This window comes from Rhipicephalus sanguineus, chromosome 6 (genome assembly GCF_013339695.2).
Source record: "Rhipicephalus sanguineus isolate Rsan-2018 chromosome 6, BIME_Rsan_1.4, whole genome shotgun sequence".
In the NCBI taxonomy this organism is placed as follows: domain Eukaryota; kingdom Metazoa; phylum Arthropoda; class Arachnida; order Ixodida; family Ixodidae; genus Rhipicephalus; species Rhipicephalus sanguineus.
The window spans coordinates 45,620,541-45,764,719 of NC_051181.1; the positions used below are offsets into that span (position 1 = coordinate 45,620,541).

General features: G+C 46.5%; 1 protein-coding gene across 1 annotated transcript; it reads right to left on the bottom strand.

The window, feature by feature from the left end:
- Window positions 1-1,351: 1,351 nt before the first annotated feature.
- On the bottom strand, window positions 1,352-102,465 carry LOC119397247 (hepatocyte growth factor receptor-like). The gene is made up of 20 exons (XM_049416503.1): window positions 101,756-102,465; window positions 100,306-100,357; window positions 95,830-95,958; window positions 85,546-85,719; window positions 70,888-71,036; window positions 65,161-65,299; window positions 52,478-52,614; window positions 43,611-43,802; window positions 37,156-37,270; window positions 32,610-32,879; window positions 21,254-21,409; window positions 13,142-13,394; window positions 10,952-11,101; window positions 9,077-9,163; window positions 7,324-7,508; window positions 4,810-4,919; window positions 4,562-4,724; window positions 2,832-2,968; window positions 2,381-2,729; window positions 1,352-1,498 (listed from the first exon to the last, which is right to left on the bottom strand). The coding sequence occupies exons 1-19, from the start codon at window positions 102,463-102,465 to the stop codon at window positions 2,543-2,545; spliced, it is 3,495 nt and encodes a 1,164-aa protein (XP_049272460.1). The 3' UTR covers window positions 1,352-1,498; window positions 2,381-2,542.
- Window positions 102,466-144,179: the final 41,714 nt, after the last annotated feature.

Consider the following 144,179-nt stretch of genomic DNA (forward strand, 5'->3'; position numbering starts at 1 on the left):
ACACAGTCTTTCTTTTTTCACCAGAATTTGGCCCCTATTCTTCCTCTCTTGTCCCGTGGAGTTAACACGCGCCTGAGTTGTCAGCGGTGATCCTCGCGTGTTCCACCGGCGATTGTCTTCTTGTATTTCGCACGTACGCCCTAGAAAATTGGTAGGCCGTAGAAAATGACTAGCGCGCGTGCTTTGAATGTAGCTTGCGTCAATATATACGTAAAAGAAGAAAACTTTTTAACTGCGAAGCTTTTTAAGGCGTCGGTAAGTTGTGCTTCGTCGTAAAAAACTATCATCATCATGAACCGCTACGCTCTCTCTTCATTCTCTTTAGCGTGAAGCTGTTTAAGCTATCAGTAAGTTGTGCTCTGTCGTGCAAAACTCCTCAGGTGGGTATGCGCCACAGGAACTGGGCAAGCTCCGCTACCGAGCAAAGCATCTGGGAGCGTTAAACGAAAAGCTCTGCTCGGCGAAGTGGAGCGCGTGAAACACGTGAAAGAGAGAGAGAGAAAGAAATACAGTAAAACCTCGGTGATACGAATCTCGCTGGGTGACCAAAAATATTCGTATCATCGGAAATTCGTATCACCAGAAAACATGGAAAATTAGTATGCGACAAAAGAAAGTTGGCATACGTTTTGATGCAGTGTTTCTCAGGGCCGCAGCGACGTCATGAACAGCTCTGAATGATTGCACGTAAAGTTTCTAGACGTCAACGATCATACTTGTACTCCTAAATATACGGTGCATGCGCGCGTGTGTAATTAATGAACCTGACGTGTTGTGACCCGTGACAGCTAGTAGCCCCTTCCAAATCTTACTACGCTTTTCTGCATGGCACCAGAGTACTGCGCGAAAGTGACTTAAGAAGCGCTTTGCGCACGATAGAGGCCAAGCTCCTTCGCCAAGACCGTCTGCTTCGTCTCTTGGGGTCTTCGTCCATCCTTAATGGGACTTCATCACGGACCCGCAGCCAAGTTTCAGTCTCGTTTCATAGAACATCCTGAGGAGGCGAGGCCCCTTTGGGGGCCATCGCCTCCTCAAGACCAAATAAAGTTATTCAGTCAGTCAGTCAGCTGAAGTAGTTAACCTAAACCCGGACGCTGCGTAAGGTCAATTTCTCGCAAACGTGGGATCAACAAGCACATAATCACTAGTACTCGATATGCGCTCATGGAAAGGGTCGTGACTTGAGGGGACAAACGGCAAGCGTGTGCTATCCAGCCATTGGGTAACATACACTTCTGCTCTTCTTCAGCAACGCGAGAGGCATAGGTCGTAACTTGAGCGATGAACGCGCGAAGGCGTCCCGCTGCCTGCGGGCGTGTTTCTCACTGCAACAAAGCACTCACTCAAACTTTATTGCAACAAAATGGAGTGGAAATCGGGGAGCCAGTCTCCGCTGCGACCACCGAAGCGCGTCCTGTCGGCGCTCGTTAGTGTCACGATGCAGTATATCACTTCACCTGTTCAAGACGGCGACACCGCCCCACGCCAACGAAGGTCGCTGTGAAAGGGAGAAGGTGTGAAAGATATAAGGTGCTTTTGTAAAGGCATGAGCGTCGATAGCGCAGTGGTTAAAGCACCTGGCTCCTATCGTTGTGGACACAGAGGTCGTGGGTTCGACACCTAGGACAACCGACTGGACGAAATATTTTTTCTTGTCACCTGTTCGTGTACATTTTACCGACTTCACATCCGTGACGGAATTGATGTCAGTGAAGTCTTGGTGGACCCCGGCATAAAAAAAATGTTACAGTGGCTTAGCTCGGCTATGCCAGGATAACATAGCGTTAGCAAAGGTTTAGCTAATTATTCTTAGCTTTCCTAATTGTCTAGGATTAGCTTGATTATCTTGCTTACTGCTGCTCTAATGACACCCACACGGTATACGTGTTATGCGGCACATGTATATTTATTCTGCCAGGCAACTACTTCGGCATCCGATGAGTTAAGCTTCTCCGCTCTTCTGCGTCGTTGAGCAACATTTGCGCTCTCCTTCGCCATGGCTATACCACCCTGGCAAACGCCAAGCAGAGGCGCTATCAAGCGGCTCCATTGCAGTGTCAGACGGCGAATGCACAGCGAAGGCGAATAGTTGCGCGCGCGCCGGCGCCAATACGTCTGTCACGGCTACGACGTCACTCCTCTGGAAAGCGCAGACCAGCGGCGGCGAGTCGCGCGCGTCGGCAGCGTGACATCACTGATCCTCGCCCATGCGCAGCACGGCTCTTGAGGAGTCACGCGTAACTGGCTCGGCTAGGCCAGTGTGGCTAACGCTACAAAACTTTCTAGTTAAGAAACAGCGCCAAACCACGACACAGACAAGAAAGAAGGACACCATCACAGCGCTGAGTAAATAAACTCTTTCTCCTGCAGAAGTGCTTACCGTAACTTTATCCGGCTCTTTTACGCATCCACTGTTTTCTCCGTTTGCAGGCTCACCGCAATTTCATTGGCCTATAAATATTTCCGAAAAGTCCGCCTCCTTTTTAATGCTCTTGAAATTTTCCAAGAATGTCTCCGCTCAAGGCTTTTCGAGGAGTGATGGTCATTGGTTTTCTGCAACGGCAGTGCTTGCTCGCGGACAGTTCACGTACGTGACGTTCAAACTGATTCTCTCGTCTTCATTCTTCTTCTCAAGGTTTGTGATCACACTTGCGACATCTGCAGCAAGCCTTGCGAAGGTGGGACGCTTCTCGGGATCCAGCTCCCAACATTGAAGCATGATTTGATACCTGTCCGTAAGAAAAAAAAAGACCACACAAAAAATCGGAACGACGGTGACGTTAAGCTCTTCACAGAGATGCACGTTCATTACAACAATAAGAAAAACGTACAGCTGATCAGGACAGATATAAGGTTGCTGCATCCTGCGTCCATCCTTGAGGAAGTTGAGCATGTCCCAGTTGTCAACGTGTGCGTAAGGCGCCGTTCCACGGGTAATCAGCTCCCACAAGAGCACGCCGTAGGACCACTGGATTAGAGAAAAGGTTACAGGCAGGCTCACCTTCATTTAACCAGCTACACATTGCTTTCTACACGGCGTGCTTTCTATTCGGCGTGCGGTCATGCATCTACAGTAGATCGAGTCGTAGAAGGCCCCTCATCAGATCAAGCCAGCGCGAACGAACGAACGGGACCCGTAGATTTCTCGGTGTTGGTCCTGCCTTTAATGTATGAAACAGCTGTGTGGTTCAAGAACGGTCGAAATATTAAACACCATGACGTAACACGATGACGTCATGACGTGACGTAATCACTCGCTCTGACAAGGGTTTTTGGACGGGGCCTTGCAAGGCATCACCAGACCCGCAAGTCTCGCGAATTCTGGCCCACGTCTCGTGCAGTGGATCGCATGCATAGCCACTTAAGGTTTTCGCCCTAAACTAAGAGGCGTAGGACTTGTCACGGAACATCCCCCGCTCTCTCAGTCGGAGCACGGGAGAATGCAGAGCAAGTGCGCCGCTCGTGGATGCAAGCCGAGCCAAAGGGGTATAGTGTCTATGCTCACAGTGACTTTCCTGTCTTAGCGTATCTTCTAACTCATCCTGTTACTAACAGATTTGAATCATTATTTCGATAATAGCGACTTAGACGGTGTCTTACAGCTTCAGCTGTGTAAAAAAGTACTTGCAGTGGGGCCTCGTCTGATGCCCTTACTTTGCACGCGCTTTAATTGTTCTTAACCTTTAAATAATGTTGACTCTAGCGGCACTCCTGTTGCATGTTAAGCAAGAAGAAACAAATAACAACCCTGTTCTGCAGGGGTTTAGCTAGAATTCTTTTTTTTGGGGGGGGGGGGAGGGAGGGGGGTATGAACTTTAGTTTTTTTGTCTCGGTTTCTCCTATTTTCTTTCAGTGCTGCTGGCATTCCCTTACCTAGATCTGAATTCGTGTTTCAACAACTTTCAGTTGGTAACGTCGACAGGGTATCCCGTCTGCAATGCTACGTCCATTTTCTTAACTTGCTCATTGTTTTCCTGCTAGCTTATAGCAGCGTTTTGGTCATGATGAAAGCGCTGCTATAAGGCAGCAGGGAACTTACGACTAAATGGCGTAAAAGCGTACGTTACTACAGGGAAATAGCTTGTCGGTGTTGCTAACGGAAGTTCGTTGAAATTTGGTCCGATTCATTCAAATATTTTCAAATGCTGCCACTTAAGCTAGCGCACTACGGACAACACGCATGGCTGGATGAGCTTGGCTCAATGGTCCTGATCATGCGCAGAAGCAATAGGCATGTGAAAACGTACAAGAATGTATGCCTAAGTAAATGATATGCTCCAAAAATATTCAAACGCAATAGTAGCATCTAAGTTAAATGTAAGAGCACCAGTACTGCAGGTTGCATGAAGAAAAGCTAGTCAGTCAGTCAAATAACTTTATTGAAGTCCTGAGGGGCACAAGAAATATACATCGTGTCTCTTTAATAATTCTTCCCATGTTTAAAGCGTACGGTAGCGTGAGCACAGTCTATATTTTGATTAGCTGTGTGAGATCTTAAGCGCAGAATATGCCGCAAATAAACATTTCACTAGGAGAAATGATTCGCAGTCGCAATGCTTACCACGTCAGTCTTGTGGTCGTAGACTCCAGCCTCCAAGCTCTCTGGAGACATCCACTTCACGGGCAGCTTGGTCTTTCGGTCTTGGTCGCTGTAATAATCTCTCTCGTAGATGTCGCGCGAAAGACCAAAGTCGGCTATTCTAACGATCATGTCTTCGCTCAGCCTGTAATTAAATAAGGCACTCATAGAAGAAGTTAAGCAAGCCTTAAGGCGTCAGCAAACATCTGTCATCGAGTTACATGACTTACATGCAGTTCCTAGCTGCGAGGTCTCTGTGCACGAACTTCAGGTGCGCCAGATATTCCATGCCCTTTGCTACGTGTATGCCAAAGGTTATCAGATCCCTTAATGTCGGACTCTGTAATAACAAAAAAAGACGTGGAAAACTGCACCCATGAGTTGTTATAGCCCTAATTAACGCATTCATAAGCATCCTTTATGAACTGATTCAGACGGAAGGCTTAGTATAGCAAGTAAACGCATGGATAAACATTCTCTTATTCATATTGGCTCTTACTTGAAAGAGGACCAAGAAGGCAGCAAAGCAACTGTCTCTGATACAGTTATAATTTGCGAACGTTTAGGACCCCTTTTATTTGAGTAATTTTTTTTGTAAAACACGTATGATACTATGTTCAATTCGAAAACCTATTGTAGGCTCCAAGATTGGTTATAAGTCGCGTCCATGAGAGATTCGTGCAGGTGCTGGTAAAGGGTTGGCGAATTAGTCTCGGATACATGTCTCGATGTATGCTTTCGTGTAATATTTCATTGTGTTCGCTAGAAGAGAAGCTTGGAGGAGCTGGTGGGGAATTCGTCATTGGTAAGCCACAACGTTAATTAAACATGGACGGAGGAAAGCCTCGAAAGACCCGAAGGTCGCGGGATCGAATCCCGGCCGCGGCGGCTGCATTTTCGATGGAGGCGAAAATGTTTGAGGCCCGTGTACTTAGATTTAGGTGCACGTTAAAGAACCCCAGGTGGTCGAAAATTCCGGAGCCCTCCACTACGGCGTCTCTCATAATCATATCGTGGTTTTGGGACGTTAAACCCCAGATATTATTATTATATTAAGCCTCGAAAGAACACAGGACAAACGCTACTTTGCACTGAACATTTTTATTGCGAGGAAACGCCGAGTATAAAGGTATTGCCCCTAGCAGGAAAGGAAAAGAAGAAAGAAACTAAACTAAAAAAGCAAAAAGGAGAGAAAAAGAAGACATACTACTACCTAGGAAGCGTCCACTCATGTAAAAGTGCGCCAAGTGCACGTAGCAGCAAAAGTAAAAAAAAATTAAAAATTTTATGCATAGTCACCGCGAGTTGCATGAACAGTCTTCTTCTTTGCTCTGTCCTCGTCTATTTAGCGCTGTAGCTTGTGAATGCGTCGCTACGCCATCCTTGCTTCGCCCCTTCACACAAGAAAATATTTTGTAGCGTCGAATCGGTGCTACGTGACAGTCATTCATGTGAAACAAAGCGACTCATGCAAACTTCTAAGGGATGTATGGTTGGCAACACTGCGTTTGAAATGGAAAAATAAATGAAAAAAGAAAAAAAAGTATGCGGTAAGTCAAAAAGGTCCGCTGTAGATGCCGGTGCACGCATAGTAGAAGTACGTCGATGTGTACAGCACATGGTTTTTCAGTCCAGTGGACTTGTGTGCACCGGCGCTTTTTGGCCTCTGTAGCTGAGATACACAAGAACACAGTCAGAAAAATCCTATGAACTGTGAAGGGTTTTTCTGTTAGGCTGATCTATTGTGGTGCGGAGGTCAACTATTTCATTGTCAGTAGACCGGCAGTTGCAGGGAAGGCGTTCGATGGTATCCTCGAAACCGCAGTTGTTGCTCTCAGCGCTCTCAGTTATTTAATAATAAGTGACTGTGAATCGGCGAATGCCGATTCACAGTCACTTATTATTGAATCGACGGACATGCGTTCTTCCAGCAATGTACGGGAAAATTGCTCCCCCTATTCACTGAACCGGGTTTCCACTTACTGAATCGTTGTACCTCAACTCCCGACGCTGTCGTTTGTAGCGAGGCCAGGCACCAACGCTGAAATGCCTCCGCCGCCATGCAGCGAACCTATTATTACTTGCGAATAAACTTCTGTTCTAGCAAATAAACAGTCTGTTTTCTCATAAACTTCTTGCGAATAAACTTCTTGCGAAATAAACTAAGCTTCTTGAGAATTAGCAGTCTGTTCTCTCATCTCAAGCTGTCAGTACGCGTATTTCTCGTCTCTGCTTAATCGAGTTCACAACAATAACTTACATACCGTGCTAACACATGTAGTGTAGGAGTTATAATTTTTCCATTTTTTTCTATACTGACAAATGTAGTATATCAGTTATAATTCTCCCATTTTTTCCTACACTAACACATGTAGTATAGGAGTTAAGGTAACGAGCAGTTTGTTGAGCTATTGAAAACTTCTAGCGAAACATAATTAATAATAATAATAATATCAGGAGTGTAACGTCCCAAAACCACGATATGATTATGAGGGACGCTGTAGTGGAGGGCTCCGGAAATTTCGACCACCTGGGGTTCTTTAACATGCACCTAAATCTAAATACACGGGCTTCAAGCATTTTCGCCTCCACCGGAAATGCAGCCGCCGCGGCCGGGATTCGATCCCGCGACCTTCGGGTCAGCAGTCGAGAGCCATAACCACTAGACCACCGTGGCCGGGTAGCGAAACAAAATTACCTTAGAACATCACTTATATACATTTATGCACAAATGCTTTTCTTACATTATTCTCGTTACGTAGATAGGAGTGCAGGTCGCCGTACTTCATGTACGGCGTGATGACCATGAGTCCGTCTCTTTCGTCCAAGCACAGACCAATGAGTGGGAGCACATTCTCATGATTGAAGTCTTTCATGATAAGCGCCTCCTTCAAGAACTGTTGGCTATCGCTGTCACCCCCACGAGAGTCTGCAATTCACCAATGAAACAAGGCCACATAGCACACAACACACAGAGGTCATTGTATTCCACATATGTGTAATATTTTTTGCGCAGTACTATTTCTTGATTTAGCGGCGTTCAGTTAAAATTAAATGATAACCACCATGAAGACTTCAATTTGTAGACGGCACTTTTGCGAAAAAACTTTTGCAGTACGTATTATTATTGTCAGACATTTTTCGCCTTTGACACTTCCGTCCAACACCAAAGCTTGATCTTCACTGCCATACTTTTGTCCCAGAGTTTTATTATGCTCAGAGGGCCCTGAAGAAATTGAAGTGCATTGTATGAAATTATACAAGGGAATTTTATAACCATTTTTTTCTTGTGCGTTCCTCAATGTGTATGAAAAACACTGTATTTTTCTAGCTTTCACTTTTTTATTCTTCAGTAGTACATTCTCTGGCTCTTCCATAGAAAAAATTTACCTGTGAAAATATTCTTGCTAAAGTTGATTCAGTATGATTCCACAAAAGTTAATAAATAATGCTCAACTCAGTATATTCTAAGGGAAATATCATGATCAATTTGTACGCACACAATGTCCGTCTTTCCCTTACCTTCCCGTCTTTGAAAGTCTGTTCTTGATGAGTGTAAGGGAAAAAAATCTAAGCCAGTTCCACGCCAAGTGAAAGCTGTTATAACTGCGAAGCATTGATTCGCCTGTGTTTTCTATGCGTTTATATTTATGTTTGTCTGCTCTTTTCTGGTCATTTGCGTTCTTTTCTTGTGTTTACCTGCTCTCTTGTGCTCGATTCTGTTCTTTTCGTGTGATTACGTAATATTTTCTATCCTTTCCTGCTCTTCTCTTATGACTGTCTGATTTGTTTCGCGATTATCTATTTTCTGTTCTATGGTCTCCCTTCCACTGTTTTTCTACTGTTCGCTGATCCGAACGCGTTGCGTCTAACTGCCGGCGCAGCGCTCCAAACGTGCAGCCTGCTCAGCTTATGTGTATCAAACGTGGGACCTGCGTGACGCCAACGCCAGATATGAGACGACGATAGGGCGGTCCCTAAACTGCTCAGCAGGTAAAGCTAAGGAGACGTTACCAGCGCAGCCTCGTAGAAACATTACAGTGTAGACCTCAAAATTCCGATGCCAACAGGCTTATTCCTCCTGCCTTCATGTTATCCGCTTTCTTTCGCAGTTCATGTACATTGCGGTAACATGCCTAATTCATTCCAAATAACCATTTGTAGAGCAGGACGAAGTTTTCAACATTAGCAAAAGCGAATCATGAAGCAATATTATGCTATCGTTAGTGCATGTCAGAATAATCATACATAATTCAATGCAACTGAGGGGGAAAACACCATTCGTCTTCATAAAGCATGGTCCCCAACTTACGTGAATTGTTGCCAAATTCGCTCAAATAATATTAAATTGCAACTTTGTATTGTCAGTGGTCAAAATTTAGTGTGTCTCAGTCGCCACAGACAGCACTGGTGCACCTAATTACTTTATCTAATCCTACTCAGTAACGTAATTCGAAGTACTACATGAGTAGTGCCGAAACAAGTGAACCTACTCACTGTTGTGTAGTGTCTTGATTGCAACCCTTAACACCTCATCCTTGCCTTGAAGTTCCAGTGTTCCCCGGTAGACGCAGCCGAAGTGCCCTTGCAATAAACGAAGCAAGACATGCAACGATCGGTGTTTAAACATGGCTAGTTAGTTTACTGCAAGAAAATTTTCTAATTGCTGTGGCAAACATATCAGTTGGAGGAACACTGCAGTACATTTCCTTAGCATGAGATTATAATTGCAGTAAAAAAAGACATCTTAAATACAATTGTAAGTCAAACAAGATAAATGATTATTATTCAATTTGCAATTAAATGTTCTGGAGCTCGTTTATACCAATGCAACAGTTATTATAGCCAACTGTTTTCATGAATGCAAGTGAAAATTAAGTGAAATATATAAAGGCGCAGAACACTACCACAGGTTTTGCTAAACAGACAAAATAAATTAAAGTCAAAGTAGCTTGAAACATTAACGCAGCACTAGGACGGGAGAAAGAACTGAAGCGGCAAGACAGTGCCCTGTCTTGTCGATTCAAATCTGTGTACCGTCCTAGCCCTGTTTTCAAGTTTCACTTGGTACCGACAAACTCGCGTCGACAGTTTTTTGAAAGTAGCATGATTTGTTGTAAAAACTGAACTGCGCTATAAAAACCTAAATCCCGTTACACAATTTAGCGTGCAATTGGCGGAACGTCTGCGCCCTACCGCTGATGGAATATATTCATAGACAGCTCAAGGGGAATCATGATCAGTGCGCGCTGTACTTAGTGGCATTGACGATCTTCCATTTCCGGCGTGCACATCTATATTTTACATATACTGATCTGTAGGCATACGATCAAGCGTGTTTTGTCATCGATGACTTTTTTTATATCATCACAATTAGAGTTCTGACGCGTAATCTGTTTAGTCTACGAGTCATCTCGGACCATTTGCTGACAGAGTAGGCAAATTAGTTCGTGAGCAATAACATGTAATTATTTCTAACTAATCACATTCCAAGTCACTTGTGTAATTATTGTATTTTTTTCTCGACAACACTCACTGCAAATTGGTTACTTTCTGAGTAATCCCTTGCAGCTAAGGTAGTTTTAAGCAAGCTTCGAGGCGCTTTCTTTCTTCTTTTGCCCCAGCAAATGGCGCTGGCTAACATGTTCAAGGCAGCCTTGACTACGGATCGGCAGCGCTTTCTATTTTCAAAAAAAGTTCTGCATGACCACTTTAACGCTGCGCCAAAAGTTGGCTGTATTATTTAACCGGTTCTCAATAGCGATGGCTCGACTGCGATGATAACTTTTAGATTTTTATTGGTCCTACAGGGAACGCCTGCTCCCAGCTCTGGCAACTGTATTGCACTTTCTTTCGAAGATTAATCAGACTTGAGCATCACGGCAATGTAACATTATTATTTAGCGTTGGGGGCTCACACCGTACAATACTGTCATTTCCTCCAGGAAGCACATCGATCAACTCTGCTGCCGACGTCTTGAAAACAAAAGGATGAAAAATGACCGACGAAGTTACAGAAAATCAATTTTTAGTGAAGGTAAACAAGTGTTAGGAAGTACTGCAGATGGCGCAGTGATGTAGCCTGGACAGATTATTTTGTGTACTGTATGTAATAATTAATAACGAATGGGACGATGACAATGTAGAAGTAATTAATTACTATTCGTAAATGCTACAGTTACGTCTTGCGTCAAGTAACTTAGATATGTAATCAATTACATTTAAGGGGCATTCCTTCTTCTGTACCGTGTAAAAGTTTAAGTGTAGTGCTGTTTAGTAATAGCGCAGCTGCAACTCTGTTAATACAGCTGAGAAAGACACGGACATAATTAGAGGAAAGCAGCTACGTTCAAAGTTGTTTACAACATTTACCTTGACCGACTACTGGACCTAGAACAACGAGTTCTCTATTGAAAAGCAGCTTGTCAGCCTCCAGAATGGCCTTTGTTTCTTCGTCCATTTGAAAGGCGGCCTTTCCAACGCCCTGTCTTGTGGCTCCTGGTATCGTCTCCTGGTACCTCGCTGCAAAACAGTTCGATCAGTTCCTCATTATTTCGCGCTTTGGTGGGCAATAGGTAATCGCACAAAACAGAAATGACGCATGTCATCTCTATCCGCCATGTTAATCGCTTAGCGGCCAAGGTATTGCCCTGGTCAGAAGGAGTGCAAGGGCTCTATTTACTGTAGTGGCAACTGCGGTTTGATCGGGGCTAAATAGAAAAATATTTGTGCATCAGGTTTAGGTGCGTTTTAGTGCATCCAGGATGAAGATGTGGCAGTGGTTCAAAAATGTGGCCAAAGACTACCATGTCTATGAGTGTTCAATTGCCGGTCACCAATGTTACACAAGTGAAGATTAAACATGGCTGTAAAAATGTCTAAAATCAACCTAAAGAACCCCAGGATCATGGTCAAAATTATTGAGTAGCGCCCCACTACGGCTTCTCTAACAAGCGTATTCTAGTTCTCGCAAGTTAAACACAAAACGTTATTTTTGTTTTTTTTGAAATTGCGTGGGTGGCGCGGGGTGCACGGTACGGTGGCCTATGTGCTTTATAGTATTGCGATAACAATTACAGGGCCACTCCAGGCGCATTTATGCCATCGCCGTCGCCGTGATGTTCCGTATAAAGTCCAAGCAGCTAACATTGTCCTACGCGTAGTATGTTCTATGTGCGAGTGAAAGCATGCGAGGACAGCCAACGATCGCGGCTCAAGCGAAGGGGAGACGCGCCGGCCGTCTTTCATAGCGCGAAAGGCCCACGAGAGAGGGGGATGTCCCTGGAAGAGGGGGTCGGCTGCGCCGCTTTGGCAGCAGCTGTGCGCTTTGATCGGCCGGCCGTGGTGGCAATCGCCGATCAAAGTCTCAAGGTTTGGGTAAAGGTACGGGCCAATATAATCGACTGAGAAGAAAAAGAAGAGGGACATGGCTTTTGTTATTAGCTCGTCTTAAGAGAAATTCGTAAGGGGCTACGTGACTTTTTATATTCTTGCTTTTTTTTCTTCCTTTTCCCACACAATACATCTTTTCCAGCCATCTTGATCGTCGTGTGCACTTCGTTTGAGCGCGTCTGTGGCCTTCTCCGCTGTTAGCAGGCAGTCCTTTTGCAACGTGCACACATAACCCCTTTTCACTTTTAATCCCATAATTCAAAGGCCGTTTCAAAGCGTTTTTCCATGCCCGAGGAGTAGCAGTATTCAATTCTCGTTATGGTTCTTGTTATGGCGGAAAAGAATGAAGACTTTCACTTACAGTGCTATATCATACATCTTTTTATCTGATGGCCCGTTGAACAAATGTCTTAGTACATGCTGAGTTCTCAAAAAAAAAAAAAAGATGCCGTAGCTCAACTGCAGTGTACTGAGCGTGATGCTGCCGTTGGTACACAGTTACTAGTAACCAACATTATTAGGCATGCTCTGTGATCAGTCTCAAGTGTTGTATATTAATTTCCATTTTTTATGCAGCGGGAATTTATTAAAAACCATTAACTAATCGCGAAATCTGACACGCTTCCAAACTACGTCAGAATATTTTGCTAAATACTTGTACTTGATTGTTCGCTTAAAATTTTTGTGTGTATAATACGTAACCTAACGTAGTTTTGCACTGCCTCTAGGATCGGAGCCACTGCAAAATTTCTGCACCTCACCTGGTTTTGCACTGCCTACGTGATTGTCCCACCTTTCACCAAGCGGTGATATCATGTGACGACTTCATCATGTGACGCCATGGTATGTGACGTCATGATGACATCGTATCATGGCGTCATCACGTGATGTTAATTTTTTTCATGACTCGTGTTGTTGCCGACGCCGCGGGACGCCGCTGATGTCGGCGGTCAATTCTGACTTTCATGAGGCATCTAAGAGTTTCGCCTTAATAACTACTCTCGAAGCTTCGGCAGTCAATTTGATGGTGAGAGATGTCATGCGACAGTAGCAGTAACTTTATTTTACCGCAGGGTATTAATTAGTTCAGGGCCCCACTTCATGAGAAAAGCTCGAGAAAGAAAGCAGAGCTGCAAGTGCTTCATGCCCGATTCAAACGTGTTCACTTACGGGAGTCTCCACCGTTCGATGCACGGTTGCCGACGTTGCGGTTTTCAAAGTCGACGAAGTAAGCGGGGGGCTTAGTCTTGTTGACCCGGAATCGCCAGTAGAGGGCAAGTCCAACACCGATGAAGAAAACAATTAGGACTGCGACGATAATACCGGCAATGGCGCCATGGTACGACCAGGACACGGGCTTCTTTTCCACTAACTTCACCAGTTTGATACTACCCACAGGGTAGACACGATTTCCGTAGACAACCTGCAATTATTAGGCAACATGAAGGAGCAGTGTATTTTCTTGTTTTTTTTTAATAGCGAAGCTGTCTAGGGCTAGGATCTCGAAAAAAAGTCACAGTTTCGCCGCAACGGCGAAGCAATGAATGCGATAGCAACAAATTAGAATGTAACGCGAAGAACGGAAGCCAGCTCAAAATTTCAAGCGCGTCGCTCGAGACCAAAGGACGCACGAAAAGAACGCACACAGGACGAGCGCGAACTATGATGCGTCACAGCTCGACACTTGAAGCGCACTGCTCAAACATAAAGCAGGACGCACGAAACGAAGGAACAGGTACACACAGGACGAGCGCGAACTAACTGTCACTGTTGTTACTTATTTCTGTTTGAACAGCGCGCTGCTTTCGCAAACGCGGCCGCTGAAGCGAGCGAAGAGACCTTCGTACGCTCTGTTCGTTTCCCCGCGCACATCGCGAGGAAAGCGCATGACAGACAACCCCCTTTCCACCTTCCCCCCACCCGCCCCCTTCTTTCCTCGAGATAAGCGCACGAATGCGACCACGCCCTGTAGGGCGAAGAGAAACGGCGTTCGCAGGAGCGGGGCGAGCTGGCCGACGCCTTTAAGTTACTTTAAAGGGACCGGCAACTGCCCAGAATATGAAATGAGTTGACTCCACTGATGTAAAGATTGTCCGTTGCACTGACTCAAACTAACCCTGTTTTTTTCGTGAGATATGGATTTATATTTTTATTTCTTAATTGAAAGTCGCGAAAAATGACCTGTGGCGCCTCTGGCGGCAAAAACATGAATGATCCGATGAAGACGGCCACGTGACCGTTGATTGCTGTACGCGGTCGACGATTTTTTTGTTTGTATTGAAATATTGTTCGTTTCTTTATATTAAAAGGTATTACTCCATAATAATGTACATATAGGCCTGCGTTAGTAGTATGCATTAAAGTGGCGCTGCCTTCGCGTGACGTAATAATCCCATGCTCGTCAGCGCGTCTTGAGCAACTTTTCAGCGTGCTCATGCAACTGTGCACGCAGTTTCCAGGTCGCTGAGATTTTGGAGCGACATAGTTTTGCCACCTACACTTCGTCTCAGAAATGACGCGCGCTGCTACTCCGTGCGGCCGTGCATATGCACAGTTACGTTTTCGATTACTTGGCTTGGCTCGTGTATCGAGAGAGTAACGACGCCGGGAGAAGCCATCCATGACACAGGCGCAGGCAACCTTGGGCGCAGGCGCACACAACGCTGTACAAATACCGGGAAAGTGTATAAAGCCACACATCTCATTGTAACAGCTTGCTATTTTCAAAAATGGTTGGAAAGCTCAAAATAAAGGTGGTTAAGCAGAGTTACAGTAACTCCTGCGAAAGCAGAACAACGATAGCTTTCACATGGGCTAGCGGCATCGCTATCAATTCTCAGCGTTGCTGGAGCAAGCCTCCATGCGTGTTTGGAGCCTTTCAGATCGAAAAATACTGCTTATAAAATAACTACGTGCTTTTCGGATAAACCACTGAAGCTACAAACGCTACGAAGGGTGAGCTTCCTGTCGCGCCGTAAAAAACTGGGTTGAGAAAAATCAGTTGTCGGTCCCTTTAAGTGCGCCCGTTGCGCCCCTAGCCCCATCTCGCTGGTAATGAAGAAACGCTTATAAGCGCCTGCCGTCTCTGAGTACTGCGGTAAAGGGTGTGTATATAACGCTCGTCGTTAGCCACCTCGACGATCTGCGCTATGTGGCATAGTGGTTAGCGCCACGCGCTGCGGATCGAAAAGTCGCTGGTTCGATTCCGCGCTTCGGAAGCTTCTTTCGGGATTTTTTTTTTCGGCACTTTTATATATATATATACATACTTATACATATACGCAGCATGACGACGGCGACGGCAAAAGTCAGCCGAGACTGTCCATATAATTGCTATCGCAATAAAACGTTTCCGAGATGTTGACAAAAACCCACCATCCTGGTGGCCTGATCGCACCATCTCTCGGAGGCGGAGCGAAATCCGCGCCGCACTATCCAGGCGCGGTTTTTGCACCGCCCCAGAGAGATGACGTTACCTCCCCGTGCGCTCGTCTATGGTGCCAGTCGCAACAGAAACGCGAGTCCAACCGATGCCACCGGGCTAAAATGGCTGACGGAGATCGGGCCAAGGACGCTAGGCGCGAACACATTGCCCACTAACATCTTCACTATAGCGGAGCCGAAAGTGTGCCTCGGAAAGTTGGTTACAGCCCAGACGAGCGCTTCCCGGGAGCCACGGCAAGATTTCAACGGGTATTGGTGGGCAATTCGTTTAAGTACCTGCTCGCGGTATGCAATCGCATGTGCTTTACTGGACGCCTTTCCACCATCTCGGGCATGCGTGACCAATTGCAGCGTGAATGTGATGTGTGTCGGCGACGATTCCGCAGCTTGTGTCATCGGACTTCCCCAAGCAAGTGCCAGTGTGCGGGACGTGTCGCGAGTCGTTGCTTAAGGGAGTGGTGCCCCGGTTCGCCACTACCAACGGCTACGTGACCAATTTGCAACCCGGACTTCAGAAAGTTCACAAGCACATTATACTGTAAAACGACCTCTGATTATTCCGTGAACGTCCCATCAAGCTTCACCGACGCGTCTAGCCACCGATTCTGCACGAGCGGAGCGGGTCATGGTAGGTCTTGAGGCGCTCCACGTTGACAATGTCGCGCCCTCGACGGCGCATGTCCGAAGATGGTTGAACGGGTTCGATCATGTAGTTAACCGGGGATGTGCGTTCGACGACACGGTAGGGGCCTTCCAAGAGGGTAGCTAAGGGGGAGGGGTTGGGAGGTTCAACCCCCCACCCTGAAAATTTTCAATTTTGCTTGCGTATATATACATGCACACATGCAAACGCACGCACGAACATACATAAAGTATGGTTGAACCCCCCGCCCCCCTCCCGAAAAAAATGTCTGGCTACACCCTTGGGGCCTTCGTATTTGGCCAGCAGATTTGAAGAGAGGACAGTGTATATCCTGTATATCAGCTCCAGGAGGGAACGTTGATGCAGAAATGGTGGTGTCACCACGAATGCTCCTCTGCCGCTCTTCGAGAAGAATGAGGGGAAAGGAAAGGAATGAAAGGCAGGGAGGTCAACCAGACGCGCGTCCGGTTTGCTACCCTACACTGGGGGAAAGGGATAAAGGGATTAAGAGAAAGAAAGAAGAGGGAAGAAAGCACTGTGATGTGCGCCTGTCCATTGGTAATTCGCTGTTAAGGTCCGAGCAAGCTCGCGACAGTCTTGACCATGTCTGGCCGTGGCAGAAATAGGCGGCCGTACAATAAAAAGAAGGGTGAAAAACCAGTAGTGCTCTGAGGGGTGGTATTAGAGGCGTAGGTGACGAAGGGCAGAATGGTATCTTATTTTGTGTGGCCGGTGGCGACGTACATTGACAGCATGTTGCCGAGCCTACGGTTAAAACCTTCTGTAAGGCTATTCGTCTGTGGGTAGTTAGCAGTACTTTTGCGGTGAACGAAGTGACACTCTGTCAGAATGGCTTCGACGACTTCCGACAAGAATAGACGGCCTCGATAGCTGAACTGTGTCACGGTCCTGAGGTGGACCGCGAGGCAGTATGAATCGGTGGAGCAGGAAGGAGGCAACATCGCGTGCTGTAGCCGCTGGGAAGGCGGCAGTATATCGGTGTATCGCGATAGATGGTCAACTGCGACGATGGTGCGGCGGTTACCAACCCACCTCAGAGGAAGTGGCCCCTACAAATCGATGCCAACGTGCCCAAACGGCTGGTTAGGGCACGGTAAAGGTTGCAGACGTGCTGGCGACAGGTGCGTTGAAGATTTTCGCCGCTGACAATCGAGGCAGGAGCGAACGAACTTCTGCACGTAGCGGTACAGTGGTTTCGCTGCACGTAAACACTGACAGCATTTTCTACCCCGCACTTGGAGTCTGCGGTAGCGTTCCAGTGCGGCCGTTGCCCATCCCAACCACCCACTCGGCTGAAACCCGTATTACTATCACGGCTGCGCTGGAACGAAAGCAGCGTTGCAAGCGCTGGTGCTGTGCGTTCGACGGCTCACGGGAAAGTGCGGACTAAGAACAGCTTTGCTGTTAAAAGCCTTCTAAAAATGAAACTACTAAGATATTGTTGATTCTGGCTCCATTTCAGAGTACACTGGATACTAGGCTAGTGCAAATAGTAAATTTTAGGCCCGAAGTGAAATCGAAGCGAATAGTGGTTTGGTCGAAGCGAATTTCGAAGCGAATTCGATTAGTTTATATCACATATTATAAAGAAAAATGAGCATATTTGTCATGACCCAACTAACCAGCACAATATTTTTAAAGTTGAAACAAGGCATATGCATATGTCATTCTTTTTGGTTCAAAGGGAAGTGGAAGCAACTTTGAGTAATAGGAGGATTTGACTTTTAGTAGAATGCAAGTGACAACCCTGTAAAATATGTTACGTTTTAAAATTTACTATACTTAGAGCATATAAGCCGGTATAACAAGCTTTTAAACTTAAAAAAAAAGGAGGAATCGATGTGAGGGTAATACAATAAAACCTCAATTAATTTGAACTCTGTTATTTCGAAATCCCGCATAATTAGAATGATTTCTTTGGCCCGTATTTTGCAATGTAAATCTGAGTGGATAATTTGAAGCAGCAGTCAGTACCGGCCCGGTTAATTCGAAAACGCAGAAACGATGGCCCTTAGGAGCCACAAGGCAGTGCACTGTAGCGACACTGATGAGTGACAAGTGAAGCATCCCAGCCTCACTGCTGCCGGCGCAAGAAAAAAACTAAACAAAAGGTGGTCTCGTGATCAGCTGAAATGTGCGCCTGCGGAAAAGACTTGCTTCACTGCAACACAGCAGTGACACGCGGGCAGCATGACCCATGCTTGTCTCAACGTCAGCGCGTCATGATTTACCCATTCTTTCTGGGAAAATAGAGAAATTAATAAAGGCCGGTCTGACGGAATTCGCGATGTATGCGAACCTCCGAATGGCGGTTGTACGGCAATTTACGCCCTTGCACTACTGGCGGAGTACCTGCAACGCCTACTTCGAAAACTCAGTTCCAAAACTTCAATGATCATCTTTTCCACCCAGAATACATTGCGAATTCCGTCACACTGGTCATTATTAAATTCTTAGTTTTACCAGAAAGAATGGGCGAATGGTCGCATCATGACGCACTGACGCTGCAAGGAGCAGGTGACATGCTGCCCGCGTGTCACCATTGTATTGCAGCGAAGCACGTCTTTTTTTAGGGGCGAAGCTTCTAAAGCCGTGGGTCTGTCCTTCCTCTGTGACCGGTTTGTAACCACCTAGTTGGGGCCACCTCTAGCTCGTGAGAAGCGCGCGTTCTGGTATGCATAAGAAGAAGAAGAAGACGACGTTGACGAGTGAGACCCTCGTGCGTGTTCGCCTGTGTGGCATTCTTTCTTCTTTACTGCGCGCGTTCTGGTATGCAGTAGAAGAAGAAGACGACGTTTCAGAAGTAACGCGCCATGAGGCTCCCTCTTGGCACGCTTTCTCGTTAGCTCGGAGTCGCCAGATGGAATACAAGGCTGCAGAACGGAGGGCACGGAAGGCGGCAGCAGCGCGCGCAACCAGTGCAGGAACCGCTCTCACTTCATTTCACGGACCATAAAGCCTCGCAATCCATCCAACAATGAAGAAATGAAAGAACAGCGAAGAAACGAAAGAACAAACGAACAAAATAAAAGAACAAAATAACAGTTGATTTGTATATACGCACACAGTCTCACGTCTTTCTTAATGATGTAATGGGCGAACTTTCACAGGAGGGTTACGGTTTTACCGATGATCTCCCCCTCTCGAGCTTCGCCCACTTATCATCATTCTTTCCGTGGATATGGCGTGATTTTTTTCCACAGGCGCACATTTCAGTTGACCACGAGACCGTTTTCGTTCCCTCTTTCTTTTTTTTCTTGCGCTGGCTGCAGCGAAGACTGCCGTTTCTCCGGTTTAGCGGCAAAATTGAGACCAGGTATTGTTGGAAGACATAACCCTTGTAGCCGCAAACTAGCAGGAACAGCAAACGACCACCTCTGATTACCTCCAGCAATTCAAAGTTCCTTGCATCCCGCTTTTTTATGTTTGGTTAATTCGAAAACCCGCTTAATTAGATTTTTCCCAGTCCCAGTGACTTTGAATTAACGAGGTTTTGCTGTATGTTCATTTAAACTTGAAGTTGGGCTTCACGGCAGTGCGCATTTCTTTTGGAAAGATGTATTCACGGTATAGCACACTACTGCAGTGAAACCACCTTTACAGGGAGTTACATGCGGTTTATATATGTCTATTCGTTCATTTCGAATACTTCGAAATTTCCTAGAATTTAAATTCGTTTCGAAACGAATTTGAATACTGTTATATTCGTTCGAGTATTCGAAGTGCTTGAATATTCGCACAAGCCTACTGGATACATATGGTAGCGGAGCATAAGTTTACCTAAGATAAGGGCCAACTAACTATCAGGAAAATCAATAAACATGAATTGAATGACTACATTGAAAGAGCACACTGTTTTCTTGTGGACAGCTGGGATCGTTGCGACTCCCGGCAGAGCGGATCTCAACGACACGCTTTTTCTACGTGGCCTCTCAGAACTGCTTCGGCAGTGCGCGAAACACAAGGTTAACTCAAGGAATACACCAGGACACACGAACGCCGAGGTGCGAGTGCCACTTCCCTGCACCTAAGTCAAGGATTAGGGACGCCTCCAATTTTTTTTCCTATGCGGAATGAACTTATGTCATGTGAGGAAGCGCTCTTCTCTATCTGTACGTTGACTTCGCAAGTAGACAAAAAATAAGACCAGTTTGTCTAACGGCTTTGGAGAACATAAAGACTGCAAGAGAAGCTGAATACGAAGCGACTTTTGACAAGGAGCCCAGCGAGAGCTGGCCCTTGCCCTCTGCAGACGCGTGATCGCCACTCCTCCGGAAGCACGGCTGGTGTAAGCGCCTTCGCATTCTCGAAAGCGTTCGTGTCGTCCAGCCTCAAGATTGAGGAAATGCACATATCGCTGGTTAAGTTTATCGCTCTTCACTCACCTGCCCAGCCCAGAAAGTTTGGCTGTTCTCCCAAACTATCCTTATCGTCAAAACGAATTGGTGGGCTAGTTGGCTCATTGTAGTATCGAACGGCATGGGAGAACGTAATGGAGACCATTATTCGGCGCCATGGTTAAGCACAATTCTATTCCGGGGTTCGTTTCTAGCATCACTTATTGCCATTACTCCCGTTCCTCAGCACAGGGTAGCCAGCCAGTCTACGGTCTAAGACCTAGTGAACGACCCTGGCCTTCGGTATTTTTGTTTTTGTCCTTATTGTTGTCTTATAATTTCTGACAGAAATAAACAGCAATAACGTAAACAAACAAAAGACAAATAGCTAAAAGACAACAAAGTAGAACGAAAAAAGCATTGAACTACCACGTGGCAAAAGCACTCAAAGAAAATTGAAAATGTAACAATGATTTCGTTCAACCTGATTACAAGATACAATTGTCAGTGAACTTTTTTTTTTGTTTTCTTCTGTGAACACTTTTGCGCATCCTCTGCTTATTTCTGCAAAACCAGTATTTGCTTTGCGCGTTAAGAATAAATGTTTAGTTTTTATTGCTCCCTCTGATTGTCTCCGTCTTCTTTTGCTTCCTGGCGCCATTTGCGACTGCTGCCCATGCCACTGTATTGCTCACTACACAAATGAGACATCGCTGAAGATTTCCACATTGTGTTATTTCGGTATTTTTGCGGGAAGTTACAATCAGCCTTATAGATTGTTCGATTTTATAAACTTTAAAAACAGCTGATGGCTTTTGCGTGTGGTCGCTTACTCACGTCAAGTTGATGAGGCAGATCATCATCCCAGGAACTGCTCGTAAGGGTGCAGACAATTCGGTCGTACTTTATCTTCGTGACATTGCACGCACCATCAACGCTGTCAACACGAATGGAGAGCAGCGTGCTGTTAATAAGAACGTCGAACAGCTTTCCCTGAAAAATACGCGGGAATACCTGGTACACACGTGAGCAATGTAAGAGAGTTTAACCAAAAGATCTTAGTAATCAGCTACTGCGTAATTAGCTTGTATACATTAGAGTTATTTACGGCGTTTTTGTTTCCGTGCAGAACTATAAAGAATATTTGAGCAAGACATGTAAGGCCAACAAAAGCATAAATGACAGTGGTTCCCTGGCTTTCGCCTAAAATACAAATTTGGAAAATAGACTCTTGACTCCTGAAAAAGTAGTTGCAAACCAAGCCTGTTCGATTAGGAAAAAACAATGAGTGGCTATATCTAGGGACAAACAATCATGAGATCTTGGAAAGTTAATAGAATTGAAGCAGAATTAATTGCATTCGCACCGAGGCTGACGCTTCACTCTCGCGATATATTTCGAAAAGCGACTCAAAGCGCCGGCAACAACATCCCGCTTTATTTTTGTATGAATAAGCTAAATTTTAAAGAAATCCTGTATATCAGCAATATATGCCAACACAAGATGCTCAGAAAGTAACTATGGCAGAATTTTTTTGTTCCATTTCGTCTGAAATCCCTACTTGCCAGAATGCACATGTGGCAGAAACTTGTTCTGGCTTCCAGAATATGTGCAAGACTACACTGCTATTGTCGACTGAGAATCACGGTACTGCAGCCGTCTCAATTCCAGGCACCCTGTAAATCAGACTTATTATCCGACAACATAATAATGCTAGCCAAGCTAGAAGCGCGGAAAACTGAAAGAGTGGGATGGTTTGAAATCTCGTACGAATTATGACCTATAGAAAAACTACAATTTTCGTTACGCACAACACTGCATGCGATGTGGAATGAAGAACGAAAAAAAAAGTCGACTTGAATATTACTTCATCAAAAGAACTGAATAGGAACTATTGTAATGAGTTCCTGTTAGTCCGCAAAACAGTTTTGCTTCGTGTGTGTCTGAACTTTTTCTGTGCATTGTGTAAATGCTCACGTTTTTATGCTTTTTTGTTTCAGCATCACGCCTGATTTTAACTAGATTTTTTCCTCCTGCAGTTTATTCGTGTATAGCATTCTCGTAAAGGTTAATATACTATTTTAGACTGTAGTAGATTCGGCTGTTGAAATGTCAAGTAGAGCTGTGCACGGGCCGTATTTCCGAGCCCGAGCCCGGCCCGGGCCCGCTGACGTTGTCGAAGGCCCGCCCGAGCCCGACGGCAACGTGCTACGAGCCCGCCCGGCCCGGCCCGACGTACGAAAACACAATCCCGGGCCCGGCCCGGCCCGGCTTTTTGAAGGTTCGTTGCGAAAACAAAACATTGTTTTCCGGTAATTTGGCATTTTATTGAGCATATCAAATATGATCAAACGACACACGACGAACAGTCTCTATTACACAGAATACAAAATACAAGTAGACGGCCTCATGCCAGCAACAATGGAGTTCGCTCGCCAAAGCCGTCACTTGTATGGGGTATGCCCATGCAAGCGTCAGCTTGCACGAAGGCGATCTGCGTCGGGTCGCTCGTCGCTGTCGCGTGCATTTTCCCTCATATGGGATTTGGCCTTAAATCTAACGCAAACAGTCGCGTGGCGCCGTCACTAGTTTAGGTGGTGTTACTTCTCTGTTTGTCGGAGTGCAACAGAGACAGTGCTTTACCTGCTCCCCTTATTCCATGCTTGCTCACGAAGTGGCCGAATTACACGATGTCGCCCTGAAAACTGGCCATCGTATCATGTGTCAGTGGGTTCCAGGGCACTGCGGTCTGCAGGGCAATGAGCAAGCCGATGCGGAGGCAAAGATGGCCCATGATAACGCCAGAGTACTAGCTATCCCCTTTTCCCGACCGGATACTAACACCGTAGTGTACACACTTCTGAGTGAGACTACAGCAGCATATTGGTCTTTACCAAGCCATCGTCACCACCGGCTTCACGAACTTGACCCAAATATGAGTGTTAGAATCCCACGAACCATGAAAAGGGGTATTACAAGCTTATTTCACCGGCTACGACTAGGTGTGGCATTCAGTCGCCGTTACGTACACCTTATCGGCCGTGCCGACAGTCCCAAATGCGAGATGTGTGGCACTCCTGAGACTATCGAACACCTCCTGTGCGTCTGCCCACGATACCTCACGCAAAGAAATTCAATGGCGGCCGTCTTGTTGTCATCGAAGCAACAAGTTTCAGAAAAAGTTCTGTTGGGACCACCACCATGTCATCAGCGCGATATTCTGAAAGCGCTGAACATGTTTTTGCGCGATACAGAGCTCGACGAGAGACTGTAAATAGTTTTTGGACATTCAAGGACTTACTTCGTCGCCACTTTTTTCCATCATCATCATCCGCATCTTCTCTCCACTCTCTATACTACCACTCTCCCCTTTCCTACTGCTGAGTAGCAGGGCAGAACATTGATTCAGGCCGACCTCTCAGCTTTTCTGCCATGATAAACCATTTCTCTCTCTCTCTGCTCCCCTTTTGTTTAAAGTAGTGAATGAAAAGGAAAAACGGTGTAGCGTAGTGTTCTGGTCGCTACTTGGTCGCCGCCGGAGAGATGACACGTACAAACAGCATATCCATATACTTTCACCTAAACTGATTTATTTGGCTTAAGTTTCCTAATTAGAGGTTGCACACACTTGTACGCTACATAACTCTTGACAACTCTGAGCAGCGCTCGCTGCAACCTGCTCTCGTGGCGTCTCCGGTGCGACTCCCCTCGGCTCCCCTGGAAGCGTCCCGAGGCCACCGCAGAGACCAAACAAAAAAGGGCCACTCAGAAGTCTCCGTTGACGACACCCAATCGGGTGTCACGAATTCAAATAGGTACACCCAATAGCTGGCGGTCTCCACCGAGTTTGAACTCGATGACCACCGTCATCCTAAAGGATAATGATCTAAAGTAAAGTAAAAACACACAGGAAACTACCGCGACATTCGTTAGGCTTCCACCGTACAACTCACCCCGCATACCTTCCGGCGCCGCGGCTGCAAAGCCGTCTGCGGTCTCCTAGATGGGAACCGGACCCTCGTAGGAAGGAAGATAATGCGCTCGTACAACAAAGCCGGTGAGCCACTCAAGGACACCACCGCAAACCCGGCTCTTGGGCTGACCCGCGACATTGGAACGAGCCAAAAGTTGAAAGAAAATAGCTACATCAAGGTTTACGCGACACCTCCCCTATACGAACTAAGAGTGTCCCCACTCTGGATGAGCTGCAAGTAAACAAAAAACCACAAACAAGGACATAATGTGCTTCGCGCCCTCCCAAAAGAAAAAAACATTTCATGTACATTTAAAAGAAAACGACACATAACTATAACATGCGAAAAAGGTGACCCGCGACCAAATAAATGCACAAAACATTTTACATCTGCAAGACACTAAAACACTAATACATGATGACGAAGTACACATGCTCAAAAATAAACTTGGTTTAAAACAGTGAAACAAGGAAAAGATAAATTGCTAACTACAGTTCTGACGCACACATCTCAGTACGAAAGCACACGCGGAGACACACAGAGTTACAAAAGGAGTCCTTCAATTCACTCACTCAACATCACTGGCTGTGTAGTAAATCTCGGTGTCACTGTCATAAGCCCATAGTCTTTTCGGTTCGGTGTCGGATGACTGGTCCCTATATTGTGTCCGCGGATCAAAGTAGACCTCGGTGTCACTAGTCGAATGTTCACTTTGACCGTGATCACTCGCGGGCGGAACTGCGGCACCACCCTGCGGCACTGTGGTGTCAACACGGACCGAACACTCGCGTTCACTCTCACTCTCGTCATCCGCGTCGTCGTCGAGACATGAACGGGGGCGACACAGTTTCAAACGCGCTACATTCACAATGTCCCTCTTCCTTCCGCTGCGGTCCACGACCTCCCAGTTGTTCTCTGCTACTTGTCGAAGGAGGCGAAATGGTCCATGGTAGCGGTGGAGGAGCTTCGTTGTTTTGCCCCTCGCTCGTGAGGGCGTCCACACGTAGACGAATTGCCCCGGTCGAAACACAGCACCCTGTCGTCGGGCATCGTACGCTCTCTTGTTTTTGTTTGCTGGTCCCTCTCGCGCTGAGCCACGAGCTCCCGAGCTTGGCGAAGCCTGCGCGCCACTGCATATGCATTGAAAGCACCCTCATTGTCACGTTGCAGGTTGAGGCTCGCATCAATGGGCAAGGTCGGCTCGCGGCCATGCAACAAGAAAAATGGCGTGAAGCCGGTTGTCTCTTGCTGCGAAGAGTTGTAACCGAAGACGACATAAGGGAGGAATTCGTCCCAATCCCGGTGGTTTGTCGAAACATACATACTGAGCATGTCTGCAAGCGTACGGTTGAACCTCTCGCACAGGCCATTCGTCTGCGGGTGGTAGGCTGTGGTTGTGACGTGGTTGCTCCCCATTGCTCGGAATACCTCTTCAATGAAGTTACTGACAAAATGCTTTCCTCGGTCAGTGATTATCTTCGCCGGGGCTCCATGTCGTAGAACCACTTGCTCCACAAAAGCTTGGGCTGCCTCAGCGGCTGTTGCAGCGGGGCAGGCGACCGCTTCTACCCACTTTGTGTGATAGTCAGTCATCACAAGCACGTAGCGATGGCCGCGTTTACTTTTCACGAAGGGTCCGAGAAAATCCATCCCGATTTGCTCGAATGGCCGCCCCACGGGGGGTATAGGTTGAAGGAAACCGACAGGTTTGCCGGGTGGTGGCTTTCTCGTCTGGCAGTCTGGGCATGTGAGGACATACTTGCTCACGTATGCAAACATCTTTGGCCAGAAATACCCGCAGCGTACTTTTTCCCATGTGCGCTTGACACCAAGGTGGCCTGCAGTGGTGTCGTCATGGCAGTGCTTTAGGATGTCCGGTCTCAGACACCTGGGGACAACAAGTGCCGCGCGGTCTTCCTGAAACCCTTTTGCCCTCCGATACAGAACACCATCGATCAACCGAAAGCTCCGTGCCGTCCTTTTAGTTTTCCTGACAACGGGCGCATTCGGCCGCTCGAGGTGCTGGATAATTTCTCTCATCCATGGATCTGCCCTCTGCCGTTCCCCAACATCCACTCGATCCAGAGCCAGCAACGGTAATTGATTTTCTTCGCTTGCCGGCGCAGGATCATGAGGAAGGCGAGAAAGCGTATCGACATTTCCATTCTTCCGGCCTGGGCGGTGTCTCAGCGTTATGTCGAATTCCTGCAGCAACAAAGACCACCGCATGAGACGACCATTCGGATTCCGGACTTTCATAAGCCAAGCAAGGCTAGCTTGGTCGGTCACGACTGTGAATTTAGCCCCGAAAACGTACGGCCGAAACTGTGCACAGGCGTACACGACGGGGAGACATTCCTTCTCAGTGGTGCTGTAATTAATCTCAGCTTTATTAAGGTGCCGGCTAGCATATGCGATGACTCTTTCCTGAGATGCGATTTTCTGAACGAGCACGGCTCCAATGCCGTAATCGCAAGCATCCGTGTGCACCTCTATTGGCCGTCCCGGCTCAAACTGACGCAGAACGGGGGCTGTGATAAGCTTGTCCTTGAGGGATTGCATTGCTACTTCGCAGGCCGCATCCCAGACGAAAGGGGCATCTTTTTTGGTCAGGTTGGTCAGGGGTCGAGAAATACTAGAAAAATCCTTAATGAATCGCCGATAGTAGTTGCAGATTCCCAGAAAGCTCTGCACACCTTTCTTGTTTCGTGGCTGGGGGAATTTTTCGATCGCTGCCACTTTGTCGGGATCCGGCCGGATGTTTTCGCCCGTAAGAATGTGTCCGAGATACTTGATCTCCCTTCGCGCGAAACTGCACTTCTCGGGCTTTAGTCGTAAGTTCGCCGCGTCCAAAGCCGTTAGTACGCTTTCCAAGTCTTTCAAATGGGCTGCCATGGTCTTAGAGAAAATCACAATGTCGTCCAAGTAGGCCAAGCACACCCTCCAGAGCAGGCCGCTGAGAACTTTGTTGATCATTCTCTGAAATGTGGCGGGTGCGTTACACAGACCGAATGGGACAACGTTGAATTCGTAGAGTCCCCGCCCACATGTAAATGCTGTCTTAGGCTTATCCTCCTCTCGAATTCCAATTTGCCAGTAGCCTGATGTCAAATCCAATGTGGTGAAGTAACGGGATCCCTGCAGCACATCAAGAATGTCGTCGATTCTCGGCAAAGGGTGCACGTCTCTCTTTGTGACAGCATTGACTCTTCTGAAATCTACGCAGAAGCGCCAGCCGCCGTTCGGCTTCTTTACCAGAACCACAGGGGACGACCATGGGCTGTTGGACTCTCTGATCACTCCGTCATGAAGCATCTCATCAATCTGCTGGCCAATAACCTCCCTTTCGAAGGTGGAATGTCGGTAGGGATGTTGATGAATGGGAGCCGAATCACCTGTGTCTATGACATGCTCCGCGACGTCAGTTCTCTGAATTGGGTTATGTTCTCCCGTAAACAAATGGCGGAACTTATTCAAAAGTGAGAGCAGCTCAGCTTTTTCGGTAGGTTCCAAATGGTCCCCAGTGTCCACTTCGAAGTCGCCGCTACCCGCTGTGCAGTGCGGCGCGGCGATGCCGAGCTGCGCATCATAAATAGACGCAGCCCAGCCAAGCTTCGTTCCGCAGTTCAAAGTTACTGGTGACATAGTAGGGTTAGCCACACGGACAACGCCGACACCACTCAACACATTCGTCACGGTTCGTGCCACACGCAACCCGTTTCTCAAATTAACATTTGGCTCGATAATGTGGACGCCGTCTCTGGGAACCTGTACAGGCACAATCGCCTCGGTGCGTGGCTCTATGCGGATCTGCTCCTGGCACCTCACTGGGACATCGCCATGAGTGACATTCTTCGGCCCTACTTGAAGATCAAACGCCTGTCCCCCAATCTGCAATTTCTCCGCAGAAAAATCGATAACTAACCGAGCTGCTCGGCAAAATGGGAGCCCACCCAGCAGCTCGTAAGGGCATTCCTTGACAATTAGAAATTTCTGTCTTATTTGAACGGTGCCAAATTCAAGAAGTATTTCCGCTTCCCCCATGGGCGATAGGATATTTCCTCCAATTCCTCTAATCAAAATTCCATTCTCTCTCAGTTCTCGGATTGAAGTGATCTTCTGCGCGAAATCAAGGGAGACAACATTTACAGAAGAGCCGGTGTCGACGATTAGTCTGTCACTTCTTCCGTTTGCCTTGACCGGCAGATAGATCAATTGGTTTACCGCCAATGTGCAGAGTGAACGGCCAGGCTGGCCCCCTATGCCTGGCCGTTCCCGTTTCCCGAGTGAAGATGCCGCTCACTGTTGCCGCTTTGTTCGTCCCTTCTCTGTCGCTGCTGGTCCTCGTACTGCCTGTGACACTGTCGCGCGATGTGGCCGAAGCGATGGCAGTAGTAGCACCGGGGGCGCCCATCGCCGCCGCGGGATGTTCTAGGAGGCCACTGGGCAGGCGGCCGGCAAACCTCGTCCTCTACAGCTTTCAACCTGTCGGCAAGTGAGTTAATCGACTCTGCGAGGGCCTTCAATTCCAGATTGCTCGCAGCGTCGCGTCGGTAATGTTGGGCGTCCGAAATGCATGTCGGCACGGCGTCCTGGTGCTCGCGAACGGGGGCGCTCACCAGAGAGGGCTGTCTCGCGATTGATTCCCCAGGAATGGCCGCTGACCACGGCTGCGTAACGTTGGCTGGGAGGTAGCTGTTGGGAGGTAGCAAATGGGCACGGGCCATCAACGCGGCATGGTTTATCCGCTGCAGAATTTGTAAAAATTCTCCAGAACTTGTCGGGTTGGCGAGGACCATTTTCTCTAGAGAATCGGCACGGAGTCCGCGCAAGAGATGACGTACGCGGTCTTCCTCTTTCATAGCTGGGTCTACGCGGGCGCAGAGCTGCAGTACGTCGTAATAATACTGCTCCGGGCTCTCAGACGGCAGTTGCACTCGATTCTCTAGTCTCAGGCGGGTTATCTCTGCTGCGTGGCGGCCAGTGAAGCTAGACTTAAGCAACGTGGCCCACTCTTCCCACGTATTAGGAGCGCCGGTCATAACTTTCGTAGTGTACCATTTTTTCGCGTCGCCCTCCAAAGCCAAATAAAGAAATTTCACCTTTGTATCGTCGTCCCATGAGTTGAGTGAAGATACATGTTCGTAGCAGGTCACCCACTCCGATACGGATTCCTCAGGTGTACCTTTGAAGATCGGGGGCCCGATGAAGGGTCTCGAGGTTGCAGCAGTTGGAAGGTGGGCCATTCTCGCAACGTCGTCCACGCCGTTCTGGCTCCTCAGAGTGGGCATCACCGTACGGGGGGTTTTCGCTACCGCGCAGCCTCCACCACTTTGTAGCGTCGTGTTCTGGTCGCTACTTGGTCGCCGCCGGAGAGATGACACGTACAAACAGCATATCCATATACTTTCACCTAAACTGATTTATTTGGCTTAAGTTTCCTAATTAGAGGTTGCACACACTTGTACGCTACATAACTCTTGACAACTCTGAGCAGCGCTCGCTGCAACCTGCTCTCGTGGCGTCTCCGGTGCGACTCCCCTCGGCTCCCCTGGAAGCTTCCCGAGGCCACCGCAGAGACCAAACAAAAAAGGGCCACTCAGAAGTCTCCGTTGACGACACCCAATCGGGTGTCACGAATTCAAATAGGTACACCCAATAGCTGGCGGTCTCCACCGAGTTTGAACTCGATGACCACCGTCATCCTAAAGGATAATGATCTAAAGTAAAGTAAAAACACACAGGAAACTACCGCGACATCCGTTAGGCTTCCACCGTACAACTCACCCCGCATACCTTCCGGCGCCGCGGATGCAAAGCCGTCTGCGGTCTCCTAGATGGGAACCGGACCCTCGTAGGAAGGAAGATAATGCGCTCGTACAACAAAGCCGGTGAGCCACTCAAGGACACCACCGCAAACCCGGCTCTTGGGCTGACCCGCGACATTGGAACGAGCCAAAAGTTGAAAGAAAATAGCTACATCAAGGTTTACGCGACAACGGTAAAGGGCGGTCTCGGAAAAGGCGCTGTATGCGTGCTGGAAAACAATTCCCGCTCATTCTCTATATTTCGGGCTTGAGTCGGGCTTTGCGCCGGGCCCGAGCCCGGCCCGATGAAACTCCAAGTAGCCCGAGCCCGGCCCGAGCCCGAGGTGAAAACACGTCGGCCCGCCCGAGCCCGGCCCGCGGGCCGGGTCGGGCTCGGGCTTTCGGGCTACCCGGAGCCCGTGCACACCTCTAATGTCAAGTACTTGAATCCCTGTAGTTGCACAATAAAAAAGTGTTGACGGGAATGTCTTGTGTCTCTCGTGTGCGCTCTGAACTGTCCTAGCCAGACGCCCTTAAGTTGTCCTAAAGAATTTCTAAGCGCAGGAATACTATCCTTGTTTGTCTATCGCTGCTCTAAGCATATTTTTCTGATACACCAGCACTTTGTTGTTGATTGCCAGAAATAACTTCAACAGCAATTTCAAATGTTGTTGTTGATGACTGCGGATTTGTTTGGACAGAACTAGGCGAACTTTCATTACCCACCAGTGCAGTAAAACATATCATCATTCACGTCTACTGTCATCATTCCTTGTGATTTCCAAGTGCTGTACAAGTTTATACACTTCAGAGGCATTTATCGTTAGAGCGCGACCCCATAGTTATCACGACTGACCGAAAGTTCTCCGCTTGATGAAGCCAATTTCAATTCCAATGAATGGGCTAATCGTTTTCAAAGATTCGGGTATCAATATGTCCTAGTCATAAATGAAAGAGAGCAGCTAGTGATGCCATTTACAAATAACACCACTTCAGCCGTGGGACGGTAAAAGCTGAAGGTGCCCCGAATAAATGGGAACATCTGGTTACCTTAACCTTCTAACAAGACTGACACTTGGGCTGGTTGGTTGTATTTCATGATTGAAGAGAGAGAGACATAACTTTATTTTGTCCTTGCTGGGGCACAGGCAAAGGCAAAGAGGAGGACCACAAATGCAAATCGCTGTGTATTCTAGTACTGTTTTTTTTTTTCTGTGTGCGGGTGAGCTACCATTCAGCCATGAAGCACCTTAACCTTGCTGCAAACAACTTTTCTCATTTCCCATTTTCAAATTCAGTGCTTTGTATGATGAAACACTGTATTTCCCATTCATTTCTGCAGAACGTTACTTACTTTTAGAGCTATGTCGTGTCAGTTTTGTGTGTAGTTCCGAGCTCTTTTAAGTTTACGATCATTTTGGTACTGCTCTAGCTCATACTATAATATTTTGCAGAAGTTGTCTCTATATCCAAGTGCTCTCGTTCTTCAATTTGTGTAGTTATTTTCATGTTGCCTCTTATGAATCTTGAAATATTATTCTTATTTCGATTCAACTCTGGCGTCTGCAATAAAGTTAAGGCCTAGCAGATTTTATTACATGCGTAAAGTGATTTAAATTCCCTTCGATATTTCAATGTTTAAGCGGTACGTTTTTTATACACCTTCAAGTGCATCAAACATTGAAATATCTTCATGTCATGAAAAAGGTATTACTGTCATCTCGGAAAAATTCGAGCGTCTGTGCAAAAGGAATATGATATTTATCAACGTTAAGATGTTTCGGTGTGTCACAGGCAAGTATTGATGTCTGCACTCGTGATTTGCAATAAGCACGCTCTGGCACATCTGTCCTATTCTGTTGGCATCTTCATAGCAGGATATTCGGTAAGTTCAGTGACACCTAGCATGAGTTGTAGAAATTACCCGCCGTGGTAGATTCGCAGGTAAGCTGTTGCGCTGCTAAACTAGACGGCGCGGGTTCGGTTACAGGTCACGGTGCCTGCAGTTCCACTCGCATAAAGTGAAATGCAAGAATATCTCTGCACTTCAATTTAAGCACACTTTAAAGAATACCACGTGGTCAAAATGAAGCCGGAGCCTCCCACAACAGCGTGGCTTTGGCATGTAACACAATAAATTTGTTTTATTTACTTTTGCTGTGCACTTGATATTACCGCAAATAACTTTATGAAAAATTAAAGAAACCTTTCTGCGTTATTACCGATTCCTCCAACCGCGAAAGCACACTGTAGATTTTCCGTAAAAATAATCTGTTTTGACCGCATTCATGTAGAAGATAAAAGTGTGAGAATGACGCGTTTGGTACCTCTCTTGTCGGATGCAATAACGTAAAAATTGACAATTTCACAGAGAAAGATCTAAGCCGTATAAACCGCCTAAAGTTCACTAACCCCTATTTTCACCACTGGATGCCAGAAATCAACTCCGATTCCTTCATCGGGGAAGCGATCGACCCAGAGTTCGAGGCGATAGTTGAACGGGAAATAGCCAGGCGAGCCATTCATTGGTCGTGGCAAAAGTAGGCCGTCCATCTTAAAACTGATGTGCGCCGTTATCGGTTTGTCGTGCGCCTGCAATTCTGTTGCGTTCAGCCCTGAGAACTCCGTCAACAACGGACCACTGCAGGTCATCTGCTGACCACCGCTGGCAACCACACAAGCCTGTGGGCAAGGATAGGCACACTTGTTAGGACATGAAGCATGGCACCATGAAATGTATATACATTATGTGCTTCCAGGAAGCCTACTAAAAAGCAGTAACAGAGAGGGAAAAATTGCAGAAACAAAATGGCAAGTTGGGCTAGTTGGTGCGTAGTCATTTTCCGAAGAACAAAATGGTACAAAAAAAAAACATAGACAAGAAAGGGAGGGAAGACATACAGCGCCGCACTCAGGACTGAAGCTGTGAGTGCAGTGCTGTGCGTCTTTTTTTTCTGGGCTGTTTTTCTGCAGAAAATGAATACTGGCAGAAAGGCTGAGAGGATGCCCTGTGTTGGCACCCCATAGCTTGCTTACTCTGAAAACGTTATAGACACAACGAATATTTAAAAAAAGATATTCTGTATTCACCTGCAGTTTGGGTGATAGCAGAATATTTCTTAATTTTATTTCTAGTATTTTTACGCGAATACATTGCCATATTTAACAGGTTATCTGAATTTAGTTGTTTTTTACTATCACTCGCATGTTCCATTTTTTTTTTTCACAGCTGTTCGAAGCGCGCACTCCCCTTTCGTGTTTCTTTCCTCAAATAACGACGTCTTGAATGAGTGCATATCAAGTACCAGTGTTTATTACGTCCTTTTTGATGCCATCCTTGCGCGGGATTCATCATATGCTGTGTTCAGGTGTATGTTAACTACTTAAGCTACCACAGAGGTTTAGTCATGATCATGGACGTTAGTCGTCAGGATGGAGATGGACCACTAGGCGTCAACGTCGGTGCATCGACTGTACTGCAGGTGCCAAACACCAATAGGCACTGCGCAAGCTCTCATATGTCAATGTACAATAAACAATCAACTACTTCTGTGGCGACATGTCTCACTCTCGCGCTATGCCGATTTCTATGGTGGAGGGATCAACCATGTTTTAGATGCGAAGCATCTCTTGCTCTGTGGTATGTCTCGAGGCGTCGGCCTGGGCGTCCGCACTCACACTACGCATGCGCAACTCTCCTCGTTCCCTCTCTCCAACAGCTGCGCGTTACTCTCTCCACTTCTCTCCCAGCAGCTGCTTGCGCTTCTCCTGCGTTCTCGCTTCTGCTCTCGCGGCGCATGCGCTACTCTCCTCTAGTCTCCTCTCCTTCAAGTGTGAATATAAAGCGGATAGAGCGCTGCGCGCGTTGTCCAGCGCTTGCTTCGGTTGACTCCTCTGAAATGCGGGCTCGACATGCCGAAATTCTCTCCTGCGCAACGCCGCGATGAGCGCCAACGCGTGCGCGTCCCCTCCCCCTTTCTCTCCTCTCCTACGCTGCCCCCTCTCGCGCGCCTGTCGACGGCGTTCCCCGTTCGCCCTGTGAGAATTAATGGCCAGGCTAGAGGGAAGGCACGACGCGCGTAGTGTTCCTCTTCGCATTCCATGGCGCGAGGTCGGTAGCATGCCCGAGGTCACTAGCATGCCCAACGAACGCCAACGGAACGCGATCGTGCAAGTGCTCCGGCTTCGCATCGCCTCATGGTCCCCTTTAGCGGGAGATGGTGTAATTTTTTAAAGACGATAGTCTTTCTTGGGGAACTTAAACGCAGAAATTTTGGTCTGTCTTTCTGTCTCTCTGTCTGTCTTTCTGTTTGCCGGCACGTCCCTCGATTCAGCCACTCGGCCAAAGTTGAACCACTTGCCCAAGGCCCAGCCATTGTGAACGGCTGACTAGGTTCATACTTGTGTACATTGTTGATCAAAAAGCAAACATTACGCATATCTGAGGGGCGACATCGCTAGGTAAGTATTAGGTGGTGTGTTCCTTTAATAGAAAATACATGGATGCGTAATTCTAGAGACCCTAGTTGCTTAAGCTGCACTGCAAATGCGACTGCGCCGAAACTTGGCTTCCTCCGTGCCCTCTGCACGAGCTCATTGTTGTGTTTCGGTTTCGGTTCAGTATTGCACTGTACGAGTGTCATGGGGCGCCGCTCTGGCATTCCTGCTTTACCCAGGCGACGTGAATATAAAAGAGTGTGTGGAGAGTACTCGTTGAGTGCGGGCGTTTCTTCTGCTTCGGCGCTTCGCGCCAAACCGCGTGTTCGGACTGGCTGGCGTCCCCGCCGGTCGCGTTGGTCACCGCCGGTCTTCGCCTGCTGCTGCGCCGGGACTACCAGCCCGCAACACAGCATTCACGTTTCCCGACGTATTGCCAGATGGCGTTCATATCTCACGCAGCGCCTCTTCTATCGTCTTTAGACGACATTTGCAGCAAAGCACGCAGATACGCGGCCAATTTTTTCTCTGTATCTCACTCATGTTGCAAAGTAAGTCCGACTGGGTTCACATCACTCAACCCCTTTCGCTGTGCAAAGGAGAAACCTGTGCCTCTGCTGTCTACTGTTCAGTACGAACGATGTGTTTAGACTTGCGCCACTTCGACGCAAATGACTCTCTGACATTGTGCCTACCGCGGGTATTACTACTGTGATCCCCGTCCGCCTTTATAGCACTCGGGCGAAATGTAGGCAAATAATAAATGAGCATTTCTTAGTAGGATGAAGATCATGCAGAGGAGGTTCACAGTTGAAAGCTGCATAGCCAGCGCAGTGCACGAAACAAGCGCTTGAGTAGCACCATTGTTCCTTTTCCGCGGACTTTGTTAAGACTGCAAAGTTTTTGGGCAGACATTGAGACTGCATCCGTTTGTTGTTACATTCTCTTCTTCTTCCTCTTGGCTCCTCTCCCTGGCGCTAGTGATGTGGATCGCCACACTTTCCCGGCCAGCTGTCACTTCCTTTACGCTGGTAGCACATAGATTGGTAGCACATGCCTATACATACCTCTTCTGTTCTTCCACTTGGTCCAGCATATTACAAAGTCTCCAGAATTAAGTCCTTGCTGCTGAGTTGTCTTAACAACAAAGAGACCAGCGAATGGAGTTTTCGAGTTCAATCCTTTTCTAACCAATATCATAGACGCAAGGTCGATATTTGGAATCTTTGTACTTTGGCGACGACAAAGATTCTTCTTCATTGTACTGCTGTATTTCTGTTGTTGGAGTTGGATCTTGAGGTCCCTGAAGTAATCCTCACAACTAAGCCCAGGTCTTCGTCAGCTGGTAACATAGGAGCAGTACCGAATGCACCAAAATGCGGGCTGCACCCAATGTCAGCGGTGTAGGTCTAGTTATGATGATATACTGCCCCCTCCAAAGCGCTCTTCCAGCCTCCGTCGAATTCCGGGTATAAGTTAGAGTATATTTTCAGGTATCTATTCATGCGTTCGGAGAGACAGTTAGCTTCAGGCTGGTAAAGCGCTGGGTATCGAAGCACACTATTTCTTTCATTGGCCCAATCACGTAGTTTCTCACTTATAAACGCTGGTCCACTGCCCGCAACAATGAGCTTGGCGATATTGAAGAGTTCCCTCTCTAATAGTTACATGACGGAGTCCGCGTCTTTTCTTCTATCTTTGGAGGCCGCGAAGCGCGTGCACTCACGTGCAATCTGGCATGACCATTCTATTTGTATTTTGTTCGGCATGACCATTCTGTTTGACCATTCTTTTTGCATTAGGTTTGTATTTTAACTTGACTATTTGACACTCATCACGCGTTTTGACGTAACTGGCAATATCTGCTTTCACATTTTTCACGCAAATTTTTCGGTGACTTTGTGGTATGTTTTACAGAATCCATCTTGTCCTCCTGAATGCAGTCTGCTGTAATATACTTTGAGGAGTTGAGGCACTTCTGTTTCGGGGACATGCATTTCCTGTTGCGCAGCTCCATGTCTTGCATACACTTAGAAAGCGTTATCAAGTTAATGCTTCATTCAGGAATTTCTTGCGGCACGGGAACACGTCATAGTGCGACAGCGTCGTGATACTTCTGGCCTAGTCTATGCATTACGTTGAGAATGAATTGCTGAATCTCGCCCACCGATCGAGCTATTCTGCCTTTGGCTGTGGCAGTTTCAATAAATATTTCAACGCCTCGTCATGACTGAACAGGTCGAAATGTTTATGTACAGGTAACCTCTGTAGCATCCGAGGGTCATCATGACGGTTAATTCTGTTGTGTAATTTTCCTGCGTTTTCGCCAACGTACAAGTGTATGAAGGACAAATTCTTAATGGGGTTCTAAGCAGACATAAGGCTTGCTTTTAAGTAGGCGTAGCTATTTTCAACTGCCTCTTACGAAGAAAATGCGCCTTTCAGGAATGGGCAGCTAGATCACAGAGCGGCAGTAGCTGCGGCTACTATCAACTAAATTCCGTCCACAGTTATTTCTTACCTTTTTAATCTCCTCTGGCTTGTCAGATTGTCTCACAGACGACACTTGAGTCACCATCATGGGCGTAGCTACACTGTCCAAGTTGGTGCCCGTCACATTAATGATTGGCTCTTCGCTGAAAGTATACTTCAAATAGTATAGAAGACAATACACAAAATATTCACAGTAAACTTCCAGCTTCTAAGCTTATGATTTTACTACAGTAAAGCCATAACATTACATAAGCAAGCTGATGACTTTACCACAGTGAAGTCAACATGAAAGCCTCTCGTTGTTTTCACAGAGCAGGCAGAATACCGTCCGCTTTCTGAGGTTAACGAAATACTTTCTTTCCTTTGTTACTATAACATGATTTCTACAAAACTAGATCGACGTTTATATAGTGAATTCGTGTTCTAACTGGGTGTGTCCAGATAAGATCGAACACGAGGTCCCGGTCACCATTCCCGATTTCAATGAAATTTGTTGTAGGTCTAGGCAATACACCCAGAACAATGGTGTCGAAGTTAGTTTTGCGAAAGAAAAATTTTCTTCGCCTGAAAAAAAAAATTACAAATTTTGGCCGCAAAAAACACTTTTCCGCTAATTTCGCGATTTCTGACTTTTGAGCGCTCCTAGGGAAAAAACGGTGCATTTCTCGGTCACAATATTTATTCCCCTCAACGAACAAGTTCAATACAATGTTATGAGTTTATTATTTTCTTTGCTTGTCGAAGCACTTTAGAAGAAAAAAAATCACGAATTTGGCAAATCGCACGAAATACCTGTATTTGAGGAATTTATTGCTGCAAACAAGTTAAAGTGAGGATAATAAAAATCAGTGCATATTAACTTTGATACTTTCGCTCTCTTTTAAAATAATTTTCGTTGTTTTATCACGCTCCATTTTACTCGATAATTGGGCTGAAACGTAAGTGATTTACCAAAAACGCCGAACTTTGAAAACAGTTTTCTCAAAAAGACCAATTTTAATTTTTTTAAAACCCCTCTGATCGAAGTCAAGGACGTCATCTATCATTCTGCATAAAAAATGTTGCATTATTTTGGTTGCTAACAATTTATAATGCGTCAAATGTGACCAAGTCAGCCTAGCGGCCGCGTCGTTCCTTATGTGCTGAAACTCGGATATAAGTTGTTCAAAATACTTGTACGTGACATAATCACAAATCAGCAGCTCTACACCAACAAATCGCAGCCAGGTTTTATGGTCCAGCAAGCTTTGTCTTGCGATCAACCGCTTGAGAAAACCGCAGTAGTGGCCGCTCGATGCTGCGGGCGCTCACATTACATGAGTGCCGCTTCGACTGCGGATGAGCTCCGCTTTCTGGGTGGTACTTTATATATATATATATATATATATATATATATATATATATATATATATATATATATATATATATAAGTACCACCCGGAAATTTCCTTTCTGTCTGCATCATTGAAGTGATAGCAAGGGAAGCTATAATATGTATGGTTTCTAAGAAATATTCTTATGAAGATAGACAGGTGGACGACTTTCGCAGAGCTGATTTGTCATATTCAGAGCATATTTGCATTCAGCAAAGTCTGATGACAGAGCAGCTACTTTGCAAAGGCGTTGGCACCGGGATCGAATCCCCAACCAACACGAATCTATCTTTATCGGCTCAGATTCTTACTGCGACCCAGTGGATGCGAATTATAATTCTTTAGTGGTGATAAAATTTCAACCCCGTTGTGGGCTTCCGTAGTACTGGTTTACCGAAAAGATGATCTTCAGTTCCCGAACAAAACATACCGTGTTAACGCTTTGTCACTGAAAATTCTCTATCGCGCAGTATTTACTTCACGTAATTGCACATTATGATATTAATATCAGTCACGTACAGAAGCCTGAACTTCTATACGTAACATCAGTATTTCCAACACGCTTACGCATAGCAATACAAGTAGCATAATGTAACTCTTTCTAATTCTTCTAAGCGTGTTACCATCTTCGGAAATATCTACAGCTGAGGAGACGCTTTCGTGCCGCTCGTGGCTTGGCGTGGCCTTCACATATGCCTACCCATTTCGAATGTCACTTGATAGCAGCCCTGCACGCTATAACTGCAGCCGCGAGGAAACAATTGCCCGTATTCACTGTGGTTGTCCCAGCTTAAGTGCTCTCACAAAAAAAAAAACATTCAAGAGAGTTAGATATACCTCACGATCGCCCTTTGTCGGAGGAAAGGGTCATGGTACACTGGCCGAGACCGTCCTCAGCACAGAAGGCACTAAAAGCTTTGTTGCGTTTCTTTCGGACAGCCAGTTTTAAAGAGATCGTGAACCACTTTTTCAAGCAATGATCGAATGATCTCAGTATCGGAGTTCATTGCCTCACGAATCGATTGCCGCAAAAGTTTCTTGAATCCGCCCAGAACGAGTGAAGTTACAGGGGTTTTGTTACGCGCTTTAAGCGCTTTCTTCTCTCGTCCCGACAAGCGCGCTGGAAGCTAAGCAGGGAAGAGTGGCACGGGGGAAAGAAGTTACGTCAGCGCGGCTCATGACCTTGAGCGCGTGTGATAAAACGCGATCGTTCTCACCCTTTGTGCTTTCTGTGCTCAAGTGTAGCTCACTGTGTAACGTTAGCAGACTACGGAGCAGGGCGCCGGGACACGGCGGCACCCCGAGGTAAAAAGCGCGTCTGATCCAGACGCAGCACTCGATTTTTGTCGGGTATTGGCCAAAAGCATGCTATGTGCTCTTCGACGTGAAAGAAGCTCCGAACTACGGAGGAAGGTAAGAGAGGAGCGCCGACTCCACTGAGGCTAAATCCGTTCGCTCGGCACAGACCATGCAATGCGGACGCGGGCGTTCTAGTTCTTTCTCCTCTCCTTGCGCTCCCAGCCGACTGGATGGATGGATGGATGCTATGAGCATCCCCTTTATAACGGGGAGGTGACAAGTGTGCCACCAGGCTTGATAAAAAAATATTTTTCCCTTTTCTCATCTTTTTCCTAATGTTGGCCTAATGTCTCTACTTCAATTAAATCTATCTTACTAGAAAAAAAAACGTAATTTCTCAGCACAGTTCTCTGCCCTTTACAGCAGAATGTCCTTACTTTTTTCAAGTATTTATTTTGTCCGTTCTCCCTAATTTTCTGCCACCAGTACTCTAACCGTCTCTTTACCCGCCACGGTAGTCTAGTGGTTATGGCGCTCGATTGCTGAGCCGAAGGTCGCGGGATCGAATCCCGACCGCGGCGTCTGCATTTTCGATGGAGGCGAAAATGTTTGGGGCCCGTATACTTAGATTTAGGTGCACGCTAAAGAACCCCAGGTGGTCGAAATTTCCGGAGCCCTCCTCTACTTCGTCTCTCATAATCATACCATGGTATTTTGGGACGGTAAACCCCAGATATTACTATTATTATCTAACCGTCTCTTACTTATTTCAATCGCTGGTGCGTTCAGCTTTTCATTGTTGTCCTTAAAACCCAAGGCTTCATGTAGGCTCGTGCCCAAGCGTACACCTGGGTGGATATCTCCACATTCAATCAGAACATGCTCCGCCGTTTCCTTATCTTCCCCGTAGCATGTGCATTGTTCTTCTTCTTTACTGAATCTCGCTTTATAACTACGCGCTATAAGGCAACTTGATCTGGCTACGCGTTATAAGGCAACTGGATCTCACAACGTGTAGCGCCCTCTGTCGAGGCGTGTGGAAATCATTCAACAATCTCATCTCATGAGCGCATGCGTTGACTGGTGGAGGCTGGCGGCGGGGAGCAGTGTGTGCGGTGCCGAGGAGTGTAAGCGGTGCTCCAAAGCGCGACTGCACGCCGTTGCCATAGCAACGACATAGAGACCCACCACCCACCATTCTGCTCCAGGACGACTACTCTTCATTTGCTTTTCTTTATTTGTAGCGCCATCTGGCGAACCTATTATCTATTATCTTTTATTCTCTTTACCCTTTCCCCAGAACAGAAAGCTGCTGAAAACTGGCCAATCTTGTCTTTCTGTCTATTTCTACCTCCTCCTCCTTGCTGGTTTAGTCGTTACATGCCATATAATCTGCATGATAGCTTTACTGCATGAAGAGTGGTCTGAAGCCGGCCCGTAGGAAAGAATACGTCTAATTACACAATATTCTGCGCTGGTATTTCTTGAGGGGTTGTCTCCACTCGGAAGTAAGCAGCGCAGAAAATTAAAATCTCTCTGTATGAAGGCATTAAGTAGAACTAACAGACAAGAAAGCCAAGGCATTATTGTCTTTCATGCCTTGGCCTTCTTGGCTAGCCTTTCTTGTCTGTTAGTTCTAATTATTGTTGTGTCTAGCAAAGAAAAACGAGCCCTTAAAATTGCCCTTCCTTCGTTCTGTATGAAGGCGCTATTTAGGGTAAGGCGGGGCAAAATGAGACGCGGGGCAAAACACGACATTTTGACTTTGCCGCCCTCTATAGCTAATACAAAAAGTACATTTTCTTTGTTTCTCTATTTCAGCGATAGGTGCGGGTAGTTTTCGACATTTTGTGTAAACGTTGATGATTGCTCACAGCGTTCGCGCGGGAAATATTGCGTGGCTGATGTCAGTGTGTTCGTGACCCGCCAAAAAGGGGCGAAATTCTGCTCGGCCAAATTTTCGGATCCGTGCGTGAAGCTACTCCGGCATCAGTACAACAATGTAATTATTTATGTTGTTACTTTATACTACTAGCCAGATGCCACCAAAAGTTTAGTTCATTTGGTGCCGTGGGCCAAAGGGGAAATTTTTTTGAATTCGGGCATTTGAGAGGGGCAAAACGCGACAAAAAGGCATTGAATTGCCTTAGAGGGTGTCCTATTACGTGAACAATTTATTTACTCTCACTATATATGATATTGTTTTGTTAAGGATGGTGCGGACATACAAGAGAATATCATCTAGAGTTTCCTGGGAGCAAAACGACGTGAAAAAAGCAGTGAATGCTTTTCAGAAGTTTCGGAGCAGCACAGCGCCGGGTCCTGTGTGGATTCAATGCGTGGAGTGCAAAGACTGCGCACATGAAGACTGCGTGGCGGCCCACGGAGTGAATTTGAAATGCTTCTATTGCCAGAACTGAAAGGATATAATTTTTTCACGCTGTCTCGTGTTGCCTCACGCAGCGTCTCGTTTTGCCCCGCAGGTTGGGGCAAAATGAGACATGTGGTGCATTTTTTTGTTTCTTTTTAAAATAATATTTTGAACCGTCACAGCATGGCCATATTTATGTAGCACAGACCTCGTACCCAAACGAAAGTTCCTGTGTTGACATTTTATGGTAACGAGTGAAATAAAAAATGATATTCACTAGTTTCAAATTTTTGTCGCGTTTTGCCCCGCCTTACCCTAGACACTCGTCTACTAATTCATGCCGTATGCTTTTCTCATTCTATCTTGCATTAGCCAATATCTCCAAAACATTCTCTTACAGACATACTCAAAATCAACAGGATTATCAACTCGACAGTTATCCTCTTTTTCTGCGAAATGGTTCCCGTTAACTTTCATGTGCAAGGCGTGTATTCGTACTGAACTTCGCATTTTGATCGTGCTTTTGCTTAGCCCCAAAGTTAATAATTGGCTTGTTTCCTTTTCCACAAACTGAAAAGGATACCACACATCACATCATTTCAGTCATTGTAGGCTCCCTCTAATATTCACAAAATTACTCTGCTTTGCCGGAAATGAGGTGGCGTTTATATGACGTGAACCAGCAGAAGGCCCGTGACCAAATTTGTTGTATTGCCTTTAACAGTTACTTTGCACAGAATTATTCAGTTACTTTTATGCATTTGCTGACTTCACCACCTGTGACCTTATGCTTGATATTCACAGCGTGATTCGCAAATGATTTCGACTTAGCTTTCGATCTTTTAGTATTTGACTGCGCATATTAGATGACAAATTCTAGTTGCGGCCTTGAGGAAGACAAGACCGCCTGTCGAACCGTTAGTTCCAGCGACACCCCGCGACCAAGAATTTTTCATTCCTTCAAGTTTCCATTTTCCCCTGAACCTCTGCCTTATTTGGACTGCATATATTAGTAATATAATTTCTCCGTACGCCGTAATTCACACGTACTACCCAAACTAACTCACTATTTCAATCATAAAAGCTAAGAAATTTTTACACCTAAAGAAGTGCTACAAGGACACTCAGCAGTCAGCAGGTATTTTGAGTAAGCAACTTTTCTGACATGAACATTCGGACACCTTTTTTGGGGGGGATTTCAGATTTCATCACAATGTAAACATTCAGAATGGTGTTGTCACAATTCATTTTTTGCGACATCAATGACTGCATTACAATTAAAGCGCGACATTGCCGCATAAAATGCACATCTGGTGGTTGCATATGTGGGGTAAAATTCTGCGATTTACTTGAGAACTTTGATAAACATCGTAAACGCACTTTAGCTAGAAATCGCTCATTGAACGATTGGAGGATTGGTACTGCTAATGATCTGCCTACCTGACAGATGCTTCCCCAGGCACAATGCTCTCAATCACTGGGTCCAGCTTGTAGGTGAATGTGAAGCCCGAACCATTTCCCAGGGTGAAAGGCACTTCGAAGTCATCAGTGGTAAGTTTGACTTGGAAGCTCTGGTTTACAAAGCTACTATTCACAGGGCTTGTGATGCACTCCAGAAACGTGTCCTTGAACCTGTGAAATGACATTGAAAGCAATATGTAGAAATGTTTATCCTTGGAATTTTTATTTTTTTATTTTTATTTATACATACTGCAGCCCTATTCAGGGCTATAGCAGGAATGGGACGTTATATAATACTAGGCAACAGAGAAAAAATACAAACAAATAATACAAATTGTAAAGCAAGTACACACGTAACAAAGCAAAAGTGAAAATGAAGTTGATTACACATTAGTAAGATGTTCATCGACTGCAACTATGAAGTCTTTTAGTAGTAAGGAGCGAATGCTACCCGTCAGGGAATTCCATAGTTCTATTGCGCGCGGAAAAAAAAACTGCATTTCAGGTATTAGTGTGAGCGAAGGAAGGTGTTACGTTCAAAGCGTGGGAACTCCGGGTACAACTTTCATCAGTAAATGTGATGATGTTACCGTCACAAAGGCCGGAGGAGGAGTTAATAATTCCGCATAAAAATTTTAAAGCTTCGTTTTGGTATCGCGAGTTGTGATGGAACGTTTAATGAATGAAGGGCTGTTGTCGGGGAGAAGTTGCGGCTATAGTTATGAAAAATGAAACGGATGGATTTTCGCTGTATGTTATCTAGCAAGCTTATTTCACAGTGTTTGTAAGGCAACCAGACTACGGATGCATATTCGAGAACAGGGCGAATGAGTGATTTATATAAAAGCAGTTTAGTATCTCGAGGGGCGTTAGGTAAGGTGCGGCGCAAATAACCTAATTTTTTTAGCGCTTTACGGCATACATGATCAATGTGGCTAGTCCATGAAAGGTGTTCGGTTAGAATTAATCCTAAATATTCGTACTGTGAAACTCTATTGAGCTGGGTGCCACCTAGAGAATAGTCAGAAGAGAAGGGGTTACGCCGATTGGTAAAAGACATTACGACCGTTTTAGTCCAGTTAACGTTCATTTGCCACGTGTCACACCAGTTGCTAAAAGACGCGAGTGATTGCGCGAGATGGTAATGATCGTCAATGGAATTGATGGTTTCATAGAGGACGCAATCATCTGCGTAAAGTCTTATTTTAGATGAGATGCTATGAGGTAAATCATTAAGGAAAAGCAAAAATAACAAAGCGCCTAGCACGGATCCCTGAGGAACACCGGAGGTGACGTCAATGGGAGATGAATCTGTCGAGCTGAAAGAAACAAACTGTGAGCGCGAATGAAGAAAACTGGCTATCCCAGAAACAATAAGAGGGTTATCGAGAATGACGCTTAGTTTTAACAATAGCTTAGAATGAATGACGGAATCAAACGCTTTAGAGAAATCAATGAAAATGGAATCTATTTGGTTACCTAGGTCTACGTTATATGCAATGTCATGCATGAAATTAACTGATTGTGTTACAGTACTATAACCGCGACGGAAACCATGTTGAGTTGGTGATAGGATATTCTTACAGTCAAGGAATTCGATTATATGTTTGTGAATAATGTGTTCTGACATCTTGCAAGAATAAGGTGTAAGAGATATTGGTCTGTAATTAGGAAGAAGTTGTTTATCGCCTGATTTATGCAAGGGAAGTACTTTGGAAGATTTCCAAGAGCGTGGTACTACACCAGAGTCCAAGGATTTCTGAAAAATTAAGGTAAGGTATTGTGCTGTCCATAAAGAGTATCGTGAAAGAAAAGAATTAGGAATGCCATCGGAACCGGTACATTTTTTAGTATCAAGTTTCAGGATAAGGTTTAAGACACCATCACAACTTATTGCGATATTTTCTAGTTTATCAGTCTGAGCAACATACCTAAACTCAGGAATTGCATGGTTATCGAGGGTGAAAACAGATTGGAAGTATGAGTTGAAAGCATTCGAAATGACAACAGGGTCGTTGGTTATAGCGTCGTTAATCTTAAAACAGGTACTGCCGGTCGTACTGGGCGATACTGACGTCCATAACTTTCGAGGATTCGATTTTAGTAGTTGAGAAAGTTGCACTGAAAAATAGAAATCTTTAGCATTTCTAGTAATAGTGCGTAGTTCTTCCTTAGCTTTTTCGAAGGAGACGTGAGCCTCAGTATTAGATTCTTTAGTTTTACGCAGCCTGCTAACAAGTCGTGATAGGTGCAAGATATCGCGGTTAATCCAAGGAAGTTTATTGTTTATCTTTTTTTTTAGTGGAACGTGGCGATCGATGCATGACTTCACTAGCGACTCAAAGTATTCAACAAGCACATCAACATCACACTCGGTACTGAGCGACAAAAATGATGAAATTTATCTGCCAGGGCGTCAATAATAGATGTATCATCAGCCTCAGTAAAATCATAATATGTGGTATAACTGAAACGTTTGTGTGGAATGGGACAGTTAATGTGCACGAGGACTGCATTATGATCAGAGATACCTTCTAAGATCTCGTATGTGGCACCTAAATGAGCAAGACTGTTACTAACAAACACTAAATCAAGAATGGAGTTCTGCCGAGTATTTTTATGAACTAGTTGTATTAGGTTATGTGACAAGGAAAATGTAACTAGATCCCTGCAGGGGTACTAGAGGCGGAATACGTAAGTGAAGGCCAGTGAATGCCGGTAACATTGAAGTCCCCCAGAAGGATTACGTTTGAACTAGCCAAGTGATGCTCACGCATGAAATGCGAGATATCATCGAACAGATCGCTAGGGCCATCAGGAGGGCGATAAAGACCACAAATAGTTAAATTCTGCTTATTTATTAATAGTTTGCACCAAACTGATTCAACGTTAGGGGGACCAGATAGAACCTTAAAGCTAAAATCTGAGCGTAAAAGCAAGGCGACACCACCACCTTTTCTATCCTGGCGATCACAACGCAGAGCAATGTAACCAGGAGGCGTGAATTCAGAATCGTGAATTTCATCGTGAAGCCATGTTTCTGTGATGCAGATAACATGAGAAGAACATGAAGAAATTAGCGAAAAAATTGCGGGAATTTGTTAGTAATGCTTCTGGCATTAACGTTCAAAAACGCAAGATCGGAGGTGGGTTGATAGGACGGTCAAGGTAGTGATGAAGATGCGTTAGTCGTTCTGGCATTGCTGTCAGAACCACGAGCTATTATTATTCTGTTTGAGGGGCCATCCCAATTATACCGAACGTTATCGATAAATAAATGATCGAACCTCATCTTGACAACCGATCCGTTATTACGATGCTCAGCTGAAGCGTCCCATAGCTGTTTACGTACAGCGCGTACTTTCGAGGAAAAATCTTCGGACAGTTTGATATCGGAATTGTTCGACTTGTAAGCATTCTTTAGCAATAATAGTTTGTCATTGAAATCTAGCAACTTCAGAATGACAGGCTGAGAACGTCCAGGACGTGCTCTACCTAACCTATGGGAACGTTCAACACGTGGACAGTCGACGACGGCAAGTCTGTTGAACACGTTCACTACCTTGGAATGCAGTGTGTCACGATTCTCATCCTTATCTTCTGGTATACCATGACTAATGATGTTGTTCCTTCGCGAACGGTTTTCAAGATCTTCAAATTTAGCCGTTACGTCAGACACTGTGCGTTTTCAGCAAACGAGTTCGGAACGAAGCTGCTCGGAATCTTGCTCAGTCAGAGCTTTGGAACATGTGTTTTCGAGAGCAGTCACACGCAATTCCAAGGCGTCGAAACGTGTCTTCACAGTATTTTTTATTTCGGATATGCCTTGCGATAAATTTTGCTGACAAGCAACTAAATCGGTAAGAACCTTCACGAGAGAAGGGTTATCGCAATTTGACACTGCTAGCTCAGCCGACGACTCAAAGCGCTTAGGGAAGGTTCATGGGACTCGTCAGGTTTACTCGATTTTGAAGGCGGCACTTTCTTTGGGCCTGGATTAAGCTCAACGTCCCCGCTCAGGAGTAGGCGACTGAGGCAATTAACGACATGAGAATAAAAGCACAAAATACCAATACGTGAATAACCATGTGGGCAACACAGCAGCAGCAAGAATCGATCATCAGACAGGATACAGTACGAGTTGTCGAGGTAACATACCTGTGCAAACAAGAAGATGCATTTAGGCAACATGCCGAGGCTGCTGCTGCTGCTGCTGCTGCTGCATTGCCCACTGCCGGGATGTGCGAAGGACCGGGCGTTTATACTGCTGATGCCTGACGTCACCGATGTGGTGGCGTCGCTTAGCGGAGCTGCGATGATTGTAGCGTCCACGGGTGTGCGCAGAATCCCAGCTGTGTCAAGCAAATGCGCCGAGAAATCAAGCCGATGTCGCTCCTCTCTAACGGGGCTATCCCACAGCAAACTACCGGTGATCGCCACGTGTGCGTCCGAACTAGAGAACGCCGGGCACTGGACACGAATGGCGAGGCCGGCGACGAAATCCAGGAGCTGTGCAAACAAGAAGATGCATTTAGGCAACATGCCGAGGCTGCTGCTGCTGCTGCTGCATTGCCCACTGCCGAGATGTGCGAAGGACCGGGCTTTTATACTGGTGATGCCTGACATCACTGGTGTGGTGGCGTCGCTTAGTGGAGCTGCGATGATTGTAGCGTCCACGGGTGTGCGCAGAATCCCAGCTGTGTCAAGCAAATGCGCCGAGAAATCAAGCCGATGTCGCTCCTCTCTAACAGGGCTATCCCACAGCAAACTACCGGTGATCGCCACGTGTGCGTCCGAACTAGAGAACGCCGGGCACTGGACACGAATGGCGAGGCCGGCGACGAAATCCAGGAGCTGTGCAAACAAGAAGATGCATTTAGGCAACATGCCGAGGCTGCTGCTGCTGCTGCTGCTGCATTGCCCACTGCCGAGATGTGCGAAGGACCGGGCTTTTATACTGGTGATGCCTGACATCACTGGTGTGGTGGCGTCGCTTAGTGGAGCTGCGATGATTGTAGCGTCCACGGGTGTGCGCAGAATCCCAGCTGTGTCAAGCAAATGCGCCGAGAAATCAAGCCGATGTCGCTCCTCTCTAACGGGGCTATCCCACAGCAAACTACCGGTGATCGCCACGTGTGCGTCCGAACTAGAGAACGCCGGGCACTGGACACGAATGGCGAGGCCGGCGACGAAATCCAGGAGCTGTGCAAACAAGAAGATGCATTTAGGCAACATGCCGAGGCTGCTGCTGCTGCTGCATTGCCCACTGCCGAGATGTGCGAAGGACCGGGCTTTTATACTGGTGATGCCTGACATCACTGGTGTGGTGGCGTCGCTTAGTGGAGCTGCGATGATTGTAGCGTCCACGGGTGTGCGCAGAATCCCAGCTGTGTCAAGCAAATGCGCCGAGAAATCAAGCCGATGTCGCTCCTCTCTAACGGGGCTATCCCACAGCAAACTACCGGTGATCGCCACGTGTGCGTCCGAACTAGAGAACGCCGGGCACTGGACACGAACGGCGAGGCCGGCGACGAAATCCAGGAGCTGTGCAAACAAGAAGATGCATTTAGGCAACATGCCGAGGCTGCTGCTGCTGCTGCTGCTGCATTGCCCACTGCCGAGATGTGCGAAGGACCGGGCTTTTATACTGGTGATGCCTGACATCACTGGTGTGGTGGCGTCGCTTAGTGGAGCTGCGATGATTGTAGCGTCCACGGGTGTGCGCAGAATCCCAGCTGTGTCAAGCAAATGCGCCGAGAAATCAAGCCGATGTCGCTCCTCTCTAACGGGGCTATCCCACAGCAAACTACCGGTGATCGCCACGTGTGCGTCCGAACTAGAGAACGCCGGGCACTGGACACGAATGGCGAGGCCGGCGACGAAATCCAGGAGCTGTGCAAACAAGAAGATGCATTTAGGCAACATGCCGAGGCTGCTGCTGCTGCTCCTGCATTGCCCACCAATGAACGGAAATTTAAGGAACCGGCCTCATCGGTGGTAGTTACGCCATTGGGCCACTGAATAGGCTCTAGCGTTGTGTAATGTCAATGCCATTATGCTTTATTCCCCGTCGTGCCTGTCTAAGTGCAGCTAATGACATTCGGGAGCACGTCATCTAAATGTGCCACCGCTTTTTAAGGATTTTCTCTGTTAGCTCAAATACAGGTGCGTCATAATGCCGTCATGTCGTTGTCATGGTTGAGATGTTTTGATTCGCCTCTATTTCACGCACCTTAATGACCTTAACATGCTGTGGCGACCTCTCCCATAGCCTGCGTCACTCAACATCACGTGACCCTCGACATGGCATAGCGCTCACTGCCAAATCACCCGTGCCCCCTGGCCGCCCTGGCTTCAAGGCAGTTGTTGCAAGAAAACGAATTACGAAACGATGTGTCAAAGAGATGTTCTGACGAACGTGCGTTAAGACATCAACGCAAAAACTGCAAATATTTTTATTTCATACCTATATATTACGTATCGACAACAGTGCAACGAAGATTGCAAAGGATCAGTTCAAGTAACTCCCAGTAATTGCTATATTATGCATAAGAACGTTTTTCAAGATGGTTATTGGTGATCTGAAACGTTATGCTACCCTGTGCGTATGCACTAAAACAACAAAATAAGAAGGCGTACAAAGAATACCTCTTCGCAACCAGCACACCGATATAACTAGCGCTGTTTTGCAATATCAGTCAGCAATACAAGACCATTCCGAGAGGGCGAACAGTTGTCTTTGAAACAGAGACAAGTACATTCCTAGTAGTAATCGAGCAGAGTCGAATACTTTTCGAATAGTCAGCAAATGATGTGCGCCCTTATCTCTACATGAAAACAGCTTGGCATATGTTTGTATAGAAAGCACCACGAAGGTTTCGCCATTTCCCCTCGCACATACCAGAAGGCGTACTTTAGTACAGCCCTCAAGGGGAAAGTTAGAAACAACCAAGCAGTCTATCCAAAATTCTAGGACTCTTGAGGCGTCTCCTCATGAGACGGAGTCTGTCCGCTGTGCCACTGCAAGGTCTATTTACTGGTGCTACGACTAGCTTGTGAGAAGAAGACTTGTACACATTACAGAAAATAAGTAACCGATATCAATTACGATTACTTCCTTTAAAATGTAATTAATTACATTTATCAGTTACAGCTCCATAAAAGGAACTGAGCAATTACAGACATGTAATCGATTAGTTTTGCGTTCCCTTCCTTCGAAATTTCATTGCCGTAACGCGATAACCCAAGTTTACTCTAACTACAACGGACTGTGGCTTGCATGGTAGAGAAGGCTCGAGGCGTGCGTGAAGGCTGGGAGGCTTACTGTAGCTTCTGTAATATAAAGCTATGCGTTGTTAACTCAGACGTCATCGCTGATTCTTCCACGTTTCTTCACTAAGAGGTGAGGTGCTACACTGAACACTCTCTCAATGTATGCGCTGGAGGGAAGGACGGATTATAACGTAGGAACACTTTGCGCAACAGCTCTTCGTTGCGCAGTGTTTCGATGTTAGTGTCGATATCCTCTATGAAGCGTCATGCTTCACTGTTGCCAGCGCTCGGGTAAGGCGTTGCAGGTAAGGCTAAGGCAAAGGTGAGAAAAATAGGCTCTGCAGATCCCCCGTTTGACACAACGGAAGGTCCCTACAGAGCGGTGGCATATTTTGCGGTAGCACAACTGCCATAGAAGACTGGTTACAACTTGATTTTGGAAAAAAAAGTAATCGATTACCCGTAATCAATTACTAGCAAATGTAATCGAATTACCCTGAACGTTACAATTTCTAGATCACTAATTGGTCATATTACATAAAACAAGAAAATGTAATTGGTTACAAGCAATCGTTTACTTGTTACACGTTACGTACAACTGTGGTGAGGAGGCCTACGACTCCCGCAGGTGAACTGACATTTGCGGATACTTTCGCGTCCAAGCCAGAAATGTGCCTCGCCTGCGACACTGAGCGAACGAAGGCAGGTTTTGTCTACCTCGAATAACCACGGCAGATAGTATTGTATGAATTACATTGCATCAGAGTGAACATATTCACGTTCACTCTGATGAGGGGAAATATGTGCGGCATGTATACATAAGTTGCTTATATATAAATGTAAACAATAACCACTGCTACATGTCTTGTCAAAACATATAGTCTGACAGAAAATTACCTGTTATTCTTTTAAGCGAGTCTCGAGTTCCCATATATAGAACCCTCTTTAAAGATACACGTTAACTCTATTTTGAATACTATTATACTCTCTTTGAAGAGGTGTAGAAGCGCGACTCTCGAAAAGAGAGTAAAAGAAAGGGAGTTATAGATGTGACAAGTTAACACTCGCCAAAAATAGTAGCAGGTAATCTGCCCTTCACACTGGAAGGCCATTTTCAGTAGTACTGGGAGTGCTGTCCCAGTAGCACTAGGGTTAATCCTCCTTGACTAGGAGTGATCCAATCCAGCAGGAATTGTGTAGTTGCCTGCACGACACAGCGTGCTCGGCTACAATAAGTCCACTATAAATGAGATCGAAACGTCACATTTTGCTGCAATTTAACGTTTTGAGTGTGCCGAGTCGACTGTGTGAAGTATTCAGAAACTGTGCGAAAAATAAATTGAATAATAGAATAATCGAAAGTAATAGTGGCTATCCATTCGAGCACCGAATTGAATAAAATAGTACTAATATTGTTACTCAACAGTCTGGAATATTTCCACAATAATTTAATGAATAGCCAGTCATGTCTCTCAAGAGTAACACTTTAAGTTTTAAAGCAATTATTAACTTGTAGCTTCGTCTTGTATTTGCATGTGTAAGAGAAAAAAACGTCTGATGTTTTCATAGCTCACCCTTTTATTTGGCATTCTGTTGGGCCGATTGTCACCTTTCTTTTGGATCCAGAGTCGAGGTCCGTGCCATGAAGAATGACCGATGTTCCCCCGGCTATTGGGCCGTGATTCGGGAATATGCCTCTCAGTGTAGGGTCCTAGCAGCCATAAAGAGACCAGTATCGTGCGTTACGCAACCAATGAGGCTTCATAACCTCATAGGTACAACTTGGCAATACGGAACTTCATTTTGGAAGAAAACATCGTAAAAGCGGGTGAAAACTACTCAAAGGAGCACCATCTGGGCACAACATCTAAACATTTCGCTCCATCAAAGTCGTTCCATCACTTTGTACGATACTACTATTCCTCGAACTCCTACGTGTCATTTACGCTCGCCCTAATTTGTGTCGTATAGATTTCACTGACGCTATAGTGCACTTATGCTGTTTTAGGGGCGTAGCTCCTCTTAGTCTAACCTTGTCACGTCTCCGTTGTCCGGCGTAAACGGATCTCCCGTACAGTATGTGATATGTATCGCCCCCCCCCCCCCTATCTTGCCTCGCGGCGGAGCGGCGCCGACGCAGGCAGCGTCGCGAGGCAGCGTCTTGATTGAAAAAACCGACCGCTCGCGCTGCACAACCGTTCAGTGACCACCCCGTATATATAGGCACTGGATTTTGACCTCCAAGGTAGGGCGTGTGTGCGATTTCTCCTGTGCGTGATTAAACAATGAAAATTCACACCATACATGTAAAATTAAAGTGAGCTGCAAGTCGTCATAACTCTCATCGAACCTTTAGTATAAACGAGCCAGATGTCACGTCGGTGATGATGTACTGGGCAGAATTCACGGAAGATTCACGGTTTACCGATGAACCTCCGCAGCTTCGCCCACTCATCATCATTCACTCCGTGGATATGCTGTGATTTTTTTTTTACAGACAATATGTAAGGAGATGTTCGCGCACAAATAAGGCACCGGCTACTCCTTAGCTTTTGGAGTACATAGGGTCCATAAACATAACGTACATAGGGTCCAAATATATAACCACAATTAACCCGCAGTACATACAACATACAAGTTAGCGTAACACTCAAGGCATAACATAACAGTCAAGACATATTCAACATATTCAACAGCGTAACAGTCAAGACACAATATACAACTTAGCGTAACAGTCAAGACATAACATGACAGTCAAAACAACATACTCAACATATTCAACGATCACATATATGTGTACACACGGTGATGTTAAAAAAAAATGAAGCGCGACCGTTGCATAACATAACCAAGAAAACAATAGTCAACACGCACATAAATATACAATCTGCCATTAAAACGAAACAAAGCATAAATGCGCTAGTAATGGCCAAGAATGCCGCTGTCTTCCAGAAAAATTTTCAATGCTATTAAATCACACTTCTGTAGACCTCTTGTTGACCACGGGCCCAAAAGTTTGCTTAAACTTAGTGGTGTACGGTCTAATGTCATTAGCGATGATTTAAGTCGGCGTCTGGGTGCGTTGTGCTGTGGGCATTCTAGAAGGAGGTGATATATGTCTTCATCTACAAATCCACAATCACATTATGTAAGTCATTTGTAGTGTACAGCCATCGCAATGTAAATTTTATTAGTGACCGGTATGATTTGCCCTAAAATCCTAATAAAAATAACAAAAAATTATTAAATTGGCGGGATGGGTTGAGTAGGAGATGATAGAGCTGGCATGTTACAAAGTATTATGGGATCATACAATCAGTCGAAATTAGTAGAAACAGCACTTACATCTCAGAAACTCATCGAATTGGGCTCGTTGCGGCACCTGACGCATCAGATTGTTACGTCATTTATTTATTTGGGGTCGTAGAAGGTTTGGCAATGGATCCAGGGGTCGGTGACGTGGGGTTAGAGACAGGCGCAGGTCCCGCAACTAGGTTGTTTGTGCTCCGGCGAGACTACGGAGCTCGGCCTGGCGGGTAATGCCTCGGCCGGGCTACCTTCGTCCCCAAGAACGACACATACTCAGGTGGTCACACGTAGACTATCGTGCACAGACCTCTCGGGCACGGTGACCCTTGACTACGTTGCTCTGCTCGGGTGTGACTGCTCGCGTAGACCTGTCTGGCGGGTAGTGCCTCGACTGGTCTGCTGAGAGCGATCGTCCCCAACTGCCCCGAGGCCGGCCTCCGCTCCCCTTTTACAGCGAAAGCTGTTATGAGATCATTTCACCGGCCGTTTTTGGCGCCGTAGTTGTCCGCCGCCGCCGCCGCCGCCGCCGGTGTCCATAACCAGTATCGCCCGAAATAAGAAAAAAAAAACGAAATAAGAAAAAAATTCCAGGATGGAACGAGGTTCGAACCTGGGCCCTCTGCGTGGGAGCCCAGTATTCAACCTCTGAGCCATGCCGGTGCGTGAAACTGCTTTCCAAAAAGGTCCTATACAGGCTTCATCTTGGGAAGGAACCACATTAGCATATTCAATATAGCGTGGTAGAATAGCAAAATAAGCACCAAGCGTCGCACATCGCGAATTCTGTAACCAGGCGTCACACAATGCGAATTGCGCAACGAGTAGGTTGTTGAATGCTTCCAACCCATTACAAAGGGCTCTGCCATAATTCTTCATCGTCATCAGGCACAGCATCAACAAAGTGCGCATAATGCCTTACATGCGTTTAGCATGTACCAACGCTCTCCGTAGAATGACGAAAAATGGCACAGTGCCTGCTGACCTACTTCTAAAAAATTACAATGATTTATAGCGTAGTGGGTTCCTCGCAAGTGCACTTGTATTGGTTGCCATAAGCGCATGATCCATTTCCTCGGGGTCTCAGTAAAGTTCTTCGCCCCCCACCCCCCATCTCTCTCCCACGTCAACGTATGTTATACAGCATGACGGCAGAGGGAAATAGCGACCGGGCGTCACCTAATGCAAATTACATAACTGGTGGGCCGTTTAATGATTCCAACCCATTACAAAGAGCTGAGCCATAATTCTTCATCGTCATCAGTCGTCGCGTCAACAAAGTGCACATAATGCCTTACGGACGTGTAGCTGGTGCCTCGCTTCTCCGCAGAATGACGAATAATGGCTTAGTAGGTGCTTACCAACTTCACAAAAATTGTGATTTATGGCGTAGTGGGTACTTTTCTAGTGTACATGTATTGTAGCCCCAAGAGAGCTTAACGGGCCTAGAAACGCCGCTCTTCCAGCTTTCGCTGTGACTGTGCTGCGGTTTCAGCGCAGGCCTGGCGTTTTTTTTAAAGGGGTCCCTCTTTGGGGGAAAGGGGGAGGCGAAGGTCATACACCCGCTCCGTCGTCGCTCGTCGCTACTCCCCAGTGCCATCTTTCGAGGGTCCGTGCAACTCTTTATTTTCCAACTCCGGCGCAACATCACTTTCCCCCCAAAAACACAGAGTGTCCTCGCTCGCCTCTAAACAATAACTAATAATAAACAAAATCTTCTTGCCAAGGCTTTTTGCACAGTCGACACGGCCTAGTGTTCATTTCGTCGTTGGCGCTCGCAGTCATGTCCCACTCGGGTGTTGCGATGTCCGCAGCGTCGAAAAATTCGTCATCGCTGTCCGCGGCACTGGCACTTTCACTTTCACTCACTGGCACTGATAATCGGCGCTCGCGCACTGGTTTGGTAACATTTGCGTTGTCACTGATTTGCTCTGATGTTCGTTCACACACTCTCGATGCTGCTGCACTATCACTGTCAAACACTGGCACCGATGAGAGGCGTGTACCCACGGAATCGGCTGTTTCTTCACACACTCCTGGTACGGCATCACTATCACTGTCAAAGACCGCCACTGATGGGTGGTGTGTACCCATGGGACCGGCTGCGTTTGTATCGTCGCTGTGTTGGTCCGCTGGGGCATCGCTCACTCCTATGTTTCCGTCGTTTTCGATGCCTGTTGGGAGGTTTGCTGTGGCGTCGTCTGCAATTTCGCGGGTGATGTACGGCTTCATCCGTTCAACGTTCACTATTTCCCGTCGCCCTCGCCTAGTTCCCACTTCCCAGTCATTTGTCGAAGTCTGCCTCACCACACGAAAAGGCCCATGAAATGGGTGGACGAACTTGGTTGTCTTTCCACGCCTTGATGTTGGCATTCTTATGTGAACGAGGTCACCAGGGGAGAAGCTCTGTGTGCGCCGCTTTACGTCGTAGCGTTCCTTACTTTTTTCTTTACTTTGGAGCTCACGCCTGGTGACAAGTCGTCTGACCTCTTCCCATCGCGCCGCCACGCTTTCGTTTGAAGCCGTCTGCACTTCACAATCCCTGAGTCCGAGGGCCGCGTCGATGGGCAATGTAGGTTCTCCTCCGTAGAGGAGGAAGAAGGGCGAATAACCTGTCGTCTCATGTACAGATGAATTATAGGCGAAGAGCACGTACTGAAGGAATTGATCCCAATCCCGGTGGTGTGATGACACATATTTGCTAATCATGACGGCCAATGTGCGGTTGAATCTCTCGCAGAGGCCATTGGTTCTCGGATGGTAGGCCGTCGTGCGTGCATGGTTGGTAGTCGTCCGTCGGAATAGCTCTTCCATCATTGCTGCAGTGAAGTGGCGGCCCCGATCCGTGATGATGCGTTCAGTGTCACCATGGCGAAGGACGACCCTGTCCAAGAAGGCTTTTGCAGCTGAATCTGCCGTCGCCTCGCGTGTCGCTACTGCCTCCGCCCACTTCGTGTAGTAGTCAATCATTACCACAATATACTTGTTGCCGTTATCAGACTCTGTAAGTGGGCTGACAAAGTCCATACCGATTTGTTGGAACGGATGTAGCGTTGGCTCCAAGGGCTGTAGTTCTCCTGCTGGTTTCGTATTTGGTACGTTCCTTGATTGGCAGTCGGGGCACGACTGAACATAGTGTGTGATCGCCTTGAACATTTTCGGCCAGAAGTACCGCTGTCTGATTTTCTTCAGAGTTCTCCCAATCCCGAGATGACCAGCCGTGATGTCGTCGTGACAGTTTATCAAAATCTCGCGACGCAGTGTGCGAGGAACTGCTAACGCTAGTCGTTCTTCCGCAAAGCCCTTGGCTCGTCGGTACAATGTTCCATCGACGAGGCGGAATGGCCTTGCCATTTTACAAATCCTCTTTGCGACGGGTTGTTCTGGCTTCCGAAGGTGGTTAATTACTGGTCGTAAGAAGGGATCCTCACTTTGCAGTTTTGCAATATCCTCTAGAGATACCATAAGGGGGGGGGGGGGCATCTCCTCCTCCTCGGCTGGTGCTGGGTCACAAGATAGTCGTGATAGCGCGTCGGCGTTCATGTTCTTGAGGCCTGGGCGGTGCTTCAGTGTGATGTTAAATTCTTGTAACAACAGGCTCCATCGTACAAGTCGACCATTGGGGTTTTCGCTGTCATCAGCCACGTGAGGCTGGCTTGATCCGTGATGACTGTAATCGGCGTGCCGAATATGTATGGTCGAAACTGTTTCGTTGCGTAGACAACAGCTAAGCATTCTTGTTCAGTCGTGCTGTAATTCAATTCTGCTTTGCTCAAGTGCCGGCTTGCGTACCCGACAACATATTCTTCCGCACCATTCCTTTGCACAAGCACGGCACCGATCCCATAGCCGCAGGCGTCTGTGTGGATTTCAATAGGTAGGTCAGGATTGAACAATCGGAGGACCGGGTCGCTGGTCAGGCGACTCTTAAGGGTGTCGAAGGACTCCTGACATGCCTGGCTCTAGCAGTATTTGACGTCTGATTTGGTGAGCTCGTTGAGCGGTCGCGCAATGCGTGCGAAGTCCCTGATAAACAGCCGATAGTAACCACAGAGGCCCAAGAAACTACGCACCTGCTTGCGGTTCGATGGAGCCCTCGTATCCTCAACGGCGCGGATATTTTCAGGGTCGGGGCGGATAGTACATCCGTCAATGATATGTCCAAGGTAGCGGATACTACTACAGCCAACGTGGCATTTGCTCGGCTGCAGACGCAGCCCTGCATTTTCTACAGCCTCGATAATTTGTTGCACGTCTCGCAGGTGTTCTTCCGCTGTTCTTGAAAACACCACAATATCGTCCAAATAAGCGAGACATATTTTCCAGAGCTGGCTCGCCAGTACTTTGTTTATCGTGCGCTGAAACGTTGCGGGCGCGTTGCACAAGCCAAATGGTACGACGTTAAATTCGTACAAGCCAGATCCTGCCGCAAAGCCAGTTTTCTCTTTGTCCCGCTCCCGAATGGGGATCTGCCAATACCCCGAGGCCAAATCCAGGGTCGTGAAGAATCTGGATCCCAATAACCTATCCATGATGTCATCCATACGCGGCAGAGGGTGTACATCCTTTTTTGTGACAAAGTTTAGTCTGCGGAAACCGACGCAGAATCTCCATGACCCGTCGCGTTTGCGTACCAATACTACCGGCGATGACCATGCACTTGTAGAAGCACGGATAACACCCTTTTCTAGCATCTCTGAAACCTGGTCTTCAGTGACTTGGCGTTCAACAGGCGAGCTGCGATAAGGGTTCTGCCGAACTGGCTGAGACGTTCCAATGTCGATACTGTGCTCAGCCACGTCTGTTCGTCCGATCGGACCTGTAGCCCTTGAAAAAATGTGGTCGTATTGCTTCAGTAAGGCTTGGAATTGTCGAGCTTCTTCTTGTGACAAATCTCGTCCCAATTGTACTTCGTTACTCGGACCCATGTTGCTGTAGGAAAGAGATGCGCACAGGACTGTTTTGACAATTGGCGTCGCCGTTCCGAGGGCTGCACCCTTTGGCATGGCCAAGGGTGTGTCGTCTGGGTTGGCAATCCCAGCGTAGCCGATCCGGTCACGAACAATATTCAAAGTGCGAGCCACTACGGGGCAGTGTGTCTCTCGTTCCTGAGCCAAAGGTTCCACTAAATAGGGCCCATCTGCAGCGATCCGGACGGCGATGATGGCTTCGGACTTGGGAGGAATACGTAGCTCGTCTAGGCAGTGCACGGCCGCCGTGTCCGGAGGGTTAGTTGGTGTGTCTTCCTCAAGGGATTGATTTATCTCTTGGCCTTGTAGTACCAGTTTGCTCCTTGGAAAGTCTAGAACAAGGTTCCCCGCACGGCAAAATGGTAGGCCGCACAATAAGTCATGCGGGAAACCTGAACGTACCTCAAAAGTAGCCCTCACCTTCACTTGCCCGCCAATATGTACATCCAGTTCAGTTTCCCCGCACGAGTCCACAACCTCTCCACTCACCGATCTTACGCGTATTCTAGTAGGCCCCACAACACTGCCGAAGCTCAATGCCAGCGCCTCGGACACCACGTTCACTGCAGCCCCTGTGTCAATAATCGCACTGATGTTGTACCCGTTAATCGTGGCCGGAAGGGTGATTAGTTGCGTCTGGTGGAAGATCGCGTAAACGGGAGTCCATTGTTGTTCGCCGGGTCGGACACCATGACCCGGGCCTACTAGTTTCCCGGATGGTCATGAGTTTGTGGCGGAGCGATTGGCTCATTACACTGCCTTGCGATGTGTCCGGATCGATTGCAGCGAAAACAGATGACTTGCCCGTTCGTGTTTCTTGAAGTACGACGAGGGAAGGGCCGGCGATGTTGCTGCCCGAGCCGGTCGACTGCTGCTGTCAAGGCACGTAGTGTTTCCTGCATTGCACTGAGAGCTGCCACCGTGCTCTTGTCGGATGTTTCCTGGCGGGTCGGAGCGTACAGCACAGTAGATGGCTCGTTCAGCATCCCGACACTGTCAACCCGCGAACTCGTGTCCTGAACTGTGAGCGGGAACGTGTCCGTGTATCGCCCCGCCAATGGATGCGTCGGCATTGCCATAAGGGCGTGTCTTGCCATCGCTCCAACGTGAGTCAGTCTCTGCAAATATTGCAGAAATTCTTGGGATGTATCTGGGTTTGTTATGGCCACTCGCTCTATCATCTCGGGTCTTAGCCCTCTCAGAAGATGGCGAAGTTTCTCCGACTCCGGCATCTCGGGGTTCACGCGGGCACAGAGCTGCAGGATGCCCGAGACATATTCCTGGGGCGTCTGCCCGAGCTGCTGCTATCGTTGTTGCAGCTGTATGTTTGCCCATTCTCGAACATGGTCTCCCGAAAAATTTTCCTTCAGCGCCGTTCGCCAGTCCTCCCATGTTTTTAGTCTGTTTTCTCGTAGGGCCGTCACATACCACCGTCGCGCAACGTCTTCCGGCGCGAACACCAGGTTGTCGGCCTTCTCCGCATCGGTCCATGCCAGCGCTAGGCCGTAGCGCTCGTACAGGTGTAGCCAGTCACTTAGATCTTCGTCGCCTTTTCCCCGGAATACGGTGCGAACGGCCGCCGGTTCATGGTGTTCGCCTCTACTCGTTCGTTATCGTCGGGGTCAAGCTGCACTGTACGGCTGCGTAACTCTTTCTCTGGCATCTGTTACTGCTTAGCGGCGTTGTTCTTTTCGCATAGCTGAAACAGGCAATTGAAGCGCACGTGGAGATTCCGCTTTTTTTTCTTCGCCCTCATACCGCACGCGGAACTCGCAGCAAAGTTTGTCTTTTACCGCTTTCCTGCGCTCTCTGCGCGTCTGGACTCCTTCTTTTTCCATTGCGTTACATTACCCCGCACCTCCACCACTTGTTACGTCATTTATTTATTTGGGGTCGCAGAAGGTTTGGCAATGGATCGAGCGGTCGGTGACGCGGGGTTAGAGACAGGCGTAGGTCCCGCAACTAGGTTGTTCGTGCTCCGGCGAGACTACGGAGCTCGGCCTGGCGGGTAATGCCTCAGCCGGGCTACCTTCGTCCCCAAGAACGACACATACTCAGGTGGTCACACGTAGATTATCGTGGACGGACCTCTCGGGCATGGTGACCCTCGACTACGTTGCTCTGCTCGGCTGTGACTGCTCGCGTAGACCTGTCTGGTGGGTAGTGCCTCGACTGATCTGCTGAGAGCGATCGTCCCCAATTGCCCCGAGGCCGGCCTCCGCTCCCCTTTTTAAAGGGGTCCCTCTTTGGGGGAAAGGGGGAGGCGAAGGTCATCCACCCGCTCTGTCGTCGCTCGTTGCTACTCCACAGTGCCATCTTTCGAGGGTCCGTGCAAATCTTTATTTTCCAAGTCCCGCGCAACAAGATCTCAACAGCGCGCTTCTTTCTACGTGGATTTGGCCTCGCGTGGAACACAACGTTCACATAAGGAATACACCATGCCGCACGAACGCCGAAAATATATATAAAAGAGTTGGAATGGGTGAAGCTAAGGGTTGGCAGTCCAGTCAGGGCTACAGAGCCGATCCACGCCGTTTGGATAGTTACGCTACGCCGCTGAAAGTAGTCCCACAAAACTGATTTGCTGAGTGTAACCTGAGCATTTCAGAAATGTTGTTCTTATTTTTAGCCTCAAATTGATACTGCCACAAAATTATTAGTGAAATTATGTGAGAAAGAGCATTATTTTACAGCGAAAGCTGTTATGAGATCATTTCACCGGCCGTTTTTGGCGCCGTAGTTGTCCGCCGCCGCCGCCGGTGTCCCTAACCAGTATCGATCGAAATAAGAAAAAAAAACGAAATAAGAAAAAAATTCCAGGATGGAACGAGGCTCGAACCTGGGCCCTCTGCGTGGGAGCCCAGTATTTAACCTCTGAGCCATGCCGGTGCGTGAAACTGCTTTCCAAAAAGGTCCTATACAGGCTTCATCTCTGGAAGGAACCACATTAGCATATGCAATATAGCGTGGTAGAATAGCAAAATAAGCACCAAGCGTCGCACATCGCGAATTCTGTAACCAGGCGTCACACAATGCGAATTGCGCAACGAGTAGGTTGTTGAATTCTTCCAACCCATTACAAAGGGCTCTGCCATAATTCTTCATCGTCATCAGGCACAGCATCAACAAAGTGCGCATAATGCCTTACATGCGTTTAGCAGGTACCAACGCTCTCCGTAGAATGACGAAAAATGGCACAGTGCCTGCTCACCTACTTCTAAAAAATTACAATGATTTATAGCGTAGTGGGTTCCTCGCAAGTGCACTTGTATTGGTTGCCAAGGAAGCCCATAAGCGCATGATCCACTTCCTCGCAGTCTCAGTAAAATTAGAATGATTTATAGCGTAGTGGGTTCCTCGCAAGTGCACTTGGATTGGTTGGCAAGGAAGCCCATGAGCGCATGATCCATTTCCTCGGGGTCTCAGTAAAGTTATTCGCCCCTACCCCCCCCCCCCCCGTCTCTCTCCCACGTCAACGTATGTTATACAGCATGACGGGAGAGGGAAATAGCGAGCGGGCGTCACCCAATGCAAATTACATAACTGGTGGGCCGTTTAAAGCTTCCAACCCATTACAAATGGCTGAGCCATAATTCTTCATCGTCATCAGTCGTCGCGTCAACAAAGTGCACATAATGCCTTACAGACGTGTAGCTGGTGCCTCACTTCTCCGCAGAATGACGAATAATGGCTTAGTAGGTGCTTCCCAACTTCACAAAAATTGTGATTTATGGCGTAGTGGGTACCTTTCTAGTCTAGTTGTATTGTAGCCCCAAGAGAGCTTACAACGGGCTCTAGAAACGCCGCTCTTCCAGCTTTCGCTGTGACTGTGCTGCGGTTTCAGCGCAGGGCTGGCGTTTTTTTTAGCATTTCGGTTTTTTTGGCTGCGACATTCTACACTGGCGTCGCATAAGTTCCCTTCAGAAAAGAAAAAAGGACATAGCCAGGGGCGTCGCCACAAATTTTTTTCGGGGGGGGGGGGGGGTTGAACCATACTTTGCATGTTTGTGCGCGCGTTTGTATGTGTGCGTGTATATATACGCAAGCAAAACTGAAAAATTCCGGGGGGGGGGGGGGTGTGGTTGAACCCCCCCCTTGGCTACGCCCCTGGTCACATGGCCTCCTCGCTGACGTTGCCGTTTTCCTCCGGTAGCTTGCAACTTCAATCGCCGCATAGGCTTTTCAACCAAAAACTCTCAAAATAAACGATGCAAGTGGTCTGCAACGTGTATGCCCAAGTGAGACTGACGCAACCAGGACTCCGTCGTTTCGGCATTGCGCTCGGTTAGCCAGCTTACAGACGTAAGCGAGCGTACTATTGCACGGCTCAATGTGGAGGTTCTGAGTGGCGCCCTGGTTAGAGGCGATTGAAGCATAGGGAAAGAGTCACCAATATGCCTGCATGCTCAGTGGTAGTGGTTCAACGCACTCAACCAGGGATGACGGGCGGAAAGTCCTTCATCGAGAAATAGGGAGGCGCAGGTACTTTGTGGGAATAGGCGGGATTTTGCCACGCTACAATAATCGTTCACGGAGTCTTAGGGTTTCCACTTATTTAAGTAGCAGTCACTAGTACTGAGGCGGTGTGTGGTCAGTACTGTGGTTTGTCAGTCCCTCTAAACCACCTTGGTCAGGCCGCTCTTACTTCAATATTGTGCAAATAAAAGCTGCGTGTTCGGATCCGTAAGCAGCGCTTCACGATAATTCGTGCGTTGCAAAGACTGTACGGCCACTCGGCCTTTATCGAATGCACAACATTTCAATAATAAGTGGCGAAGGTCTGCGTGGTAGCGCAGCCCGCAGTGTGTGCACGTCACTGTCTCAATGTCGCGTTGTCGCCATTTTGCTAGAGAGTACGGTGTGTAGGCAGAATTTGCGAATACCTTATTGATGCATACCTCTTGAGAGCGCGAAAGGCCTGGGGACTTGCTCGAAGAGAAGACCAGTGAGGTAATCTGCGTAACACGTTGTTTACTAGCATTACGTAGGGACGTGCGCACATAGTGCAGTGGCTACCGAGGGAGCCGTTTGACTTAAGAACTCGTACGGGTTTAATCTGAGGGGTCGGGGCAGGGAAAGATTGGTCGACCCACCTGCGGAAGCCGTGTGCCGCCGTATTGTCCCCGGGCACACCCGTATGCCCCGGCGTCCAGATTATTTCTATCGGCCTATTGGTTTTTTCTTGCCTACGAAGGATGCTTTGAATAGTGGCAGCTGCAGCATCTTCCGAGGCTGGGCGAAATATTTCAGAGTAAGCTGCGTGCGAAACGGTAAGACACGAAGTGGTTTCTGTATTCTGTATGGAAGGCTTGCAGTCGTTCCCCATGTGAAAAAAAGAACTGTAGCAAATGCGTATCTGTCCAAAGATCTGTCACGCTTAAACTGAAACCGAAACCAGTTTATCGAGAACTACTTTGGCGCAGTAACGCAGAGCAGTTAGCTCCGCCCCCTCGTAGCTTTGGCTCCATTGCCACACAAAGTTGTCCCCCAGTATAAAGAAGGAATAGTGGGTTCAATGGCGTGGAACGCGTGACGCCGCCGATGTCTCCTTGGACACTAAGAAATGCAGCTGGGTACACGGACGCCGACGGGCGAGTGCCACCACCAGGCATCTATATCAAGATTTTAGTCACCTCCAGGTGTTTTTTGCATGGAACACTTGAGGGGTCTCAAGCGAAGATATTATACGATGCGGTGGGCATACCTATAATAGCAACGTAGGCTTAAAACAAGCTTAAATTAAGCAATGTTGCATGAAAATACGAAACATATGCATAAATTGCAAATGCTATCAGTGCCCATTATCTAAGATAATATGCAAGCAAAAAAGCACGAACAATGAGCTCATCAAAGCACGTTATGAAAAAAAGAAATAGAGACGAAATGCCACGAAGGCAAGAGACCTGGTAAGGCACTGATTAATGTAGTATGTAGGAGTGGGGGAGGTAAAGTATTTCTTAAATACAGAAACTATCACGTACCTTATATTCGAAGCCAGCAGTAATGACATGATGATCGAAGACATCGTACTTTCTGAACTCATTAGTGGCCACGTCATTTACGGATATGATGATGTCTACTGTTGAGTCGTTTTGTCCAGGTGGTGTTTTGCACGTAATACTGAAAAACAGAAAGAAAGAGAGAGGGAAATAAGAAAGTGGAAATGTAGAAAGGTTATCGAGACGGGGAAAAAACAATCAAACGTGAACAATCAATCGAAACAATCAAATGGGAACGAAATTAAAAAATTTGCCTGCGATAAGAGTACAACCTTCATATTGCGATTTACGCACCTAATTACGCACCGGCCGCATTTTAGTGGAACTAAAATAATAGGACACCATGGAGTGTACTTAGATTTAGGTCAACGTTAAAGGGGCCCTGCACCCAATTTCACCCGCGTAGTTTAACGCTGCGACGCGTTTCTTGTATCGTCCTGAGATGAATCCAAAAATAATTTTGGAGATAAACGCATGCAGACGCATACAGACATTCAAAATAGCAGCAGACGACAGAAAATGCATACCCGTTCGTATTTCGCTCACCCAGTGACGTGTCAGCCTGGTTTTGACTGCTTCCAATCAAAACGCGGCGTACATTTTGCTGGACCGGAGCACTGCAGCACGTGGTGGTCTCCCTGCCCGCAAGTGGGCGCCACACTTTCTGAGGTATTCGGTGCCGCACAATTAAGCAGAAGACTCTATGTTGACCAATGGCAGGTCAAAACGCGCCAGGAACTGCTGCGACTGGACTAACTTTGAACGCGAGTCCCCACAAGGAAGCGACGCGCCATGCGTTGTTACGTACGAAGGGAAGCCGCTAGAACTTCCATAGATGCCACCGACAGCGATGCCACACGAGGACGACAGCGACAAAGGGTCATGCAGGAACGCGGCTGGAATTCGGGGGAATGAGCAAAGCGCGCACACACTGTAAACCATTCGACAACGCTACCGGTGTCACAGTTGCACAAAAAACGAAACTGATGAACAAACTGGTGTCTTTTTCGCAGCTCTAACTAGTATTAAACAAATCACAATTTTTAAATTCTTCACTCTGAGTATATCGGAAGCATGCGCAATATATTCTTTCTTTTCAACCAATCCAAGTGAACAGAGTATGCTGAGCAATACCTTACTTCCGGCAGCAGGAACTGTTCATGTACGACGCTGCAGTCCATGCGGAAACCCCACTTCGGGAGCAAGTTAAAATATCAAACGCTTTTTTCTGGCCGATTTCACTGGTGCCGCCGCACTCATCGAGACCAATACCAAGCAAACGGCCGATAGGGCAGGCTTTAGAAAAAAAAAACTTGCGTAATTTGGAGCGAAGGGTCCCTTTGAAGAACACCGGATGGTCATAATCTACCCGAGTGCTTTCGCTACAGTGTGCCTCAGGATCATATCGCGCTTTTGGCAAGCAAAACCCCAGAATGTGTATTATCTCCTGAATTAGGCGTAGGATACTGCACAAATGGGGATACGTCGTTTTCTTTGGCATTTTTATGTGTCAAATTAAACCGAAACAACGCCCTGCTCAAACTGAATGCAAATCACCTAAGGAAAACGTCATTTGCCCATACACGAATGAGCAAATAACGTTTTTTCAGGGTGACTTCATCAGCATGAAAGTAGCATTCTTTCTTTATTAAAATAGCTACTCGAACATCAGAAAGATGACCACCAACTTCGAACAAGCAGCAATTATGATCCTTCGTCGTCGTCCCTAAAGGCGCTGCGCAAAGCGCCGACAGCGCCGCCTGTCGCCACGGCTCGGAAGCGTAGACGGGCTCAGGCGAGCTGTATTCCCGTGAGCGTCAAGGCTAGTGTTGTTGTTGCTGGGACAGTTGAGCTTTCTATCGCAACTTAACGCTTCTCTCAGCCTTCAGCGATGTCCCAAAAAAGCGCCGATTGAATCTCACAGATGCTGCAAGGAATCGCCATGCATGCTCAACCTGCCCAACCTATCGATCGCGCTGGCGTACGATTTTCGGCGCAGAATGTTTGCTGTGCGCTCGCCTCGGCTATCTGCATATCGGCTGAACAACCTGGCACCTGTGAGCCTCGAAGGCTTCGGACAGGACGTTCAGCCTCATTTTGAATGCCTCTTTACATGATTTCATGGTACTGGGAAATGCCCGAACTTTAAGCCCTGATGTCTGCCACGAATGCACATTCACTTTACACAAGTTGTGTAATGCGTGGGGTCGATACTGAAACCTTCAAGTGTTCTTTCTTTATTCTTGCTAGTGGTGCTAGCTACTTCTGTTTTTTTTTTTCTTTTGCACGAAACTGGTGAATGTATGTTCATGTTGCTTCATTGTGGTCTTGTATCTCCTCTGAAAGTGATTGCAATGAAGCACTTGGTTTACAGCAATATGTATGAGCACTCTTCGCATTCTCTTTCAAACTGTGAATATTGCAAATGTGTACTTTTAACTAATGGCTTGTTTCTTTTACTTTTCAGTAACCTTATGGACCTTTCAGAGAAGACGGGAGCCCCTGGGACCGCGCGAAGAACACCAAGATCTGGAGCCAGCACTTTCTGAATGGCGAAAGATCAAATTATCCAATAAACCCAACTGACGTAATTATTGCCAGAGTCCTATACGTGCCATTTTTCTCAAGTGCTGGTTTGGAAGTTTTACCCACGCTGACATTTCACGTGGCCGTACCCGTACAAACCATATAATCACCGACGCGACAGCGCTCCCTCAAAATTTATCATAAAACTCATGGCATGTAAACGAAGCTGTGTGTCCATAGAAAACGAAGGTTCACATGTCAATAAATGAAGCCATTAGCGGTCGGGACGTTATGAGGAAAGCGGCGTGTTTACGATGACCGCAACTTCGTAGGGAAGCTTGTTGATGCTCGTCTGTGCATGCCCTCCGAGGTTGCGCGCCGGATCTCAGAGGCCATGGTCTGTGGCAAACACTTGGCGCGTATGGTGACAATGTCGTCCCGTAAAGCTGTGAAATCGGACGCATGTCCACTATTGTAAGGTGCGGTTCCTTAGCTCACACTGTGCGCGCACAAGCGGGAAATCATGCGCACGCACATCACCTACGCTTGCAGTGAAAACAGGCGTCTCCACCACGAAGCCCTTCTGCAGTTCCAACGGCCGCCGCTACGCGGCTTTCGGTGGCGCCTGTATAGGTGGTGCGCAGCGCCCATAGTGCTCCTCTCGGTACTTCATTGAATGTGTTGCAGCCAAATTTACAACATGCCATGGCTGAAAGCAAATATCAGTAACTCCAAACAACAGAACCTGCAGGGAGTGGCCCTACTAAATAGATGGATGGATGCAAAACTTTATTGAAAGTCCGGAGGTGCGCGACTCAACGTGCAAGGGACTGCTCCCTTGTTGGGACAGTCCGGCCAAGCCCGACCGCCACATCGTGGTCCCTCTGGACAGCCCATAGTTGAGCCCCGTCATCGGGGCTCTTGATAGCAGATTGCCACTTGTCCTGATTGATTTGGCCCGTGCCTCGTAACGAGGGGCAACGCCAGAGCATGTGGTCTAGGCTAGGAAGTAATTGCAGCGCCTGCCTGAGCTACTGGGATAAGTGCCCTACCGAAAACATAATTCTTTTAAGAGCCTTCCTTTGCACCATCACAGCGAAAGCATGACTGAAACTACAGGGACACTACGCTTGCATTGACGCCAGGTGACGGAAATACGCAGCCATTTCATTGCATAGCATCGCTGTTTCTGTGCCTTAGCACAACAATAGAATAGATATTGCCTACCACCAAGGTCGCATGATATTCTACGCACTATGAAATTAAAGGTAAATTATAATTATTATTTTTGCGAAAATAATCATCGAAAAGAAAATACTCAGGGCATTTGACCAGTCTACTAAGCCGAACGTTTGCAAAGTGCCGACCGTTTGTAATGAATATGCTTGCCAGGACCTTTCTAACTGTCGTTCTCAAACTATGGAAGAGAGGATCACTGGTCCCAGAAAAGCGGAGTATATTTGCAGCTGAGGAGGACGAATCTTCTTTAAATGATTTTCAAAAATAGTGCATTTCGGGAGACATGTCCTTACTTAAGTATTTTGGGATTGCGTTTCACACTATATTCGACAATTAAATTTAGCAAACTTGTTAACCTAATGTGTTCCAATGCTATGGAAATTTTTAAAAATACTGACTGTCATACAAGCTGAGCAAAAAAAAAAAAAAAGACCTGGGAATAGGGCATTATTGAAGAATGCGCCATATTCGTGATTTTTTGCCTTATAGTAAGTGTTCCAATGCTGTAATATAAAAGGATTTTGTAAACTCACTCTATTCATAGTATGCCAAGAAAATTTTTAGCCCAACAGGTGTAATTGTTCTTTTTGTGTAGGATCACGTCAAAATGCTATTTTGGCGCAATTTGCTAAAAGCGGTTCTGGCTCAGGGGAGGACTTCCGAATTTTTTGACAAAGGCAAACATTTTTTTCGCGAAACTAAGATTGGTTTTGTTGTCCTGGGAACTCGGACAGCAAGGAGTATTTATTTCAGCTAAACTAAAGTTGTTCACCGGAAAAGCACCGGCGTTCTTTCTGAGCACACGCAAGCAATATATTCCATGAAATGAAGTTTCGACCGATCATGTATTGCATATCGTCTCAATTTATTTCATTTGAGTACCTTTCGCGCCATATTTAATCGCCCTCAGCTTCGTTGACTCATTAGTGTGTTTTTGCAAAACCAACGTTTTCTTTCAGGCATTCTTACCATGGACATAAGAAGGGTGCACCACCTTCTTCCGCACGTAATATCCATCACAAATCACCGGGTGTTCACCAATGCCTCAGCTAACATTGCATACTTAACAGTTTGTGTTTGCTCATTTTGCTACATTTATTATATTTTCTCGTGCGACCACTCCACTCTGTAATGCGTTTTGCGGTGAGGGTATATTAAATAAATAAATAAAACAGATAACAACTCACAGGGTCCCTTCAATCACATAAAACAACTCGAAGGCGAAAGCCATCTTCTTTTTCTTCTCATTCGATGTATTGATCCTGTCCCGCCACCCTTTGAAAGGTTTCTGCACCTAGCGTTTTTTCTGCACTGCCTCCAAGATCGGAGGCACCTCACCTGCTTTTGCATAGCCTCCGTGATCAGGCCACCTTTGACCAAGCTACGATGTCATGTGAGGACGTCTTCATGTGACGTTACGTCACGTGATGTCACAGTGACGTCTTAATGACAGCAGGAATGTTGGCGATCTGTGACGTCATCGTGACGTGATATGGTGATGTCATCGCGTGATGATGATTTTTGCATCACTCCTCCCCGACGCCGTGGGACGCCGACGTCGACGGTCAAATTTCGCATTTCATGAGGCATCTAAGGCTTTCGCCTTAAAATAATTATTAGGCGTGCCGTAGTGGGGGGATTATAGAGTAACCTTGACCATCTCAGACTTCTGAAAGTGCACGTCAGCCTAAGCACAACAGCGTTCTTGAATTTCGCTCAAATTAAAATTCAGCAACCATGCGCGGCAATCCAACTCGCCTCTCATGCATAGCAGAGCAATGTCATAAGCACACCACCGCGTATTGAAGTTCCATGCCATGGGAATATTTTCACCAGTGACGAAATGGTAATTGAGTCACGCGTCAAAAGATGAACATGAACTAATGAATCTTCTTAAGTCGAAGTGCGATTTTTTCTCAACATACGCCGATTAGGTACACTCACCGATCCTCCGACCACCCCTTATAGTCGCACAGTTGACCGCCAACGGTGACATTCATACTTTTGTCTTGGTTATAGGGAACGGAAGCGAAATTCTTGCCCCGAATATCCAGTAGGGTGCCTCCGGCAGTTGGACCTTTCTTCGGTAGCATCTGCATTAGAAAGAGAGAGAGAGCACTAAGACGTATCGTTTCAGCCATGACATATAGGGAACCCAAACTCAAGTTTACGGCACGACGACAGCGCCGCGCTGCGGCTCTGGAGAAAAGCTCTGGCAAAACTGGGGGCAGGCGCAGACGACTCGGCCTGTTTGTCAGCAGCGGGAGCACGCGCGCGCGCGGGTTGCTCAGTCGGTGCGGAAAACGGGCGCCGTGCCGACAGCTTGGTACGCTGAACCGAGAAGCTTGCTGTGCGAAGCTGCATTTCCCCGTTGGCAGAAGAGACCCCGCGGAAGTGGATCATCATCATCATCATCAGCCTGTCTACGCCCACTGCAGGGCAAAGGCCTCTCCCATGTTCCGCCAATCAACCCGGTCCTGTGCTTTCTGTTGACACGTTATACCTGCAAACTTCTTAATCTCATCTACCCACCTAATTTTCTGTCTTCCCCTCACGCGTTTGCCCTCTCTTGGAATCCAGTCAGTTACCCTTAATGACCACCGGTTATCCTGGCGACGTGCTATGTGGCCGGCCCATATCCATTTCTTCTTCTTAATTTCAACTATGATATCCTTAACCCCCGTTTGTTCCCTGACCCACTCTGCTCTCTTCCTGTCTCTTAAGGTTACACCTATCATTTTCCTTTCCATCGCTCGCTGCGTCGTCCTCAATTTAAGTTGAACCCCTCTTTGTAAGTCTCCAGGTTTCTGCTCCGTAGGTAAGTACCGGTAAGATGCAGCTGTTATATACCTTCCTCTTGAGGGATAGTGGTAGACTACCATTCATGATTTGATAATGCTTGCCGAATGAGCCCCATCCCATCCTTATTCTTCTAGTTATTTCACTCTCATGGTTCGGCTCCGCGGTTACTACCTGTCCTAAGTAGACGTACTCCTTTACAACTTCCAGCGTCTCGCCACCTATCGCGAAGCGCTGTTCTCTGCCAAGATTGTTCCACATTACTTTAGTTTTATGCATATTAATTTTCAGGACCTACTCTTCTACTTTCCGTATCCAGTTCAGTGATCATGAGCTGTAATTCGTCTCCCGCATTACTCATCAATGCAATGTCATCAGCGAAGCGCAGGTTACTGAGATACTCTCCATTAACTCTTATCCCTAATTCTTCCCAATCTAGGGCCCTGAAAACCTCCTGTAAACACGCGGTGAATAGCATTGGAGAGATCGTGTCTCCCTGTCGTACGCCCTTCTTTATTGGGATTCTGTCGCTTTCTTTATGAAGGACTATAGTGGCTGTGGATGCGCTGTAGAGTTTCTTCCATTATGTTTTATATAGGCTTCGTCGATGCCCTGATTCCGCAGTGCCTGCATGACTGCTGATGTCTCCACCGAATCAAATGCCTTCTCGTAATCTATGAAGGCTATGTATAGGGGTTGGTTGTATTCCGCGCATTTCTCTATCACCTGATTGATAGTATGAATATGGTCTATTGTTGAGAAGCCTGTACGAAATCCTGCCTGGTCCCTTGGTTGATTAAACTCTAATGTCATATTAATTCTGTTAGCAATTACTTTTGTGAATAGCTTGTAGACAACGGACAGTAAGCTGATGGGCCTGTAATTTTTCAGGTCCTTGACGTCCCCTTTCTTATGGAATCAAGATGATGTTGGCATTCTTCCAAGATTCTGGTATCCTCCCTGTCGAGAGACACTTCGTATACAGGGTGGCCAGTTTCTCTAACATAATCTCTCCACCGTCTTTCAACAGGTCTGATGTTACCTGATCCTCACCAGCGGCTTTGCCTCTTTGCATTCCCTTTAGGGCTTTCTTTACTTCTCCTGTTAATACTGGTGGGATGTCAGATTCCTTCTGGGATATTACTGCTTCTTACGTTATCATCCTGACTGTCTCGGCTGCTGTACAGATCTCTGTAGAACTCTTCCGCTATCTGAACTATTCTATCCGTATTGGTTGTGACCTTGCCATCCTTGTCCCTTAACGCATACATCTGATTTTTGCCTATGCACAGTTTTGTCTTCGTAGCTTTGAGGCTTCTTCCGTTCTTTAGAGCATGCTCAATTCTCTCCATATTATACTTTCTTATGTCGGCTACTTACGCCTATTGATCAACTTCGAAAGCTCCGCCAGCTCTATTTTGTCTGTTGCATTTGAGGCTTTCATAGCTTGACGTTTCTTAATGAGGTTTTTCGTCTCTTGGGATAGCTTACCAGTATCCTGTCTAACGACTGTACCCCCGACTTCCACTGCACACTCCTTAATGATACTAGTCAGATTATCATTCATTGCGTCAACGCTAAGGTCGGTTTCCTCGGTTAAAGCCGCGTACCTATTCTGAAGTGAAACTCTGAATTCCTGTACTTTCCCTCGCAGAGCTAGTTCATTAATCGGCTTCTTGCGTATCAGTTTCTGCCGTTCCTTCCTCACGTCTAGTGAATTGTAGATCTTACCATTCTATGGTCACTGCATCGGATCTTGTTAACTACTTCCACATCCTGTATAATGCCCGGGTGGTCGCACATTATGAAGTCTATTTCATTTTTAGTTTCGCCATTAGGACTCCTCCACGTCCACTTACGAGTAGTCCGTTTTCTGTAGAAGGTGTTCAAGATCCGTAAATTATTGCGTTCTGCGAACTCTACTAGTAACTCCCCTCTGGCATTTCTAGAGCCGATGCCATATTCCCCAACTGCATGATCTCCAGCCTGCTTCTTGCCTACTTTTGCATTAAAGTCGCCCATCAGTACAGTATACTGTGTCTTTACCTTACTCATTGCTGATTCTACGTCTTCGTAGAAGCGTTCAACCAGTTGATCATCATGGCTGGATGTAGGCGCATAGGCCTGTATCACCTTCATCCTGTACCTCTTATTAACTTAATCACGATACATAACACCCTCTCATTAATGCTATAGTATTCCTCTATATTGCCAGCTATATTTTTATGAATAAGGAACCCCACTCCTAGTTCTCTTCTGTCAGCTAAGCCACGATAGCATAGGACGTGTCCGTTCTTCAGCACTGTATAAGCCTCCTGTGGCCTCCTAACCTCACTGAGCCCTATACATCCCACTTAACACCCTCTAATTCTCGAATAGTACAGCTAGACTCGCCTCACTAGATAAAGTTCTAGCGTTATATGTAGCCAAGTTCAGATTCCAATGACGGCCTGTCCGGACCCAGAGATTCTTAGCACCCTCTGCTGCGTCCGCAGGTCTGACCGCCCGCCTTGGTCAGTTGCTTCGCAGCCGCTGGGGACTGAGGGCCGAGGGTTAATTGGTGTATTCATGTGGGAGGTAGTGGCCAAGTACTACACCAGGGTGGCCAATCCTGCTCTGGTGAGGGAGTGCATTGCTGGCTGTGGTCGCCAGTGAGGCTGCACCCAGGCCTTTTACACAATTCCATCATCACGCGGATTTTTTTTTTTTAATCCGGTTGGGAATTGTCCGGCACCGGGATTCGAACCACGGACCTCTTGCATGCGAAGCTGATGTTCTACCCACTACGCCATCGCTGCAACGGAAGTGGAAGCGAGGTCCAAAGTATTGCTGTGTCACGGCCTGCCACAACAGTGCAGACAACACGAAGGCCCGCGATTCACGTGTGAAACTATCGGTTGGTTCCCGGGCATGTCGCACGAGAAATAAAGGCGACAAGCGTGGATCACCGCAGTAGGGAGAATCAAGTATGCCCTAGCTGACAGTGCTGTCCTGCCTTCTGTTTTGGCTGTCTCAGTTCATCGCCTTCGTTCGTTTCGACAACCTAATTCAGGACGTAAGCGGCGCATGCACGCAGCGACTACAGTAATGGTAATTCTCTGGCTTCTTGCATTGTGAAAGTCCAGTTACGGTTGTAGGCAAAACAACTTTGTGTTTTGATTCCCCGTGTTCGTGAGACCTACCCGTCGTTGTTGAACGTTCACACTCGTGTTATGCCGCGGTTAGCGTTGCGCAGCTGGGTGAATTGAACTGAACTCGGCACATTGTCAAAAGTTCGGCGCCTGCAATTTACGCGTCGGGAAGGCTGCTTCATAACGCCGGAACGGACCACTGTGCATTTTCAGCAAACTTTGACATCGTTCTGCTGGTTTGCTTTGTTTTTGTCACTTTATTAGGGTGATATATACTTAAGCCGCTAAATATATGTCACTAATCCCGTTAATGGGGATGGCAATCGCCGGGCGGATTCCAAGGGCGGACGTATCGGCCCCCCGACACGCACCCCGAAAGCGCGGACAATTTAGAGCTGCTCCTTTTAGTGCGCCAGCGAACGCTGGTTGTGGTCCAAAGACCGAGTCAGAGCCGAGAGTCGATAACACAAACGAAATATATTCTCAGTTAAGGCAGTGCAAACATCACAAACACATGCTCCCTCGGCTGATATCCGTTACAACTTCACAATATAACTCAGATGGTGTTAACACAACGGGAACTAAACAAACAGATCAAGCGCTACAAATGCAATCTCATGCATTACAACCTATTAAAGAATAGTTAAAGTCCTGAATATTCAACAGCGTATCCAGTCCACAATTCTTGAACGGTACTTGAATGCTTCTCTTCCAGAAAACACCCACGCTTACTCCAGCGCGGATCGTCGTTGTTCCTTCCGTCGTCATAACGTGTCACTGCTCACACGGCGTCATCATCCGATTCTTCCAGATCGAGGATCGACGGACCGCTCAACATCACAAACACGTCTTCTTTGGCTCACGGAGCCACACTCAGCATAACATCGCCATCTCCGAACCCACTGATCCCTGACTCCGTCGTCGGTGCACGCTTTTATCTCCTCTCCCTCGGGTTCCGGAAGCGTCGGGAGTGTTCTCCGGCGTGCAGCACAGCCAAGGCTAGGGAAAGATCGAGATTTCTTTTGCCGGTTCTACTCTCGGCGACATCACTCGGCGTCGCGTCATGCTTTCCTTCTATAAAGCACCAGGCTTTGCCGGGCGTTTGATCCGAGGCGGCTGGTTGTCAACGTGTCTCGAGTGGGTGAGGAGGGTGTCGGGTGCCGGCGTCTTTTGATACTTGTTTTTTCGTTGTTCGCGCTTCTTGGGTCAGCGGAACAAACAAAATAGTGTGAACAGGTGCCTCTTGCGTATTCATGGTAGCCTTACTTTTTGAAGGAGACGTCGTTAGTAGCCTTCTTTTCGTTTTACGCCTTGTCACGGGCACTAAGTCGCTTTCATCCGAGCTCTCGTCGCTGGCGGTAGAGTACACCAGCGTGTCGTCACTGTCGGCGTCACTCGGGTGGCCGGAACTCATTCTTGGAGCAGCCACAGACGACGTGGAAGGTAAGGGTGGAGGCCCACGTGATTGCACGTCCATTTTCGCAGTCACAAGAGCGGCGTCTTGTGCAAACACAAAATAAAAACGGGAAAAACTGCAGAGACTGAAACCAGCGTTCCACATAGGAATCACTTCGTCTTTTATACGCGCCTTTTATATCTACCACTCTCCCGGTTGGCGGGGTGGTGTTGCCCTCTGGGAGCGGTAAAGTAAAGTAATTCGTCATTACTGTGGCCTCAGCGATTAGCTCCTGCAACGCGTTACACGTCCGTCCCATTCGGCGCGTTTTCAATAGAAGTTCAATTTTGTCAATGCCTTAACACATCGCGAGGTGGCGATCTTAGCCCAAGCGTCGTAAAAGCGTCGGCGTCGCTCATAGCATCACGCTAATCCAAACCAAAAAACCACAGCATATCCACGTCACGTGGTCAATGATGATGAGTGAGGCGAAGCGAACTCGCGCTGCAGCACGGCGATGGCATTGGCGCGAGCGTGTTCCTTCTTGATGGAAGATATTGTGACTAGATTGTTTGAGAATCACAATCTGTTGCACACACCGCAACTATGGCCGAAACTGTTATCAAGGAAGTCCCGCTGGAAGCGCGCGTCGGCGCCTTCGGGCAGAGCCCGCCTGATGCGTTTTGCAGCCACTTCACGTGCTCGCACAGCCTCGGGCTCTGCCTGCCGGTACGCGCGCTTTCTCGCCGCTTCACGGTCCTTCACATTTTGAAGATCCGATTCGCGCCGCAGCCGTGCAGCTTCGGTCTCGCGGGCTCGAACGGCGGGGTCTTCGCGCCGCAGCCGTGCAGCTTGTCGAGCAGCTTCGGCCTCGCGGACTCGAACGGCGGGGTCTTCGCGCCGCAGCCGCGCAGCTTGTCGAGCAGCTTCGGCCTTGCGGGCTCGAACGGCGGGGTCTTCTCGCCGCAGCCCTGCAGCTTGTCGAGCAGCTTCGGCCTCGCGGACTCGAACGGCGGGGTCTTCGCGCCGCAGCCGCGCAGCTTGTCGAGCAGCTTCGGCCTTGCGGGCTCGAACGGCGGGGTCTTCTCGCCGCAGCCCTGCAGCTTGTCGAGCAGCTTCGGCCTCGCGGGCTCGAACGGCGGGGTCTTCTCGCCGCAGCCGTGCAGCTTGTCGAGCAGCTTCGGCTTCGCGGGCTCGAACGGCGGAATCTGCTTCGCGGCGCCGACGTGCAGCTTCGGCCTCGCGGGCTCTCACCTCAGGATTCTGTCTGCGAGTGCGCGCTGCCGCCGCCTTCCGTGCCATCCGTTCCGCAGCCTTGTCTTCCATCTGGCGACTCCGAGCTAAAGAGAAAGCGCGCGAAGAGGGAGCCTCATGGCGCGTTACTTCTGAAATGTTGTATTCGGGTGTAGTTGAAAACACGAGGCGTAGTAAAGAAGAAAGAACGCCACACAGGCGAACACGCAAACGAGAGTGTCACTCGTCAACATCGTCTTCTTCTTCTACTGCATACCAGAACGCGCGCTTCTCACGAGCTAGAGGTGGCTACTACAACGCTACAAACAGAGGATGGACAGACCCACGGCATAAGGAGCTTCTCCCCTAAAATAGATCTGCGACGCGCGCCTGTCTCACCTGGCTTTAACACCGCGTTCCCCGCTCACGCGCTCGCCCCAAGAAAAATCGCGGCCGGGCTACCGGGGCGGCGCGACGCGCTTTGCGTTTCCCTCTAGTCCGGCCGTGGTGTTAAATCACATTTTAACATGCCGCGGAATGGCGACCAAGTTCTGCGTCCAATATGCGACGCTCTTCTGGCTATCACACCTCGTTCTCTGATTACGCTTTAACCGTTAACCACTACAGCTACCGCAAGGGTTTGTTTAATCATTTAACATGGACGTTAGGCGTCGGGATGGAGATGTACCACCAATCATCAAAGTGGGTGCATCCACGTTAAATGGTGCTATAGCTGCCAGACATCAATATACATTGTGAAAACTCTCTTATATCAGTGTTCAGTACACATTCAGTTACTTCTGTAAGGGCACGCTTTACTTTCGTGTTATTCCGATTCCTATGACGGACGGATCAACCATCTTTTTTTTATGACATACATGCCCCGCTCATGGTGTGGTTGCGGCCGTTTCGCTATCTTGACATGTACCAAATTTGGTATTGTGTGCCGTGACTGTATGAAGAACATAAATCACAGATGGTCACGTGAAAATCATGATATGCATGTCATGAACAACATTATTTACATGCCACGCTCATGGTGCGCTCGCGGCCGTTTCACTAGCTTGATACACACCAAAATTGGTTTGCGGCACGTGACTGTACGACGAGCATAAATAACAGGTGGTAACATGACAGTCATGGCATGCATTTCATGATTTACATGCGACGCTCATATTGCGCTCGTAGCCGGTTCGCTAGTTTGGTATACACCAAATTTGGTGTTGCATGACATGACTGTACGACGGACATAAATGACGGATGGTAACATGACAATCGTGACATGGATGTCGTGTAGGGCATGATTTACATGTCACACTCATAGTGCGCTCGCGGCCGTTTCGTTAGCTTGATATAAGCGAAAATTACTATTACGTGACATGAGTGAAATTAGAGGTGGTAACAAAAAAATCACAGCATATCCACGGGGTGAATGATGATGAGTGGGGCGAAGCTACGGAGGGAATCATCTGTAAACCGTGAAACTCTTCCGTGAAATGCGCCCAGTACATAATATAAAGAGTGTGAAACATCGTGTGTATATTAAACATCAAACTTTTATTGTACTGTTGGTTTACGTGGTCCCTTCATTATCACTTGTGATCGGTGAAATGCAAGGAAGAAGTCCGCTCGGTCCGCTCCCGAGCGAAAGAGCGCCAAGAGCGACCGCATTCCCCGCTCGCCCTGTGCGAATTAAAGGCAAGGCTAGAGGGAAGACAGGACGCGCGTTCCACGACGCGAGGTCGGTAGCATGCCCAACGAAAGCCAACGGAACGCAATCGTGCAAGTGCTCCGGCTTCGCATCGCCTCATGGTTCCATTTAGCGTCCCAAAACCCAACATATTGCTCAAGGTGTGCCTTGCGTTTTTCGTAGAAATAATTTCTTTATCATGTACATTAAGACGAAAAGTTGAAAGCTCACTAGAGTGTATCGCCCGCAAAGTATGTCTTTTAGTGTGATTTAACTCTCGTACGGCAGGGTCCTCGCGCCGTTGCCGGTCCACCTCGCCCGTTGACGATCGGGCGAGGTGGCTAAATACAACTACTACTACTACACTTTAAGAAAAACATCTGGCGTTCTTTCGTTCTGCTTTTACAAAACATCTGGCGTCCTTCGTTGGTTTATTTCATCAATCAACGGCGTTTTGAACAAAATTTTTATTGTTTAATCACGCACAGGAGAAATCTCACCAGGCACTACCTTGGAGGTAAACAATGGCTGCTAATGGCAATGAGAGACAGAAGAAGTCGGCTTTTAGCTAACACTTACACTTCTACTTCTACTAACGTTTCCTACTGGAACATGCCAATGGCTGCTAATGGGGAATGAGAGACAGAAGAATTCGGCTTTTAGTTAACGCGCACGCTGCGAATTTTTTATTGTTCAACAACGCACAGGAGAAATCTCCCACCGGCACCACCTTGGAGGTCAAAGCGTAAGACTTGTTACTCATGTAGTGAAGAGGAATGTCCAGCGCTGCAGCCACATCGCCAGCCCTGCGCGAGACACGAGCTGGAGCTGCCTAGTCCGTGTTCGTGCTGCCACGCTGCCCGCGCCCGTCCAGTTCCTGCTGCTACTATTACGACGAGCACCGCTTGTAGCCCAGTGTTTTCATTATATTTTGGTGGAGGCTGCTGCGGTTTTCCCCGGCCCTGGAATTGCGTAGCCGAAAGCTCCCGTCCGTCATGCCTGACGACGCCGTCTCGACACCCCCACCGGCTTCCCCGCCATCATTGACCTGCCAACCGGTTCTACCGCCGAACACGAAGTCGCCGGAGTGTCCTGTGATTCCTCGCAGCAGACTACTACGCCTGACGTACTGAGCAGCTCCATCGCCGACACGCTAACCGTTTCTCAACGCGCCCAGCTTCTACGCCTCCTCGACAAGTTCCGCTCTTCCTTCGACTGCCAGCATGCTTCTCTCGGCCGCACGTCAGCTGTAAGTCACCGCATCGACACGGGTACCAATGCGCCACTGCGACAAAGACCCTATCGTGTGTCCGCGACAGAGCGCCAGGTTATCGACGACCAAGTAGCTGACATGCTGAAGCGCGGCGTCATCCAGCCTTCGAATAGCCCCTGGGCATCTCCAGTTGTTCTTGTTAAGAAGAAGGATGGGTCAATTCGCTTCTGCGTTGATTACCGTCGTCTTAACAAGATAACTCGAAAAGACGTTACCCCTTACCGAGAATTGACGACGCCCTTGACTGCCTCCAAGGCGCGGAGTTCTTCTCTTCTATCGACTTACGGAGCGGCTATTGGCAAGTCCCCATGGCACCTGACGACCAACCTAAAACGGCTTTCGTCACACCTGATGGTCTTTACGAATTCCGTGTCATGCCTTTTGGTCTTTGCAACGCGCCCGCAACATTCGAGCGGATGATGGACAATCTTTTGCGTGGTCTTAAGTGGAAAACGTGCCTCTGCTACTTAGATGACGTAGTTATATTTTCACCAGATTTTCCCACACATCTCAGCAGGCTAGAGGAAGTACTGCAGTGCCTAACTGACGCCGGCCTTCAGCTCAACCTGAAGAAATGCCGCTTTGGCGCAAGTCAGCTCACCATCCTCGGCCATGTTGTGTCCAAAGACGGCATTCTTCCCGACACCGCCAAGCTTCGGGCAGTCGCTGACTTTCCTCGACCTGCGTCTTTAAAAGAACTTCGCAGCTTCCTTGGCCTCTGTTCGTACTTTCGCCGCTTCATTCGTAATTTTGCGACCATCACCGCTCCCTTGAATCAACTCCTACGAAGCGATTCAAAAACTTACGTTTGGTCGCCCGCCTGTGACGATGCCTTCCAAGAGTTGCGCTGTCTGCTAATCTCACCGCCAATCCTGCGTCACTTCGACCCTTCCGCTCCGACTGAGGTACACACCGACGCCAGCGGTGTTGGACTCGGCGCCGTGCTCGCGCAGCGCAAATCGGGGTTCCAAGAATACGTCGTCGCATACGCAAGCCGTACCCTCACTAAAGCCGAGAAGAATTATTCTGTTACGGAGAAGGAATGTCTGGCCATAATTTGGGCTCTTGGCAAATTTAGACCCTATCTTTATGGCCGCCCCTTCGACGTAGTGACAGATCACCATGCTCTTTGCTGGCTATCTACGTTAAAGGACCCCTCCGGCCGTTTAGCTCGCTGGGCTTTGCGGTTGCAAGATTTCGACATGCGTGTCGTCTACAGGTCTGGCCGCCGCCACACCGATGCCGACGCCCTATCACGCTCGCCTGTGTCAACCGAAAGCGCTTCCTGCCTATCTGCCGTAGACGAAACACTTCCGTTCCCAGCAGGCTGCGACATGGCGTCTGAGCAACGCAAGGATGCCTGGATCAGCGCCCTTCTGCGATTCCTTTCCGACCCGTCGACTTTTTCTTCAGCTTCTCGAGCATTGCGCCGTCAAGCTTCCCACTTCGAAATCCGCGATGGTCTCCTCTATCGCCGGAACTACACGTCTGACGGCCGCAAGTGGTTACTGGTCATACCTCGCCATCTTCGTGCAAAAATATGTTCAGCTTTCCACGCTGACCCACAGTGCGCACATGCGGGCGTCTTCAAAACATACGCCCGCCTTTCTTCCAGGTTCCATTGGCGAGGCATGTACACCTTTGTGCGCAAGTACATTCAGTCCTGCCCACAGTGCCAACGACGCAAAGCTGCTCATCAGCACGCCTCTGGTCCGCTCCAGCCAATCCCTTGCCCGGCCAGGCCCTTCGACCGCATTGGCATTGACCTGTATGGGCCCCTTCCGTGCACGGCTTCTGGAAACCGCTGGGTAGTTGTCGCTGTTGACCACCTGACGCGATACGCAGAAACAGCCGCTCTGCCTGCTGCCCGCGACATATCATCTTTCCTCCTGCGGAACTTCATTCTCCGTCACGGCGCACCGCGCGAACTTCTGAGCGACAGGGGACGTGTGTTCCTTTCCGAAGTCGTGAACGCACTCCTTGCCGAATGTCGTATCGTTCATCGTACTACTACCGCCTACCATCCTCAAACTAACGGCTTGACGGAAAGATTCAACCGCACCCTTGGCGACATGATCTCTAAGTATGTTGCCTCGGATCACTCTGACTGGGACCTAATTTTGCCCTTTGTGACGTACGCCTACAACACTGCTCCACAGGCGACTACAGGCTTTTCGCCATTTTTCCTCGTATATGGCCGAGAACCCTCGACCACACTCGATACCATTCTGCCGTACCGACCCGATGCCTCCGAATCTACACCCATCTCTGAAGTTGCCCGCCGCGCCGAGGAATGCCGTCAGCTCGCCCGGTCATTCACAACCGTCGACCAATGGAGACAAAAATCTCGGCGCGACGATGACCACCCGTATCCTCACTTTCTTCCGGACTCCCTTGTGTGGCTTTGGGTTCCAGCTGTCCCTACTGGTCTCTCCTCCAAGCTTGTTTCCAAGTATCAGGGACCCTACCGTGTTGTTGCGCAGACGTCACCTGTGAACTATATCGTCGAACCAGTCACACCATCTACGGACCAACGCTTTCGAGGTCGTGAAACTGTTCACGTACAGCGTCTGAAGCCCTATTACGATCCGCTCGTAATAAGTTCACCGTGAGTCGCCAGGATGGCTCCTTTCCGACGGGGGACGAATTGTAGTGAAGAGGAATGTCCAGCGCTGCAGCCACATCGCCAGCCCTGCGCGAGACACGAGCTGGAGCTGCCTAGTCCGTGTTCGTGCTGCCACGCTGCCCGCGCCCGTCCAGTTCCTGCTGCTACTATTACGACGAGCACCGCTTGTAGCCCAGTGTTTTCATTATACTCACTACTACGATCACGACGACTACGAGGGACGAACGGGTGCCGCCTTAAGGAGCTTCGCCCCTAATAGAAGTGGTAACAGTTCTAATTCTAAATTAGAGGTGGTAACAAATTAGAGGTGGTAACATGACAATCATGGCACGCATATCGTGTAGGGCATGATTTACATGCCACGCTCATGGGCTACTCGCTGTCGTTTCACTAGCTTGACATACACCAACACTGGCATTGCGCGACGCGACAGTATGATGAACACTAATGACAGGTGGTAATATGAAAGCCATGATGTGATTTTCACGTACAGCATGATTTACATGCCACGCTTATGGTCTCCTCGCGGCCGTTTCGGTAGCTTGACAAACACCAACTTTGGTATTTCATGACGTGATTGTATGACGAACATAAATGACAGGGGGTAACATGACAATCATGGCATGCATGTCGTGTAGAGCATTATTTACATGCCCCGCTCATGGTTTGCTCGCGGCCGTTTCGCTAGTTTGACATACACCAACATTGGCATCGCGCGTCGCGACTGTACGATGAACACGAATGGGAGGTCCCAGCACGCAGATAATAACATGCATGTCATGCACGGCATGATTTACATGACACTGTCTTGGTGCGCTCGCGGCCGTTTCCTGAGCTTGATATACACCCAAACTGATATTGCGTGACGTGACTGTATGACGAACATAAATTACAGATGCCAGCAAGCAAATCATAACATGCATGTCACGTACGGCAGGATTTGCATGATACTCTCTGGGTCCGCTTCCGGCCGTTTTCTAACTGGATATACACCAACATTGGCATGGCATGACATGAGTGCGTGACGAACCTAAACAAAATGTCATGCATTACATATACCAAAATATACGTTTCATTATATTAAAGAATGTACATGCATGAATGCATGAAAAGCATGCAATATACAGTGAACTAGATGTCATGACATGAATGACTTGATTTGCCTAAAAGACAAATAAGGCAATGTATGCAGCTCTTTGTTGGCTGCTTCGCATTGCATCGATTCTCAAAGTGCGTGGGATCTGCCGGACTTTTTCTCATTGTTTTTCTTCCATTCCCTAGCATTGGCCCTAAAACAGCTTTTTCCAATGGCACATATTCAATCACTATTACAAGCAGCATGGAGGATTATAAGATGCCAAGTTTAGGTTTCCTATCTAGAACCGTCAATTGGGTAGGTCTCTTCGTTATTTTGATCTTCATGAGCTTGCCAACATGAATAAAAATAGGGCTGCATTAGTAAACTCTCCCAGAAGCCTACAGTCTTACTGTGAGAAGGTGCGCAGTCAAAGAAAGCAAATCAAAACCAGGTGACGACGGCACATTAAACGTCAATGATTGATAAAAGCCACCCGCTCCAGGACGGCTAAGTGGTTATCCATTAATATATCTTTACTCGGTTATACAAGATCAAATACTTGATTGATTGATTGATTGATTGATTGATTGATTGATTGATTGATTGATTGATTGATTGATTGATTGATTGATTGATTGATTGATTGATTCATTCATTCATTCATTCATTCATTCATTGGTTGATTGGTTGATTGATTTATTGCAATAACTTTAATGATCAAATACATGAGGTAGTGAAATATAAGAACGGTGTCTTCACAGATAGATGTGCCATAACACGTTGAAAGCTTTTGCGGCGTCGAGCGATCACTGATATTTGATTGGAAATATGAACTTCGCGAAGAACTTTTCCACAAGCCATTGTACCTTTCACATGCCAAATAAGTTCTTATAAAACGTCTAAAACAATATCTTTTTGTCTTAGGAAAAATGGTGTTGTCGTTTAGTGATGCCTTAGGAGGGTGCAATCAACTATTATTATATTGACATCATTGCATCGAAAAGGCACCTCAACAGAGGCGCGACTGCTCGCACCCCTTAGGGATCATGCTAAACACTAGAAGACTGTAGGGCTTGTAGATTACTTAGACCAGTTAAGCAATCGCATTTTCCTCATTCTATATGAATATTTATGCGAAACGTATCGTACAACAAGAGTAACGACTCGATCAAGACACTAGAAGCGAGCATATTCTTTCGACTGTGTTCTCTATTGTTACAGGTCACCCATAAAACGATTTCTTTCACATGGGCTTATACCACGACAAGGAATCGTAATTTCACACACGAGACTTAGCAGATAAATAAGCACTGAAACATTTGCACCAACATTGCCTTACTAAGTGTATACCATATGATGAACGTTTCCATACGTACCTCGCTTACTATGATGGGACAGCGATTCGAGACAAACTTTTTGCCCTTGGGACACTCGCACGAGTGAGCGCATCTGTCCTCGCACCAGCCGCACTGTAGCGGGTCATCGCTTTTCTGCAAGCAATCCGAACAGTCCTCGTAGACGATGCACGAGCCTATTGGAAATCTTATAACCTGCACAAGGGAGGCACACAACAACACTTACTATTTCATCCCAGAAAACTGTCTCACAGCGATCCCCATCCCGCAGTACGTTATTGTGCCCTGTTCACGACTTTTCAACGTGTGCAGGCACGCTGAAGAAAGCAGGCAGAGCTTGCAGAATTTTCACACTGGAGATGAAAGAGGGGCTCGATTTGGGGCGACCGTCAGCGAGCACGGGGAAAAAACCACGTGACGTGCTGTGTGACGTCTTCATGACGTCACACATAGCCAAATTTCAGGACATCATTGTGACATCATGACGTCACCACATGACGTCAGAATGACGTTGTCAAACGGTCAAAGGTGGGCCGGTCCCGGAACCAGCGCAACCGGTGCTCCGTTCCCGGAGGCTGTGAAGAAAACTCAAGTGAAGCGCCAAAACCAGGGCTTAAAGGAGTCCTGACACAAAAATTTTCGCCCCGCGTTATTTTGTTGCAATGTGTTGCTGGGGGCCTGTTAGCCATAACACGGCACATCGCTTGCTGCAGCGCGCGACAGATAATTAATTACAAGCTCCTCATTACCGACACAGCCTCAGTTTCGGTTTGACAGAGCTCCAAAAACGACAAGCCGCCGGGTGCAACTATCACCACCTAGCGAGTGAAACGCTCGGTCACGTGAGCACACAGAACAGTGATGCATTTCCGCGCGGTCTGTCGTCGTCGGGCTCATCGTCATCTGAGGGCGAACATTTTCTTGCGGCGGGGATCGAAGGAATTTTTGGCGTGGTGAATAACTTCAGGTTTGACCCGCTGGCGAGGAGCGATTCGTCGGGAAGCGCGTCAAAACAGAAATGGCGGCTACGACGTCATCGTAACTTGTACCGGCTGCAACGGTTACGTAGGGGAAGTAGGGGGGTCACCTCGGGTCACCTCCGAGGGTGTCAATGCACTAGGTGCGGCCTATAATGCTGGATCGCACTCGCGAACTTCAAAATTCATATAAAATACCTTCCAAGCTTTATTCGCTGTCGGTATTTTGCACATGGTACACGTACGTACACGGGAATCGATCCAGCAGGGTATCTCGGCCGCGAAATTTTGTGTCAGTACCCCTTTAAAGTCTCCCTTCATCGGGGTAGGGCACTCATAAGGCGGCGACCTATTAACCGGGTGTTTCAAGAAATGTGCCCAAAGTTCTCAAACATCAGGGAAATGCGACATTTGTTCGCTGCCTTCACAGTAAATTCTTGAGTAGCCGCAGGCATCTTAAGATGGCTAAAGACATCAAAAGTTAAATTAATTAAGTTTTTAATTAGCGAAGTTAGGCTGTTTTGTCAAATAGGAGAATTAAAGTCCTTCATGTTAAGAACCCGTTGCAGCCTTGAGATTTCGAAAAAGCGGCCTCTAGTAATAGCTGCGAAGTAATGAAATTCACCAGAATTCAGCGGTGAAACGGAAACCGAAACGCGAAAGAGCGCAACTGCCACATTCTTATGTGACGTCCAGAATGAGTGAGCGTCGTTATACCAACCATGCACCGACTTCGTTGTGTGGGTGTGAGGGCTGCGCCTGCAATTATAGCACGCATGACGCACATGTGTTAACGAACGCGGAACAGTTACACCGCTGGCATCGTTGTCTTGAACAATGACGTCATTCCGGTCGTCTGCTTGTTGCGCTGATCGGTGCGTCCGTTTTAGAGTAGCCGTTGAATTCGGTTGAATTTTACTACGCCACAATTATTACTAGAGGTCGCTTCTTCTATAGCTCAAAGCTGTCATGGTTTCTTCGCATGAAGAACTTCAATTCTCCCCTATTTGACATAACCGCCTAACTCCGCTAATTGAAAAGTCAATTAATTTAACTTTCTTATATACTGTCCCAAATGGTGTCTTTAACCATCTTGAGATGCTTGCGGCTACGGAAGAAGTAACTGTGACGGCATGAAACAAAGAGCGCATTTCCCTTATTTTTGAGAATTGTGGACGCATTTCTTGAAACATTCGGTGTATATATATATATATATATATATATATATATATATATATATATATATATATATATATATATATATATATATATATATATATATATATATATATATATATATATATGTGTGTGTGTGTGTGTGTGTGTGTGTGTGTGTGTGACGTGTTATTCTGGGTGAACGCTCACAGTGTAGTGAATCCAACTGTCTCTAGAATTCAACAAATGCTTATGAATCTCACACAAGTAAATATACCATTCAGAGTGCATTTCGGGTATTTGCTCAATGTACCGATCCACTCAAGCACAAAAGATGGGCATTTTGGAAATAATTTTTCAAAACTAACTTGGGATCTAAAGGGATAAAGATATGCGAACTGAAAGCAAGTGTAAGTCTAGCTGCAACACAGAACATTACTTCACTCACTGCACTGAGAAACCCAGGCAGGACAATGCTATATTTTATTTCCACGCCTATTTGCCTAAAAAAGTAGGCAAAATACATGCGTCATTGGATTGCAACAGACTCGTAATACACAACTAAACGAATAAAGATTCACTGTTAACCTAAATTGACCAAGGTTAACCTTCACTGATTCAAGAGCAGGTAGGCTCACGCACAAGGGCGTCGTGAAACAGTGTGGTATATCAAGAAGCTTAGTCGAACATGGTGGTGACCCATGGCGTGCAGCGTCTCGGGGATTGCATTCATCAGTACGATGACACCTATTTCTTTTCCTTTTTTTTTTTTGCTGACACCCCATCCACCGAATAATTGCAATTAAATCATTATCCGAAAAATGGGTGAGCTATAATTCCACTGCGCAAAGCACTACTGCCAAAAAAGAATCAACAGCAGTGATTGTCCAATGGGCGCCGCAGTGCTACAATTAACCTGCCGGGGGGGGGGGGGGGGGGGGGGGGGGAGGGCTGGGCTCCCTCTTGGTCCCCCTTTAAGCCCTGGCCAAAACGGTGTTAAACGGAGCTTGTTGGATCATAGCTAACACTGGTTCGAGCAGCGGAACTGCAAACGAGGGATAAAGAGGGGACACACAAGGAAGTCGCTGTACTAACAACAAGACGTGGCTGTAATAATACCAGGAGTTGGTAGCTGGGCAACGTCCTCGTTGGTTTCTTTGGCCCTCTTTTCCTGTTCGGCTTCTTGAAGCAGTGTTATCCAGTGAAGCGGTGCGCCTTTCATGCGTGTTTCGCCGCGTTAGTCAATTCTAGGCGCTGCGTTGGCATTATCAGAGCACCCGAGCAGCACGCTTATGAAGAATGCTTACGACAGCAAAGACGGGCGCACACCCGTCAGCTCCGCTGGTCATTTACTTTCCCAGGGTGGAATGGCTCCAACGTTTTGTTTCGTTGATAAGGGTACGCCTGACTCGTTCGTATGCTGAACACGCATTATCAATGCATGAAACTTTTATGTCACGCATTGAGTTGCATAAATGTTAATCATTCACATTTATATAACACCAAAGTACTACTACTAACATTTTACTGTATACACCATCGTAAATCACAGCTTTCATAGCAAATCTGTAGCGAACTTTCAATTCATTCAGCTTTTAGGTATGATAATATCACTTCTTTCTTTTGCTATGGTATACCGAATATGTGAATCGTTGTAGGCCATAGCCGAGCCTTCCTTTTCAAAGTGTGTCACCATTGGCTTACAGGTTACTTTAATCTGTTATTTTTTATCTGTTTTGATCTGTTGAGCTGCTATTTTTTCAACCATGCGCAGTTTTCAACGCTTTTATTTAAACAACATTCTCAGCACTTCTTTGACAGGCTGATGGCTATTACTAGAGACCGGATTTTAGGCAAATGCCTATTTTGTTCCTTGCGTTCCTATCGTAGCACTTTGATATATGAGCATGAATTAGAAGCTAAGGAGGGCTTTTATAGTGTTTTTATAGTGCCTATAAATGCCTATTTTTGGGGTTCGTGCCTAAAAGCCTATAAGTGCCTATAAATCCCTATTTTCAAAACGGCGCCTATATGAGCACTATTTAACCTCAAATTTCGCTTTAAAGTGCAATTTGAAACCGTTATTCATGTTACCGGGAAATATTGGCCTTTTAAAACTATATAGAGTTCAACCTAGCCCTCTAGTTCAATCAACTTCGGGAAAAACAACCGCTAGCAGCAGTGAACCTGAATGGAAGCCCGTCTCAGCGTCTGCAGGGGAATGGGGAGAGGGAAATAAATGGGAATCAGAAAGAAGTGGAAAGTGGCGTCCATTGCCGAGGGCGCGACCGGTGGCTTGTACAGCCGGTTGTCCAGTCCAGTGTGCCCAAGAAAGTCAAGAAGAGCCTTGAATACCGACGTGTGGTGGTGGGCAGGGAACAGGAGGTCCCTCTGTGCAGCCGCGGGAAGGTGGAGAACGAATGCGAAACCATGGAATGCCATCAGGGGAAAGGAGGGTTTAGATCAATATAAATAAACAATGTGATGTGCACGCGGCTTTTGTTTTCTTTGTAATTTACTTCTGGAAAAGTCGCTCCGAGCTCACATAAGAAATTGTAGTTAGACACTGGGTGTTGTTGCGTGCCCAATGGCGAGCGTTTTACCACAAGAATGTTTCAAATTGGTTCATTATGAGCCGAGAAACCGTGATGCCATAAGGCGATCTTGAAACCCTTGCCACTAGCCCCGTGTATCCTTCGGAAGCCAAGTCCCTTCCCTGCCCTCTTCAGTATCGCAGACGCAGGATCACATGACGCAGACGCATCAACACGTCATGCACACGCAAGATGACGTGCGCATGACGTGCCAGGCCCAGCTCGTGAACGCGATCGGTGTGTCGTTTCGGCGTTCGTTTCTGTGGGATAGACTCCTCAGCGCGCGCACGTTTGGAAAGGCTGGCTCGGATCATGTATCGTTAGACCGCGTCACACAGCTAGAACTACTGTAAGGGACGATGCACCAAAAAGGCACCAAAGAAGGCAGCAAGCTTTGCCGGGGGTGACATGGGCACGACGCGGGAATGGCGAGAACACGATTGCATGCGGAATTGCGGCAGATAAGTCTGGCATCTCGCTGCGATTAGAAGTAAAAAAGAAAGAGAAAAAATTGGCGAATCTCGCACTAAGCCGAGCAAAGCTCGAAACAGCGAAACTGAACCATTCTGAAGAATAATCTGGTTGTTTCTAGGTTGTTTCTAGGTCATTGCAAGGTTTAGCTAAGTGATGCTGGGTTGTTTCTACGTTCATCCTCGGCGTACAGAGGTTCGAGTTAAACCAGACTGTCACAGACACGACACGGATGTCCAAACTCCCAAGACAGAACCTCGCGCTGAAACTAAGCCTTTGCAACTCTCAGATCTACGGGCACGACGTCGTTGACGTAGGCCTTCCATCGCTTCGGGGTCTTCTCGCACCCTTTCCCGTTTCCTAGTATTCTCTCGCTGTACGTACTCGGGGTCTTCAGCTCGCCGCCATCGCTTCTCGGCCATTTGTTGGGCTAAATGTTGCCTTCTTCGTCTTTAGTTGACCAGTGGTGGGATTTACTTCAATTTCTGTGGCACATACTCGTTTATGAAGGTGATAGTTTTGTGATAGGCACATATCCGTTTTCTGGTAGACCGTACACATTACGGCTAGTCTGAACAGCTTCGCTGTTAAATTCCGTTTCTGTGGTTTATTATTTCTCTCAGCTTTCGTTCATTCACTAAAGCAACAGATTAAACAAATTGCACATGTGTCGAATACTTCTCGCAGCGTCATGTCCTATTCGCAATGCCCACGAACTATAGGTGGCGCGCCGTGCTTTTCAAGATGGCGCCAGGAGGAGGGTCAACCCGTTTGTTAGCATAGGAACAGATAGGACGTGCGGACGTACGGACCGTGCCACTTTCACCGGATGAAGTCATGAGCTGCGCTGAAATGGATATGAGACTAAAATACTTTCCCAAACCATGGAAAGTGCTAAGTACACGCCACCTAATTATTTGCTGCGAAGTGAAAGGTTATGTTTCAGCTCCGTTACCGTGCATAACGATGCTTTGCGAAATCCTGTGCGTGCTACATAAACCTATATGAACTAGAATTGACGTATGAGCTGAACGGCACTCCGAGGTAGTACGTACCGAGCCTGCCTGACGGATTTGCCGCAGTAGTAGACCGCCAGCGAGTAGCGCCATCGCTGCTGCGCGTGATGATGGCTTGCAAACATACAAGTGTTCTGTGATAATACCCCGTCGTCATTACTTGCGCAGTCGAAAACGCGGAGTTACGTCTTCAACGGAACACAAGCATTTAACATGCCATTCAGTAGCGCTTGTGTCACAGCCATGCTGAGACTCTAGCCGTGTGTACTTCACTCGCATGTTGCAGGTTCGATCAGCACGATCGAAACATGAATCGAAAAGAATAAACACGTATGTTTTTCGCAACGTCGAAGAAGTTCGCCGAGAGGCGTGGATTGTGACCGTGACTGCACGTTAGTGATGCAGAACTATCGATGGTACTATCGATACTATCGATAGCTGAGTCACTATCGAACTATCGATAGTGAAAAATATTATCGATAGCGCTCTCGATAGTAAAAAAATTGATGGTACTATCGATAGTATAAAATCAACAGCGCGGACTCCCTGCAGAATAAACTTGGTTTTCCGCGCGCGTGGTGTATAGTGCAGCCGGAGGAGCAGGCTGAAGGGCAAAAAAGTTGATACGATTGTATTCTTCACCAGAGTGCTTTGCTGACAAATGATCATAAAGTCAAACTTCAGCTGTAGCGGAAAGGAAGATTTTACATGTGGTAGGACTGCGCGGCTTCAAAGTGATATTTCATTTTTTTATTTCAAAATAAAAAAAATCAAGAAGTTAATTGTGAAGTGCAACTGGTTGCTTTTGGATACGAATTTATTGATTGACATACTCCGCCATTTTACTGCGGAAATAGTTCATTTCTCTGCCAAAAATTGCTCATAAATTAAGCGAAGCTGGTAGTAGGCTATCACAAATATTTTGGCAATATGGCCGGCGAGCAACCGCATCATTATTCACACCACTATCGATAGTATTGTCACGTGGTTGTGACGGTGAAGAATGCTGCAGCAAGACTGGGAAATACGGAGCTCTTTATTTGGGCGAACTTGTGTCCAGAACATCAAAACTCAAAATGCAAGCGATACATGCTGCGCACTGATAGCGGCGGGAGCAGTCGTCAGCCGTTGAGTAATCTGATCATCGGTGGGACGCGTCGTCCTTTATACATCAGTCATCAAACCTTCCAGCGTTATCGCTGGTGCTCGCGTAAGCTCTCGAATAAGCTTGACTATTCGCGTCCGGCGCGTAACCTTAACAGAATGACCTCAAACAATTGTGAAGCTTCTCACACATTACGACGCGGTCTGTGTCAAACGTTGCTAACAGTCTTTGTGGGCAAAACCCGAATACGTCAAAAGAAAGCAATAAAAACGCATGGCAGTAATATACTAATATCGCTAAATTAATATTAACGATGGTACTACCGATTGCACTATCGCTGGTTTGTCAATAGTAGCGCTATCGATAGTTTGTTTACACTATCGATAGTTTCAAAGAAACTATCGATACTATCGACAGTCAATTTACCGATAGTTCTGCATCACTACTGCACGTTCCATCGCTCTAACCATTTCGCTTCGTTGGTCGAGCTCGAGCGTGTTGGCGGCATGCGGCGCTCCATAATATCCACAATAATTGTGATACATCCAATGCACAAGAGGAACTATGCTTTTATTTTGATCTCGCTCAAGGATATTATACAATAAATACAATCAAAGTGGCTTACGAGCGTGAAAGAACATTAACGCACGAGGGGACGTGAAGTGCAACTCGCTCCTCGTGAGTTAGCGGCTGGTGGTTCATCGTCGCTGTCACTCTCGGTGCTTTCACAGTCTTCTACGTTAAGTGAAAAATCCTCGTCGTCAAGATGGTTTCTTTCAAAATCACTGCTGAAAGCAATCTGAAGAATTTCCTCCGCCGAACGACTCCGACCACTTCGCGTCACCACGTTTACAATTAGACGTCTGGGCACGGAGAACATCTTCCCAATCTTGCTCTCAGACCGGTCAACAAGCAAATCGCTTGCAGTGTGCTGCCACCTATCAACAAACGTACAAAAACAAGCGGCGCAGCGGTGGCTATGAAACCCAACACTATAGTGTACTAGAATAATTATACCCAACACACTGGCGAAGGACGGCGTGGAAAGCGTTCGCTCCACGAAAGGCGTCGAGCAAACGCGTCCTCGAATGATTGAGACGTCGCTCGCACGATTCGTAACAGCGCTTTGCTGACAAAGGATAGAGGCCCTATTTTAATGTATCGCCAACTTGAGATCGCTCAGTTATACATGAGCACATCGCGAGCCCGCGCAACCTCCCTCCCGCGTGCAGTGTTATGGGACTCATGCACTACAAGAAACACTGACCAATTATATATGCAAGTAAAACAGGGTGAGCTTCAACTGAATATGTCAGACGATAACATTTAACTTACCTACGTGGCTACAGAAAGCCTCGCGAAGCTGATAGTATGTGTACACTGTGGGCTAGCATTGAAAGCGCGAGTTGCCACGTATTTTCACGAAAACTTCGCGTCTCGCAAGAACGAATCAGATTTCTCGTGTCACGGAGGGCCCGGTTTGTTCACTGATGCAGGGAACATGCAAAGTCGTAGTGTTCCTTTCTTGCCAACGCGTTAACACTGAGGCTAGCACAGCCGAACAAGGGAGCGACTGCATAGTGCCGCCATTTTGTCGTCTACTAACCCTCCTCGAGAGGACGCTCCTGAATTCCGCTCGGTGGCGCGACAGTCTATGGGCATTGCGAATTGTTAGCGACGTCAGAGCATCAATGTCTACGTAGGTGAGCGACGTCAGTGCCCAAATACCTACGTAGGACCACTCATTGTTGTACGTCAGCCCCTCCATCTGGAGGCGCGCGCCTACGAGAAGAAAGGCAACGGCGTTCACTTTGAAATTTCACGTCTTTCCGCAGCGCGTAGCGTCGCAAACCTTGGCAGACGTGATCGTGAGCGCCGAGTGCATCCATTACACTTGTCAGCTCGAAATGCTCAAACCTGGCGAGGGGCCGTTCGGGGTGTTCACCAACAGGGGAGAAATTGACTCTACGCGATTAGCCCCGGCCAACACTGTCACGTGGGTCGTGACGTCGACGAAGACCGCAGGCGAGGTGCGAGGTGTCCAAGATGAAACTCTTTATTTGGCCGAACTTGTGGCCGAGAAACGGAAAGTTACTTTAAGGCAATACACACAGTAGGCACTGATAGCGGCGAACAGAGCGTCGACCGTCGATCAACAGAATAGCGGTGAAGCGCGTCGGCATTTGTACACGTGCCGTCGAATATTCCAGCGTTATCGCTGGTTGTCGCGCAAACTCTATAGAATAAGCTCGAGTTTTCGCGCCTTGCGCGAAATCTTAACAAAACGATCTACAACAATCGCGAAGCTTCTCGAACAATGAGGCGCGGTTTGCGCTGAGCGTTGCTGACAGTCTTTGCGGGCGAAAACCGAATACAGAAAAAGTGATAATAAGAAAAGCACGTGGCAATACGAAGCATCCCTCCCTTCTGGTCTTTTAGCGGCCTGGGTATCTGCTCCTGTGCTGCCCTTCTTAGCCGCGCCGAAAAGAAAGAGACGCAGGAGTGTGTTGATTCGGCGGTGGGCACTTGACTCACCGTGCCAGACAATAAAAGGAGAGACCGTGTTCTGCGAACCATGCGGGACAAGGGAGAATTGCATGGCTATGTTGAACCGTTGGCGCCTCTGTGCCATCATGAACAACAACATTTCTGACTTTCCTGTCGTAGATACAGGTCGGGCACATCTTTGTTTGAAATTATTTTAATTTATGTAAAAATTTATTGTGCCTATATTTACGATTTTGGAGGCCTGAAACGTTGTTTTGCCTGCCTATTTTTGGCGCCTAAAACGCGCTTTTTTAGTGCTAAAAATCCGGCCTCTAATTATTACAACACGTTTTATTAACGAGCGTTTGGTTCTAAGATGACGATTTAGGACAAGTGTAGTACAGCTTTTTTCTGTTCTGCATTGCGGCATACGTGACGCAGCATCGTGTATTTCGTGCACTAAAAACGTTGGGAAATAATATAAGCCGGAAAATGCTTACACTGTTTCCTGCCAGGAAATATCCGTGTGAACCATCGCGGTCCACAGCTGTGGCCTTCTCAATGGGGTCAGGTGCTATTCGGAACGTCCAAAGGGGCTTCGACTTCAGCGACTGATCTAAAATAACGTACTGCAAGAAATTGGCAGGTTATTTAGCGTCCTCTCTTATTTTGCAAGAGTAAATGAAGAACTATACCAGCAAATGTCAAGAAAGGGCGCTAAAAAAAAACGGACGCAAGAGAGACGAAGGAGACAATCCAAGCGCTCACTGGGATTGCATAGAAGCCTAGTGTTTCGCCATTCAGTAAAAATCCAGCTCTGGGTGAGCGCTCGTGTTATCGCCTTCGTCTATCTTCTGTCTCGCCCAACAAGTCATCCTTCTATTATCAGTAAAAAATGGTGATATCTAAAGCCACACATCTTTCGCCATCCTTCCAGTGCACTCACCAACCAAAGGCAGAGCTTTCTGTTGCACAAATGCCGTTACAGATACGTCCAAACTGTGAATGGCACTAAACACTAAACGGCTTGCGTGCTCAAATATGCCAGCAAGACTCAAACAAATGTCAAAGTCCATAGAAGGTGTAGTGTCGGTTCTATGGTATTATCGGGGGTTCAAAAATTCGCAATATAGGCTTCGAGATCGAACACAATCGACACCTAGCGGCGAGCGGACGAAACCCCGTAGTGTGGATCGCTCCTTGCGTCGTCTGCTAGCGACACCGTGCTCGCATGTGTGCGAACGTCATGCACGTCCTCAGAGGGCAGCTTATTTCGTTGTGTTAGCAAAGTCTCAAATGCTTTACGTATGCCTACACGATATGCACAAGCACGTTGGCTTCCAAGGCTTGTGTGTACTCTAATAAATGAGTGCACGCACGTGTTCTTATGACGCTATACGTAATCATCGCACCATCTATTCGCCAAAATTATTTCAATGCGCGTGCCACTTTGTAGTTTAAGCACACCACATAAGGCACTTGGCATCGTCTAAACAAAAGAAATACTAAATGTCGAAGTGTGAATGCAGAATTTTAGCGACACTATCTCATGAAATGTTGGCGATTTCGTAATCCTTGTGTTACCGCAAAGCATGAACTAGCGTCTCCAAAGCCGCTAGGCCTCTAGCCATGCACTTCTATAGTGGTACACGTATTAATGCAAGAAGGAAAGCAGAGTGCACAAAGTCCTACTTCAGCAAATTACGCAAAAATACTGGCTTTTTGTAGCCACTAGAGCAAGAAGTAAGTACCTAATTGGCTCAGTCGCGCTACACCATTGCTATTGTAGTATACGCAGAGCACAAGCTAAACACGTACAAATAAAAGAAGAAAAAAACATCGAGGACAGTGAAAAATACGACTGTCACCGAAGGCCACCACCGCATTCATCGGTAGGTTGCGCTTCTCTCACACGCAATACGCACGTTGGAAGGAAGGGAGGGCGACGTGCACACAGCGCTATCGTTCCGTGTCGTCCTGCGTTGTCCCTGTCTTTAATTGCGCTGTGTTCTATCCAATGCTTCACCAACACGCCCAAGCTTATACACTAAGTAATAGGAACGTTGCCGGCTTCGTGCATTAATGTGGCAATGGAAGGTGTATATATCACTATTAGGCTGCAGTCAACATGTTCGCCGACAATCGGCTCATACCACTTACAGCGAAGCGCTGCTGTGTACATTTGGATGCGTGCCGCTGACCGCCTATCCACACTAACGCGACGACTGTGCTGCCACCTGTAGCCAGATCTCGCGGCGAATAGGTTCGATGCGGTCGTCGCAGCACGTGCAAGTAATCCTCACAGGATTACTTGTCCTCGGCCTTTTTTAACTCGCTGTGGCGCATACTCGTGGTTCGTCCATACATAGTATGGGTCTTTCAATGCCTATGCATTATTTGATAAGTACACCGGCAAAGTTGTGTTGATAACATAAAGCAACGCGTTTTCCACAGGAATATATATAAGGCTCCATACGAAATGTGCGCGAAGGCTTAATGGTAAATAATGAACAACGACTCGAACGTATGACTTGCCCAATGTGTCAGGACTCAAACCCTCGGGGTTCTGAGCCTGTGAGCAGACGGACTCTGTCGGTGTTCGGGAATGTTCTCAATTGAATATTTTCGCGTAATTGAAGGAGTGTTCGCCCACTGGAATTAGAAAAAATTTTGCGGTGATACAGTTCAAAATTTGTGGGTGGACCAAACAGAAAACTTGGGGCGGGCCAAATATGGGAGCGGGCCAATGGCACTTTGGAGGTGTAGCAAAAGGAAAACGTAGTGGTTGACCGAAATTGGAGAGTGGTAGAGATATGTGAGTGGACAAACCCAAAATTCAGGGGTAGACAAACGGTGAAAAGCCGAGGATTGGCGAATTTAAGGGATGGGATCTGATTGGTAAATGGACCTGTTGAGGACTTGATTAAGCTGAAGTGAGAAAGAAGCACGTATACAATTGGAGAACAGAGAGTAGAATACGGTTTCTTAGAAGTAGAAGCAGGCCTCGCCGTCAGTGGAGTAGCCAGAGATATTTTTGGGAAGGGTTCAATCGCCCTTTATGTATTTTCGTGCGTATATTTGTATGTGTGTACATGTATATACACATGCAAAATCGTAAAATCATAGGGGGTTGGGCGGGATCTGAACCCCTCTACCCCGCCCTGCTTACGCCAGTGCTCCAGTACGGCGAGAAGGGCACTTAAATGTTGCGGTCCATGCATCGCTACAAAGGGAGGTCGACGGCAGCGGAAATACAGTCACAACGAAAGCGGGAGAACCATTCCACCACAAAGCGGTGGGAGTTTTCCTGGAAAGTGCTAAAATAATGCAGGTCCGCTATAGTAAAAGCAATCGGCGTTGGACTCGCAAGGTAGAAAGTGAAGGAATGGAGCGACGGATGCACGCTATAGGTGAATTGTAAATTTTTGGGAGCGTCATACGTCATGGCCGCCCTAATTCGAAGGTTTGTGGGGGGGGCGAACAGCAAGAAATATAAGGGCTTGGGACAACCGAAAACGTTGAATGTGGGGGATGTTTCGGGGTGAGTCAACTGGAAAACTTCTGGTTGGACGCAAACTTGGACTGGGCCAACTGTAAGAGTCCTGTGTGGGCCAACATTCGAGGCTGCGCCAAATGAAAATTTGCCGGTTGTCCAAAATTTTGCTGTTGGGGGGCTCAACTGAAAGCATGCAGGTGGACGAAATTTGAAGCAGGACCGAAGTCTCGGAGAACTTCTGGGTTGGCCAGAACTTCGGGCTGGGCACGCGAATCATATTTCCGGTTGGGCCAACATCTGGGTGAGGGCCAACTGGAAGGATGGAGGTGTGCGAAATAAAAAATTTAGGGTGAACTAAATATGTAGGCGAACGGGTAGGCTAACTAGAATGTTTGTGGGTAGGCTAACTAGAAAACAAACATGTGGCCACACTTTGGGGGTGGATCAAAATTCCGGGCTTGCGGGAAGGCTAAAATTTGGGGCTCCGCCAAATCTAATGATTTATATGCGGACTGACCGGTAAATTTGTGGTAGCGCCAGCATTAGGCAGTGATCGAACTAGAAAATTAGTGTGTGATCCACAATTTTGAGGTAGGCCAACTGAACTGCAAACTTAAGGCATGGGCCAGAATTGGTGTGGGCCAACTAGAAAACTTAGCGTTAGACTTTGCCTTGACACGATTTTGCATGAACCTTTCGTATGTTTGTAAAAATCAGCTCGAATAGGACGGAGCACAAGACTAGAAGTACACAGTACGAGCGCTGTCTAACTGAAGTTTATTGGAACAAAACAAAACATTAAAAAAAACGAACGCAACGAAACCAACACCACGCGTGCGCATAAATTTTAGGTGACATCAGAGAAATGGTTAAGCGTGCGTACCTCACAATCTAGCAGACAGTCTAACAAACAAACAGGGTGCGCACGCTTAACCATTTCTTTGATGTCCCCTAACATTTATGCGCACGCGTGGTGCTGGTTTCGTTGCGTTCGTTTTTTTGTGTTTTGTTTTGTTCCAATAAACTTCAGTTGCTAGACAGCGCTCGTACTGTGTACTACTTGTCTTATACTCAGTGCTGTTCACGCTGATTTTTACAAACATGCATTCTTTCCAACTAGCCCACTTCTCTACCTTACTGACGCTTTTGTGCAGATGAACTTATCCTATTCTACGGTCACACATATGCACTCAAAGAGAGGAAGCGGTAGGCGGTCCAAAAGGCACACAGTTTAATAATAGAGCAATTTCTGAAGAACATTGTATATCTAAAATATTGCATAATAAATTGTAAAACATATGTTTACCACTGGTTTGTTTAGCGATGGAAGTCGCAATTGGCTACTAGAAAGAGCATTCAAAACTTACGTTGACTCTTATAATACAGTAAAACGATCGTGCTACAACGAAGTATAAGCACGTCAGGCGATCAGTATTCGAATGATTGTAACTCCTCGCTTTCAAGTCTGGCACATACTTACCTTGTGCAGATTTCCTTTTCGATCGCCAACCCACGCAACAGTAGTTCCTATTCTGCTGCGTCACTGTCAACGATGTTATTTCGCTTTCGAGCGAGACGATTGATGTGGCCAGCAGCGGAGTAACGCTTTCAATATAGTTGTTGACACCCGGTGAGCACAAATTGTCGCTACCAGGTTTCTGGAAAGAGGAATTCAACACAGCAGCCGCGGATGACGCGATATTGAGCTTGCAGAGTGAACCATATGTATAAATTTTTACAGAGAATGTGACGCGCCACGGTGGCCTAGCGGTTATGGTACTCTAATAATAATAATTGTTGGGGTTTAAGTTCCCAAAACCACGATATGATTATGAGAGACGTCGTGGTGAAGGCTTTCGGAAATTTCGACCACCTGGGGTTCTTTGACATGCACCTAAATCTAAGCACACGGGCCTCGAAGCATTTTCGCCTGCCATCGAAAATGCGGCCGTCGCGGTTGGTATTCGATCCCGCGACATTCGGGTCAGCAGTCGAGTACCCTAACCGGGGATCGAAATCCCGGCCACGTTGGCCGCATTTCGATGGAGGCGAAAATGCTTGAGGCCCGTGTACTTAGATTTAGGTACACGTCAAAGAACCCCAGGTGGTCGAAATTTCCGGAGCCCTACACTACGGCGTTGCTCATAATCATATCGTAGTTCTGGGACGTTAAACTCCAACAAATATTATTACAGAGATTGTGTTGGCAGTTCTCCATTTCGCTGTACGCACCGAGTTCTTTCAGTTGTTATTTTTTCATCCGAATATATTCGTTACAACAACGCCGAAAATGAAATCAGTTGCATGTGTGCACTTTCTCTCGTTCTTTCGATAAGATGTAACTACAGAAACAATACGAACCATCGTTGCACGTCGTTTCGTGCCACGTATCCTCACACACAAAGATATTGCGTTTGGGGGTATCACGTTTTTCTTTTCGTCAAACAGAGAGTTTCGATATGAATTGTGCCTACCGGCTGTTCTCAGCCTAATGTTATTAGGGTTGTAAGAGTGCAATCAACCCCTCCTGGAGGCGTTGGTGCAATACACGGATAGCAAGAAAGTGTGCACTCTTGTGTCGTATTACAGCCCAGTAAAGCGTTGCTTGTGCATTGTCAATGCCGCTTCCTTTCAGATATAGCAAGTTAAATTCGAAATAATGTAGTGGCTCACAAACAGCCTAACGCGACTATTGAAGATTTCATGGTGCGTAAATGGAGCGTCTGAGTGCCTGTTTAAGGGGTCTAAAAGCAACATTTCTTTTCTCTCTAAATTCACGGCCTATCTATTCCGTACATAATCAGACAAGCTTGAATACGCAAGAAGATGAGCATGAACACTCATTTCTGCCAACTAGGATGGCGGAGCTACCTTTCACGAAAGAATTACTTGTGCACAATATGTTCTGTCTACTTACGTATACTTGACACGTAAGCTCGGTCCCGTTGCTGAAAAGGCGGGACAGTCGGGATGCCTCTTGTTTGCCGTCGTTACAGTTTTCCGTTGTCTTGCGAAACTCTTCCTCGACGCGATCCATGTCGAAGAGGCACAACGCGAACTTGGAGCGGTTGCTTTTTCCCTGATTTCCGTTGTTCGGTGCAAAAGCCACGAGGAGCACTTTGCCATCACCGCTATATTCACTCGTGTACGGCCCATAGGCGGCGCTGGAAGCGTTCATGTACTGCTGCTTCCCATCGTGCGCGCACGTTATTAAAATCTCCGTGTAGGTACGGAAAGAATCATCACTCTCGCAGACACGTGCCAGTCGTGTTTCTGGGGGCATGGGAATCCGCGGCTTCTTCTGAACAGCCACAAAGTAGGCGAAACCTTTGTGGCTGAAGCCGTGTACGTAACGAATCTTGTTTCTCTGCTTCTTTTTGCTGTCGGCTATGTTCACAAACGAAGAACCCACCTCGAAGGTTAAGTTACTCTCGTCGAGTACCCTGCGGGACACTGCGTACGGATGGTACTCCAGAGGCCTATCGTCGTAAGTGGATGCTACGAAGAGGACGCTCTTGTTGGTACTGGTGCCTAAGAAAGCCACAGTGCTGAGCCTCGAAGCGACGTAGTTGATTGCACTACCATTGTCCATAGGCTTGGCGACCTTGAGGTCGTCCAGAGATTGATGAACAGAGCACATACCTTGATACGCAGTCCCGCACGCGAGCACGTTCGTAGAGGATAACTGCAAAAGAATCCGATTGTCGTTGTCAAGTCTCGTCCTCTCGAACTTGCAGTAGTCAGGATCAGGAGGGCACTTCGGATGGTCGTTTACGCGGCCAGTGGCGTAGCTAGCCAGTATGGATAAATTTTTCGCTCTCAGTTTGTACAGCGCATTGCGTCCGCCCACGACCACTGTGTCCTCTCCTCCCGGCAATGTTAGGTATATGACATTTTGCAGGGGACCTGTGCCAGAAAATTTTTGCGAGAGGCACGCGAGCGATACATATTGCGCAACATGCTAAAAGCACGAAGACTTGCATTTCACACGGTGCACACGACGGTACTGCGCAGCCTAAGCGTGGGTGTGGTTGAAAAGCACTCTGAGCCTTCCTGCACGACTATAGCTGTGCTTATCTGGCCATAGAGCGTCTTGCTAATCGACAGGATGTCCGCAGGGGCTGAAGGAAGCTCACAAAGGCTCGTTCACATCTGAAAACAAAGCGTAAATAACAACACTTGAGACACCGTGCGGAAAGATCAGTAATATCAAAGCTCAAGCTGCAGAAGCGGCCCTCTCTAACTTACTCCAATGGCATAGGCGTATCTACCGGACCGTCCGCACGGAGAGGCGGGGGGGGGGGGGGCATGGCGTCGCTGGCCCCCCCACTTTCTACAGTAGTCACCGTTGGCTGCACTCTGGGAAACCATCAACTGAGGCGAACTTTATTTATTTATTTAGTTAGCAATACTGGAGACCACAGTGTGGTCCATGCAGGAGGGGCTGTACGGTGATTACAAAATCATAAAAAAAATCACAATCACAGCGATAAAGCAAAAATGAGAACAATGAGAAAAAGGGAACGCAAGAGAAACATCGATTACAATCACGATACACAATACAAATTTTCCAGTTCGCGTACAATGTCATTGGCATCAACAACAGTGGAGGGTAAGTCATTCCATTCGGACACAGTTCTAGGAAAAAAGCTGTATTTATACGACTTTGTTTTCGTGAAAATTGGGGCAAGTGCCCTACTGTGGGTGTGTCTAGTTTTCCTGGTTGAGTGGGTACGCACACAGTCAGGCATAGTTAATTTTGTATTTTCGGTAAGACACTTTTGAAGAAAAATCAACCTACTGACCTTTCTGCGCGATTCTAACGATGGGATGTTATGTTGCTTCATTAGTAAGGAAGACGAGCAGTCATCCTATACTTATTAAATATGAGGCGCACTGCTTTTCTTTGGACGCGTTCTATTTCTTGAACATCACTTTTGTTGTGGGGGTCCCATACAATTGAAGCATATTCTAAGTTAGTTCTGACGAAGGTATTATATGCTAGAAGCTTAACTCTAGGAGGTGCGGTTTTCAGTTTCCTTTTGAGAAACCACAACTTCTGCAGCGCAGAGGTACAACTAGCCGATATATGTGTTGACCAGGTGAGTTTGTTATTGATAGTGACACCCAGATACCTACCTTTGTCTACCTCCTGTATATTACGCTGGTTAGTAAAGTAAACGTGCTAGGCATTTTCTTTCTTGTAATATGCAGAAGTACAATTTTTTCTGTGTTTAACTCAATGTCCCATCGAATGCACCAGTCCTGAATAGCCTGTAGGTTTTCTTGTAGCAGTACATGATCGTTTGGAGCACGAGTTTCTTTTAAAACAACGCAGTCATCCGCAAACAGTCGAATGCAAACGCCATTAATAATCAAGTCGGCCAAGTCATTAATATAAATTAGAAACAACAAAGGTCCTAAAACACTTCCCTGAGGCACTCCAGAAGTCACATACAACAGTCCTCAGGAGTGATCCGAAACTTGTACGAACTGCCGCCTGTCTCGAAGGTAGGCGCCAATCCATTTAGCAACATTAGACGGAACACGCAAATATTCCAGCTTCCGTAATAACTTCCTTTGAGGCACTTTATCAAATGCCTTCGAAAAATCTAAAAACAAGGCATCCACCTGTCCAGTCATATATCAAGGATATGCGAAAAATCGTGTACTGTTGTTACAAGCTGTGTAACTGTATACAAATTGTTTCTAAAACCATGTTGATATGGTGTAATGCACTGCGTTTTTCAAGAAAATCGATAAGGTACTTTGAAATGACGTGCTCCAAGAGCTTACAACGTCTGCTTGTAAAAGATATGGGCCGATAGTTGTTCACAGACAAACGATCGCCTTTTTTGTGAATGGGAGTGATGCGCGCTAAACGCCAGTCGTCCGGAATTTCGCCTTGCGGCAATTGATGAACTGAAGAAATCTGTCAGAAAACGAGATACCTGCTCTGCGTACCGATGTAAGAAAGCATTAGGGATACCATCCGGCCCTGACGGCTTTTTTGGATTAACATTAAGGAGCATAGACACGAGGCCTTCATGCGACATTGCTAAGTCGGTAGCTAAACATGAATCAGTGCTGTGAGGTGCATAACTATCGCCTCTCGAAAAAGCACGGTGGAAGTAATGATTAAAATGCTCGGATATCTGTCGAGCATCAGTAGCTGTCATGTCACCAATTTATATTTTAGAAGCATCCTGTCTGCCTTCCTTTAAAAACCGCCAGAACTTTTGGCTGTCACGTTTAATAAACTGAGAAAGACAATTATTGAAGTACGCGCTTCGGGACTCTCTTAATTTCATTAATAGGTTTTGTTTCAGTTCAAGATAAATAGAGCATGACACTTTTTTCTGCTTGTGGAGCCGTTTAATTTTACGTTTTGTATGAATGATATCCCTAGTTATCCAAGGGTTTATACGTCGCTTCTTAAGGATTTTGGTAGGCGTAAATTTTGTAACGCAAAAATTTATCGCATCTCGGAACCTCATCCATGAAGTCTCGATGTTGTCAACTGCAAATTCAAGATGTATGTCTAAGTAATCAATCACTGAAATGTCATCGGCCTTTTGAAAGTCCCGAACAAATGAAGAATTTTTCGCTAGCTTCGGCTTATTACTTGTTAGCTGCCAACGAAAATAGATTAGATCATGATCTGAAATTCCTGGCTCTACTGATGCTCAAGCACCGTTAAATATTTCTGTTATGAATAATAGATCTAGGATGGATTTACCACGTGTGCACTGACGCACAATCTGCTCTAAATTTAAACAAAACATCACATTCAATATGGTACATTCATATTTTATTTGATCCCAGTTAATTTAAGGAAGGTTAAAATCACCCGTCAAGATCACATTTCTATCACGTAGGCTAAGTAAATGTTCGTGCACTTTCGACAAGTACACATCATTTGAGTCGGGTGGGCGGTATACTACACAAAGGAAAAATTGAATTCCACAAAAACACACGTTTAGCAGAACACTTTCGTAGCCAGCAATTTGATCTCCAACAGTAATATCGAGAAAATGTTTTAAAAGAACAGCCACGCCTTCTCCTCGAGAACCCCTGCCACGCCGATACAAGCCGTAGCCTGGTGGTGCAATTTCATCATCGCATATATTGTCACGGAGCCAAGTTTCAGTGACCACGCAGACATGCGGGTCGTATAAAAGTAACAGGAATTCAAGTGCGTCCGTTTTATTCACCACACTTCTAGTATTTAGCGACATTACGCGGAGCTGTTGTGCCTTCAATTGCTAGCTCTGGGAGAATGTGGCGTTTTTGCTTGAATTGCCTTGCGTGTCACAGTAGCATCGTCCCATGCGTACAACTGATCGTCGATGCGCAACTTATCATTTACCAAGCTTATTCTTTTGACTTCGCCTTTATCATCTTTAGCGCCAGTCCAAAGCAGCTTACGTTTACGAAGTGTGTCCGCGCAGTAATCGTTTTGTAAGTATACGTTTGTACCACTCAGCTTTCGTGCGTTACACTGCACTGCTTCTTTTCACCTGTAGTCTTGAAAGTACAAAATAATGAGTCTGTTCACCCGAGAATTGCCGAGCCTATGAATGCGACCGACAGAAGTGCAGTTCACACCGAGGTTTTCTGCAAAAATTTGCTTGATTACTTTTCCACGCAAGATTGACTCGTACTCATTCGGAACGCTTGGCATGCCAAATACCATCAAGTTCGATCTCCTGCTCTGATTTTCTAAGTCAACTAGTTAAACATAGTTTGACATAGGCTTCTAGACAGCAATCACTTCATTATATAATGAAGTTAGTCCGGCGCTTCTGCTGTGGAGATTGTCTCCAGTGTCTCACGACCACGCACTGTAGGTTCTCTGCGGTGCAGGCCGCCTATGCGACGCTTTCGCGCTTTGCGCTACAGCAATGCAGAGAATGCTACCGCTGAGTAGGGCCGCTTAACGTTACAGCCCTCTGTCATGATTTTATTCTGCTCTGCCTGGCCTGAAATTTACATAATTGATGACGCAAATACGGGCAGGAACCAGTAAAGGTATTGTGGACTGCTAAAACGCTCTTCCTGTTTCAGGAAATTAATTTTCTTTCATCAGAAAGGAAGAGCATCGCCATCGCTCTATATCAAATTTGCTATGAGTCGATGAGTGTGCAGAACTGTTGAGTGTTTTAGTTGGGCCGCATTGGGGAGCTAAAGAATGTTTCCGCTTGAGTTTCTGATTAACCTGCTTCGCCTAGCCAACGTTTTTAGATTAATCTAAAAAAGTCACAGCAATGAATGCGATAGCAAGAAACTAATGCTATACGAAGTGAGGCTCGCCAATGGATACTCTCATTTTGAACAGCGCTCCTGTTTCAAAGGCGGCCGAAGCAGCGAAGGAAACTAGCGTGCTTCAAGTGTCGAGCTGTGACACTTGATAGTTTGCGCTCACCTTCTGTTTGTTCGTTTAGGGCGTCCCTTGAGCTCGAGTAACTTTCGTACGCTCCGTAACATGAACGCGGACATCACAGTGAAAGCTCGAAACATCCCTCTTCCCCTCACCACGACAAAACCGCGCGAGCAGACAGCGGAAGGGCAAGGTTCTCCCTGCGCAAATATAAGAAGCGAGCGAGCTCGGCGACGACTTTTAAATCCGCCCGTCGCGCTCCTCGCGCCATCTCGCTGGTAATGAAGAAACGCTTATAAGCGCCTGCCGTCTCTTCCTGCCAGCGGAAAAGGGTGTGTATATAACGCTCGCCGTTAGTTACCTGAAGGATCTGCGCTTTCTGGCGTAGTGGTTAGCGCCACGCGCTGCGGAACGAGAGGTCGCTGGTTCGATTCCGCGCTTCGGAAGCATTTTTCTGAATTATTTTTCTTTGGGACTTTCATATATATATATATATATATATATATATATATATATATATACTTATAGATATATGGTGCATGACGGCGGCGACAGCGACGGCGACGGCAAAATCCAGCCGAAACTGTCCGTATAATTGCTATCGCAATAAAACGTTGGCCTTGCTGATCATATGGTAGCTTGCAGCGATCGCGGCGGCTTGGAACAAGGCGTGGAATTAGGTATACTCGCGGACAACATTTCTTGGCAATGCAGGAAGGGCTACGGCGGCGGAGCTACTGCACATGTACTGCTCCGCGAAGTAGCGCCGATTCGGCGCGCTTTTCGCATTCAGTTTTGCTTTGTGAACCTTCCGTGCCTCCTGTGACGGCTGTTTGATTATTCGAGCAGCTGTCACAGGTTTAGACAGCCATTTGTTAATGAAATTCGTCACAAGCTCCTTCGGCGAGTCGTCGAAAAAGCTGGAGGGTGATGAGCGCTCTACTGAACACTAAGACGCCATTTTGACTGTGAGGTGCACGTACAAGGAGCGACGTTTTCACACGCGCAAAAACGCGAAATGAGACTAGCATAAAGTAAAACAAATATAAATATTTCCTTGCTGCGTGCAGACCCTGTTTTCAAACAGCGTCCAGTAGAAAATAAAGTAATGTTGTTGTTTTCTATTCTCACGCAGAAAACACGCGACTGTGGGACAATATTTTACAGCTGTAGCACACACGTAGTTCGGCTCTGTAGCCTTCCCTTCATTGCCAAGATAAGTTGTCCGCGAGTATAATGGACTCGAGTACATTAAGAAGCCCAGCTTTCATGTTTGTCCCGCAAGTTGATCTACCGGACGAAGGAAATGGTCAAAGTCCATGGTTTTCTGGACTAATAACTGTCGGGGCCTAACGTCCCAAAACCACGATAGAGACGCCGTAGTGGAGGGCTCCGGAAACTTCGACCACCTGGGATGCTTTAACGTGCATCTACATCTAAGTACACGGACCTCAAGCATTTTCGCCTTCATCGAAAGTGCGGACGCCGCGGCCGCGATTCGATCCCGCGACCTGGGTTTTCTGGACTAAGGAAACTGAAATGATAGCCGGGCTAGTCGGTCTTCAGTCATCTAGAATTTATTCGTACAGGGGAAAATACAACTTGGACGGCAAAGAAGCGCACACGCGCAGGGCTGTTTATTTCTCTCCCTTACATTCAGAATGAGACACTGTCCGGCTATACCAAAATATGTTTATGTATTGTTCGTCATAGTAATGCGCTGTTTAGTGTGCGCACTTATTAACACGGCGAGATTTCGCAAATTTGTGATGTTGCGTAACAAGCAAGCGGTCTTAAGGCACACCGAGACCTTTTTTAATTTGACGAATGGCGAAGAACGAATGACCAAAAATATGGTATATTGAAAATAGTGTATCTGCTTATTTTTTGTGCACGAGTGGTCATTATGCTATGGATCATTTTGGGGTCATCTGTTGCATCGCGTTACGAGCAGGTGCTGTGTGCATGGCCCAGAAATTGTTGACCTGTCATAAACAGCTAACAATGAATGCGGAAGAAAACAATCCGGTGTAGTTTAACGCTATAATCACCCACATTTTTGCAACGAAAATTTGTGGTTGCACCGTTTGCATAAGCGTATTTAGTTAGAGGGGCCGGAGGGCTTCCCAAGCAAAGTAGAAAACAGAGCAATACAACAAAGACAAGAAAGGCCAAACAAGACCAGCGCTGTGCAGCGCTGCTCCTGTTTGGTCTTTCTTGTCTTCGTTGTATTGCGCTGTTTTCTACTATGAACTTCGCACGCTCCAAGAAAAGTTGCAAATACAAATACGATGTACTACGCCCTAATGCCATAAATTTTTACTTAAAAAGCATTTGTGGTTGACAAGTTAACAACAATAGTGATGTAATCATAGTAATAATAATTACAATGTACTGCGCCCCTAAGACCACAAATTCCTATATAAAATGAACTTGTGGTTGACAAGTTAACAACAGTCGTAATATAATAATAGTAATGATAATTACAATGGGCTAGAAACATTGTTTCGACTAGGAGCAAACAAGACAAAATAAGAGATACGCAAACCTGAAACCTTCAAGAAAGTGTAGTACTAATTACGGAAAAGAAAAGGTGCAGTCACTGCTACCTACATTAATATATATATAGGGCGGACAAAATCAGGGAGGCTGGTCCCACCACTCGCGAACAAGTTGGTACGCTACTGCCGAATGGAGTTGTCTCCATTCGAAGGTTGCGGCTCGGTCCCTATTGAAGGCAAGTTGTCCTTTCGTTCACTTTAATAAATTTTAATTTAATTCATATTTACTGTACTACGGTTAAAAAGTGAAAATAATGTCCCCTATGCTTTCCTTGGCTTAAATGTCCGTTTGGTTCATTTGGATGTGTCAGCGCCTCCTCTATTTTTTCAGTGCCTGGGCGAACGCTCTCCTCGGGCCGTCGAGCGTACGCTCCGCCTCCGCTCACCGTTTCCACGTGGTGGCGCTGTGCGAGTAGACTATGTAGAGTGCCTCGATGTCCTCCTCGCTCGCCCCTCCGTAGAGAGTGCAGACATCCTTTGACTGAGCTCCTGTCGTCAAAACCAGTTTCCGTAGTGCTGTCCGCCATTTTCACGCCGAGCGTGCGTGTTGAGACGCGGCTACAACGTGGCGGCAGTCGGCAGGAATTTGATGCGGATTTAACTACGGCGTTCTTCGAGCGCTTTCACGCGAAATGCCTGGCTCCCTTGTGCAGTGGCGTAGCCAGAGGGCAGGGGGCACACCGGGCTCGTGACCCCCCCCCCCTGAAAAACATTTCTGCCTACGTCACTGGCTGGGTGCCACTGTGCTCAAACCACTACTTTCCGAGGCACCCAAAAAGGAGGACTGTCTCGGTGGCTAAAATCAAGCGCGACAATCGACAGCCTACAAACACCTCGTCCCTGTGAATTGTGAGTATTACGCAATTCCCTCAAAATATTTGTTTGTTCTGGAATATTTTTGTAGCACGAGCGTGGTGACTGAAAGATCTTCCCTTATACATCGCGTTCGGGAGGATGTTTCTTGATGAGAGACAGCGTACGAAGTAATTTACAAGTTACGCTAACTCTTAGCTGTGAGTGTAAAGCATTCAGAAAACAAATCCTATCGTAAAGTTCTGCGCGTGTCTGTACCAGTTTTAGAAGTAGAGTTTAGAATCCTAATTCGCACTCAGCGCACGCAACCTTGCACGTGACGTGGAAGACTACCGAAGCTGTTTCTTTTCGTACGCCAAGAGGCTGGGATGGCATGCTGCGCGCTGTCTTCTCTAGTTATATTAATGTGTTACCGGTTGGACCAAGGGCCTATTTTCGATGAAATCACCCCTGAAGGTTGTGACTGCATACCTAAACAAGGTTCCGCGGCCGAAGTTGGCAGGATGCTGTCAGCGACACGAAGAAGCTGTGGAAAAGCTGCTAATTTCAAACTCCGCGAGGCTGAGGCTGCACGTGCACCTGCGTCAAGTCGCGGCAAAGGGAGCTAACAGGCATGCAAGCAAGACATGTGTAGAAGTGAGCCTGCAGTGAACATTGAAATCGTGTGTTGGTGCATTAGGCACAACTGAGACATTTTCGTTTGTCTTTGTGATGTATATTCTGTTTTTTTTTCTTCGCTTGTCAAGTAGAGCCGGAGAGGGATATGGCTATGTTACGTGTTGAAATTTATTATTGTCATTTTGCTAGCTTGTTATCTTTTGCCTCAGGAGTTCTACCAAATACGTGTGACAATTAAATGATACTAGATAACACAGATATGCAATTGGATCAAAATACTGACAGAAATCACGTATTCATTGTGTCATTTATTAATTGGTTACCTTTACTGTAGACATTTCCTCAAGTAACTTTATCATCATTGCTGCATAATGACTGTTTTGAACCAGCACAGCTTCGCCGAGCAATCTTCCTGAAGAGCGGAAATGCCCAGTATATGGTGATTCGAACCGCAATTACCCATTGCTTTACACTAAAGCCTAAGCGACGCGTTATTTTACACCCGCAGAGCAAGATCAACCGGTGTTAAACGACGCCGTTTTGTGTTTAGAAATAAATAAACTATCACGCCAACAAGCGGCCACAGGGCCTTTAAAGGTGGTTTCAGGTAGCAGCATATCATCGCGTGAAGCGGCGAATTTCATAGTGCGGTTAGACAGTAAACTATCAAAAACAAGATTTAATAAACCATGATAACACATTAATGCATTTCCGGAGTATTATAATCTACGCAAAGCCTCCGTACAGCCTGCAAACAGCTCACACGCGCGCCGTCAATGCGCCCCTAGATCGGAGCCGGCGTGAAAATGGCGGACGCCGTAGCAGACGACGCGGTTGTCTCCACTCCCTACGGAGCGGTGGGGGAGGAGGACATCGAGGCACTCTAAGACTATGTAGAGTCACTGGAAAATTTCGGAGTACCGCAAAGGTAGGCTGCACCCGGGCAACATTGGGCGGCAGCGGCCATTTCCCTTCCAGACCGTCCGGCGCGTTGGTAACATGTGTTGAGAAGTGACCGATCTTTTCGCCTCGATGCCGTATTACGCTCGGCGTAACTTCAATATGTGTGTGTGTGTGTGTTTCTTCAAAACAATATCAGAAGTGATTTCGACTCATCAACAGTCATGAATCGACTGCGTGGTAAGCGGTGTAGCTAATGAAACGTGCGGCGAATGTTGCCATGTGCTCGCGAACTCTCTTCGTGGCTTCATCGGTCTCTTTTCGTTTCACGACCGGGTGTGTTCGCAAGGTCCGGATCTGTATAGTTGCATTAGCGTAATGACCGTGCGAGATGCCATTTACTTCAACACTTGGTGAATGTTGATTGTTTGCGCTAGCTTTGCAGTCAGTGTTCAGGTTCACTTCATAGCGCATTCGAGAACATTATCGAACATCGCGAACATTCAGCATTGCGTCCTTCGACTGATCGCTGACGCATACCTTACTTGCGCACCACGCTTGCTGTTCAGCTGGGTGATATCTGTAAGAGAAGTGGTGTGTTGTGTTGTGCGTGAAGTATTTGTCTCGGTTCGGAACGCCAGCAGCCGAACGCAAGGGCGAATCGGCGTGCGGTAGGTAAGGTGCATCTTATTTTGCGAATACGTTGTCGTTTCCTAATAGGTAGGTAGAAAATAGGCCATCAAAAGTGATTGACGTCACTACTCAGTTGTTTCATTTCCCATTTTTTGTCTCCTTAATATTCCCAACGTTGCAGTGCATTTGCAAATACTTTGTTGTGTTCCGACAAAGTTTCTTTTATTGCGATAGCAATTATATGGACAGTCTCGGCTGGATTTCGCCGTCGCCGCCGTCATGCACCGTATATGTATAAGTATGTATATATAAAAGCCCCAAAGAAAAATAATTCAGAAAAATGCTTCCGAAGCGCGGAATCGAACCAGGGACCTCTTGCTCCGCAGCGAGTGGCGCTATCCACTACGCCACGAAACGCAGATCCTCCACGTAGCTAACGGCGAGCGTTATATACACACCCTTTACCGCTGTGCGGACTCAGAGACGGCAGGCGATAATAAGCGTTTCTTCATTACCAGCGAGATGGCGCTAGAAGCGCGACGGGCGCATTTAAAAGTCGTCGGCGAGCTCGCTCGCTTCTTATATTTGCGCAGGCAGAACCCTGCCCTTCCGCTGTCTGCTCACGCGGTTTTCTCGTGGTGAGGGGAAGAGTAATGTTTCAAACTTTCACCGTGATGTCCGCGCTCATGTTACGGAGCGTACGAAAGTCACTCGAGCTCAAGGGACGCCGCTAAACGAACAAACAGAAGATGAGCGCGAACTATCAAGTGTCACAGCTTGCAACTTGAAGCACGCTAGTTTCCTTCGCTGCTTCGGCCGCCTTTGCAACAGGAGCGCTGTTCAAACTGAGAGTATTCATTGCCGAGTCTCACTTCGTATAGCATTAATTTCTTGCTATCGCATTCATTGCTTCGCCCTTGCGGCGAAACTGTGACTTTTTTTTATTTTTGCGTTGCCAGCGCGTCAACAGCTGGCGTTCGGTTTCTGCACTGCTTTTAATTTGAACTTTCTTTTTTTCGTAATGCAGTCTTGTTAAAACTTTCTCGGCGCAGTGCTTTATGTTATTTTGATCAGAGATAGCACATCCCGAAACTTTTTAGCGCGCATGCTACTGCAACACAGTATGTATATAAATCTAGGGCTCGCATGAAATCGATTCCCTCAATGCATGGGAAAATAAGCCGTTTTTTTTTTTTGCTGTAACCATTTCTCACCCACTAAACAGTATTGTAAGGGTACGCTCGGCGCAATGCAGCTTTAGCAACATTTAAAAAAAAATAAAATACGCTTAATAACATTGCCTTGTACCAAGTTTATCAACAGAGTTCCACGCTTCAGTTTTGCGCAGTGGCAAATGATCATGCGACAATTGCCTTCAAGGTATACAGTAAACAGTTATTGTTTTAATAAGTCTTCGATTTCGCCCTCGTGCGCGACACGCTTATAACTCAAAATGCATGCACAATCTGTTCAGCAGATCGAGATATAAACAGCCGAGCAAAGAGAAAGGTATGCAGTATGTAGTTTTAAATATCGTTGAAGATAGCGAACCGAAAAGGTGAAGTATCCTGTTGCATGAGAGCTTTTCCAGCAAAGTTTGAGTAGTTAACTGCAGAAAGGAGTGTTCTTCGAGGGGGGCGAATTCATTCCGCGGCCAACTATGCAGCCACGTACAACGACACTCTTTGACGTTAATGTTTCCCACACGAAATGCAAAAATATACGAAATTCCCGGAGTAGCTTACAAGCAACGTTCGGTTACTGGTTAGCTACTCTCTGGCATCTGCATGACGCGTTTATAAAAAAGCGACGAAGTACTTCTAGGGACCGGGGTACTGCTAAATGTCCGGCCGCGCTCTGCATTCAACGCGCCTGCACCCAAAGCGCTTGGAAGGGATATGTCGGCGAAAGGTCGCGTGATGCAAGTAAGGCAATCGCGTCGGTGGCGGCACGCGGAAAACAGATGCGAAAACAGTGATTCTAAGACTATGTGAAGCTGGCGCTGAACGGCCGCGCGTATTACGAAGCTCAAGAATTCGTGCTCGCATCCGAGTTTAATTGCATTCGTGCATCTTCCAGGCTTTCACAGGTACAGGGAGGATGGAAAGAAACACGAATATAGCGGCACGCTGTTTTTGTCACGCTCTGACCGCGGTGGCAATAAAAAGAGGCTAGACGGTCTTTGACTGTATCGTTGAGGACTCCGTCTTTTCATCAGTCATTCAGGCCACAACCACATGAAAATGTGAAACAACAAAGAATGTAGGTACCCACATGTTTGCGTCTCTTTCCATTCCCACTGTACGTATTGCGCAGGCAGTCTGTCAGGCCGTGCTGCCGGTTCAATACTTTCATTCGAGTTTGACAGCACTCGCGTTTTATTTTCTATCTCAGGCTATTGCAACCACGTCATTCGCATGCCTTGGTATGTCATACTGTTGTGTTCCTATCTGCAAATGAAATGAAAAGAAATCGCGATTGTCGTTTTTTTTTTATTTCCCTTTATTGATAAAGAAAAAAAGAACACACAGGGTTTCTAATGCATTCACCTAAGACGTCTGAAAGACGAAAGCCATCTTCTTTTTCTTCCGCGTTTAAACTCTTCAATGCAACGCTTGTGCCATACCTTGCCTTGCCTTCTCAATTATTATATGTCGACTAATTTTGATCTGTTTTCTTGTGCATCAAGTAAATTACGCTTGAAATTTGTAAACGCGAAAGACTAAGTTACTGATATGTATACATTATTTTTATTGTTCTTGTTGTTTTGTTTCTTGTTGTCGCTTGTTGCTCTTCTATCTACTTATGTTTCGCAGTTATCTATCTTTGATATGATGTATTTTTTTTCAATTTTGTGTTAAACACAACTGTCTCTGTGCTGCCGTGAAACCTTGTAATAGGGGCGGCGGGCTCGTCAAGCTGCCGATAGATAGCTTTTATATGCCGCTCCTTTGTCTATTTTGAAATGGACAAATATAAAGTTGATTGATTGATAATGTCCAGGAATTTGGGACATCGACAACTAGCGCCATCTGTTGCGTTGGCTGCTGAGTGGCAGCGTCACTGAATGGGAAACGACCTTTAAACATTTATTGTAGTGCAACGCATCAATATCAGCTTAAATCACTTCGTCCATATAATCTGGGAGTCATCATCTCACAGTGCGAGAAGTTTGGTTTTATTCTCATAAACTTCCTGGGTTCGAGAACCACTTTTATGTGCTATGTGAAACTTCATAGGAGAGAATTTAAAAAATTATAGAAAAACAATGCGCCCTCACCTGCTTAAATCACTAAAGTGATCCAATCTTGATGATGCAGTCTTCGTACCTGTGAAGTTTGGCTGATGTTGGCGAAGTTTCCGAGGTTCGACGGGAACTTTTGTAAACAGGTGCATTGCAGCGAAATCCCCTTATAGGGGTGCATGCGCTTCATAGTGTTTTCCGTGGCCCGAAAACACGGGAAATTGTCAGTGTTTTTATACAAGTTTGTTTTTCTTGAAGCTGCTCAAGATGTGGAGGGTATGAATACCGTGGAGTTCTTCCGTTGATAATTAGCAATGAGAAATCGTAGGTTAATTAGAGCAGATGATCAAAAACGAGAATAGTTCCTCGTAATTCAAAGCAAGTAATATTTACCAAAAGACATTGATACGCCTGCGAATCTTCCTCTATTGAGTATGTGTGATCAAAGGTACTAATGCATTTAAGAATTTATTTAAAGCTTATTAGTGAAAGCGGTCAGTACAGAAGGACTTGTATCATATATATATTTATAGGTAGTATTGCCACGTACACCGTTGATACTAGATGGCTATCGCATGTAACTAGCAGTAGCTACTGTTATAGCAAATTACTAATAAAAGGTATAAATAAGATAGTAATCGTACTCTGGAATTATTAATACTTATACTTAGTGTTAAATAGGGAAAGGGTAAATAAAAATCAACTAAACGGAGGCTCGCGTTGTGATGTATCACATGGAGTGGAGACGAAGAGGATGAAAGATATAAGAACCTTAAGTTGCTAGTTAGTGATTAGGGGTATTTTAGCTTAATTAGATGTAAGAATCTCAAGTTGCTAAATCGTGATTAGGGGTCTTTTAGCTTAATTATAATGGATAATTAACACAATTGGCATTGACGTACCCGCAAGCATTCACACTGACTGAGGTTTACTCATCAAGGTTATGCACATTTGCACCCTGACAATATGCCATCACTTGTAACGATGAAATCACCAATTGTAAGCTGATAATAGGCTTTCGGTATAGAAGCATACGAACATAAAACGTATACGGTATTCAATGTATGAAATTACGATCGGGGATAGATAATAACACGCAATTATCTTTAGTGGTAGTGATCGATGGTTAGTACTCAGGGATTATTTTCGGGGAAACCTATGGAACCGAGTGATTAAAGGTGACAAATGAAATTTTGTGACAAGAGAAACATATTTTATCATTTATTAGTGATCGTTGTAGGCAATTATCAAGTGTGGGTAGATGGCCAATAAATTAATAGGATGATATCATTGTAATGAATCAAATGAAAGCATAGAGGACGAGGCTGAATACATTTAGAATGTTTTGCCAATTGGCAATTAAGGACTCTGCAGCACAATTAAAATATTTATTTTTACAGCAGAGCTGTTATCCCATCCTTTGTCTGACTCGCGATGTAGACAATCATCATCATGTCGGCGTGTTCAGCATAACTGTGCCTAGTTAAGCCAAGTGAATCATAGCCAAGTCTAATTAAGCCTAGTTGACCAGGCCAAAGCCTAATTAGCCAGGCATAATTAATTGAAAGGCTAATTCGCCATAATTAAGCCGAGTTGAGATGCTTGTTGCATAGTCATGCCGCGCTCGGCAAGATGTGCCGAGCAAATGCTAATTAAGACTAAATAATCCTGAGGTAATTAGCGCTAATTATGCTAATCAGTTCATTTGGCTAATTAAACTAATTAAGTTATAATTAAGGCTAGTCTGACTTGGGATGCAAGCTAATCGAGACCAAGTCTCCAATGTGCCACTAAGACCTATTAAGCTATTGCATGTCGGTGGTCTCATTGGTTTGGTAGCATTGTAACGAAAAAACGGCACATGAATACAGGGACGGAAGGGGTAGACACACGAGCGTTGTGCGTGTGTGTGCCCCTTTCGTCTCTGTCTTCTCGCGCTGTTCTTCGTTACAATGCTATTAAGCTCATTATTATAATTAATCTGCTTAAGCAGATTCATTTGGTGTTGTGATTTACTTGTGATTGGTACTTGTGATTACTTTGGTGTTGTGATTTACTGGTGTTGTGACCTACTTGGTGTTGCGATTGCCAAGCGATACCCAACCGAACCCTATCAACACCTAGTCTCTACTCGTGATTAACAATGTGATCCTGTGAACACTTCGTGCATCCGCGTGTGAATGCACGTGTCGACACTTGGCTTGTCAAGCCAGGACCAGCCAAGTGTCGACCAGCTCCCTCTAGCCCACCTTGTGCGACTCAGTGCAAGCTGCGCGAATTTTTAAAATTAGGTTAGCCCAGAATTCACATTAGGAATGACTTACTATAATGTTGATCTACATTCGCACCTTGGCATGAAGTGCATTACTAATGAATGGCGACGATGAATTCAACATATTTTAAATATACGGGTGAAAGCTGTCAGTGTAGGACATAATTAAGATATATAGTATATTGTCACGTAGTCGTGACGTCGACGAAGACCGCAGGCGACGTGTCCGAGATGAAGCTCTTTATTTGGCCGAACATTTGGCCGAGAAATGGAAAGTTAATTCACAGCAATACACACGGTATGCACTGAGAGCGGCGAACAGAGCGTCGACCGTCCATCAACTAACAAGTGGTGAAGTGCGTCGGTATTTATACATGTGCCGTCGTATATTCCAGCGTTATTGCTGGTTGTCGCGCAAGCCCTAGAATAAGCTCGAGTGTTCGCGACTTCCGCGCAATCTTAACAAAACGATCTACAATAATCGTGAAGCTTCTCGAACAATGAGGCGCGGTTTGCCCTGAGCGTTGCTGACAGTCTTTGTGGGCGAAAACCGAATACAGCAAAAGTGATAAGAAACGCTCGTGGCAATATGAATCTATGCAGTTATAGTACGATGGCGGGAAATAATAGAATATCGTTAATTATTAGCAGCGATAAATATCATTAATTCGTAATCAATTATAATTATTCGTTTAATATAGGTGCCATTAACCACTGACATGCGCCACAAGAAACATTTACGAGAGATCACTATTTAAAGGAACACTGCTTTGAAAACAGCGCGAAAACTGGACGAAGGCTAAGGAAAAAAAAATTCGGCAGATATCATGCGTTGTGGGAATCGGTTTCATGCGAAGCAGTCAGCGAGTACTTCTATGCTGTATTTTATGGCTTTGAGCCAACCGTTACGAACTGGATCGGCGTGCTTTTGTAAGTGTAGTAGCTGTGTGCATATCGTGGGCTTACCAGGCACGTAGACAATACTGGCTTTTAAAGGGTAGCTTATGGTGCGACGTAAAGTCAGCCCTCACGTTAGAGCACATACGTCAGTATTATCGAAACTAAGTGCGCTTTATGCTGCAATCATGTGAATCATACGTAACTTTCGTTAATGTGTTCCGCCGGGGTCGAGAAATGCTTCAGTATAGCTTACTGAATCATATGAATGAAAATGTAAGGTTTATTAGACTTCTATAAAAGCGGAGCCAACACTGGAACAACATAAATTAATCTGATATGACACCTGTATCGTAGGGATGCATATGTAGTGTTTATTTGCTTTCTTGTAAAATTAGATACCCAGCACCACAACCACAATGGATGTTGCACCGACATTACGCCTGCATAGTCCGTTTTTCCAAACTGGTTTATATACCTGGCGTGGCTCTGTGGTAGGATACCTGATTGCCACCGCAGAATTGTGCTTGGGTTCGATTCCTTCTGGGATCCTAATCTTATTCTTTCCATTTGTCAGGTCACGCTGCCCGATATCGGTTTCTTTAATGCTCTTGCATTTAAATTACCAATGTCTGTTTCGCTGTTCCTGGGTAGATATAAACTGTCAATCACCTGTGGCGCATACCCGTACACTGCGGCCCGTGGTAAACGGGTATGTGCCACACGTATCTGGAGGAAAGTGTTTGCCGACGTACGCGACAGGATTTTCACGTTATTCACGTCAAGACCCGACAGTTATAGTTATATTCGTCAAATCCACTTACCCTTGCCTGCCAATTTTGGTCTACACCAAGTTAAGGAGACGATCAAGAGAGCACCAAGACGTAGGCGGATAGATAGATAGATAGATAGATAGATAGATAGATAGATAGATAGATAGATAGATAGATAGATAGATAGATAGATAGATAGATAGATAGATAGATAGATAGATAGATAGATAGATAGATAGATAGATAGATAGATAGATAGATAGATAGATAGATAGATATGCCCAAAGTGTCAAGTGTTCGCTAAGAAATGCTTCGATTTTAAAACAATACAAGTGCTGGTACATTGATGAGTTATGCAAAGCACTGTACTGCGTTGAAAACAGAGCGAAAAAGGCCCGAATGCTAAGAAAACATAAGAACAGCGCTTGTGTTGTTTGTTACCCTTCGTCCCGTTTTCGCGCTGTTTTCAACGCAGTAACAGGTATACCAACTGGCCCTTCAAGAGACCCTTCTGCAATTTAAAGGAGTAAATAATTAAATTGATAGCTACAGGCAAAAAATAATTAAGTGCAGATATATAGTAAAAAATAACTGAGGGATATGATTGCAAAGCATAAGATGATAGCCTAAAGAAAGAGGGTGAACGCATTGGGAGATTCCTGCTAATAAACCTTTTTCGAGCAATCCCAGAACGCCCCGCGGGAGCGTGAAGCACTATGGGAAAACTGTGTACATCGAGCGAGCCAGCCGTTCGGTCGCCCGCTGCTCGTTGGCGCCGTGGGAGCTCGACACGAAAAGAACACGTTGAATATTCTGTTGTTTTTTTTTCGAAAGTCTGCCCTTAGGCATAATATTTATTCAGAAATTCACATATCCGAACGCATCTGCATGTATCTCTACGCATGAAATGTGAAAGGAATGACGCAGTCAGTGTAGGTATTGTCGAGCGTATGTATGTATATCGGACGTAGCACTTAAACGGCATGTGTGTTACCGCGTGCCTATGCCGTCAAGACGTTCTGCTGTCATCAATATGAGCCGAACACAGAATTATTGTTTAGTGTACGAATACTTGTAATGTACTAATGTAAATGTAACGCACTTAATCGCCATAGGAACATTTCCGTTTGAGCATTTGGTGTCGCGAACACTTTTGCGCTTGCTCGCTGCGTTTAGCCGCTATGGCCTATTTAAAAGGTAATTTCAAGTTGCAGGTCATCTTGCTCACGACTATACATATCTGCGGCATACATTCACCTGCTAGCCAACACGCGAAAGCGCAACCAGCGTTTCTAAAATGCAACAACTGCAGTTAGTATCAACGAAGGGTGGCAAAATCTTGTCGTTTGATGCATATATGGTGCGAGCGACGCGCACGCAGTCTATCTATACTTTATTTCAGTATACTTTATACTTCAATGTATACTTTATTTTAGTAAACACCGACTATACTCTCTCGAGTACTCTTTGAATATCGCAACCTCACCTTGAGCTGGTCTACAGTGTCGATGGACTTCGTTTCCAAATAGATCCGCGAATAGCATAGACCGCTCCTGAACTTCATCTAGGTAGCCGAATTGTATTGTTTTACTTAATTTATGGTGTAGGGGCAGGGGACATTGCCCGGCTCGCACGTGACTAACTTCGTCCCATCTTTCTATTAGTCATCTCTAGAACGGACGAAGCCTCAAAGCGGTGAAGAGAAAACTGGGCACAGGCAAAAACCAGATGTATGTACTAAGGGACAAGAAAGGCAAAGGCACTAACACAAGGATAGAATAGCTTAAACAGCTGATGAGCTTTACGGAGGTCTGTACACTAGCCGGGGCAACCGGGAAGATAATGTAAGAAGTAGTAGTAGCCCAGAGGAATCGGACATTCCACCGGTAACGACAGGGGAAATAAAGAAAGCCTTGGAGGGAAAAAGAAGCAAAGCCCCTGGTGAGGATCATGTAACATCAGATCTGTTGAAAGAGTGGACAGACTGTGTTATAAAAACTGGCCACCCTGTATACAAAATGTCTCTTAACGGTGAGGGTACCCGAATCTTGGAAGAATACTAAGATCATCTTAATCCATAAAAAAGGAGACGCCAAGGACATGAAAAATTGCAGACCGATCAGCTTACCGTCCGTTGTCTACAAGCTGTTTACAAAGATTAGGACAGCATCAGAATTCACTCAACCAGAGGACCAAGCAGGATTCCGTACAGGCTACTCGACAATACACCACATTGGCACTGTCAATCAGGCGATAGTAAAATGCGCGGAATATAACCAACTCCTATATATAGCCTTCATAGATTACGAGAAGGCATTTGATTCGGTCGAGTATCAGCACTTACGCAGGCGCTACGGAGTCGGGGCGTCGACGAACCATATTTAAAAATACCGAAATAAATCTTAGGTTTAGGCGCTCGTTAAAGAGCTTCAGGTGGTCACTGATTCCGGAGCCCTCCACGACGGCGTCCTGCACAATCATATCGTGGTTTCGGGACGTTAAAGCTCAAGAATTATCATTATTATTATTAGCAACACTTGATAATGGTAGAGTGTTGGTTCATGTAAATTGAATTACCAAAAATGAAAGCTCGAAGCCTTTATGTTCAACCTGGTTGAATGTTTTCTCCGCAGTGCATTGTGGTTTAAACCGCACCCGTCTTAAGCGTCTAGTCGTGTTTTGGATTTCTCATCTTGCAATATCACTGAAAAAAAATACAAAGACCAGGACAAGCAATTTCTTGACTTGTACCCCGCGAAAATACACACTGCGGTTAGCTTTTCGCATGCGACAGCAGCGCCAGAAGACGGCCTAGCGAGCAAAGCAAGCAAAACTTGAGGAATATTATAACCTTCTCCCTTTATATATGTTTTTTTTTATCCTGCGACAAGAGCATCTGTAATTCCGAAGTGTCCACGTGCGCATTCACGCGGCTACTTGCGAATTATTAAAATAAGCAGATGATAGAACATGCACAACATTAATTTAGGCAAAACTCGGTATGTGACACTATCGCGTTAATGGTGAAGCGTGTGTACGGGGTTGTTTTTCACGTATTATTTCTGTTGTCGCCGAGCGGCCTATGTAAATAATAATAATTTAAGGGATTTTACGTTCCATAACCACATTGTCATTATGAGGCAAGCCCCAGTGAGGAATTCTGTAAAAGGTTTAAACACCTGGGGTTCTTGAACGTGCACCTACATCAAAGTAAGCGGGTGTTCTTGCATTTCGTTCCCACTGGAATACGGCCACCATGGGAGGCAATGGAACCCGCGACCTCGCGCTTAGCAGCGCCCAATTTATCTGCCAATCGCTCCCACGGCCGATACACATTATGTCGGTGGCGCTGTAATAAAATTTAACCCCTATAGCTGACGCTTAGAATACCACAGTAGGCTATGCTCTGGAGAGACATTCATTAATTAAACTACTTTAACGTCGTTAGTCAATTGGATTGGTCGTCCCACCCTTACCCTGAGGCATTTTCCACGTCACCCGTTGTTGCACAGCCTCCGGGTATCGGCCCACGGTGTTCGCGCCGCCGAAAGCTGGATTTTAAAAATCACGAGCCATACAACGCTCTCGCCTTAATGAATGATAGTTACTTATGACCCTCTGACGGTGTGAAGTGTTTATTGACATTACTGTATGATTGAGACGATAATGAGGGATGCGTTGAAACCGAGGAATTTGATAATCTAAGATTCCTGATTAGGTCGGTAGATTAGTAGGTGAACATCGTGTCTACCAAGTATGAAAATAATAAAAAGGTAGTCCGTGCATCTCACAGGGGGCCACACTTCCTGCGAGATGTGAGCCGCGCACTACGGCACACTGCTTTTAACGACATTTGTTAGAGCACGTGACTTCAGTTAACCTCCCACTGCGAGACGCTCAATGCGGTCACTCTAAAGGCGCCGCGAAAAAAAGCAGAAAGGTGGGGCTCGTCCTGTAAGCAAAACAGGGCACATTGTCTACGATACGTAAGGGAAGACAGGGAAAGAACTCCGCTTGCAGAGTTCTTTCCCTGCATCGCCTTGGCAAACGTACACTGTAAAAATAGTTGTAAATTTACAGATAAAATACATGAAATTTCTGTACCGCGAAAGAACCTTTCTGTAAATGTGCCATGGAAGAAATCTGTTAAAGATAGAAACCGAAATTATCTGTTATTCGTGACCTTCAGCAAAACGACTCAAAATTGAACCTCAACAGTTTTTAATTCTTCAAAGATTACAAATGTCCATGAAATAACATTTCATGTTTTTTTCTGGTTTCTCGCACAATGCTATTTTGCGTGATTAATATTCAGAGCCTTTTCTGCGGTTCTACGCTCGTGGCTCGCGGGGCCCTACATTTACAAGATGGCTACCGCTCCCGTCGACGCGCGGCTACGCGTGGCTGCAGTGTAAAGCGCAGCTACGGCACCCTCCTGCTCCTGCTTTTTGTGTGACTGTCATTGAAAGGTGGGTGGTTTGCTTTTAACTAGCGTTCCTTACTTAACTAGAGTTCCTTACAGCAAGATCTCCTTCATATGCCTGCCCGCTTTCGAAATTCGCTCTCCCGTAGTTTCTAAATCAGCTTTGCGTCGGCAGCGCGCGCGACCACATCGTTGTGCGATCGCCGGAATTTCTTCTATGCTTTGGTAAAAATACTGATGAGGCCTTCTAAGCGGGGGCTTGAGGCAACACCTGCTGTTGTACCACATTTATTTCTTTGCTGGTAGCGGCAGCGTACGTCAAGGTATGCGAATCTGTACTTGGACGGTTGCAGTGCGCATACTACAGCGTTCGCCACGTACTTCATGCACGTTCCCTGCGGCGAACCATTAACGAGGTTCTGCTGTACAGAATAATGAGAGGTATTTGTTCACCTTACCCGCTTTGTTTCTTTATTACTTCAAACCTCTGTATTCTGTGTTTCTGCACCTATTTTTTTTTCTTGTTGCTTGGCCCGATTTCTTCTAAAAACTAATGAAGTGCGTATAACTGCCAACTCAGCTAACCGAGCGACGTTACATAGCATAGCATCTTTCATTTTTAATGAAAGTACAAACGTTTACTTTTTGTGTGTGTATCCACGTGTAATAGGTAGCTTTCTGCTACATAGTGAACATAGCCCTGAGCAATGATGTCGTGGCTTGGTGTACGGCGTTTAGTGCTTTTTCGTGGTCATTGCATGCTAAGTTCTGCTTACTTGTATAATGCTATGTATCTTGAACATTGCTGGTGGGAATATGAGAACGCATAGCTTCTTGGCGTAGTATCATTGCATAACCTTCCTTACGAAGCGCTGAGTTCCTGGCGGAGGAGAGATAATCTAGGTAAATCTAGTTTACCGAATGGACGTGTGGGGCACATTCATTCGGTAAACTGATACCTCGAGTGACTAGCCAATGGGGCACGGACTTGACGCGTACACGCGCTATCTTGCGTCATCGCTCTCCTCCTGCGTTGCGGTGGAGCACGTCTTCTCTTCGGTAGGAGAAACTCGGCGCGTTTCGTATTAGCGTGTTCCCACCTGGAGCTCATGCTAGATACGTGGTTGTTATTCGTGATTTACACACAACGGCATGAAGTCGTGAACACCTCTGGAAAGTGGGCTCAAGTGCGCTCATAGTGCAGGCGGTGAATCGTAGCACATGTCACGTGTGATCTCTCAGTGGAGCATCAACGCCGATGCCGCGGTTCTAGCCGTGCGAAAAGGCATATTGTGGACATCGATCGTGACTACTGTTAAAGAATTCCCGGTTCCGGAGAAGCGGACTTTGTTTTTAGCGGTGTATTGAAGGGCGAATGGATCTTTCGTTGGCGGTCTCCCGTTTTGTTCACCAGTGCTTGGCGGCAGTAGTTATTGGACTTCCACCGTCGAATAAAAGTACCGATAAAAATTTTTAATGACGCAACCACGTTGCGAGATGTGTTCGTCGCTGAACACGAAATTTTTAGCTCTTTCAGGCGCACGTTCTGTCTCGCGTGAGATTTAGGGCGTCTGGAAAAAAAAAAGAAGACATGCGCACGTTTTGGTCGACAGCTTTAGAGGGACATCCATTTTATACCTCCGCTCTATCGACATGTAGGCTGCAAAAAGAGTAGCTTGGCAGATAACAGCGGCTCGCGAACTGCTCAGACGAATGGCATATGACGGATTGGTTTGCGTGCTTAGCCAGCTATGCTACCGCGACAAATGTGCTCTGCTTATTCCACGGCGCTGTCTCCTGCCGAATGTCGCCTTGCGAAACAAACTAGTTACGCTAATACTATCACTGAAAAAATAATATCTACTTCTTAAAACGCATCACTCCTTCATTGAAGCGAATCGCTCATTAGAACTGCTCTGCGATTTGTAAACATTCACAATAGTCTGTATATTCTGAACATATATATACTGCTGTGCTCTTTTGCAGAGAAGCAAATATCATGGTATATATTTTACAGCACGTAATAGGGCAGGAATTGGCGTACCAGGGTGAGGGGTTCAACCTCCCCTCTCCCCCAATTAATTGCTGGATATTTCATGTTTAAATATGCACGCACGAAGATACATAAAGAGCAATTGAGCCCCCCCCCCCCCCCCCCCCCCCTTTTCTTGCTTCCCTCCCCCGAAATGAATTTCCGGTTACGGCCCTGCAGGCAGGTGCAACTCGTCTTCTGGCCCAATGGCTTACCTCAACTCGAACGAGTCTTTCAGTAAAAATAAAAACCGATTGACCTTCTGCTTTTCATAAAATGAAGGACATTTTACTCCATCTCAGGTGGCAAGTTTTTCGAGAGTGATGCAGGTCATCGGACAAATTTCCCCACCACGTGCCCTTTATAAGTGGATTCCTGGTAACGAAAAAGTATGACGGAAATCGCAACTTGGTGGCTCGCTAGCCCAAATATTGAAATAGTCGGCGCGAAGCAACCGTCATTGCGAACGTCATTGCGCATGCATTGTTGATTCCTTGCGTAAACGCTTTCTCTAATGGAGGTTCACTGAGCGCGCCCTCCTGCTCTGGTGTTATTCGTCTGCATGCTTAGCCTCACGTTCGTGCAAATGCACATGCCTTTAACGGCTTTTTGAAAGCGTTACGAATATGTTTCAATTAATTATTGCATTTCATTTTTAAGATTCATTCTCTCTGAATTGGCAAAAATGTTTGTTACACTCAGGCATTAGCCTCCTTTCCTTTCTTTTTATACCTTAAGAGAAGTGCTTACCGTTATAACAGACTTTTCTATTTCTTTCGGTATCTGCAGTTTTTTGTATTTATTTCTGTGATGTATATCTACAGTGTTTGTGGTAGCACCAAGACGACTGTGCCACGTTTTATGAAGTATGCCGCACTGCACAAAAACATGAATGCATTCTGCATCAAGTGCCCATTGCAACAGTACAGAAAAGAGTTCCGCTAGTTCCTTCTCTGAGCTAGTGCTTCGAGATACCAAGGACGAAAATAGGACTGTAGAGAAAACGAAGAGTCCAAAAGGATTTATATGGTTTTGTGTCATGGAAGCGCTAAGGTGTCATAGTGCCCTAAGGTGGTGCTGCATCTCGAGCTACCAGAAGCTAAGAGAATAATTTGACAGTGGGCTGGTCCTCAAATTGTTCGCTGCTTTAATTTACCTTCTATTACTGAGAAAATTTATTTATTTATTTTTATTTTATATCACATCTACAATGTCTGTAGTTCAATAAAAATATTGTCTAACTTTTTAATTGTCTTCGTATGCTTGTTTGAACTCCAGGGTACAGGAGTTTTAATGACTACTTATCGCACAATTAACTTCATAACTTTTGTTATTGCAGGAAAGTACAAGTGAAGATAACGTTGCAGAAGTGCCGTGCTCCCATTTCATCATTGCCAGAGGTATTTCTATGGATACTTGCAATATATTGCTGAATATTTCTAAACAGGAAATATTTTGTTCCAGGAGAAACCTTTCTGACTGCCGGGACAATTACCATCTATATTGATACCCATGCTGTGATCGAATCCACCACATCGTGCCAGGCATTTAAGTTGGTGTTCTTTACACACTTCGCTTTTACTATTGAATACCGCAAGGAGGTCAGCCTAACCCTGGAGTTCACGCAAAGGTAAAACTTAATGTGATTTTTCTAACTTTTTGAACAAAATTCATGCAACTAAATTAGATCAAGCAACATTACATAGTACGAAAGTAGACAAGTACTGGGGAATGTCCAATATCTGATACTACACCTCCATTTGGCTAAGCCAAAGAGGGATTGTGATGGAGGGAATGGCTAAATGGAAATGTTCAGCTTAAGTGTAAAACTGTCTACGGGAATTCTGAGTGGTCATAAAAGATTTTAGATAATAGCGATAGTATATGGAACGGTTGACGTGTGAAGTATTTTTAATAACTGTTTAATGGGGATTTCGAAGGGAGCACTAAGCTACATGAAAATTTTTATTATAGTAAATAAGAGCTAGCACTTTTTTATGCAGTTCTGCTGCCGGAGCAAGGTGTGTGTCCGGTCTAGTTGGTATACGATAATTGTGAGCACAACGCAGAAAGAGAAAGCTACACAGAAAACAAAGGACCGACGAGGATTGGTGCTGTCAAGCGAGAATTCCCTGCAAGCAAAATGGGCACAGATTGCATCAGCGACACGTCTATAAGTTATTTGGCGTATATAGCGACGCGCGACTTTTTCATGTCTCTTATTGTTACACACAGACCTGTACAGTAAAAACTCGTTAATGCGACCATCGTTAATTAGAAAATTGGATAATTCGGCCGCGCTCTCTGGTCCCAGCAAGCACATGCATTGTTAAATGACACCTTTGTCTTGTTTAATAGCATGGCAGCTTTGTTTTGACTTTGGGCTATGCGCGCGCAATGTCACAAAGCTTTTACATGGCGGAAGCTGTGGAAGATTAGGACATTCAGCGGCACTCCGCAAGTTGGCATAAAACTCGCTTGTTACATTCCGATGGACAAACGTTCAGTTGCCGGCCATTTTCAGCGACAAAGTGATCGTCACGTTCGCGTGGTGTTGCTCGCGGCGGTACTTAATAAGGGATGGGTTGGGAAAACGTTTCGGCTTAATACACGAGGTCTTGGGCCGCGGTGTCATTGTGAACGATGAACCTAATGACAACAATTGTGGCTTTTACTCTTATGCAAAATAGGTACTGTATTTGCCCATTCATCAAGACAGTGAAAATACATTGAGGTAATAGCCACTTGTTTATTTTGTTTTTGATAATCTCGATAACTGGGCATTCGGTTAATTCAGACGTTTTTCTCCGGTCCCGTAAAATCCGAATTAATGAGCTTTTACTGTATTTGGGTATGTGTACAAAAGCACATGAACTTTGTTCTGTGAGGAGTATTATTTCCTTTAAAGTCGTCACACTGCAATAAATGACATTGTATGAACCATATAGTAATTTTATATAAATGAATTTCCATCTGGATCATGAGGTTATTTTTTTTAACTGATTCCACACAGCACACCTTAAAGAGGCAATGCGAGGGTTTCTTGAACGCTCTACCAACATAATCAATGTTCTCAGTGTGGCCATTGTGTTCAGCATAGTCATGCAACACATAAAAAAATCATTACTCGTGTTTAGGGCAGCCGCAGCACTCAACCCTGAGAGAGGGAACAAGGTCGAGAAGTCAAGGAAGCAGCACTGCCTCACACCACAAATGGTCAACATAAAGCTCTGCGAGACTACGAATGCGAAGTGTTTCAACGAAAAATTTGCAATGTCATTATGCATATATATCTATACATTTTACAAACCAGTTTGAGTCTACGGTGACAAGAGTACGCAGTTATCATTATTTTGAAGTGTTTACATGCAGCATTTCCTGTGTTTAAATAAAGATTCGTTTCTTTTATCATGAAAGGAGAATCTACTGAAAGGTGCCTGTCTTTACTGCGTCATTTTCTAGAGTGCTGGAAGCAACACCTCGCGGGTGTAGCTCCAAGAAGTTCACAATGTCCGCTGCGGTAGTGATGTGGCTCCGGTGCTCGGCTGCTTACCCGAAAGTCGCAAGTTCGACCCCGGCCGCGGCGGTCGCATTTCGACGGAGGCGAAATGGTAGAGGCCAGTGTATATCGTGGTTTTGGCTCATAAAACCCAAGATATTGTTATTAAGAAAATTGGAATATATTTGGAATATGCAAACGCAATATATTGGTATTTTTGCCATTGCATTTGGCTACACAAAATATTTTTGCGTGTCGCTTGTACAAGTGACACAACTACTTTCTAGTACTGCGGAATGCTTTTCTAAGACAATCTATATGACTTGATCTTGATGTATAAAAAATTATGTTCATGAATTAAAATGCAATAATTAAATAGCAGGAAGGCAGTACAGAAAACTCAAGTCTTCGTGACTCGATATCCGAACTTGTACTTATAGATAACGTTTCCGTAAACGATAACAGATACTAATAGCGAAATAACAGATAATGAGAATAGAAAAGTTTTTCAGTGTCTGTAAACTGAAACGTGTTTTTAAACATAAAATTTCTGTACTGTAAAAGAGCGAATAACAGTGAAATAACAGAAAGAAGACAAACATAAAAGCAAGTTTTTTCTGTAACGGAATACTGAAAATTGTGTTTATGCAGAAAACTTCTGTTAAGTAAAACGAAAAAATCTGTTAAAACACAGAAAACTCCAAGATAGAAAACATAGCTTTACAGAAATTTTGTGGCAAGAGAGCCGCCAGAGAATTTCTGTTTTTTTTTCACAAAATATTTTTTACAGTGTAAGGCCAGCGTTAATAAGAATATCTGGGGTTTTACGTCCCAAAACACCAGATATGATTTATTTTATATAAGCGACGCCGTAGTGGAGGGCTCCGGAAATTTTGACCATCTGGTGTTCTTTAACGTGCACTGATATCGCACAATACACGGGCCTCTAGCATTTCGCCTCCATCGAAATGCGACGGCCGCGGCCGGGATCGAATCCGCGACCTTCGGGTCAGCAGCCGAGCACCATAATCACTGCTCCACCACGGCGGACAAGGCCCGCGTTGACTAATGTTTACCTTCTGGCGGCACGGTAACAGGGCAGTTCAGTGCCTTCCTACTCTTGCAATACTGAACAGCGAACTTATTGACCAAAAAAAAAAGACATTCGTGAAAGGTTGCTCAGCTTTCGTCGAACATCGCCTGGTGAGGTGCTACGTTGTGTTACGGTAAACAAACACGCGACACAGAGAATAAAAATAAAACGGCTTTTCGAGACCTTTCCAGGTCCCTTGCTCACATAAATGAAATATTTCAGCTCGTAATCAATATATTAAACGGGTCCTGACGAGGGGCCTTTTAGCGAACTTTACCTAGTAAAAATAGAAACGCGCTATTCTGTCCCGAATAAAGCTGGCCGCAAGAGCCGGGTTTCAAGCCGCGACCTCCTACAATTCTGCAGACAAGCATAGGCAGTCGAACAAGAAGGCGAGTTTCTTGATACTTTATAGGAATCTAATCTGTTTCATTAGTCTTTCACCAACACTTAGCAGAGAGGTAAACGCGGCCTGTGTAGCATGTCATGCGTAAGTCAATGCACTTCCCGGCGTTCAGTTATGTTATTTAGAAACAAAAAGCGCGCTGTTAAAACTAAAGCGACTTCATTAAAACCATTCTTTTTAAGATCATCGAACAATCTTCTGCTTCCAAAGTATTCTTCCTGTACTTCTGCTGCTTATTGAGCTTTAAAGAAAAATGTCTGTGGCAGTGAATGTAACACGGCCAGGCGTCTTCACATAATAGCGCAAAATATTGATTTTATAAATTGAGGCCAACAAAAATTAGGGACGTCAAGACTCCGCACATTCGGAAACTAGTGATTGTCATCACCGCCTCCGAAGCTTGCATTATTTTCTGGAAGTTAGTTTTTTTCACATTACAAAAACAGCAGCGCTAACGGACGCGTTCTTGCTTTCTTTTAAAAACCCGTCGGAGCCAACTACAATATTATCGGACGAAATATATTGAAGAGGCAGGGGATGAGAAGAAAGGCAGCACGCTCTTTCGACAGTTCGTAGTTATCAAGCACAGCCAAGCGCCTTGTATGTGTGCACCCTTTCAGTGCAACAGAACTGCTGACTCACAGTCGAGCAGCCCAACCGGCCGCTCGTCGCATGCGTTGCGGTTATCACTCGGCGACGGAGGTTCGCGCTCGCTGGTTGTAGCGGATATCGTCGTCGTGCTTTTTTTATGTATTGTGGTTTTCTCAATCAGCGCGATTACGGCAAGCGTCATCGCGCGAATTTTGAACGATGAAGGGTCCGTACGCAACGTGGTGTGAAAAACAGTGAACTAGAAGCGATGTCCCGAATTCCTGGGTATGTGACTGATTCATTGATTCATTCATTCTTTTTCTTCCCAGTGAATGTATTGAAAATCCCCTGCCTCCATCCGAGATATTTCTGCACCTAATGCGGTTTTCTTACACACTCAAGGATCGGAGGCACTGCAAGCTTTCTGCACCTCAGCTGGTTATGCACTGCCTCCGTGATCGGCCCATTTTGACCAATCGAAGGTATAATATGATGACGTCACGTTATGTGACGTCACGATAATGTCGCAATATTTTATGACTGTGACGTCATATGATGACGTCACCACGCAATGATGATTTCTCGCGTGACTCGTATTTACGCCGCCGACGGTCAATTTTCGTGTTTTATGAGGCATCTAAGGCTTTCTCCTTAATACACTGTTCGGCTGTCGTTCCATGAAATTCCAGCTGCCACTGGTGTACGGGAGACGTGGCTCGCAGTAATTAGGCGGGATAATTGGTCTCCAAATACATCTTGAAACTACATTAGAATATGTAGCCATCATTTACGAGCGGAAGATTTCATAGGATATAAGAAACGGCGGCTCAAAAAGGATGCGATAGCGTCGGTCTTTGCAGACTACCCTTCATGTTTGCATCCAAAGGTAACAACTGGACCAAGCACGTCAAGTATCACTAAACGTGACCGTGCTGCGTCCGAACAGTCAACGAATGCATGTATCAGTAGCAACGCTGCCTCGCGATCTCCGTCATGTGCAGCGCTGACATTAGGTCCCGAAGCTGAAGAATCGGAGCCCATGGACACTACATGCGCTACCGGCGAAACAACCGACAATCATCATGTACAGTGCCACGATGCAAGCGTGCACAAGGCTGAGAAGGCTGCCCCATGCGACAAAAACGTCCAGGTCGACAGCCATTCGGCCTCTATACTTTGCTCACTACCGAAAAGGGCAAATGGAATAAAAAAATTACACCATCTCCCGCTAAAGGGGACCATGAGGCGATGCGAAGCCGGAGCACTTGCACGATCGCGTTCCGTTGGCGTTTGTTGGGCATGCTACCAACCTCGCGTCGTGGAACGCGAAGAGGAACACTACGCGCGTGGGTGAGCGGAGAACACGGTCGACAGGCGCGCGAGAGGGAGGCAGCGTAGGAGAGGAGAGAGAGTGGGAGGGGACGCGCATGCGCTGGCGCTCATCGCGGCGCTGCGCAGGAGAGAATTTCGAACGTGGTCGACTGCTGTACTCGTACGCCAACGATTCTTTATATTGTTTACTCCGTTATCTATCTCATCTCATCAATTGCAGGACAAGCTCCCACACCGCGTGCATTGTTGCGTAACGTGCGAGCGAGGGCTTTTTTTTTTGTTTTCGGTGAACGTCTCCTTCATTTAGTCGGCCGCGGCGGCGCAGCGATTACGGTGCTCGGCTGCTGACCCGCAGGTCGTGGGTTCGATCCCGGCTGTGGCGATCGCATTTCGATGGAGGCGAAACGCTAGAGGCTCGTGAACTGTGCGATGTCAGCGCATGTTAAAGAACTCCGGACACCCGCCACGGTGGTCTAGTGCTTATGGTGCTCGACCGCCGACCCGAAGGTCGCGGGATCGAATCTCGGACGCGGCGCCCGCATTTCAGATGGAGGCGAAAATGCTTGAGGCCCGTGTGCTTAGATCTAGGTGCACGTTAAAGAACCCCAGGTGATCGAAATTTCCGGAACCCTCTACTACGGCGTCCCTCCTAATCATATCGTGGTTTTGTGAAGTTAAACCTGAATATTTATTGTTTATTTAAAGAACACCGGACGGTCGAAATTTCTGGAGTCCTTCACTAAGGTGTGCCTCATAATCATATGGCGGTTTCGGGGCGTAAAACCCTAGGTATTATTATTATTATTATTATTATTGCTTCATTTATTTCGTATTAATGCATCTCCCTGTCATACGTACATGCGCCCTCAAGGTAACTGCAGCAGATTTTAAGTAAGTCTCACATCTTAAAAAGGCAGAAGCATGCTTTTTTTTTTGCTTGCGGATAATATGATAACGTTCTGCTTTTTTTTCGTATATGCGCACACGTTGTCTCAACTAGCAACGTTTTAATCCTGTCTTGACTGCCATTACAAGCGTGTGTCCGTAGACACACGCGTGTGAAGTGAAATGGGAACGCCACTGAAGTGTTTCCAAGGTTGTTCTGCTTTCTATAACACTGATCTCACGTGATGACTAAGATCTTATATATGTGCGTTTTTTTCAGTGAATGCTTGAGCTACGAGTCAAGGCCGTGTCTGCATGCTGCATTCATTTCATTCAGTGCCTTTCGTGAAACGCTGTTTTTCCGAGCACATAATGGCATAAAAACTGGCCATAATACTGACGTTCATGAGTGGTAGGAAAAAGAGATGCCGGAAAATAGAAATATATGAAGAGTGCACTCTGCTAGTACTAACCTGCTCAGTATTATCATAGATAATAACCTTACAATAAACGTCAGAAGAGATAATAAGTGGCTTGACATTAACAGACAAAGGCGAGAGCAGAAATCAAAAATGCAAATCAGGTAATTGATTGTCTACATAAGATTCAGACTATGGCGGATTGGCAGCGCTGATACCTTTTCTTCTACCTGAGAGGTGCTCTCAGCTCATCATTCGTACGGATTCGACACAAGCTATCCACGATATACGACGAGTGTATCGGTCTACGTCACTCTCGGATAGTATTCACCATCTTGCTGCCTCCGCATCTGTGCGGATACGTGTTCAGTGGGTGCCTCGGGCCGCTTTGCCGGACCTTATCAAAGCTGATCAGGAAACCCACCCACAAGTTACATCGCACCCACTACCGCACTTTCCTGAGGACGCTCAAGGACAGATGCTCAGAGAAAAAGAAAACCTCCGACGTACCACACGAGCTCTTATACCTCCGTGTGGGTCAGACCTCCCTGGTGGTTTAACCCGCCGAGAGGAGGTTACGTTGCGGAGGCTTCGTGTTGGGGTTGCGCCTACCCCATCCGTGACCACCCTTTGGGAGCAAAAGTACCGCGGTCCGTATGGTACATCGTGCCCATTTTGCCACGCCCCAATCCACGATGTAACTGTCACGCACTTATTGTGGACTTGCACGGGTCTACCATTAGGCCGTCGTCGTCACCTACGTGCAACAGGCCTCAGGCCTGGCCGACCACCCGACCTTGATCGCTGGATTAGTGTACCTCACCACCGCTCATTACTGGACTTCATACACGCCGCAAATTAATATGTGTATTTCTGAATAAATATTTATTATGCCTAAGGGCAGACTTTCGAAAATAAAAAAAAAATCATATATTACATATAACATAAAAGAACATACATGGATAACGTTCGCTTGTGTTCATGTGTTCTCGTCTTATTCTGCGGGGCCGTTTCACAATAATAAATCTGTACGAAATTGCCCACTTTTCATTCCTACTTAACATATCACGTGTTTTCCATTGCCATAGTTTATGTGGTGCCATTTCGAACACTGGAATAAAATTACCAAGGAGAGTTCAAAGTTTTAAGTGCTCAAATGAGAATCCAAGTGCACTTGTTCTTCATGTTAACAGTATTTGTTAACAGTGTTTATTCCTTTAAAAAAATGTTCACGCGGCCTGTCGTTGTTGTTGTGCTATTTTTGTGTCGTCGTTTTGTTTGTGCTGGAGCACTATGTAATGATAACGTATCAACAATCCCGCAATATAGCGCTAACTGATACTTTTCCTTATATTTTTTTCTGAAATTGATACCTCTTTTAAACGTGCAAAATTCATTTTGTATGCTCATAATCTCACTTTAAAGACGTTGAAACGACGTCTTTAAAGTGAGACGCTGAAACGCTCACTTGTAGCGCTCGTCTTCGTGTACCTTTTGTATTTACCCTGCTTTTGCGCTATAACAATTGTCATGACTTACCAACTAGCCCAAGCCGCTACCCTTCTAAGTCGTTTCAGCGTTATCATTCCGCTGATTCTAATTAATTCACCATATTGATACTCTGTCTTATCGGCCTTATAGGTGTGTTCGGAAAGCACCTTTCAAGGAAAACTTACCGCATATTTTTAGGCGAATTTTACGAATAAACCCCCTCACTAACGGATAACTGGTATATTGGGAATAACGTCTCCAAATGTGAAAGTTGCGAAGAATATCAAGAAAGTCTCGCGCCTTCTTTGCCTTTAAAAACTTGGTAGCAAACTTATTAGAACGTGACGTACTCACATTCTTGAAATTTCATGAGTCGACTGTCATTGTGTATAGATCGCTTGCGAGACGGCGAGGCATCGCAGCCCGAGGCCTGACGCGACACAGCACGACGCAGTAACACACAACAGCAAAACCAGCGCGGTATGAAGTGCAGCCGCGGCAGGAACATGTCACAAAGCTTCAACGAAAGAACAAAACGTGGGATATTGCGGAACAAAACGATAAACACAGCTCAGGTGACGGCAAAAAGAGGCAAGCCTGCAGTGCGTCACACGAGAACGTCGCTTGAGTGCTGTCACCGCTTCCCATGTACGTGTCTCCCAAGTCCACCGCCAGTAGCGCCACACGCCGGAAAGAAGCTGTCACGCAAGTGACGTGTGGTACGCAAGAAACAAAAAAAAATGCCACTCTTACAAACTATGCTGTTTCTGCCTTACAAAACTTGCTGTTCAAAGTGAGTCAGGAGGTACGGTATGCGTTGGAAGTGATAACTTCCTGCAGCTCACGTTGTTATTAGTAGGCGTTAGTATAGTTCGTCACAAGTCAAACTTAACTAGTTAGTTATACGTTGTTTAGGTCATGCCGCGCCGCTCTACAGCGCGAAACAACGTACAGATGGCGCCGATTGTATGAAACAGCTAGAGCTACTGTATATGCTACTTAGATAGCAGAGTTTCCAGTTTCATGTCGTGGTTTTGGGACGTTAAAACCCAACAATTATATTATTACTTTGTCCTCCAAACGCCGCTAGCAACCATGCGTTGCGGAGAAGCTGATGCTCGGGTCAACTTTTGTATTTCTCGACACCGCCGCTGCAGCTAACTGGATTGGCACAAGTCATTGACAGTAGAGTTAATCACCTGTCTTCGACATGCATGGCGTGTCGGCGGCACGGTAGGCATGTCGCCTGCAAAAACCGAGTGCGGTATTGCCGCATAGCTGGGGTTACTAGCCAGACACATGCGCAGCTCTGGTACCTGAAGGTAGCATATACAGTAGCTCTAGAAACAGCCAATCTTCAACCTTATTCTCGAATTTTTCACTTTCCGGACTGTACTTACTTCATGTCTCAGCAGCGGTGGCTGCGTTTCTGTAGGCAACTTGTTTATGCTAGTTGTGTTGACTTGTGTTCAAATGAGAACAAATACGTTGTCTATTGGATGATTTGAACCTTCTGCATAGTCAGTATGTCTTGACTTAACCTCAATGTGCTGCGTATGACTGCAACCAATCACTTTGGTGAAGGCACTGCGATGTTCGACCGGAAGTTCGGCGGGCCGTGTTCCAAGACCAACGCCAAAAGCATTATTTATAATTTCTTGAAATGAATGCAACCTCAGATTAATTACGAACACATTTTGAGCCTACCATTTCAATCGTGTAATGTATAAAGGGAACATGATTGTCTGCAGTATAAATAAATATTTTATTGCATGCTAATTACGATTAATTACTGAAACTTTCACAAACCAATACATTATTGTATTTCTTGGAACGTAATATAGAGTGCCTTGGAATTTTGCGACGTGAATTTGGCGCGTCTGTAGACAGTGCATCACAATTCGAGCCTGAAGGTGATATGCAATACGCGAACACTTATGGGAACTTAATAAAATGCTTTGTTGGGCGCGTTGGTTCATTCTGAAATAGATTGAGCGCGAACGGACGAGACACTAGAAGTGTAGTCGTGCTGTTTTCTTGTGTCTCGTCCGTTTGCGCTCAATATATTCTACCTATGGGAAACTGAACGCGTTAGGAATAGGGCCATAGAATAAGTCAAACAGTGACGTCGCTCCACTTTGTCACGCTGGAGTGCCTACAGACAGGGCAGTTGTGCAACAGGATGCGCTTCAAGGTATGTAGAGTGACATTTACCGGTGAAGCTGTCACAGTGTAGGTGCCGCAGTGTCGAGTGGCGGAGCGCCAGCGCGCACGGCGCGGCCGCGCATCGAAGCTAAGCCCGCTTGCTTTGCTGTGGCACACACCTAACTATCTGCGCGCCTGGAGCAACTGAGAGCGCAGCAACGACGTCGCGGAAAAGCTGCGCGTCGCTTTCTCCAGCATGTTGCGCAGTTTTCTGCTCGCGACAACTGAGTGGTTTCATCTTTCACTGCCACACTCTATATATGTTATTTTCCTGCAATTTTGAAAACTGCTCAGGGTTGCTTCGCTTTCGGGTATTTAACGCAGCAAAAGGACTCTTCCTACACGAGAGATGCTGCAGAAGAGTGTTCTGGATAATTTCGACCACCAGGGTGTATACAATATTGTCACGTGGTCGTGACGTCGACGAAGGCAGCAGTCAGCACGTCAGAGATGAAACTTTTTATTTGGCCGAACTTGTGTCCGGGAAACTGAAAATCAAACTACAGCAATACACTGATGGCGGCGAACAGAGCGTCGACCATCGATCAACTGACAAGCAGTGAAGCGTGTCGGTATTTAAATATATGCCGTCGAATGTTCCAGCGTTATCGCTGGCGGTCGCGCAAATTCTGGAATAAGCTCGAGTGTGCGCGTCTTGCGCGCAATCTTAACAAAACGATCTACAATGATCGCGAAGCTTCTCGAACAATGAGGCGCGGTTCGCGCTGGGCGTTGCTGACAGTCTCTGTGGGGCAAAACCGAATACAGCCGAAGTGATAATAAGAAAGGCACGTGGCAATATGCACTGACATTACCAAATAACGTGCATATTGGCAACGAGATAAAGAGAACACCATACTTAAATAAAGGCTCATCGTGTGAGGTTACGTCAGGCGATAAAACTACGCGTAGCAAAATAACCGACTGGCGGCTTCAGCGTTTACAAATATTCCGAACGCATTTCTACTTGGTAAACGAGACACACAGCTTGGAACTCGTTTGGAACTCCGCTACAACGTCGACAGCACAAAAGAGAGTGTCATGTCCATGCTAGCATGAGCCACATGCAGTAGCTTTAGAGTGATCTCATGAGGTCAGAACGCAAAGGCCAGTGAGGCCACAGGCTTCTTCTGGAAGGGCGCGAATGTTTTATGATAGTGTGCAAGGCAGAGCTCGTGGGTTAAGCGCAGAGAAGAATAGATTTAAAAGGACATTCATGAGGAAAATGAATTTTCTCGTATTAGTAAACCAGAATCTCAAAATACCGAAGTCACCACTCTTACTGCGTGAAGACGCTCGTTAAGCGAAATAGGTCGCAAAAATAAATACAGGTGGCCGCACCAGCTCGCCGGAAGGTCAGAGATTTTTACAGTGCCTGCTGGTGCCTACCAGGGGCGTAGCCAAGGGGGGGGGGGGTGGGTTCAAACCCCCCCCCCCCCCGAAATTTTTCTGTTTTGCTTGCGTATATAGGCACGCACACATACAAACGCACGCACGAACATACATAAAGTATGGTTGAACCCCCCCCCCCCCCGAAAAAAATTTCTGGCTACGCCCCTGGTGCCTACGCAATCGTTTATCGCTAAATATCGTATAGAATGTGTTCTAAGGAATCCAATGTTTTAACACACGAAGTTTCAGAGAATGTCATTGAGCAAATGTGGCCAAAATACGCAAAAAGACCGAATTTCATGACGTCAAGGTCACGTTCACGAGCTGAAGTTTCGGCGCGAAAACAAAAAATCAAATTTTTACCGTCACTTTCTCCCCTCATAAATAATTTATTTTATTCATTGATTGCACAGTGTGTCGGAACGGAATGAAAACGAAAAACGAAAAAGAAAACGATATTTTTGACCGGAACAAAAACGTAACCGAAGCTTCATCTGTGATTTCGTTCCGGACTGAAACCGAAAAAGTTTAAATCGTTTTTCGGTTCAGGAGAAAACTTGGCAATCCTGAACAACTGAAGTCATGCAACATGAGCAATTGTGCATATCTCAGGGTATAGTATTAGCGCGTACCTCAGGCAGGAATTCTAAAGCAATGATATGTTGAAAGTGTGCGAAAAACGAAAACAGTGGCAACCAGAGATGTTTATATTAGCGCAAGTGGACTTTTGCGCGCCTGTCACGCAGACCAGTGGGGAGAGGGCATTGTCGGCGCTGAAGTTTGTTAAAGCGAAAGCCGTTATGAGATCACAACGGCCGATTTCGGCGCCATAGTTGTCCGCCGCCGCCGGTGTCCGTAACCATTATAGCGTAAAATAAGAAAAAAAATGAATGAAAAACAAATTTCTAGGATCGGATGGGATTTTAACGTGCGAATCTGCGTGGCAGTCGAGTATTCCACCGCAGTGCCACGCTGGTGATTTTAACTCCTTCGCAAAAATTCTTTATACAGGCCTCATGTCGGGCAAGGAATGGTGTTAACGTATGTAATAAAGCGTGGAACAGAAGATTAAAATAACAACCTGGCGTCACACAATACGAATTGCACAGAGTCTGTCGTTGACTGCTTCCAACAGTTATCGTCATCAGCCACAGCACAAAGTGCACATAATGCCTTACAGATGTGTAGCGGGTACCACGATTTTCCGAAGAATGACGAAGAATAGCATAGTGGGTGCTTCGCTACTTCTGAAAAATTAAGATGGTTAATGGCGTAGGGGGTACTCTGCATGCGTACTTGTATTAGTTACCCCAAGTGAGTCAACAAGGGGCTCAAGAAAGGCCGCTCTTCCAGCTTTCACTGTGACTGTGCTGCGTGTTCCGCGCAGGCCTGGCGATCGTTTTAGATGTGAAGCATTTCAATCCGGTGGTGGTTGTGTGCGGCGTGACCACCCTTACTGCGCATGCGCAAACCCTCTCCACTCACCCCCTCCCCTTCCCCTCTCCACTTTCCCTCTTTCCACTTTCCCTACAAGCACAAACGCCTACAAGCACAAACCCTTTATACTAGTTGGCGACTTCAACGTAGACATTATGGACCTTAGGGCCTAGCTTTGTCGTCGACTCTTTATGTCACTTTATGTCACTTTGTCACTGAATTTTACATTGCATGGGGCAACGCTCGGTTAACGTACGGTTACTGACGCCTACGATTCCCAGAGCTTCGCCCACTCGCCATGATTCACTTCGTGGAGATGCGTCGATTATTTTTTTGATTACCTTACTTCAAATTTTTGCATAAAAAGAACGTTTCGATCCGTTACGGAACATTTTTTTTCGTTCCGCAACAGAAACGGAACGGAGCTTTTTGCAGTGGCCCGAAACTAAAACCGAAACGAAAAAATTGGCCGCGTATCTGCGTGCTTCGCTGCAAATGTCGTCTAAAGACGATAGAAGAGGCGCTGCGTGAGATATGCACGCCATCTGGCAATACGTCGGGAAACATGAGTGCTGTGTTGCGGGCTGGTAGTCCCGGCGCAGCAGCAGGCGAAGACCGGCGGGGACGCCAGCCAGCCCGAACAAGCGGTTTGGCGCGAAGCGCTGAAGCAGAAGAAACGTCCGCACTCAACGAGTACTCTCCACACACTCTTTTATTTTACACGTCGCCTGCGTAAAACAGGAAAGCCAGAGCGGCGCCCCATGGCATTCGTACAGTGCAATACAGAACCGAAACCGAAACACAACATGAGCTCGCGCAGAGGGCACGGAGGAAGGCAAGTTTCAGCGCAGTTGCATTTTCAGCGCAGCTTATGAAACTAGGGTCTTTAGAATTACATATGTATGCATTTTCTATTAAAGGAACACACCACCTAATACTTACCTAGTGATGTTGCGCCTCAGATATGCGTGATATTTACTTTTTGATCGACAAGGTTCACAAGTATGAACAGCCGTACCTGTTCAAGATGGCTGGCCCTTGGGCAAGTGGTTCAACTTTGGCCGAGTGGCTGAATTGAGTGACGTGCCGACAAACAGAAAGGCAGACCAAAATTTCTCCGTTGAAGTATCCCAAGAAAGACTATCGTTTTTAAAACATTTCGTTCAGACAACCTGGACTTGCACGTACTACAGCCCATCATGGTCTATGGCAGGAGTGGCGACAGCGTCGCATGTGAACTGTAGACTAAAAATTCATCTGTGATGGCGAAATTAATGGTAACGAAGTTATGAAAGAATGAAGTTATGAAAGTGGCTTAATCGAGTGACGTGCCGACAAACAGAAAGGCAGACCAAAATTTATCCGTTGAAGTATCCCAAGAAAGACTATCGTCTTTAAATCATTTCGTTCAGACACCCTGTACTTGCACGTACTACAGCCCATCATGGTCTATGGCAGGAGTGGCGACAGCGTCGCATGTGAACTGTAGACTAAAAATTCATCTGTGATGGCGAAATTGCGGAAAGAAGGCTTTTCGTGGTGGAACGCTCGGTTGCTCGCCTGCTCTTGGGGTAGTGGCCAAGAATTGAGTAGCTGTTTTTTGTTTTTTTTTGGTATTTTCATTGCTGTTTATAGTGCAATAGTTGTTTGACAAGTGCATTTTAGTGCAGATCAGACCGGACAGGATGCCCTTTTCTTCACCAGGACCAGGGACTTTTCTCTGGTCGGATTCCATTGCTCCCCAAGAGTTGCCAGTGGATCTTTTCTTGCGTAACGGCATCTCTTCTGTTCCTGTGGCTCTCGTCCCTACCAATGACGGCGTCATTCGGATGAAGAACCCGAAAGCGATCCAGACGTAATTGCGGTCGGTGACGGCCCATTTCCAGAGCATTACTGAGGTCCGTCAGTTCGGCAGAGGGGATATAATCTGCTTTTCCCCAGACCAGTCCTGTGTGCAAGACCTTCTAAAGTGTTCGATGTTGCATCCACTTCGGTGAGCGCATTCATTCCTCCACATTTAGCATGCACCAAAGGTCTAGTCCGTGGCGTAGACGTGGACATGACACCATCTGAAATACTAGAATTGTTCTCTCCAGCAGGTGTTATTTCGGTTTATCGGTGTGGACGTGTGGTAGAGAAGAACAAAATACCAACCGAGTCTGTCATAGTAACTTTTGCAGGGACAGTTCGGCCATCAGAAATTAAGGCATGGCCTCTAATTTACAAGGTAGAACCCCTTTCCCCTCGCCCTCTCCAATGCCTAAAGTGTTGGAGTTATGGGCACACCATAAGAGGTTGTAGGTCTAATGTCAGGTGTCGAGTATGTGGGGAGGATCACAATTCTAGTGACTGTCAAAGTAAGGAAGAAAAGTGTTGCCTTTGTAACGAAGCTCATGCTGCAGACTGTTCAAGCTGTGCCGCAAAGGCACGTGAGCTGCAAATTCTCGAAATAGCAGAACGAAGATGTTGTTCTCGCAGAGAAGCAATAGCTGAATTACATACGAGGTCACAAGGTTACGCTGGTGTTACTGCTCGCCATATGCCATCAATGGAAGGGTCTCTATGCGCTGCTATTGCTGAAGCGATCAACAAGGCAATGGAAAAAGCGATGGAACGCCTTGCTGGGAAACTTTGCGAGTCTCTGGCCCAAATCATCACTAACCAGATGGCACAGATAGTTAGCACAGCAGAAAATGTTAACTTAACACCTCAAAACAGTGACACTTCACGACCATCAAAGGAGGAGGTGTCGGTTATCTCATCTCAGGATGCTCAGTCTGCAGGTACATCCGCCGTTGTCAGACAGTATCAAGGTGAAGATATAGATGATGTGCAGGACTCAGATGAGATGGAGATGGATCCACGATCATTAAAACGCTCAAGATCCCCTTTGACTAAAAAAAGGTACTTCGCCAACCCACTCAAAGACCAAGAAGTACCAGAAGGATAGCCTGACTAAAAGCGCTTTGTTAAAAGAAAGCATTTTAAGCAAGGCAGTTACAGAGTCTATTTTATCAAAACCATAGGTTCACTCAAAACTCTTCACTGGAATTGCCGA

Bases quoted from the DNA above. Each gene is read 5' to 3' on its own strand.
- LOC119397247 (XM_049416503.1), bottom strand. From the start codon at position 102,465: ATGTGCTCTGTTCATCAATCTCTGGACGACCTCAAGGTCGCCAAGCCT. The intron at 43,803-52,477 runs GTGAGCTATGAA...GTCATTTCACAG, and splicing joins ACAGAATGCCAAATAAAAGG to GTTCAAGGACACGTTTCTGG. The intron at 2,730-2,831 runs GTACGTTTTTCT...TCTTACGGACAG, and splicing joins TATATCTGTCCTGATCAGCT to GTATCAAATCATGCTTCAAT.